Raw genomic sequence first — 144,179 nt, 5'->3', positions numbered from 1 at the left:
TGTATGTGTCAGTGTGTGTATGTGTATGTGTGTGACAGAGCTTCAGTACTCCGAACGAGTACCTCCAGGTTGAGGTGGATCCATGACCGAGCTCTGAGTAATATTGGCGCAGGGATAAGGTACGTATTTAAAAGGTCTTTAACCCTTTATTCACTGCGGAGGGAAGGGCAGGGTGTGAGATTGAGGGAAGCCAGAGGGGATATAGTGCCAGGTATACAGCTTTGTCTTCCTGGCACTTATATTATCCCTTTAAACAGGTGGGGAAAAGCATTTAAAATATAAATATATACAGAACATTAGCAAACAAGCAATTATAATGAATACATTTACTATTACAAGTAACATTTTCAAATACTTTAAAAAGCAACAATATATACATTTAACTACATATTTGGTTGCTCTAATTTGCATAACAGCATTCTGTTAATGTACACACTTCTATTCAGTCAGCAGAGGTCGCTGCAGAGTAATCAAGTAACAATGAATAGTTTGTATATCAATTGCTACAATCACAAAACCCTTTCAGGGGCCCTTGCGGTCAGGCCCATAGTCTGTGGGGAAGAGGCTGGCCTTTAAGTTTCTCCAAAAGGTCATGGCATGGGAGCTTCTGTCACAATGTGTCAGTATATGTATCAGTGTGTGTGTGTGTGTGTGTGTGTGTATGTGTGTATGTGTGTGTCTGTCTCTGAGTGAGTGTGTATGTGTCAGTGTGTGAATATATGTGTATATTTGTCTGAGTGTGTATGTGTCCATGTGTGAGTGCATTTTGTGTGTATCTATTTGTGTCAATGTGTTTATGTGTGTGTATCAATGTGTGTATATCTGTGTATGTGTGTTTCAGTGTGTATGTGTATCGGAATTTATGTATGTGGCAGTGTATGTGGATATTTGCATATATCCCAGCAATCAAATGCCAACACTGTATGCAAAAACACTCACATTAAAATGGCACAGTTATATATAAACACCCCTTCATTCAAACCCCAACACCACACACAAAAATACAACTCCATTAAAAAGCTAACACACTACATAAAAACACCGCCCTGCATTCAAATGCAAACATTTTATAGTGCATTCCAGTGGCAACAGTACATACAAAACACACTACACTACTATACAATACAAACAGTACACACAAACACTGCTCATAAATATAGCTTTGGAGGATGAGAAACTGTACATCCCAACTGGCATTCCATTGTGGAAGTTGTATGACAGATAAGGATCTCCCTTTTGGACACCCTTGTGCTAGAGGGGGCCCAAAACAAATTCTTGACCATGGCCCTCACTACATTAGTTCTGCCACTGGAAAGCATTATGTTTCAAGAAGCTTTTCTTCTACAAAGGACTGGAGAACTCATCAGGATTGAGAGAAAGAGTCAACTAAATACAGATCAATTCAAGAGAAAAACCTGTTTAAGTATGCAAGACACTTGAGTTTAGTGAGAAGTTCACTTTCCAGCAGGACTGTGACCCTAAAACACAGTCAAACCTACAATGCAGGGGTGTCTGTAGACACCAGCTCCTCCCCAGAAGCCAGTAGGATACGTAGAAAATAATAAAATAATCAAGCACAGCTCTTGAAATAATCCTTTATTGTGGTACCAAAAAATGTATTTTGGCACCACAATAAAGGATCACTTTAAGGATCGTGCTGAATTTTGTATTACTGTACATTTGGTTTACAATGAGATTTGCAAAATGTCCCTGTTTATAAGAGACCCTATTCCATGCCCAAATACTTCATCAGCTAGCACAAAAAATATTCCAATAATGCTTCAACAAATAATATATTACCCAGTTGAATAAATGATTCTCTTTTATTTTTTATTTTTTTATTCAACAAAGACAAAAATAATGTAATATTGAGTGATGGGTTTTATTAGCCAGCCGTAGTTGTTCATTTGAAAATCTTGGAGCTAAAATGATCTAACCGCTTCCTTGGCAAAGCACTTGTGATTCCCATAGCAACATTAGCATTTTCACCACTTAACATTATCAACAGTGAACGTTTTTCAAGAGGCATCAAAAAACGATTTCATTCTTCTGCACATTTTCCAGTAAAGCACTAGAGAGTATTACTCATATTGAAAGTTGCCTTTAGCACCAACTAAAAAAAACATTAACATAGCTGTAAAATGCCTATCCCACAGATTTTGCATAGTAATGAATGAATACAAATGCTTCCTCACTAGATGTGTGACAATAAGGGTCATGGGATCCACTATGTATTATTAACCTGGGAGCACTGCAGCCATTGCATCTCTGCTTGTCACTAGTGGTCAAACCCACCCTCCTAGTTACATAAAAGTGAAGTCATTTCATTCTGCAATATTTTTATATGCTGTAATGAAAAAAGGGTCAGCGAGATTTATATCCATCAGCTTGTAACTCAGCAAAGCGTTCAGGAAACAGGTAAACCAGGAAACATTTCACGTTGGTTTGGTCTGTGAGCTTGCAGATATTTATTGGAGACTTCGGTTTCAGTTTCCAAGGACTTTTACAATTTTATTACCTTATATACTCGAGTATAAGCCGACCCGAATATAAGCCGAGGCCCCTAATTTTACCCCAAAAAACTGGGAAAACGTATTGACTCGAGTATAAGTGTAGGGTGGGAAATGCAGCAGCTACTGGTAAATTTCTAAATAAAATTAGATCCTAAAAAAATTATATTAATTGAATATTTATTTACAGTGTGTATATAATGAGTGCAGTGTGTGTGTATGAGTGCAGTGTGTGTATGTATGAGTACAGTGTGTGTGTATGAGTGCAGTGTGTGTGTATAAATAGGGGCATAAATTCTCGAGATGAAAATATAATTTTGCCTCTTTATAAATCGCTGGTAAGACCACACCTTGAATATGCTGTGCAATTTTGGGCACCTGTTCTAAAGAAGGATATTACGGCACTAGAAAAAGTGCAGAGACGAGCTACAAAATTGATAAAAGGAATGGAGCATTTTAGTTATGAAGAAAGGTTAAAAAATGTAAATCTCTTCAGTTTGGAAAAACGGCGCCTGAGAGGGGATATGATAACATTATCGGGGCCAGTACAAACCATTATCTGGAAATCTATTCATAAACAGGGCTATAAATAGGACACAAGGTCACACATTTAGGCTTGAAGAAAGGAGATTTCATCTAAGGCAAATAAAAGGTTTTTTTACAGTAAGAGCAATAAGGATATGAAATTCTTTGCCTAAAGAGGTGGTTAAACTGCAATTGGATAAATACATGCAAAAACATAACATACAGGGATACAATTTCTAATTAGTGGGGTAATAGCTGCTTGATCCAAGGAGACATCTGACTGCTATTTTGGGGTCAAGAAGGAATTTTTTCCTAGTTTGTTGCAAAATTGGAAGCGCTTCAGACTGGGTTTTTCGCCTTCTTTTGGATCAACAGCAAAAGCATATGTGAGGAAGGCTGAACTTGATGAACGCAAATCTCTTTTCAGCTATGTAACTATGTATGAGTGCAGTGTGTGTGTGTGAATGCAGTGTGTGTGTATGAGTGCAGTGTGTGTATATGAGTGCAGTGTGTGTATGAGTGCAGTGTGTGAGTATGAGTGCAGTGTGTGTATGAGTGCAGTGTGTGTATATGAGTGCAGTGTGTGTATATAAGTGCAGTGTGTGTATGAGTGCAGTGTGTGTATGAGTGCAGTGTGTGTGTATGAATGCAGTGTGTGTATGAGTGCAGTGTGTGTATGAGTGCAGTGTGCGTATGAGTGCAGAGTGTGTGTATGAATGCAGTGTGAGTGTGTGTGATGCAGAGTGTGTTAGTGTACGTGTTGCAGCGCCTTGGTGGGGGGTGGGAATTTTTATTATTATTTTTATTATTATTATTTTAATCATTTTTTTGTTATATTATTATTATTTTTTTTTTATTATTATTTATATATTTTTTCGTCCCCCCTCCCTGCTTGATACATGGCAGGGAGGGGGGCTCTCATTCCCTGGTGGTGCAGTGGCATTGGCAGTTCAGTGGAGGGGGACTGGCAGTGAGCTGTTACTTACCTCTCCTGCAGCTCCTGTTAGCTCCCTTCTCCTCCGCGCCGGTCCGGTCAGCTCCACTGTCAGCTCCCACTGTAAGTCTTGCGGTCGCGCTATGACCCCGCGGCTCTCGCAAGACTTACACTGGGACTTGCAGAGGGAGCAGACCGGACCGGAGGAGGAGGGAGCTGACAGGAGCTGCAGGAGAGGTAACAGCTCACAGCCAGTCCCCTCCTACATAGCCCCATTGTCTGTATTATGGCAATGTAAGTTGCCATAATACAGACATTGACTTGAGTATAAGTCGAGATGGGGTTTTTCAGCACAAAAAATGTGCCGAAAAACTTGACTTATACTCAAGTATATACGGTATATCCCTTCTTGAATTTTTGCTGTTGCACAATTTCTTCCTGTTTGATGGGAAAATGTACTTGCAAACTAGGGGCATGCTAATAGGTACTTGCTGTGCCACTAGTTTAATCTTTACTGGACCTGGTATCACTAAAAGGCGCATGAGGAAGCAGTGAGGAAGAACAAAAGATTCAAGCAGCCCCACACTAGACCCCAAGGAGAGGGGAAAAAAAACTATAGATAAAATAATTTTTGGAGTGTGTGGACGGGAATTTTTATGTGTAAGTGTGTCTATCACTGGGTGTGTGTGTCTATTAGTGAGTGTGTGTGTCTATTAGTGAGTGTGTCTACCAGTGAGTGTTTATGTCTGTCAGCGTGTTTCAAATGAGTGAGTTTATATGCCTGTTAGTGTGTGTGTGTGTGTCTTTCACTAAGTGTGTGTGTATGTTAGTGTCAAATCAGTGAGAGTGTGTATATGTCAATGTGTCTGTCAGTGAGTGTATATGTGTCTGTCAGTGAAAGGTAGATCTCCATCTATTATACAACTTCAATGATCAACTTCAATGGGATCTACCATTTGCCCATCATTACAGGGTTGTGTTTGTAAGCAGTGTTTTTACACAATCATAGTTTAAGTGCAGGGGTGTATTTGCAAGCATATGTGTGCATGTAGGGGTGTATTTGTATGTACTATTGGCATTTGAATGCAGGGGTGTGTTTGTATGTAGTGTTTGCTTTTAAATGTAGGTGTGCTTTTGTATGTTCCGTTAGTGTTTGATTGAACACACAGATAAACACATATAAAGCCACAGACAAAATCATATACACACTGACAAATGCACACACATTGACACAGGCACAAACCCTGACACACATATGCACACACTGATGTGTATACGCCCACTATTTCAATTCTCTAGATCTAGAAGATCATTATCATGTAAGTGAAATGCATTCCATATAAATAAAATCACAATTTGTTATAAAAATAGATACAATTTATTGTGACAATTAAATAATAATAATATGTAACATGCGTGATAACAATCAATGAATATTTAGTATAACATGAATATGCAATACAATGGCAATACACATTCCAATGGTTAACACATAAAAATCTACAGCACCAATTGTCAAGACACGATTTATGACTGTACTTCAGAGACAAAGAAAAACGTTCTTTCACAGAGCACAGAATTCCTCAGAATGCAGCAAAAGGCCATAAAACTTTAGCTAGCAGTTAACTGAATAACTGAGTAACCCTTTCAATGCTGGCTCGATCCTCCTAGGATCTATTCTCGTGTAATTTTAAATAACATAACATTTAAACCAGCTCATTAGTCATTTCCTGGAACCATCAAATAAGAGAAATCTACCAAATTCTATAAGCTGAATTTTAACTTGCCTAAAAAGATATCTTATCTTATGTTAGAGCAAATCAATACACCTGGATAAATACCACGATATGCTAACATGTGATAAAATATATATTATATATAATTATTCTTAATTCCACCTGCAGAATGGAATGTTTATAACTATATATTCTTTAGTTAACTAAGATTTCTAAATATCGAAATCTGACCGTGATTTATCCAGTCATATATCATGCTATTAGAAAAAAAAAATTTAAATTATATTAATTAAATGAAACCAGCATATTTACCAGTTAAAGAGATGCTCTCATCAGATGTTCTCAGGTAGCTAAGTGTCAAGGAACTTTTCTTTCTCGCTCTGACTCACTTGCTTCTTTCTGACTCCTTCTCCTTACTCCTTTGCTTACTTCTTTGCTTACTCCTCACTTAGCCTGTGATGCTGATTTTTAAAGGGCCAGACTTTCTGTTCGTCATTACTTGATAAGCCAATAGGAAATTTGAAGGTGTGTTTAACCTGCAGATTGCAGGTTAGGTATTTGGTCCATAGAGGGTAGTATCGCCCCACTAAACTTTCCTATCCAGGAAAGAGTTAACTTTTCCTGATGACGATTTTGACGTAATTTGGCTTATCTATATGGCTATTATAATTTAAGTTTACTTGTCAGTTCAAAGAGTTTCTTTGTGCTTTTTCCAGACAGTGTGTCGAAAATTCCTGCTGTAATTTCTAAAATTGACAGTTTAAACTCAGTCTCACCTTTCACTTACAATGGGAATCTAAAATTTAGAAAGTAAAATTAATTACTAAGTCTTATCTGGTCACTGGTGTCTGGCTTTCTTGTGTGAAGCTAACATTAAGAAGAGTATTTCATCCCCTTCTCTGTTAGACTCACTGTATCACTTGGTTTGTTTATACAAAGCATTCCTTAGCTCAGGCTAGTGTTTAGTTACAAAGAGGATAGAAATGTGTGTCTTTGTTAGCTTGAAATCCAAAATGGAGTCTGCTCTGTTCTGAGTGATTCAGGCAATATACACTTTTAATTTCTATCATAGCACAAAATGTCTGCCGATATAAATATCCTGACATAAACCCATATTCTTCGTCATAACCTTTATAAGGGGATAGCAATTGCTCTTCTAAGAATTCATCTCCGGTGTCATTATCATCCAGAGATGGAGCAGTACAGTCATGTAATTCTGCTAAACCTTTGGCAACTGGGCTTCTCTTATTGTGTTTATAACGGACTTCTAACGGCCATCCCTGTAAGGATAGAGTCCATGCAGTAATCCGACTGTTAGAGAGATTACAGTCTCTGATTCTTTCACTCTGCAGATACTGTAGAGGTTGGTGAGCTGTTTCTACAATTATTTTCTCACCTTGAATATAGCTACGAAAATTTTGTAGTGGACAGACAGTCGACAATAACACCTTCTCACACGTGTTGAATTTAACTTCAACAGGTGACAAAGTCTTGCTAGCATATGCAATAACTTTGTTTAACAAAGAACAGCACTGATGCTTAAATCGGTATATCCTGTCTCCAGATAGAAGGGTTTACCCCCCTCTGGGTATGCTAAACAGGGTGCCTGAGTAAGCTTCCTCCTCAGTTCACTTACCGCTAGGTCATGAGGCTCCCCCTAGTTCCAGGTAGTTTCCTTTTTAAGCAGGTGTAAGAGTGGCTTCGTTATTTCTGCATAGTTATCTATAAACTTACGGGAGTAGTTAGTCATACCAAGGAACGATCTTAATTCCCTGATGTTTGAAGGTGTTTTAGCCTTTAGTACGGCTTCAACCTTCTTCCTCTGGGGATTTAATCCTTCAGAGGTTACCTCATGTCCGAGGAAGTTGACATGGGTGCGACACCATTGCGCCTTTTGTAAAGACAGTTTAATCCCTGCCTCTCTTAACTGAGTGAGAACATGTCTAATCTCTATGATATGCTTATCAAAGGAAGTGCTTTTCAGCAAGACATCGTCGACATATGATAACGTTCCTCTCTCGAGTGCGTCAGGCATAGCTTTATGCATGAACACAGCGAATTCGTGACCAGAGTTTATGTAACCGAAGGGCATACAGGTCCAGGTATACTGCTGCTTTCCAAATATGAAGGCCAATTTGTATTGGTCTTCATTATGGACTGGTACAGTCCAATATCCCAGCGCACAGTCAATGGCAGTGAATATTTTGGAACCCTGCATTTGTACCAAACATTGGTCTATGTATGGCACTGGCCAACTAGACATATAGATGCGTTTATTTAGCTGTCGTAAGACGCCATTGTCCATTAGTAGAGATGTCTCGAACAGTTCGCCAGGAACTGTTCGCTGGCGAACATATGCGATGTTCGGTCCGCCCCCTAATCGTCATCATTGAGTAAACTTTGACCCTGTACCTCACAGTCAGCAGACACATTCCAGCCAATCAGCAGCAGACCCTCCCTCCCAGACTCTCCCACCTCCATGACGAATAGGGGGCGGACCGAACATCGCATATGTTCACCCGCCGCGGCGACCGCGAACAAGCTATGTTCGCCGGCGAACAGTGAACTGTTCGGGACATCTCTATCCATTAGGTTTCAGAATCCCCAAGATCGGATTATTATACGAACTGTGCACCGGACGTATAATGCCCCTTTCCTTTAAATTCTGAATGATGTCTTGTAGACTATCATATGATGCTAATGGGAGTCTATATTGTTTGATAAATACAGGTGGTAAATTTGGATCAGTCTGTATTCTGGCTACGTGGAGGTTAGTTAATCCACAGTCGTAGGAATCTTTGGCAAAAATATCTTGGAATTCCAAAAGGATTTCCTTTAGCTGCTGTCACTCAGCATCGTTAAAGCAACCGTCAGCTAAAGATATTTGCTCTTCTAGCCTTTCCTGAAATCCTGGAAAGATTTCAGGATGGCCTATCTCATAAGCTTCTTCAAGCCTAGAAGTTAGGTCAGTTCGGTGTTGACTTACCTTTTCTCTTTGGTCGTGATACTCTTGTAATTCCTGTTCATTGAGCGGATGATCGAAGGTGATTGATGCTTCTTCGATTTTACACGAGCCTTCTTCAACATTGAAGGGATATACAGATAGGATAGTGAATAATCCTTCTGGGGAGGAATGGAATATTTGATCGACAATTTCGTCCTCGGTTAAGTATTCTTCATGGATGAGGCCTATAATTTGGTTTTGTAAACCAAATGTATAGTACTCAGCATCCAATGCTAGACCTAATAATGTTTCTTCTGGTAAAGTAACACTATTGGGTGTAACATTGTTAACCATTATAAAGGTGGGATTCTTACCAATACTTACCATTGGTGTATACCACCATCTCTAATTGTTGTATCCTGTTGGATAAACAGATTAGGGCATCAGAGTTTTCTAATCTCTGACCCTCCTTGACCTGTAGGGGTAAAAAAAAGTTACTTGTCCCTTGTGGAATGGTTATGTCATCAGGTACTTGGATACTTACCGCATATGGTAGTATTTGTCCTGATTTCAGGGCGGTTTCTTCGTGAAGGTATCCACAAGGATTACCTTTTAACCTTGTCCACAAGTTGGAATTAATCAGGTCAAGGTGTATGGCAAAGCGATGTATGACATCAATGCCAATGTAAACCTGATAGCGAGGTTCGTCTATCACTAGGAATAAATGTTTAACTGTCTTATTTCCGATGGAAATAGATAGTAAACATTTTGCTATCACATTGTGACTCTCTGATTCGCCATCCAGGTTCTGGATCCACCTGTCATGTGGGGAAGCGTACCTGATCATTTTAGGAATAGCGATCTGCTTTAACAGACTTCTGCTAATATAGCTCTTCTCACTCTTTAAGTCTAGCTTTGCATTCCTATTCCTACCTAAGTCATTTATCTGAATAGGAAAGAATAAGTTGTTATTAACCCTTTCAATTCTGGCAAGGAATTGAGCATGACCTGCCAGATCTACAGATTTAATGTGGAGAGAAATGGTTAAAACATCACCTTCCAGAGAGACATTCTGGATCCTTTCTGGAGCAATTCTTATGGAATGCTCATCTACAGGTGCGATTGCATCATTCACCTGCAGGATAGTCACGTCAGGTGACTGACTATTCCTAAAATGTACCTCTATCGAGTCAGGTCTTTTTTCTATCACATGGCAATTACGATCTGATTGTACATGTGTTTTCTCGTAGGTTATAGGAACCTTAGCTTGTGACCATACAATTCCATTTACACAGTCAATAATTGTGTTAAGTCTTCTGAGTATGTCTATACCCAGAATCAGTCGGTTATAGGGGAGATCTACCACTATCACCGGGTGTCTAAAGGTTTTGTAACCTATTTAAAACTTTAACCAGGTATTGCCAATAACATGAAGGGCATTTCCTCCTACACTCAACAGAGCATTGGGGAAATCTCTTAGCTTCGGCTTATCCATTGCTAAGTCCATTACCTGCTGGAAGTAGGTATTGGATAAGATAGTGGCTTGTGAACCAGTATCTATTAACCCTTTGAACGGCTGGGGTAGCGAATCCTATGTTTCTACAGACATGTAGTACCTTCCTCCATGTTCTTCTAATTCACATAAGAATTTAGAATGTGTCAACATATTACTTGTTTTCCATACATTACCGGTCACAGCAGTAGTTTCTACCTGTACTGAGGAATGCTCAGTCTTACCCACAGGCCCTTCCTTTTTAGGAATATCTTGAACTGTCAAGCGGGAACTAGTGGTCGGCATCTCATCAGTTAACCCTTTCAGGTCTGGATCCTGGAAACTAGTGATTGCTGGGGCTACTTTAGCCTTTGGCTGAAATGAAAAAACAGAGGAACACGTTGCGCCTCCTTCACCCGGAAGTGAAGTGCCTTGGTAGGCAATATGTATCCTAACACAACTATTGTTTATTTGACTGTTAGTACCTGGAAAGGAAACAGGGTTAGTTATTACATCTACTGACAACCTAGCCTGTTTAGCCGCTGCGGCACCTGTTGTTGCTGCTGCAGTTGCACAGGTGGCTCTGCAATTGGAGCTGTCCGTAAAAAAGGATTGTTGGCAAAGACTTGGTTAATCTTTGTCATTTCCTCCATTAATTTGCCCATCTGGTCTGTCAATTGACCAACCTGACAACGCAAATTATTTCCCCCATTGCCGTTTTGTCTTTGCCCATTAGAATTTGGCTGGGATGGCTGAGATTGTTGGGAGTTATTGGCAGCAGATTGGTTGTTTCTGTTTCCATATCTCCTATTTCCCTGAGGATTCCTTCTCCATTGGGAATTGCCTTGGTTCTTATTAACCCAGGGGCCTTTATTCCCATTGGCATTGGATTATTCAGAGTTATCAGAAGAATTTGCAGAATTGCTTCTGGCGTTTTCCTGTTTCTGAGGTTTTGGTGTTTTCAAAACCTCGGAATAGGTCCTCTTTTTCTGTTGGGTTTCTAAACCTAACTGAATTTTAGTCTCTGACACCATTTTATCACCAGGTTTCTTAACCTTTGGCTGATTTTCGTCATGTGCATGGTGTATAGTATACAATTTCATGCACTGACTGACTAGCCATTCTAATGGTAACTTACAATCGTAATCTCTTGCGAGATTCATTTGTATGTTTACCGGCATGGCATGAAAATACAGATCTTTGAAGTCTGTACTTTCATACCTGGGTTTTCTTTGGGCCACGGAATATGCATTTTTAAGAATTATTAAAAATTCTCTGGGGCGGGGGCGTGTCCTGGACGCGGACCGGAGCAGTCGCATGTAGCTGGAGCTCCGTGCCGCGACGGCTAAATAGGAGTCATAGTTACAGAAAGAAAGCCGACTAACATACAAAAAAACGCTATCCGACGACAGCATGTCCCAGACAAAGGGCAGGAGGACCGGGGAGAGGGGAGAAAAGAACAATTTCTTTGCCTCGAGAGCAGGACAAGGGAAGGCCTCAACCCTGACAGAGCACGTCCAAGATGGCGCCGGCGGGGAACTCGAGACAGAGCCCCTGCAAGGCGAAAATGAACAAGACAGCCCTCTAACCCACAAAACCCTGAAAAGGCTTCTGGAAGAAATGTCCGACAAAATAGTGGGGAAGGTGGACAGAGCCATCAAGGACCTAAGTAAGGAGATACAGGAGATTGGTCAGCGCACATCGCGCACAGAGGATCAGCTCTCAGAAATGGCGGAGGCCCACAACTCCCTAGCTGACACTGTAGAGGGCCTGGTTGCGAGAATGGACGCCCAGGACCTCAAAGTTGCGGACATTGAAGATAGGGCACGCCGCAATAATTTGAGGATAAGGGGTGTGACAGAAGCGGTCAAAACAGAAGACCTCACCGCCCACATCACCGGCTTGCTGAGAGAATTGGCCCCGGATCTACCACAAGATCTGCTCCTGCTGGATAGGATTCACAGAACTGCCAAACCAAAATTCCTACCGGCTGACACACCAAGAGACATCCTACTACGCATGCACTATTACCATGCCAAAGAGGCGATACTCAATGCCAGCAGAAAAAGGAAAGAATTACCTACGGCATACAAGGGGACCACCATCTATGCGGACATATCTTCATATACCTTGAGGAGACGACGAGACTTTCGAGACATAACCACGGCGCTCAGGGACAATCATCTCCCATATAGATGGGGCTATCCCACCAAACTTCTAGTGCTGAGAGAAGGGAAAACTATTGTCATGGGCTCCCCGGAGGACGGCCACAGAATCTTGCGGGAATGGAACTTGGCTACCATATCGACGGAGGAACAAGAGGGGAATAGGACCAGGGCCCCGCAGGAATGGAAGAGGGTGAAAAAGAAATAAGAGACAGAGACTTTACCTGTGGAGGAGGACTGGTGCTTTAAAGATCGAGATGGTCAACTAAGGGGCAGGGTAACGTACTATAATGTAACCAGCACATGATATAACTTGTAAACTCGTGAGTGAGTGAGAAGAGTAATAAGGGCTTCTATAAGTACATCCATATACGTTAAAAAAAAAAAAAAAAAAGAAAAACAAAAACAAAAACAATAAAATAAAAAAATTAAAAATAATAATAATAATAATAAAATGATAAAAATAACACAAAATGATCCCAGAGTAACCGAGGGCCCAGAGAGTTTAGACCTTTATCTCCCACCCTGACCAGCCGTTTGTAGTATGCTACCACGACTCATCCACATGGCCGAGATGCGCAGCTAGACAAGCATCCACAGATGCCTCATCCCAGGCAGGGACTTGCTGTAGCGGTAGTTACTCCACATAGAAACACTAGATAAGAATAATGAAAATCTAATAGAAAAAAAAGAAAAAAAGCATTTAAAAAAAAAAAAAAAAAAAAGATGCAAAATATAAAATAGTGGCAATACCAAGAGGACTGCTTAGTGTTAGATTTGTGCCTAAGGCTTTTGCAGAAAGTTGGATTTCTCCATTGTATAAAACCAATATAGCCGTAGAGGGAGACAGCTCCCGCAGGAAGCGAGGCTAGAGCCTCTACCCCCGAGGCACGTACATGCAGTGCCACGCCGATAAAACGGCAACACCAATTAATAGGAATGTTTATGTATATATTGTTGTTTATGTATATATTGTTGTTTATGTTATTGTACTGTTGAATGTTATGTTTCACCAGACTTTCACCCCATATAGTGGGTTAGGTATTACTTTAATGATATTAGGGTTAGTGGGTAACCCGACTCCAAAACTTACAGGGGCACTGATGGGAAATGCAACCGGCCAGATCACTGGTACTCAACGCTCCGAAACCTCAGAAGGTCGAATACAGCACACACACAGGGCTATACTGCTCGGCTTGACCAAGCTGGGAAGAGCAGGTACCCTCCTAACAGTAGACCAACACGAGAGAAATAAAGCACAACTCACTCACAAGCCACCGTGAAGATATGCACACTTAATGTCCGAGGCCTCAATTTACCAGTAAAACGTCATTTGCTCAACAGGGAAGTTAGAACCCTAGGAGCGGACATACTATGCCTCCAAGAAACACACTTCAGGCACAACGACCATCCAAATATATTACCCATAGAGTACCCTCACCAATACCATGCCACGTCTCCCACGAAGTCTAGAGGAGCTTCCATCCTAATACACAAAGCAGTCGCATTCACACTACACACAGCAGACATAGACCCGAATGGTAGATATGTCATAGTCCAGGGGCTGGTCAATGATATACTATACACCATTGTAAACATATACTCCCCAAATACGAACCAGAGAAATTTCTTGCATAAGATCCTAACCAGAATAAAACAGACCCAAGCAGGAATTACAGTGATAGGGGGAGATTTCAACCACATATTTGACCCACAACTAGACACCACTCTTCCACCCCACCGAAAACACCACCGCCCATTAAAGAGACAATGCAGAGCTATTGTAAAACTCCTACACAGCCACCATTTTTATGACGCGTGGAGAGTGTTGCACCCGACAGACAGAGCGTACACCCACTTCTCGGCAGTGCACAACTCTTACTCCAAAATAGACGGATTCCTACTCTCAGGAGCCGCGCTAGACCAACTCTTACACAGTGACATACAGCAGATCACATGGTCCGACCACGCACCAGTGACTATAGAACTGAAAAATAACTATGACTTTAAGCATCGCAGCCCGTGGAAAATCAACAACTCTTTGCTAAGAGATAGAGAATTTGTCAACTCCCTAGAGGGGGACCTAAAAACATACTTTCACCAAAATGACACAAAAGACACCACAGACGCTACATTGTGGCTAGCACACAAAGCTGTAGCGCGAGGCCTGCTAATTCGCAGGGCATCCTACCTAAAACGATCTCGCCAAACTCAGCTAAGGGCATGGCAGAGGGAACTGTACGAGTTGAACAGCCTAAACCAACAGACCCCAACGGCTGAAACGAAAGCCAAAATACAACAAGTCACACAGCTCATACACAAACAAGCACAAGATACACTGAATTACCACATGCAGAAGCTCAAGATATCACATTACACACAAGGCAACAAAGCAAGCAAATTACTAGCGCAACGACTAAAACAGAGACAGGCATCCCAGAAAATCTCATATCTCACAGACACATCGGGGAAAAAAATCTCTACGCCCAAGGGAATAAGTGAGGTGTTTGCCACTTATTATTCCTCATTATACAACATCCAGAAAGAAACAACAGTAATTCACCCAACGAATGTTAGCATAGGAAGCTACCTAGACGGGGTACAACTACCCAAGCTTACACCACAACAACAGGACACTCTGACGGGACCGATAGAGGCCCAAGAGATCATGGACATGATCAAGACCCTCCCGTCCGGGAAATCCCCGGGACCAGACGGGTTTGACAACCAATATTATAAGCAGTTCACCACAATTCTAGCGCCCTACCTAGCCAGAATGTTCACAGAAGCAGCCCAAAATGGCGAACTCCCCAGAGACGTACTGTCTGCCCACATTGTCACGCTCCCCAAACCCAACAAGCCTCCCACAACTCCGCAAAATTTCCGTCCCATCTCCCTCCTCAACACTGATGCGAAGCTCTTCGCTAAACTATTCGCAAATAGGCTGGGAAACATCTTACCACACATCATACACAACGACCAGGTGGGATTCGTCAAAGGGAGACAGGGAGCAGAAAACACTAGAAAGGTCATAAACATCCTTTACCATCTAAAAGCCCAGCAGAAAGGGGGACTGATGGTCTCCCTCGACGCGGAAAAAGCTTTTGACCGCCTGCACAGGGGGTTCCTGCGGGCAGTTTTAAGCAAGTTTGACATTCCACCTGGCTTTGTGTCAGTGGTGCGAGCCCTCTATAGCGAGCCCTCAGCAAGAGTGCTCAATGCAGGGTTTCTGTCCGAACCGTTCAAGCTCACGAATGGTACGAGGCAGGGTTGCCCCCTGTCCCCACTGCTATATGTCTTGGCATTGGAACCGCTGGCGGTGAGGATACGCGACAATCCAGCGATACATGGTATAGAAATAGGGGGGAGGGAGTACAAAACTAACCTGTTCGCAGATGACATATTGCTTACTCTTACACAGCCACACATATCACTACCAAACCTACTGCAGGAAATCAAGAACTACGGGGAACAATCATACTATAAACTAAACGTCACAAAAACCCAAGCGATGGGGATAGGACTACCGCACAGCTCTATAGAACACCTCAAGCTCTCATTCCCACTGGACTGGAGAGACGACCACCTCACATTCCTAGGTTTGAGAATCCCGAGAAACCCGCAAGGCCTCCTGGAACTCAATTACGGGAGATTATACAGAGAATACAGTGACACACTGAAAAAATGGGAAAACACATATATGACATGGGTGGGGAGATTAGCGGCGGTTAAGATGATGTTATTGCCTAAGTACTTACTTAGGACACTACAGATCCCCCTCCCCATTACATACATAAAACGGATGCAAAATGCCATCACAAGTTTTATATGGGCACACAAAAAAATAAGAGTAGCAACATCGATTCTAACCAAGACTGTGGACCAGGGAGGGCTGGGGTTACCGGACATGAGGACGTACTATAGAGCGGCAATAATTTCCACGGCCCTGCAAGCTCACGCAGCCGAAAACCCACCACAGTGGGTAGAAATGGAATCGGCCTGGACAAACCCCAAAGGCCTTAAATACCTCTTATGGGTGCCGCACAACCGACGACCACCGCTCCCACACATGCCCACCACCACAGACACCCTACTCAGAATCTGGGACAAGGCTAAATCGCAACTAGGTTACACAAAAGCTTGGTCACTGGCTACCCCCATATTCAGCATTCATATTGCGTACCCCACCTTCGACCACCGCAAATGGATAGAAAGAGGATGTACACTAGTCAATCACCTATATAGCAAGGGACACATGAAACAATTCCCAGAACTACAAGTAGAATATAACCTACCACTAAACACGATATTCTCTTATTTACAATTGAAAGGAATATTGGCGAACAACACCAACCCGAACACCCCGATAACTGCGAGAAGAATAGAGCACGCATGCATATCAATGACCTTGCCCAAAAAACCACTTTCACTCATTTATGCAATACTAAATGACCCGAGCCAACAAAAACAGGGTGACACCTTTAGGGTAGCATGGCACAAAGACATAGGCAGGGAATTCTCAGACGAACAATGGTCCAGAGCCTTTACGGCTCACAAAGGCAGGTCTCGCTGCTCATCCCATCTAGAACTTATGCGCAAACTACAGTACAGATGGTATCTCGTGCCAACCAGATTGGCGCACATATACCCAGGCTCCCCCAAAACATGCTGGAGATGCTTAACAGGAGAGGGCACCATGCTCCACACCTGGTGGACCTGCCCGGCCATTAGGGAATACTGGAGGAGAGTGGAAGAGACGATACAAGGTGCACTACAAATCGAATTCGAGCTAAGACCGGAATGTGCCTTACTACTCATGACATTAGAAACCTACACAAAAACGCAAGCCAGCCTATTGTTCCACATAGTAATAGCAGCCACCCTCCTAATAGCAAGGAGATGGAAACAAACACAAACACCCAAATGGAATGACCTGATACAACAAGTATCACTTAACTTGACTTATGAAATAGGGACCAACCAGCAATCCCAAATAGCAAAACACATCATGCAAGCTAGACAAGATTGGGAGGTCTTTGTGGAGAAGCTAGGACCAGTGGACGAGCTGGAGCCGTGAAAAATAGATAAAGTTAGAGGAAAAATAAAAGGGAAGGAAAAAAAAAAGAGGAAAATCTTTAACAGTAACGGGTAATCGTAGGAACTGGAGGGAGGCGAGGAGTGATGATTCCGGATAAGTAAGATAGAGGTTTACGGAACGCACCCACTACTACACCTGACCCAAAGCGTTGAAGAACTAGAACCCACACTGTACATAGTTGAGGGGAACCAGGCCTAACTATCGCAAAGAACAACAAACACGGCAAGATAGCCGGAAGCTTCGTAAATCCGAAGAAGGGCTCTAGGAACTCCCCATCCCCCCTACCCCCCTCTGTCTTCCACCCCGCCTATACCCCCATGTTAATACACCCCATACCCCCATCCCGGAACTACAAGCATCAGATATGTTCACTAACAAACGAACGAGAATACCCGCAGCAATTGGTGCAATCACCTCAGCACGCTCTAGTAGCTGCTAACACTCAGTAAGCACAAGGCATAATTGTACCACATTACAGTTAGTTACTAGGTTGACTAGTCAATCAGCAAAGGTTCCAAGACAAGTCGATAGATGACTCTAAATAGGTATAAAGTGACCTATGTACTTATATGTCTGTTGTAATCTATATGATAATCTGTATGATACCCAAGGAAATTCTCCAAAATACATAAAGTGTCAAGCTGACTCTCAGTGTCGAACAAATCAGTCTACATAGAACGACCATATTGCACATATTGTGATGTTGTGATGTTATACCATGTGAACTATGTCAATTACCAACGAATGCCAGACATGTGTAAAATGTTCATCCTTTCCCCCCCCTTTTTTCTCTTCTGTATCCCTTGTTGAGAATCACGACAAAATAAAAATTGTCAAATTGAAAAAAAAAAAAATTCTCTGGGGCTTTGATCTGGACGGCACTTTAAGTTATAAAGCGCTTTCTTTGCAGAAGCAATAGTTTTATACTTACCATATTCCATGATTATCTCATATTTCATCTTGGACCAGGACATTAGCTGTATAGCTTGAAGACTTTCTAGATAAACACGGCACATTGAATCAAAGGTCCACGTGATGAACCATTTCTTATGGATGCCATCATACATGCCCAATTAATTAATGGTTCTATCATAATTTTCCAGATGTTCAGATATGTTTCCTGAACCTCTAGAAAATTGTGGGACAGTCTCTCTAAGGAATTTAATAACCTTCTGCGTTTCATAAACAGGCATTGTTGATTTACGATCTCTTTTACTTTCCCTGTGTCTAGGTAAACGTCTATGCGATCTGGCTGCTGGAGAGGAATTAGATCCGTACAACAGAGCAGATGGCATATCAGTCACATGGCCTTCAGAGTGGACAGTGCAATTTCACTCCCATCACTCTGAGCTTCTTGTTCACTGTCACAATTCTGATCAGCATCAGAATCCTGCCAGTGTACAGAACCATGTCTGTTTTCATTCCTATCACCTTGAACTGGACTCTCCCTCTCAAGTTTGGCCAAGACAGTTTTTTCAAACTGTTCTGCCCAAGATTGCCAAGATTGTTTGGCAATGCCAGGAGATGGAGAATTCTGCTTCACATGCGATATTTCTGAATTACTCATATCTTTTCTTTGAGACTGTTTTATGAAAACCTGGTCTGGTGTGTGAATATCAGGGAATTGAGAAGAATCACCTGGGTCTTTTCCCAGTAATTTTTCACTTTCCTTTTGATATTCCTTTTGATATTTCATAACTGCATCTGTATCTGTTTTATCTGTTGATCATAATCATCCACCATTTTGCTCATTCCTTCCAGTCGATTTGAAAGGTCAGAGTTTTTAACCTGAAGGATATTATTTTCATCAGACAAAGTGTTGAACCTTCTTTGTTCGAGCACCAGTTCTTTCTGACACTTGTCCAATTTAAGTTCAATCTCATTATGCTTTTTTAACATAATTGAATAACCCAATATGAAAAACGGGCATGACTTGGTAACAGATTGCATTGAAGAGTCTTCGTCGAAAATTGCATTAGGCTTGTCAGTAAAAGCAAAAAATTCAAGAAACCACTGTGGTACTCCGCAGATGTGGCCAAAATAGTAAAAAACAAAAAGTTAGCATTTAGTAATTATAAAAAAAACCAGAGTGAGGAAGACAGAATGACCTATAAGATTAGGCAGAAAGAGGCTAAGCAAGTTATAAGAGCTTCCAAATCACACACAGAAGAGAAAATAGCACAGTCAGTAAAAAAGGGGGACAAAACTTTTTTTAGATACATAAATGAGAAAAGAAAAGTAAAACAAGGATTAGTTAGATTAAAAACAAAAGAAGGAAGGTATGTAGATGAGGATAAAGGTCTAGCTGACTGCCTCAATTAATATTTTTGTTCGGTATTTACAGCTGAAAATGAAGGAAAGGGACCTCTGTTAAAAAAAAAGGATAAATGAGTCCTTTATTACACGTGAGTTTACAGAGGAAGAGGTTCTATTTCAACTGTCAAAAGTAAAGACAAATAAGTCAATGGGACCTGATGGAATACACCCAAAGCTATTAAAAGAGCTTAGTGGTGTACTAGCAAAACCATTAACAGATTTATTTAACCAATCATTGTTAACAGGAGTAGTCCCAGAAGATTGGAAGTTAGCAAATGTTGTGCCCATTCACAAGAAAGGTAATAGGGAGGAGTCGGGCAACTATAGGCCAGTAAGCCTTACTTCAGTCGTGGGTAAAGTGATGGAAACCATGTTAAAGGATAGGATTGTTGAACATCTAAAAACACATGGATTTCAAGATCAGAGACAACATGGGTTTACTTCAGGGAGATCATGCCAAACTAATCTTATTGATTTTTTTGATTGGGTAACTAAAATTATAGATCAGGGTGGTGCAGTAGACATTGCTTACCTAGATTTCAGTAAGGCTTTTGACACTGTTGCACATAGAAGGCTTATCAATAAACGGCAATCTTTGAGTTTGGATTCCAATATTGTTGAATGGGTAAGGCAGTGGCTGAGTGACAGGCAACAGAGGGTTGTAGTCAATGGAGTATATTCGAAGCTTGGGCTTGTCACCAGTGGGGTACCTCAGGGATCTGTACTTGGACCCATTCTCTTTAATATTTTTATTAGTGATATTGCAGAAGGTCTTGATGGTAAGGTGTGTCTTTTTGCGGATGATACTAAGATATGTAACAGGGTTGATGTTCCAGGAGGGATAAGCCAAATGGCAAATGATTTAGGTAAACTAGAAAAATGGTCAGAGTTGTGGCAACTGACATTTAATGTGGATAAGTGCAAGATAATGCATCTTGGACGTAAAAACTTAAGGGCAGAGTACAGAATATTTGATAGAGTCCTAACCTCAACATCTGAGGAAAGGGATTTAGGGGTGATTATTTCTGAGGACTTAAAGGTAGGCAGACAATGTAATAGAGCAGCAGGAAATGCTAGCACAATGCTTGGTTGTATAGGGAGAGGTATTAGCAGTAGAAAGAGGGAAGTGCTCATGCCATTGTACAGAACACTGGTGAGACCTCACTTGGAGTACTGTACACAGTACTGGAGACCATATCTTCAGAAGGATATTGATACCTTAGAGAGAGTTCAAAGAAGGGCTACTAAACTGGTTCATGGATTGCAGGATAAAACTTACCAGGAAAGGTTAAAGGATCTTAACATGTATAGCTTGGTGGAAAGACGAGACAGGGGGGATATGATAGAAACATTTAAATACATAAAGGGAATCAACACAGTAAAGGAGGAGACTATATTTAAAAAGAAGAAAAACTACCACAACCAGAGGACATAGTCTAAAATTAGAGGGACAAAGGTTTAAAAATAATATCAGGAAGTATTACTTTACTGAGAGGGTAGTGGATGCATGGAATAGCCTTCCAGCTGAAGTGGTAGAGGTTAACACAGTAAAGGAGTTTAAGCATGCGTGGGATAGGCATAAGGCTATCCTAACTATAAGATAATGCCAGGGACTAATGAAAGTATTTAGAAAACTGGGCAGACTAGATGGGCCGAATGGTTCTTATCTGCCGTCACATTCTATGTTTCTATGTTGCTAAAATGTTTAACCATTAGTGATGTCGCGAACATGAAATTTTCCGTTCGCAAATGGCGAACGCGAACTTCCGCAAATGTTCGCAAACGGGCGAACCGCCATGGACTTCAATAGGCAGGCGAATTTTAAAACCCACAGGGACTCTTTCTGGCCACAATAGTGATGGAAACGTTGTTTCAAGGGGACTAACGCCTGGACTGTGGCATGCCGGAGGGGGATCCATGGCAAAACTCTGATGGAAAATTACATAGTTGATGCAGAGTCTGGTTTTAATCCATAAAGGGCATAAATCACCTAACATTCCTAAATTGTTTGGAATAACGTGCTTTAAAACATCAGGTGTTGATGTTGTATCGATCAGGTAGTGTAAGGGTTACGCCCGCTTCAGGTGACAGACCAAACTCCCCGTTTAACGCACCGCAAACAACCGCAAACAGTCCATTTGCACAACCGCAAACTCCCCATTTGCACAAGGTTGGATACCAAGCTAGCCATGTCCCGTTCCTTGTCCTCACTGATGTCATTGAAGGTCTCTTCCTCCAGCCAGCCACGTACAACACCAAGGGTCCCCAAAAGGTGACAACAAGCCCCCTGGGACGCCTGCTGTGTTTGGTCTTCCACCTCCTCAAAGCCACCTTCCTCCTCTGACTCCTCTTCTTCAGACTCCTCTCTCTGCGTTGCCTCTCACAAATTTTTGGAACGCCTCAGACTCCACCAGCTTGTATGGTAAATGCGTTCAGACAAGCCAGCTGTCACATGTCAAAAGGCCTCTGAGGCACACGCGGAGAGACGAGAGGCACCGGACCGGACTCGCGAGACGGACCGACCCAGCAGCCGAAAACACCGGGGCTGACCCAGAGCCCTGTCGGACTACAAACCCCTCACAGGATGCTACAGCCCCTTCTGCAGGTACGAGACCGGACCGGCATCCTTACCAAGCACTGCAGTGCTGCTCCATGCGCCAGCCTCAGACCCAGGCCCTGAACGGGCATAGGATGACTGGGCAGTACCATGACTTTGGAGGGCCAGCACCGGGCTTTATAGACTCTAGCCCACCAGGAGGCTACAGGACTCACCCACCGAATAGCATTGGCAACAATACCCGGCAATCTATGACTCCTGAATAGCATTGGCAACAATACCCGGCAATCTATGGCTCCTGAAGAGCAGTCGCAGAGATACAGCACCCACGGACTGGTGATTCGTAAGGTGCAGCTAAAGCCACTTCGTCTATAGACAGTCATAACAGTTAACCTTTCCACGTCATATACATGTCGCAATGCATAGTCTCTGAGAGCGGTTGATCACGATTCATACTAGGATGTCTTCCATGTTTTAGTGCAAACTAGTCTAACTACTAATATGGTTGAAACATGCTACTTTTATTCATACCAGACAACCATGCAGGCCAGACTAACAAACATGCCAGGGCCAATCATAGTTAACCACCTCAGATAGTAACATGGCTCCCTCTATATACAGAGTATATATGAAGAACAATATAGTGTAATATTGTCTATACAGCTGTATTAATAGGATTAGGAGTCAGGTACTCACAAGCCTAGAGCCAAATCACAGCATATGGCTCTCATGGATGTTGCCTTGGGACTCTTTGTACAGGGTGTCCCTCTCCTGTTTCCAAACGACCTTCTGGTTCTTTCAGTTAGGAAATAATCCAGGTTCCACACTTCCAATTGTGTCTTGCAGGAAAACAATTTATTTCTCCACAATATGGAGTAAAATAAAGTAAAATGCAAAAAATAAAATAAAATGATCAGCAATATAAAATAGACTTTAAATCAGTCCTGCCTGCTGGCAATTTGAATTTAAAAAAAAAATAAAAATAAAAATAAAAATAAAAAAAAATAATAAAAAATAAAATAAAATACAAATGTATGCAGCTTCCGAATTAATCTAAAATGGATGCTGTCCAGGAGGTGGGAGGGTATGGGAGGGAGGGTCTGCTGCTGATTGGCTGGAATGTGTCTGCTGACTGTGAGGTACAGGGTCAAAGTTTACTCAATGATAACGAATAGGGGGCTGACCGAACATTGCATATTTTCTCCATCCGTGGCGAACGCGAACACGCTATGTTCGCCAGGAACTATTCGCCAGTGAACCGTTCGGGACATCACTATTAACCATAGGTGAATCAGCCGATCTATCATGAATCGAATCATAAACCTGTTCTCTAATTTGGAGTACCCACTCTGTATAATCCATTTTAATCCTTAGATGCTGATATAAGATGCTTAAGGGAAAACCTTGTATTTCTGCTAACTTCTTCCCATTCTCTGATTGAGATGAAGCGCTAGATTCAGCCATATTTAATACACTGAATTAATCTCAATACAAAACTCTTTTCTATATCAAGATTAAATTGCATGAATTACACCAATATTATTGTATATGGAATATAATTTCAACTTAAACGATCTCAGCAGTGTGCCTCCAATTTGTGGGGATATTTATGGGATGATAATAGTAAACAGTTGAGAATTCCCCACTATTTAAATTCTCTAGATCTAGAAGATCGTTATCATGTAAGTGAAATGTATTCCATATAAATAAAATCACAATTTGTTATAAAAATAGATACAATTTATTGTGACAATTAAATAATAATAATATGTAACATGCGTGATAATAATCAATGAATATTTAGTATAACATGAATATGCAATACAATGGCAATACACATTCCAATGGTTAACACATCAAAATCTACAGCACCAATTGTCAAGACAAGATTTATGACTGTACTTCAGACAAAGAAAAACTTTCTTTCACAGAGCACAGAATTCCTCAGAATGCATCCAAAGGCCATAAAACTTTAGCTAGCAGTTAACTGAATAACTGAGTAACCCTTTCAATGCTGGCTAGATCCTCCTAGGATATATTCTCATGTAATTTTAAATAACATAACATTTAAACCAGCTCATTAGTAATTTCCTGGAACCATCAAATAAGAGAAATCTACCAAATTCTATAAGCTGAATTTTAACTTGCCTAAAAAGATATCTTATCTTATATTAGAGCAAATCAATACACCTGGATAAATACCACGATATGCTAACATGTGATAAAATCACACTAATATATAATTATTCTTAATTCCACCTGCAGAATGGAATGTTTATAACTATATATTATTTAGTTAACTAAGATTTCTAAATATCGAAATCTGACCGTGATTTATCCAGTCATATATCATGCTATTAGAAACATTTTAATTAAATTATATTAATTAAATGAAACCAGCATATTTACCAGTTAAAGAGATGTTCTCATCAGATGTTCTCAGGTAGTTAAGTGTCAAGGAATGTTTCTTTCTCGCTCTGACTCACTTGCTTCTTTCTGACTCCTTCTCCTTACTCCTTTGCTTACTTCTTTGCTTACTCCTCACTTAGCCTGTGATGCTGATTTTTAAAGGGCCAGACTTTCTGTTCGTCATTACTTGATAAGCCAATAGGAAATTTGAAGGTGTGTTTAACCTGCAGATTGCAGTTTAGGTATTTGGTCCATAGAGGGTAGTATCGCCCCACTAAAGTTAACTTTTCCTGATGACGATTTTGACGTAATTTGGCTTATCTATATGGCTATTATAATTTAAGTTTACTTGTCAGTTCAAAGAGTTTCTTTGGGCTTTTTCCAGACAGTGTGTCGACAATTCCTGCTGTAATTTCTAAAATTGACAGTTTAAACTCAGTCTCACCTTTCACTTACAATGGGAATCTTGTAAAATTTAGAAAGTAAAATTAATTACTAAGTCTTATCTGGTCACTGGTGTCTGGCTTTCTTGTGTGAAGCTAACATTAAGAAGAGTATTTCATCCCCTTCTCTGTTAGACTCACTGTATCACTTGGTTTGTTTATACAAAGCATTCCTTAGCTCAGGCTAGTGTTTAGTTACAAAGAGGATAGAAATTTGTGTCTTTGTTAGCTTGAAATCTAAAATGGAGTCTGCTCTGTTCTGAGTGATTCAGGCAATATGCACTTTTAATTTCTATCATAGCACAAAATGTCTGCCGATATAAAAAATATCCTGACAGAACACAGACACAAAGATACACACACTGACACATGCACACACCCCAACACACAGACACACACACACACACACTGTGACACAGATACACAAAGACACTCAGACATACAAACACTGTGACAGAGATATACACACACTATCTGTCAAACACATCAATGTTAATTTTTGTATTTCCAGACACCCTCCTGTAAGCATACCTTACATTTGAGGGTGACTTGTTTGGAATCCTGCTGCTGCTGGCTGAGGGGAGCGGGTGCTGTTGTCTGTTGCAGCTCCTACCTGTCCCCCTCAGGTTGCCTGTGCCTTCTTCGCTGCCTCCACCCTCCCTCTTTCCCTCACGCGCGGTCTTTCAGTATGAGGCTCAGAGGAAGTGATCTGCTTTCACTTCCTCCCAGCGAGCAGGTATTGCAAGGGCCCGGTAGTGGTCTTAAATTACCATGGCACCCTACGTGCATGGCCACCCAATGGGCCCCCTGAGCCAGTAGGCCTCAGTGTAGACGCACCGGGTGCACCAGCGGTAGTTCCGCCAATGCTCCAATGACTGTGTGTCTGACATACACTCACTGACACACACACTCACTGACAGTGTACATGTATCAGCAAGTGAAAGTGTCTGTAATTGAAAGTGTGTGTGCCAATGACTGCGTGAGTGTATGTCAGTGTATACATACCAGTGAGAGCGTAAGGGGGGGCTGTTCTTTGATTCTTGCCCTGCGGCCCTGTTATTCCTGGTTATGTCACAGGACGCATCCTCTCTGCTCGTCTGGCTTCCCCATACAGCACTCTGTGCTGCACTGTTGTGTGGCAGAGTTAAGGATGAATAGGGTTCGTGGAAGGTAGTATAAAGCTTACTGAGCAAGTGTGAATGTGACAGGCAGCGTAACCATTCCCTTTCAGCTCTTAGTCACATTCACCATGCTCGGTCTGCTTCATGCCGTCTCCCGTGAACTTCAGCCAATCAGTCAAAAGGTTTTCGGCTACTAGCCAAAAAAGTGCGAGCCGCACAACATCACTTCCTCCCACTGAGTCAGTCCCCACAAGCGCCAGATTCTGTAGCGCTTTACAATATTATAAAAGGGAGAGATTTAACAATAAATAAGACAATTACAAAAAACTTACAGTAACGATCGGTTGAAGAGGACCCTGCTCTAACGAGCTTACAGTCTATAGGAGGTGGGGTAAAAAACACAATAGGACAGGAGATAGCAATCAAAAATGGTGGGAGTGAAGCAGGGCGGAGGAGAGAGTAGAGTGCTGCCCTTTAAGAGAGAGCAAGGGACAGGTGTGTGAGGTAGAGGTTACTCTGGGATGCCATAAACTTTCCTGAAGAGATAGGTTTTAAGGCACTTCTTAAAAGATATAAGGCTAGGGTAGATTCTGATGGTGGTAGGCAGGCTATTCCATAGGAAGGGAGCCGCTCGCGAGAAGTCGTGCATGCCTGAGTTGGCTGTATGTGTGCAAGCAGCAGACAGGAGGAGGTCATTGGCATAGCATAGAGACATAGAAGGGGCATACCTATGTTCAGTGAAGAGATGTATGAGGGGCTAGAATCGTTCAATGCTTTATATGTATGGATTAGTACTTTGAATTGACTCTTATAGGATACAGGAAAGGGTTACAATAATCCATGCAAGAGATTACTAGAGCATGGACAAGGTCCTTAGTAGTATCTTGTGTAAGAAAGGGGCGGATGCGGGCTATGTTTTTAAGGTTGAATCTACAGGATTTGGTAACAGACTGGATGTGAGACTCTAAGGTGAGACCAGAATCAAGTATAATGCCAAGACAGCGCGCTTGCAAAGATGGACTGATGTGGGTACCACTAACTTGAAGGGAGAGCGAAAGAGGAGGATCGGTATTAGGAGGAGGAAAGACAGACGTCATGAGGAAGCCCAGCACAGCTTTCTGGGAGTTATAGTTCAGCTAACAACATTCATAGTTATTAAGCTAATAACTGAACTGCAAGTCACAGAAACTCAGCTTTGAGGTGAACTTAGTTCATTCTTGCTACACACTATTACAAAAGGAGATACAGCGACAGCTTTTTTTTTTTTTTTTTTTACTTTTTATTCTTTTTTTGTCATGTTTTAGCACAACAAGCAAGCATCAATCTCACAGCAGTTTTCCTATATTCCACTTATCCTCGTACCATGAATAAAAACTCAATCCACATTGCTATACAAAACTGTGTTTGGCACACACAAATAAACACAAGCCAATAACTTGTTTCAATGGCAGAGAATAATAATTGGCCAGGATTGTGAGCTAGTAATTTTAAAGTGAAACTTTGTAGTCAGAAATATTCTTTAGAGCAACTTATTAGGACAGAAGTGATAGCTCATAAAGATGTGCAATTCCATGTGGGAGACATTGAAAATTATTAGGCAAAGGTCAACCGCAACATAAGAGGATCTGTTCAGGCAGACATGATGTTATCATGAATTTTGTTCACAAGGCAGATTTGCTAATTTCAGAAAGTGCATGTTTACAATATATGCCTGCTTTTCAAACATGGGACCTATTTCCTTGCAGCAGCTAGGTCGCCACACCATATCCTTTATTAAAACGCTATTTTACAGAAGAAATTGACAGCTTTATTTTATAGGGAATTAGCAAATGCTTTTGGGCCATGTCTCTTGCTTTTGCACGGACCAGACTGTATTTTTCTATTCAAGTCAGAACAAATTCCCAAACTATTCTATTCCAGGTCTTTGGAAACCCTTTTACAAGCACTTTCATAACCCCATTTTTAAGTTCCTTAGTTGGACAGCATCATGTGAGTTGTATATCTATATCATCTATGAATCTATATTTTGGTCATCCATGACCTAGAGCTTACATTATAGATAATCTATAAACTGGTCTTCCCAATTTAAATCAATGTTTTTTCCACCGGTAGTTGCTTGTTATCTGACCAACATCCCCAAATCAAAGGTCCTAAACTCAGTAGATGTGGAAGACTCAAATAAACTAAATTGGAAAGTGTTTTTTTTTCTTTTTATAGTTTTCATTTAAAACCAAAGTATACTCCATTTAAAAGGCAATTCCTCAGATCCTTATAACAGTATACACTATTCTGTATCTAAACTATTGGAAAACCTTGGGAAGACATCTTTATTAGAACATTCTGTTTAACCACAGAACATCAACCATTTAGGCAATTGCTGCCTTGCAACTAATACTCAATACTTTACACAAAACTTACCAAAGTATGCACATAAAATTTGTGAATATATAATTATATAATATAATATAAAATTATGCATGTAAAATTACCAGAGTGCAACCACAAAATGTACAATGATAATTCCACTTCTTATATTAATAGCAGCATGTGACATGAGACAAATAAGGATGGTTGGATATGCTTAGAAAGTGTATTTGTTTCTCAGGGTCGTTACTTGTGTGGTCAAGGGTCGGGCTGCAAACATTCCTTAGAAATTTAGAGATAGAATATCGCTATAAATTATGCACATGGTTTTCAACAAGATACATATATTCAAAGATGTTACTGCAGACCAAATTATAGACATACGGTAATAGGTGGTTAACTATAATTGAAATGAAATGACTTGTTTTCTCCAGCCAAACTATAGATAAAAAGTCTTTCTCCCTCATTGGGAATTTCTGGCTCCATGTATCCCATAGCCTCAGCTGATACGGCACTTCTCCTTTTTGCTTAATTTTCTTCTTCTCTGCTCTAGGCTTTTTTCTATATGTTCATCCTCCTCTACGGCTCTGAAATGTGAAGTCGGGAAAAGGAAATGTTAAATTCCATCAAATATTTGGCAAGGCAAGATGAGTCATTTAAATGGGAATTTGTATATGATTTATACATGTGATTAGTAAATGGACGTGTGGTATAAGAATCATGTATACATTACTTTATATGCCCTCACCTTCTCTCTTTGATATGCAGATCCCTCACCAGACCATCACGTTGGTCCACAAGAGACACCAGCTCGTCAAGTAAGAGCTTTTCTTTCCTCTTCTGAGCTTCACTCTTCATACAATCTAAGATAATTAAGTAATCATTTTTAAACAATTTGTTTTCACACACATTCAAATTAATCTTACCGTATCTTTTGTATACTAAATTATGGCCTTGATGAAATATTGTTGGATAAACTTTCCAAACAATTTCATATTTTTTGGATATACTTTTAAAAATATTTTTCGACTTATTAAAATAGCAAAACTATATCATATATAATATGTCGATATAACAAAAATTAAAAAATTTTAAAAAATGTTAAATATTTGTCATAATACTACATCGTTTTAAATGTTTATTCAAAAATATTAAATCATTTGGAAAGCTTATCTATAAATATTATAGAGAGACCTATATTTAAAAAAAAAAATGCACAGCTCTTTGGTGCTGTGAACCTCTTCTCCCATACTAATGTGCTTGGATGACTTGCTAACACTGGCTTAAATTACATCATTTTGTTGATGTCACTCTGCAGCCAATAAAATCTGCAGCTCCTTTTGAAAGCTGTCAGCAACAAGGAGATACATAATATTAGAATATTACTTGTTTATACACAACTGTACTGTCGCTAGTAAAAAAAATTGTACAACCAAAGAGCTCACAAACATTAGCTACTGATTGTGCTTTTTAAATTTTTTTTTTATATTTTCTGTTTTATTTTCATTTATGCCATCCTGGGCATTAGTTAACCCAGACAATGGCATATACGTTGCACATTTGGGTGTAAAGCACTGCTGCAGAAAGCAAATTGTGCCTTTAACAGTAAAACGAAATTCACATTTGGGGTACTAGAAACATGTTTATGATAAAAGAATGTTGGAAAGATATTTTGGGAACTTGAATGGCAAAATGTTTAAACTTTTAAACAGTTTTTCTGTTTTTTTGTTTGTTATTTTTACATTTAAATAAGTTGAAAAAAAAATTATTTGGAAGTTTTATCCAAAAATATTAAATCATTTGGAATGCTTATCCAACAATATTAAGTCAAGACCTAAGCTCTGACATGTTTGACTCTATCCCCTCTGAAACCCAATTTTACACTACTGCCTTGGGGGCTACGTTAACCTTAATTTCCAAACCTATAAAGATCACACGTTGTGTGTAATTTACCGATCTACATCATTGAGTAATTATGATATTAAGATATTTCCTCTTATGCTGGCCACTCGCCTTAAAACCTTCCTAGAGGGACTAGTCCACTCTAATCAGGCTGAATTTTTTCCACATAGAGAAGCAAAAGACAGCCCACTAAGGTGATTGGTATTATACATAAAATGCCTGTTTATATTTGTTCATTTATTTTCTGTTCCACTAGCGATGTTAAATATTAGCAAAGGGAAACATTCATAACACTGATTGACAGGAAGCTAAGATGGTTTTATTTTTTAAACAACCTAACAAAGACATGTTTGCTAAATATAGGGGATAAGTAAACAGAATATCCATAAGTCTAGGAAGTCACAATTCACCTTTAACGTAAATTAGAGTTTTATATCAAACCAATGCATACTTATTTTAGTTTTTTAATAATATTTTTACTAAGAGAAAAAAAAAGGTATCTTATATGAAATACTTGTGTACAATTTTCAGTGGTAGAGCGATAAATAATAAATAATACATGAATAATACATTCATAGGAGTCAACAGGTTATCAATAAGGACATAATGTGCAGGTTGATAAATGTAACAAAATTAGAAAAAGCTTAAACCACACTTTCAACTTCTTTTTTTACGTCTTTTTTTATTCTTTGAGTGTGATTTATCATTAATTACCAATTGAGTTAGAATTTAAATTGATAAAGAATAACATCATATGATAAGATCTATAGATCAGGACTATAAAGAGTGTTAAAGGGACACTATAATTACCTAGAACACTTCATCTCATTGAAGTGGTCTGGGTGCAGTGTCCTGGTCCCACTTAGTTCTGCAATGTAAATGATTGCATTTTTTTATAAACTGCAATAACTACATTGAAGGACTAAGACTGCCTCTAGTGGCTGTCAATTAGACAGCTACCAGAGGCACTTCCTGCTTGCTAACCGAGTTTAGGTGGCCTAACTGACGCTTGACGTCCTCATACTCTACATGAGGATATCCATCATCTGTAAAATCCACATAGGAAAGCATTAACACTATGTGTCCTATGCAGAGGACCTAATGCACTCGCAAGCGCATTGACTCCCTCCCGTTAGATGACGCCGGAGCATGCGGGGCGCTGACCCAGCACCAAGGGACATCAGTACTGGAATCTGGTAAGTGACTAAAGAGTTTTTTATGCTTTTAGCCGCCAGAGGGTGGTGGGTGCTAAGAAGGGGAGAACCAGAAGGCACTATAGTGTAAGGAATACAGATTTGCGTTCCTTACACTATAGAATCCATTTAATAAAGTAATCTCTATAGTGACTACATAGAGTGAAAGGTGAATGAACCTTTCGAAACCAGAAAGGATGGAGGAAAACAGAAAGAAAGAAAGAAAGAAAGAAAGAAAGAAAGTAGAAAAACTGGGAGAGAGAGGGAATGATAAAAAAAATGATAGTAAACAAGAAATCAGTATAATATTCAAATATGCAAACAAAAGAAAATTAAAAAGTAAAATGTATTAAACGACTCACTGACTGGGGGACAAGAACTATATTCTTTTTCTAGTTGTGATTGTGGTTCAGCATACTTTTTACCAAAAGGAACCATGACATAGATTACATATGATTTTTCAGGGAAAGATGATTAGTCTAGCCTAGCGTCTCTCCTCAGTAGTACCATTTTCTATTGCTCCCAGAATATATATTTCCTGAAAAACTCACCATCAGTACACAACAGTGCTCTTAGGTCTCTGCTTAAGAGCTCAAATCGCCTTTCCAGGTCCTGTTCTTCTGCACTGTGGGAATAACACATAGAAAATATTAAACCTGAAATGAATCAGCACTACTAGATTGAGAGTATATCAATTCCTTCTAATACAACCACTTTAAATGAATGTAGTTTCCTACTCAAAGGGATTATTATTTCTATACTGAATCCTATCTCAAAGATATGCTGGTAAATCATTTCATGTATCCACCACTCGGCTATCACCCTTAATTTCCACACACTTGACATTAACAACGGAATATTTAGTAACCAACATCCTTTTACTTTAAAACCTTAATCATTTATGGAATACTGTTTATCAGGACAACTAAAGGACCAGTTTGGGCACCATAACAACTCATTTGAAAGAAGATCCCTGGTGCTGGCTCCCCTTTAGGGGTTAACCATTCACAAAAGGTTTAACCAAAAGTTTGTGTTCCAGTGCCAGATCTCTCTGCCTCCTTTCCTTCTGTTTTTTGAAAGCAGCTTGATAGTTATTTTCTCAAGCCGTTTTAGTGAATGGGTAGCCACTGACACTGGCTCTCATACAATTCAGCAGCACTGCTGTCTGCAGCAGTCCTAGTTTTCCATTTTGAAGCTTTTCAGCAAACTGAAGCACAGGGGGCCAGAGAGTTCCGGCATCTGAACACAGACTTTGGGGGTAAAACCATTTGTGAACGTTTTTCAACCCTAAAGGTAAACCAGTGCCTAAGAACACCATGCAACATTTTGATGAAGTTGTAATGGTGCCCGGAGTGTTCCTTTAAAAATTTAAAATGAATTTAACTTCTACTTCAGTTCAACTGATTATTTATTAATGATGTGAGCTTTTATTTTATAATTCCTCAGTTTTCTGCAACACATATTTTCCAGCAGTACTCACAGTAACTGTAGCTCGTCCTGCCTGCGGATCAAAGCATTCTTCTGATTCACTAGTGAGAACCATTCCTGGATCAATGTTTCTTCTGACTCTTTATCTTGACCTGTAGAGTAAGTTTAATTTGATTTATCAGCAATTTATTTTACATAACAACTGCATACCACAAATTAAGTTCTGGTAATTGACTTTACATTATATAGATAGGCTATGGTTTTATATTAATTACCATTCTCCATAAGCAAACGGAGGTCCTTTTCCACTATGGCAGCTCTTGCATCAATCTCCTTCTGCTCATTCTCTAAAGCCGCAAGTTCAGAGGCAACATACTGACTGGTATCTTTCAGAGCCTACATGGAAAGACATGCAGATATTTTCACATACAATAAAAAAAAAATTAAAACTCAATAATAATTAACATGAAATAATGATTTCTATTAATGTATTTATACACAGATATAATCCTAAATCCTGGATGTTCAATTATTCCTATGGGCTGTTGCTGGACTACAATTCTTTTAATTGTCTGCCACCCTGATATTTACAATAGTTGCAGTACAACAGTAGCTATAGGGCCACAACTAGACTTCCAGGATTTATATTGCATAATTCCAGACTCCAGGATACTGTGGTGGCTATAGTGAAAAGTATTGCTTTATAATGATGACCAGAGAGTGTTAACTTCAGAAAGAAATGTTAAATAAATACGGCAAATAAATATCATTAATAAACTGGCTAATCACTTAATCAGGATTGGATACAAATTTTTTTCGCCCATAGTGACTTTTAAATGATATTGATAAACAGATATTCATTTTTTAAAAAGAAGCACTGATGCGCAGTTTGCATGCTAGATTCCGCTATAAGCTAAAATCAAGAGTTTACGGGAGCATTGAGATCAGAAAACACCTCAAGCAGATTTCACTTCAGTCCATCCTCTGTTCAGGTCTCATACCGGTTTTAGGAACCTAAGCCAGTTTTATATCAGATTAATCCCACTCACAAAAGTTCCCTCTGCATAAGAGATACCTGGAACCCCAGACAGTCATTGCAGCCTTCGTTGGGCCATGCCTGAGTAGTGCAGCTCATATTGCCTAAGCATATCTGGATTACCCTTTTAAGTTAGGAAGGCATATGCAAATTAGCTAAAATCACAAGGTCATGACAGCAATAAGAACAGACAATAGCTCAAATAACTTATGCCATTACAAAGTAAACCTTAGCATGTCACATAGCCTGATCCAGATCTGAAAGGCCAGCAGGTGTTTACCACACAAGAGATATAGCAACAATAGACAATTGTTTCGACAATGATTGGGCCTCATCCGTGAGGTGTAGCTGATAGCAAGCTTTTTGAGTAGTTGTCCATTCTCTGTACTCTTAAGACTCATGTTTGTGGCTAATTTGCATATGACTAGGGTCTTTCAAAGTGAAAAGGGTAAGCAAGGTGTGGACTACTTGTTCAATGTGCCTAGGGGCAGGGCTCAAAATGTCCACTCACCATTAGCCATTTGGGAGTAATAATTGATCCTTGGTGTGTACCCTATGGCTTGCAGTGGCCAGTAACTTTCAAGGCCTGAATTATAGCATAAGGGTTCAAATGGTATGCCCTGTATAGGGGTATCAGCTATACACCTCACTGGCAATGCCCCCATTAAGTCTGAAATAACTGTTTGGGATAGATTTAGAAAATAATTTTTGGCATTATCACGATTTGGCCAAATTTGAAAACACAAAATATAAACTGACTTGATCCAAGGAGAGATCTGATTGCCATTCTGGGATCAAAATGGATTTTGTTCCCTATTTCGTTGCAGAATTGTCAAGCTCTTCAAACTGGGTTTTTAACTTCTTTTGGATCAGCAGCAAAAACAGATGTGAGAAAGGCTGATATTTATGGATGTATGTCTCATTACAGCCTATGTAACAATTTAACTATGTCCTAATCCTGAAACAGCCAAATGCACAATGGCTGTTTCCTTCTTGGTTAACTATTTGCCCACTGGTGGCACTCGCAGGTAGCCCCATTTATCAATATTAGAGTCCCCACTCGCTGCCCATAGGTGGAGATGACATTTGGTCCCACCCTGTTATCAAAAATATAGACCCACACCCCATGGGTGGGGGCTGGGGGAGGACATTAGTTTCCTCCCTGGTTTATTAATTAGAGCTCGCACCCACTGATCATTAATATTAACTAATTTTAATATAGCTCCATCTGCTTGAAATGGGTGAGGCATTATCATGTATTTATAACCCTAACATGAGGGTTATACACATTGTTCCCCAGTTTTGTTTTGTTTTATTAATATCTTCACTGTGAAGGCACGAAGCGGACAGTGATCTGTCCACTGTCTCCCTTGTACTAACGTGACATTTTGACCCACACAGGCTTATATTTATTTTTAAAATATTTTATGTGGCAGGTGGCTAGCAAGTGCTGGAAGTAACAAAACATCTCTCTGTTCTCAAGTTTAGTTTGGGCTGCTGTATGTTTAATGTAGAGATATAATAGGATAAGTGGTGGTCAGTCTGAAAAATTAAGGTTCTCTCTGTAAAGACACAAGTGAGCTAAAATACATCTGAGATCTGATGAAAAGCTTTTTGAGCTGCTTTCCATTCTCACTGTTCTTATGAACTCGTTTTTGGCTAATATGCATTGATATGTTATTAAATTAATATCAATCCAAAGCACGTGTCAGGTATTGGAACTGAAAAATGTAAACAGTGCTAATTTTCAGAAAATTTACTGTTTTCATTTACAAGCGTCTAGATGAATTTGACACTTAGATTTTCACCTTAAAGGACCACTATAGGCACCCAGACCACTTCAGCTTAATGAAGTGGTCTGGGTGCCTGGTCCATCTAGAATCAACCCTTTTTTTTTATAAACATAGCAGTTTCAGAGAAACTGCTATGTTTATACTGAGGGTTAATCCAGCCTCCAGAGCCTCTAGTGGCTGTCTCATTGACAGCTGCTAGAGGCGCTTGCGTGCTTCTCACTGTGAAATCACAGTGAGAAGACGCCAGCGTCCATAGGAAAGCATTAATAATGCTTTCCTATGAGACCGGCTGAATGCGCGCGCGGCTCCTGCCGCGCATGCGCATTCAGCCGATGACGTCGCGAGGAAGAAGGATAGGAGGAGGAAAGCTCCCCGCCCGGCGCTGGAGAAAGGTAAGTGTTTAACCCCTTCCTCTCTCCAGAGCCCGGCGGGAGGGGGACCCTGAGGGTGGGGGCACCCTCAGGGCACTATAGTGCCAGGAAAAAGAGTATGTTTTCCTGGCACTTTAGTGGTCCTTTAAGTATGAAAGCACTATTCTTAAACCTAGGATTTTGCTATTTACAGGTAATGGCAAAAAAGCAAATGCTTTCATAGGGCTGGGTCCACATGTGTTTTTTCCTCCCTCCAAAAACACATACCATTCCTCATTTACTATAAAATCCTAATGCAACATTCCTCACTTATACATTATCACCTTTCTTCCATTAATCCCTAAATTTCCATTAATACATATTTCATTCTAATAAATATTATTAAATAATAAATATTTTTCAGCCATCCCTTCAGTAAATTGGCATACACAATCTAACAAATTGTGACAACAAATTATTTTGGCCAAAACCTACCAAAGGTTTTGAAGACAATCAGATTATTTCAAACTCATGCCCAACATGAGCAGCAGTAAGACAGCTATTTTATGTACGTTACTACAAATCTTTGGTTTCAGGTTGCCAAACACAACAAAAGTGATCTATGTTACATTTACCGGTAATTACGATTATTTACAGTTTATATAAGCAACAACTGGTCCTTATTAGAATGTCTCTTTATTAAGACACGTTTAAAATGTTTACACTGTAACATAATGTCAACATCTAAGACAAATTTGTGGCAGTTTGAAAAAAAAAAACCAATGCAATGTGTTTGATGATTACTATGTAAAGGATTACTCCAACCCCTTGTTTTTTGTTTTTTTTTGGGGGGGGGGGGGGGGGGATTTACTAAAGCTTTATTAGATGCACAATGCCATACTAGGCATTATTATTTAGGGCCCACTTCTTAACCTTAAAAAAACACTATAAAAAAAAAAAAGTACCTGAAATCTAGCACCAGGCAAAGCTCCAGGTGCTGGTTTCCCATGCCCCCATCCAACATCACAGCTTCCCTCTCTGTAAACCAATGAAATGCTTCTCATTGCAAAGCATTTGATTGGACTGTGTGACCATCTCAGAGCACGTGTGGAGGGTATAGGAAGGAGGGATGGGAGATAGAAGCTTCCTCTTGCAGGCCCTTTCTGCAAGGTTAGAGGCTTACAATGCCTGCCACCAGCATAGATATGAGTTGTAATAGATATCAGTCATTGAATTGTATATAAAGTATATTAAAAAACAAAAGGTAATGTTTAGGTAAACAAAAGGAGTAAGATAAAGTGTGGCTTCTGTTTAAACTTACTGGGATTTCTTCATCTTTCACTGGAGTCTCTGTGGAAGTACTTAAAGTCGTAGAGGAAATTGCAGGAGGAGAAACAGACTGCTCTGTAACACAAGTAAATGCATGAGGTTGAAGAAAGTAACCAAAAATAAGGAAATATGAAATGAACTAATAAAATCTTTAAGTCAAGATATGTAGAATTGTAGAAAACAGATTACAGAAATATAAGACGTGAGATTATTCATTTCCATTTGAGAACATTTAAGAAAAAGGTATCAAAGTCACAGCAAACATAACTATTTTGTTATTCCAACTAACCATTCACAATTTGCGAAGAAGGTCTCGAACTCATCTCATTATTTTTCTGTGTAATCTCTGGATCCTGGGGATGTGAAAATAAAAAAGGTAGGTTTTATGATGTTTTCACATAATTAAAGCCAGGTATAAGAAAAAAAAAAACATGAGTAAAAAGGGGATTAGAGAAGGTCATACAATAATGCAAAAATAAACTACACAAACCTCATCTTGAGAAAGTGACTGAGTCCGAATAAGAGAACGCCTTTTTTTCACAAGGTCAGCATCCCGGAGGTGACCTAAACCACCCGCTTTTCGAGGTGGTGCCACTGGCACAGAAGAGGAAGCAGTTTGTCCATCCTCCACGTGACTCTCAGACACACTTCCATTGGCACTGAGTCTTTTCCTAACACGAGGTGGTGGAATAACAGCTCCATGGGGTGTGGAATTTTGAAATTCATTTCCAACTGAAGTGGAGTTATGAATTTGTGCATCATCATTTGTTGCAGAATCCTGTGAGGCTCCTTTAGATTTACTTAGCTCTTCTTGGCTAGAGCATTGAACCTTTTGCTTCACAGCATCTTGCTTCTCTGGCAAACTGATCTTTGTTTCCTCCTTCTCAAGATTGCAAGTTGTGTTCTCTTTTTCTTCAGAGTAAATGTCTGGACTCTTGGTTTTCTCTGATTGATGTATCGATATATCATGTTGCTCAGTTTTTATTTTCTTTGGTTCTTGTGCTTCAGATGTCACATATTGAATCTTCTCATTTTCTTTATCTGAAGAAACAGGAATTTCCTTTTCTTTATGATGAAATGTTGATGAATTATTTCCTTCTAGAGGTTTACTTGAGATGCCCCTTTCCTCTTTCACTTTATTTTCATCTGGTGTATTATATTCCAAGTGAGTTGTATTTACAATATTGTGTTCCTCACTGGTAGGAATTTGAATTGTCTGTGCTTTGAGTTTAGAGTTTTCAATATCCTGTTCCTCTGTTTTGGGCTTTATTGTACTTTGCTCTTTTTGTGCAATCATAGAAAGCTCATGCTTTCCTAAAATAGAGTCAATTTTCTGAAGATCAGCATTTTCAGATTCTAGAGCAGTGCTCTTTTGAGGACTAGTAAAGTGAGAGCGTATTTGACAGAGATATGTGAGTATGATGAGCTTGTCAGGAACTGGGCACAGGAGCATATCTGAAGGTGAAAGAAGTGGGGGTATCCCAAGAGCCGCAAAACCATCATAAGCCTGCATAATAAAAGAGAACCATGAGCAAACAAATACTTGACAAGTCATAATAATTTGTGTCAATGTATTGTGATGGAAAAACCTAAGAATAAAGGGCCAATGTCTCATTTTAATTCTATTGGCTGATAACACTTGATAATTATCAAAAAAATGTTGGCATTTTTTTTAAATCGAATTTTGGCTGGATTTTTGTGCCAAACAAAATTGAAGCAGTTGAACTTGATAAATGAGTTAGCTGACATAAATAAAACAATTGATAAATGAGCATTAAAAGCACTTTAATCTGCCTGTTACTAAGTGTTACTTAAAAAAAAACAAAATGCCTATGGGGTAGTATAAGAAAGGTATTGTGGCATGTCTACTAAACAGTGGGCAGCCATCAGCTGCTCACTATTAATAAAAATTACAGACATGGAAGCTATTGCAGCCCACTTGCTTATAAAATACAGGGGCTCTATTATTAATTCATATTTATTATTATTTAATATTCATATTTATTATTATTATTATTATTTAATATGTATTATTAAATAAAAAATAATGAAGGGGATTTTATATATCCCCAGACCTCCACACATGAGCGGCAGGTGGGGTTATTAATTAATAAATGTGATGGACATCCTAGTGTCCCCTCAGCCCCCTGTTCCAGGACCCTGCCAAACCCCTGTTCCAGTGACCATGTAGCAATAGCTGCCCAGTTGCTAGTTTTTCATTAGACTGATCAGTCGGCTGCCAAGGCACTGCCTTCTCATTGTTTAGTAGACATGATACTGCATACAGCATTGTGTCTGGAAGCACATGGGAGGTATTAAACCTATATTGACCAACATAAGCTCTTATTTTATTTCTGCTGTGGGAATTTTTAAAACTATTTATTGGAGGCTGCTTGTGCTGCAAAAAAAACCCAAATATTTATCAACAACTTTTAGCTGTTGAATCTGATAAGGCCACTTGTAGGGCAATATATAGCCTATAAATAGTGCTAAATCACCTTAGCTGATATTTTCAATGTCAAGTCTATGTATTATTGTATTTATCAGCTTTCGATAAGCCCATAACAGCATCCATTTAATTAATCAAAACCAATACATGGCGTATCAAGAGCCAATAAACTACCGATAAAGACAACTGGCTTGAATTAAGATAGCTCCTCCAAAGACATAGAATGGCATATGTCAAATAACTAAGCTGTTGTCATGTGTTCTTAGTTTCTACAAATCAACAGTCTCAAACATGGTTTCTGTCTTTGTCATTGTTACGTTCAAATGGTTCCGTAAACTCACTTTCTTGTTGTTTTCTTTTATATTTAATGGGTCCAATTCCTCAAAGTTACTAAAAGAAAGAATAATAGAGTAATTAAGAGACTTGAGGAATTATTGCATTAGAATTGCCTCTTTCATGTTCTTAAAGTAGCAAAACTTTATTCCCTCTAAGTTGCCATGACTGATTCTCTTTGGAAACATATTCTAGTCTTATCTTAGTAACTTTTATGTGTCTCTCTTCATAACACTCACATTATCCAGTGCATCTGTCTATGGTATCTTTCCTTCCCACTAAACTTTTAATTTTACCCATAATCTCTCGCTTTCTATCCAACAAGTCCATCCCTCACTTTACATTCTCCCGACATTCTAATTGCATTCAGTGACATTACTTCTCTCTTACATTCTTTCAGGGTGAAAGTGATGAAGTATCGCACAAAACGCCAGTCCATTCCTCCATGAAGTGGTAAAATTACTTATACGCACACCACGGTATCCTGATGTCATCTCCTGACACCAGCGCAGAAGTGAATCAGTGCTATTGAATGCAATCTGAAAAAGAGAAATAAATATATGTGTAAATTTGTCATTCACAAACAGCACATATTTATAAACTGAGTATCAAAAGATTAACTTAATAGTTCATAACATGCACTTCTCCCCATACTTACATAGTTAATGCAATGAGCAGAAGATATAGTACATTAGTCCCAAGATACCAATCTAGTGCATTAAGAAACAAATGTATGCTCATATGCCATACACAGTCAGAACAACTAGACAATATACCCACATTAAAACCAGTAGCCCAAATGCATTCCTAAGAACAGCCATTAGATGTCCCTAATACTGCATGCATGTAGTATGTTTGAGCTAGCACTTATCTTCAGGCAGAACAGTAGACAGGAGTCCTACACATTTACAGCTCAGACAAGGCATCAGGATGCTATACAGAATCCATGTAGATTTTAACAGAGTAAAAAAAATAGAATCACATCACAATGTCAGTGCAAGATAGGAAGCAATCTCTAAATAATTTATAGTAAGTTTGGGCTATGGGAAAAGCAAAAAAAAAAATGTTTTCCTCTAACAGGAAACCAGGAGAAATAAACAGGATCAGGGGTTATATTCTGATGCAAGAAACAGCAGACTACGGAAAATCTAAGAGAAATGATTTCCATTAAATGGTTTAGTGGAGCAAGATAATACATGAACTAATAATTGCATTAATTAATTAGTATTGTATCACTGGATACTACTGTAAACTGCAGTCATTAAGTAGTTATCTGTAAAAATTAATTGAATTATGTGCGGTTTAATTTTGTTGATTACAAAGCAAAACTAAGGTATATGCTGCAGATTGTCAGCGTGACAGAAGATAATATCAGAGATGCATTTTACTGCCTGGACCCAGCCACATTGATGCACCTTTCCCACCACACATTCTATAATACTTGCCCATACAAGATTAGTCACTTACGAAAATATACCTAACAAGCCATTTTCACTCTTACACATGATTAGATACTCCACAATTTACATACATGCCTAGGCAAACAGCCAAACACAAATATACCTAAGCCAAACACTATACACATGCTCAAAAATAGACACACACACATTTCCAAAACATACACTCAAACAGCCAAACACAAACATGCATAAAACACATACACATACACACAAACACATACACACGCAAGTAGCCACACACAAACAGCCATATACATACACACGCACATATATCTAATTATGTAACTATATATACAAGCGTACATGCAAATATCCAAAACATATACCGTACTATATATACATCCATTTTCTCTCTTTTCTCTTCCTCTCCAGTTCCCCCTTGTGTCAGCTGATATTAGGGAGGTAGAGTGCACTGCTAGGAGGGCATTAGGGATGAGAGGACCTGCACAGAAAACACCAGTGGTTTCTGGGATATCTAGGTCCCTCTGCCTGTAGGAATGTTAATGGAGCAGCACAATCAGTAGTGGGCTACTGAATAGTAACCTAACTGCTTCACCAATGACTCTGGGTATCACACAATTACTCCCCTCATTGCCAGGCACCTTTCTGTCACTGACCCAAACTAGTGAGTGTGCTGGAAGATGTGAAAGCTCGGGGAAGCAGACACACGAATCACAAATTCTGATATATTAAAATAATAATGAAATATATAAAAATAGTTGTCAATAAGAAATACTGTTTTTATTTGGTTATAAACTTAATTATCTGAATGCCTATAGTATAAGGGAAATAAGTAATTAAAAGGACACTCCACAGGATCTGCAGTAAATTCTCTGTAGGCCAATAAATGGCTGAGCATATGTGCTGTAGAGGTTTATGGGATACATAGTTTAGTAGTCAGATTTCTATTTAAAGCTGTAAAGCGCAAGACAAACCAGCCACAAGCATTTCTAATCTTGAAGGACAAGAGTGCAACTATTTATGCTACCAGTTGTTGGCAAGCTTTTATTATCTTTTGAAGAATCTTCATTTATTTTTTTATTAATGAGGTAAACAACTTGAAGTCAGCTGCTGTACAGGTCTTTAACCCCTTAAGGACACATGACATGTGTGACATGTCATGATTCCCTTTTATTCCAGAAGTTTGGTCCTTAAGGGGTTAATAGAAGGAAAATGTATGCATAAGCTGCAAAAGTGTGGCATGACATACACAAATCTGTATGCTGGCATAAAGAAGGAACTTTCGCTTTTACTATCACAAATCAGAAAGGTGAGGGTAGTGCTGTAGAGATTTTAGAAAGTTATTGGATAGATAGGAAGGAGACAGAAGCAGAGAGCTTATGGTACCCTAATATATGCAAGAAGCATAATTAATTAAAGCAAGCAATGCTTTAAGACAGATCGCTCTTCTAGTTTCTGCTAAGGTATATGTCACAGACGTCACAAGTTTACAGATTTGACTGTAACCGTAAGAATGTGGCAGAAACAAAACACTTGAGTATTCTAGTATGTAGAATTAGCGCTGACTGTAAAAATTAACTGTAAGATATTTCAGACAGCTACAGATTGTGAAACAATGACACTCAACCATTGGGCCATTCACAGAGCTAATTTGTCTGTTTCAGGATAGGTCACCATACTAATGTCCTGAAATATCGGTCAGCCTCAAAATCACTTTAAAGTTACATATAGTATACCGTCTAGTATTGTTACAATGTATTTTATAAAAACACTGGAAGATTAAAAACAAACAAGAACCTAATTGATGCTCAAAACAGTTCTAAAATGAAGCAGAAGACAGCAAGTGATACACAGCAGGGTTCTTCAATGATGAGGAAAACCAGTAGCAGATTGCCGGATCATTGAAACAGCAAAATAATTAGCCAAACAGTAACTGTCTGTTAACAATCAGACAAGTTCATATCTATAATAGATCACATTGTCTATACTCCAAATAAAGTGAAATAAATTACTAAAAAAGCATCATAATTCTGATGGATCAAGGGTGACTTGCTGCCTGTCACCTACCAGACATCATGAGAGTGACAATGACACCCTTTAATATTTGTTTTAAAAGAAGCAAGCAAGAGAAAGGTAAATCTAGCAGGGAAAATAAAATATATAGTGATTATTTCTACCAGAAACAGTGTCACAACGAGCATCAAGTTAGAAGAAAGCAGTTAGCCCATAATGCTCAGCAATCGGGCTCTGCCAAATGCTAATGAGAAGAATTGGCAGTCTTATGAAATGTAGGTTGGTGCTATTTTGACGGGGTCAAGCAAGGCGAATGATGGTATAAGTGTCAAAACATTAAGTGGCATTCTTAAATTACATTCTTATTGCACATTGGGAAAAGCATTTTAGAACAAAATGTCAAATTGCCAGGAAAAAGAAGTAGTATTACTCTCTTTTAAATCGCAAATAAAAAATTACTCATACGCACATCAAATGGCCTGGGTTTAGAATACTGGTGACATTCTTATTTAATGAAATATATGAAATATTCCTGTAAAAAAATTCCTAAAAAATCATTTTGCCAATGAGTTTATCTATGTAGATTATGTGTTAAGCTGAGGGACATTTTAAAAATTTTCAGTTTCAGAATAAGTCACTAGAGAGATCAGGGTATAACAGTTGGTGTGCTTTAAATTGATTTTACTAATACATTTTATAAGGCTCAGTACAAAGTTTAATAAATAAATGTTGGTTTAAATGAAAATACTTGTTCTTTGATGGCTTTAATGCAGTAGGGAGAGTATAATTAATGCAACATTTGCAAGTTGAATAGAAGTGTCAAGTGGAGTATCTCACAGTGTTGTCCAGGGTCCATGTCTCCTTTACTATTTATTATTGATCTTGAAATATATGTCTCTACAGGGAGATCTGGATAAATTATGGAACTGGACAGGAATGTTACAGATGAAATTGAACATAGGTTTCTTATAATTTGGCATAAGAAACATGCAAGCAACATATATTTTAGACAGGGTTCAGGGGTATTAACAGTAGATGAGAAAATGTGGGTATTATGACAGTTAACAGACAAGGCAATGTTTTGTAATGCCACTCAAACTTGCCAATTGATAAGCTCTCAATTTTTCAATATTTCAGCCAAGGCTCTAGTTTACTTACATTTTAAAGAGATGCACCAACTGGTTGGCTTAAGGGTTACTAACCACTTTACGTATAATTGGGGATGGAAATAATAAGTATTCCCTAGACCAGGCATAGGTAACCTTCGGCACTCCAGATGTTTTGGACTGCACCTCCCATGATGCTTTGCCAGTTTTATGGGTGTAAGAGCATTATGGGGGATGTAGTCCACAACATTTGGAGTTCCGAAGGTTGCCTATCCCTGCCCTAGACCTATATTGGGCAAGGGATATGATGGGAGGGCTACTTTTGTTAATAAGGACAGATGTAGTGAGCACTAGTCCATCTACCACTGAACTAGGGGCTTGGGTGGGTATCTCTAGTCAAGCTTAATTATTGCTACCCAACACCACCTTGGCCATGAGGTGGTGGAAATGGTACTATTTGCCAGGCCTCTACCTTTTATATCATCGCCTTTTCCCGACGGAAGAATGAGTAGTGGACAATTGCCGAAACCTCCTGATTAATGTTATGGTTAATGTTAATGTTATATTTCCACCACCACTCTCGGCATGCAGGTGTAATGTTTATCCAACAAGTATTTATAGGGGAAGCATACAGGACCCATATGTTATTTAATTTTGTTTGTTAATATTGCCACAAACAGTGGTGACATTTTATTTGTGTGTGTTTAACTTTTTTTTTTTATATTATGGTATTATGTTGGTTTCTACACAGGCTTGAATAGTGACATGACACTTATGTCATATATTATGTTGTATATGACAGGCTTGACAGTCAAGAAATCCTAGAAATAGTTCTAATTTGAAGCATAAAATTAAAGAAGTTATTAATCAGAATTCCAGCAGGCAATTCCATGCAGGAAGCAGTATTGAGGAGCTCCAGCAGAATGCATTATGCTGGATTTTATGAAGCAGGAGAAACAAACACTGCAGGGTTCTAGCAGTATTAGGAAAATAGAAGAAACACTGCAGAATTCTTGCAGGAACGGAAAGATCAGGATTCTGCAGGAAGGAGTTAGTGGCACTCTCAAGCTCTACCAGGCTCTAGCAGATACCTGTTAAAGTGAGGCACTCCGCAGGGGATTATTAACAGATCAATGTTCTCCTGAATAATGGAGTAATAGAGTGAGAATCTGTAATCATGCATTACTCTGTCAATGGTATTAAGGTTCATAATCTGCAATTTCAGAGTATAAACTCTTTTAATACCGCAACTCCATTAGCACATCTGAAGAACATTGCCATATGAAACAAACCCTTAGCGAGCATCATTTCATAACTCCTTTTCCCATAGAGTGTCTTTTGCACTCTTGCGTCAGGGGCTGTCACATACCTCCCCCTCTTGCCCTCTGTACTTGCTTAGTGTCTTCTTTTCTGCGCTCCTCTGTAGTCCGAGAGTTGCAGGAGGGGACATGGAAAATCTGCATTCTGATAACTTCTGGTCTGATTCATTTTCAACCCTTGTCAATTTAGTACTCTGGGGGATTTGAGGGAAAGTCTCACAAAGGGAGTGAAAAGGAGCACTCTCATGATATGATGGTCTGTCGGTCTCTCCAACTGGTATACCTGGTGCCTGATCCTCTTCTCTCTCTTGAACTCCCTCATTGTCTTGGACTCTATAATCTACAACTTTTTGCGTTATCTCTGGCATGCTCTCATCTAACGTATGCAAGGTCACACTCTTGTAAGCTTCATTTGTTTTCTCAATTTCTGTTTCTAAGCTCTCTTTATTCTTAAGTATGTCTCCTTTCACTGGCCCCCGCTGCACTTTTTCATCTACCTCTTCTAATCTGTCGGAAGGACACGTTGCTGCCACATAATGTTCTTCATCTGCTTCCAGTTCTCCCTTATTTTCCCTGTGTAATATCTGTTGTACTCTGTCAACAAAAATATTTCTCCCTTGATTGGTTGTATGTTGTGCTTCTTCCTGCATTTTGCTCTCTTTTGATTCAATATCAAATGCACCCAGTGTCTCCTGAGTGAATTCAACCTTTGTTTCTAGAATTCTCATTTCCCCCTGAGCTATAATTTCTTCTATTGATATGGTCTCCTGCTTTTTATTTTCTTTAAAGATTGCTGTATTTGTAATCTTGTTTACTTCCTGTTCAATTGTTTCTACTACAGGTGCAATTTCAACAGCACACTCTTTCTCTCGTTCACACTCAGTTGATGTTTCTTGAATGAGAACATCTTCGTCAACAGCAATTTTTTCTAGGACTGTATGTTCCTGCGCTGTCTCATCCACAAACCCTACTTTGGTATCTGTCTGTCTTTCTGCAATGTCTGTTTTCCTTTCTGACATACTTAATTTTTTGTCTGCACCTTCCCCCCCGTGTGCCTCATGCTCCTCACTAATTGATGCGTCTTGTTCCCCCTCATTTATCCAAAGATCTATGTATTGCCCTGTCTCTCCCTCATTAACATCACAAATTAAAGTATCATGAGGTTTGGTCTCTTCTTTATTTAAAATCTCCATTGTTTTATTTACTACAAAATCACTTCCTGACTCAATGACATATTTGTCTGCCCTAGAATGTTCATTTACTTTATTATTATCATCATAATCATCAATAACTGCTTTCTCCTGCACTCCACTCTGGCCAAGTGCTGTTGCTCCATTGACCTCTTTGTCTGTTATTTGTTGAATTGTCTCACTTTCCTTAAGTGATATGTCCTGCAAACTAATATCATATGTATTCATGGTATGTTGTGTGTCTTTCTCCTGCATGTTCTCTTCTGCTTTGATTGAAGTTTTGTTTGACTTTTCTGTCTCTGGTCTTTCCTGTGAACTTTCTGCCTCTGTCTGCTGTATGTTCTCTCCACCCTCAAACATTTCTACTTTCTTCTCAATTTTGGCTGTTTTCTCATAAATGTCTATGTAGGTATTTTCTACTAATGTGTCAAATTTGTGTATTTCTTCATCTCCTCTATTTCTTATCACTTCATCTACATTGCTTACAATATCATATTGCACAATTATCTCCTCACTTTGCTCAATTCCAATTTGGCCATTCCCACACAAAGCCTTCATTTCTTGATTATCATTAGGTTTTGAAGCTGTCTCTTGTGCTTTTCCACTCTCTAGCTTACTAGTTGGTTGGATACAACTAAAGGGATCACTGCTATAGGAATTCTCAGTTTCTCCATCAATAACTTTTGGTATTGTCGCCTCTTGTGCTTTTTCAGTCTCTAGCACATTGTCCGCTGGATTATATACCATGGCTGTGTATGTAAGAGTGTCACTCTCTAATTTTATTTGAGCTGGTACAACTACAGGCTTTGGAATTTGGGCTATTCTGTGTTTACGCTCACTTGCTTTTGGTGGTGTCTTTTGAACTTCACCTTTAAGTGTTCTTTCTGTCTTATCTAACTTTTCTGGTACCTGAGTCATCTCTTTATATTTTGCTCCACCACAAAGAGTTGTTTCCTGCACTGGATCTATTTTCACAACTCTATTTATTTTTACTGTAGTTTCTGGAAATCTCTCCCCTCCTTCATTAATAGTATCTGGAACTGTTGTTATGGATAACACTCTGTTTTCACTGCTTAAAATGCTTTTCACTTGAGCCATCTCATCATTAGTTTTTCTCTGCACTTCCTCTTTTTTCAAGCCCCTGTTCACTCTCACTGCAACTTCTGGAACTTGAGCTGTATCTGATTTTGTCTTTTGCAAAATGTTCCCTTCTAGCACACTTTGCTCATTTCCTCTCCACCCTCCCCAATTTGCTGACTCAGGCTCTCTTGTGGGGGTGACTTTGAGATGTGGCATTTGGTCAAGATTGACCTGTTGCATCTTCCATACCTCATTAGACCTAGAAAAAAGGGCAGAAGAAAAAAATCCAAAATGAGAATATTTATGTAAAAACAACATGCTCTGTGTCGTCATAACAGTTAAAGTAACAATTTTTCTTTTTTTCAATTGTATACAATTATTAATCTAATATAACATACATTATTATACAGTATATTCTATACTGTATAAGAATTGCAAGTTTCTCTACCCTGCTCCCCATTTTTTTTTTATATTTTGGTGTACCTGTCAGTGTTTATGTATGTGTGTTTGTTAGTGTGTATATGTGTGTGCATGTTTGCCTTACATATTTATATGTAATGTGTAACTTATAAAACAGAATTAATAATTATATTTAAACGGTCATTGGAACACCACCATACTGAGTGGATTAAAGACAATGAAAAGTGTGTGATGGAGGGGCCAAAGAAGTGAGTAAGTCTACACATTTTAACTAAACAAATGGCTAAATGGACAAGTACACCATGACTCTAAGCAACTACTGGATGGATAACAGCCCTTCCAATGTATTTTGGAAGAAACATTCACACAGTGAAAATGCAATACAATCATGATAGATAATTCTAAATGACAGGAAGTTTCCTAAACTAAACAAAATCATAAATGCAACACGAGCTGAACTCAAAGATCTAAGACTTTTTCTATGTACACAAAAGGCCTATTTCTCTCAAATATTGTTCACAAATCTGTCTAAATCTGTGTTAATGAGCACTTCTCCTTTGCCGAGATAATCCATCCACCTCACAGGTGTGGCATATCCAGATGCTGATTAGACAGCATGATTATTGCACATGTGTGCCTTAGGCTGGCCACAATAAAAGGCCACTCTAAAATGGTCAGTTTTATCATGTAGCACAATGCCACAGATTTTTCAAGTTTTGAAGGAGCGTGCAATTGGCACGCTGACTGCAGGAATGTCCACCAGAGCTGTTGTCCATTAATTGAATGTTCATTTCTCTACCATAAGCCATCTCCTTCTCCAAAGTTTCAGAGAATTTGACAGTACATCGAACCGGCCTCACAACCGCAGACCACGTGTAACCACACCAGCCCAGGACCTCCACATCCAGCATCTTCACCTCCAAGGTCGTCTGAGACCAGCCACCCGGACAGAAGCTGCAACAATCAGTTTGCATAACGAAATAATTTCTGCACCAACTGTCAGAAACCATCTCAGGGAAGCTTATGTGCATGCTCGTTGTCCCCATCAGGGTCTCGAACTGACTGCAGTCTGTCGTCGTAACTGACTTGAGTGGGCAAACGCTCACATTCGATGGCGTCTGGCACTTTTGAGAGGTGTTCTCTTCAAGGATGAAACCCCCCCGCTTGCCACTCCCAGCTATAGTCGCCTTTTAAGTAACTTTTTTATCTCTCTACTTAGCCCCAAGTCATCATACATCCCTGCATTAAGGCCTTTTCAATTTATTCGGCTCCACTCACCCTCCCCTTCTCCCGCCCACCTTAGTTTCTTCTAACTATATAGCATGCTCTTCTAGCTTTTTGGAACCACAGTTAATTTTCTCCTCATTCCCTTCACAAGCTATCAGCTGCTGCAACTATTCTATTAACGCTCTCTGGTATCACATACAAACCCCTCTGCTACCTCTTGTCTCATCTCCCCCGTTTAACCTTCTGATTGGAAGCTCACGGGCAGGGTTCTCTACCTGTTGTATCGGTCTGTTCTTATTGTGTTTGTCTTTTTCCCATTTGTACATCACTGTGGAATTTGTTGGTGCTTTATAAATGCCAGAAATAAATAAATAATAAATATCCAGCAACTTTGCACAACCATTGAAGAGGAGTGGACCAACATTCCACAATCAACAACCTGATTAACTCTATGCGGAGATGTGTTTCACCGCATGAGGCAAATGGTGGTCACACCAGATACTGACTGGTTTTCGGACCCTCTCAGCCCCCTCAATACAGTAAAACTGCACATTTTAGAGTGGCCTTTTATTGTGGCCAGCCTAAGGCACACCCGTGCAATAATCATGCTGTCTAATCAGCATCTTGCTTTACCACACCTGTGAGGTGGATGGATTATCTCAGCAAAGGAGAAGTGCTCACTAACACAGATTTAGACAGATTTGTGAACAATATTTGAGAGAAATAGGCCTTTTGTGTACATAGAAAAAGTCTTAGATCTTTGAGTTCAGCTCATGAAAAATGGGGGCAAAAACAAAAGTGTTGTGTTTATAATTTTGTTCAGTGTAGATTGTCAATCTTTTAGATCAAGTTCCCAGACTGGAATATAGGAGTTATAGTTTCAAAGGAGTATGTAGCAGTACTCTGTAGATACATTTAATAACTTTTTTGAATAGGAAGAAAAAAGCATATGGGTGCCATTGATGGTAAGTGTCCTGATTTCTAAGGGCACCGATTTCAATGTAAAGAAAAATGAAAAAATTAAAGACCATGGAAAATGCAAAACTATTTTAGAGCCCTTAAGAAGTCTATTTGGACAACAACTATGCAGTTAATTTTTACTGGCCCTGCAGCATTTCCAATTTCCATCTAAAACACAACAGAAAACACTAATGTATATTTTGGTGTCCTAACCTGCCTTCGTGGATAGGGGTCTGTCCACCTCCTGTGCTCTCCTCTGTAGCTGTGTTTGACAATTCTCTCCTGTTTTCTTTATTAGAGGTTTGTGTTTCAGACAGGGGTGTGAGACCGTGTCCTTTTCTTTGTTGCAGTCGAGGAATGACCGGCTCACTAGCTTTATGGGGAAATCCTTTTAAAGGACTGAGGGCAGTGGGTGATTTTTGTGTAACTATTAAAGCAGAGGAAAACATGATTACAAATATTAATATTGTGAGATACCAATATACATGAATGATAAAAATTCTAAGAGTTATGTAACCAACCTTTTAGAGCTGGTGTTTCATCCTCTTCCTCTGTAAGAGTGTTTAATTCTCTTGTGTGATCTGAAAGTGTATGTCAACAGAAGATTTAAAAAATATATAGGAAATAAAGTTTAAAGTGTAGAGGGAGAAACAACAGAAAGTAAAGTTTTACCTGAAAAATAATCAGTACGGATGCTTGCAAAGTAGCCTATAGGAGAGAAAGCAGGCATAGAGTGTATGTAACAAAGCGATAGGAAAGACATGACCCAAAAACACATCGCATTCTATAGATATGCTTTATTTATGAAGCATTTTAAGAAACTTAAGTGTCCTCATGGCCAATCTCAAGGGAACGGACTTATAAGGACCCTTTTCAAATAGACACAAAGTTAAAACTCACAAATTTGAAATCCATAAACTCACTTGAGGATAATCACAGAGCTATGGGGAATTATTGGGAAACCAAAGTGAATTTTTAAATGTAAGGCTAAAAAAGTCGAACTAAAAAAAAAAAAAAAAGTCGAACTGGAAATTTTCTCCTAGACAGCTAAGCCACAATCCTCACTTTTATGAATTATCCAGATCCAGTTAAAGATGTGATTTAAAATCATAGAAGATTAGAGTTGTGGATAGTGAATTTTCTGAGCACTCCATAACTTGTGGTTGGTAAGCTGAAATATTTCTTTGCAAAGCTAAAAGCTTTATGAATGGATGCTCTGGTCAAGTGGAAGTAGATGTAATAAGGATTAAATTATTCAGACAGATCAGACTAATAGCAAGTTAAAAGAAATGTACAATGTAATAAGATAAAGAGACACTAAGGAGTGAAGATATTGTGGTAAAAGGTTACCTCGCGGTCCTATAGAATTGCGGTTGGGACGATGCTTGTCTTCATCTTCCTCCTCATTGAAGTCATCCATATCAGCGATGTCTGAAGGCTTTAAACTCAAGAGACTGGCAATACTTTGCATGTCATCATCACTGAAGAGTAATCAAAGTGATAGCAGTATACCAGTTAGAACTACATAACTGTTATAGCCATATTTAAAAGTAAAAGGTATAAGGTAGTTCAATTTGAAAAAGGTCAACCTCCACTGATGTACACTTTGTGAAGCATACATTTTAGAGTTGCAGCAAACACAAATACTAATGTGATGCTATGAAACGCATCACAAAATATAAAAAAAGCTTGGTGAAGAATGGAACACTGATTGGTTGACCAAAGGTGAGCTCAGCTCATTACAATTCATGCAATAAACCTTTAAAATGGGTCAATGCAACAAATGCAACAACCAGTCAGAAACTCAGCTATAGAAAAGATCTAAAAGATGTAAACATGCATTAAGTAACTGGCAATCAGGATCTCTTGGATACATGTGTTGCATTTCACTAAACTATAATTTTGAATTTTATGACAAGACACGGAGGCTCATCTTGCATATCCCTTTCTTTACTGTCCACCAATAGCAGCAAAGGATATAAACAGAATGAAAAAACAATGAACATACAGTGAAATAGGCCCCTCCCTGCACAGGTCCCAGTATAATAGGCAGTACTTCCCTTCCATTTCCCTCTTTCTTTGCTGCTCCAAAGATAAGTAACAGCTCACATTTTTTCTCTCATTGATTACTTGTTTATTATGTCAGTTATGGTTGTTATTCTGCTATTTATAGTCATTTGTTATTCTGTTATTTTCCTTATTGATTGATTCTGTATTATTTTTATTTTGATTATATTAGGAATCTTTTTTCCTCAATTTGTCTATCTATGTTTATTACATGTCAGTATATACATGTTGTTGTCTCCCAGGGTTCCAGACCTTCTGTGTGAAATGTCTATCTTGCACTCAGTTTAACTTTTTCTGTGTTTGCGCCAACCTCTTATTTATTTTTCTCACCATCTCTTCTCTCCCTGTCCTCTGGCGCCATTTTGCGCTACTTTTCTCCATTCCGTTCGGCTGTTTCTGCACGTATCATGCCGTCCGGCTAAATTCACGAATCCAGACCATTCGTTAGTTTCACCGGCATATAGCAAATTCGCCTATTTGCCGCGTTCGACTAATTTATTCGTGCGGTTTACTATTCGCCTGTTTTCCTTCACGTGAATCCGCCTCTTTGACCGCACATTCGGTTGTTTTCTCTATTGACGAATTCACTGGTTTTGCCGCGAATCTCGCGAGACTCGCGGCGGCCATTTTCCGACTTCCTGTCTCTCATACTGCCTTGTGTGTGTCTGTGTGCCTCTTACTAACCCTTACTACTCTGTACATCAATGATAGGAATATTGAACTGCATCCAATATGCCCAAACCCAGGATGCCTTCCAGCTCTCCACCCTCTGAGGTAATTGATGCCCCTTTGCCTTTGGGAGAGACCCCTGTCATATATGACACGCCATCCACTATGGCAGATAGGCCCACTCAACCTGAAGGGGACCAATTCTTGGCGCTACAGCGCTCGATGACAGATGCCATTATGGCAGCCATGGGGTCCATGTCCTCTACTCTTTCCCATACCATCTCCCAAGCCCTCCTGCCACGTCCTTTGGACGCGCATATGTCAGGTTCCACGATGCCTCTTCCGCGTCCCTCTATGGACCTGTCTGAGGGCGCACCTAAGAAGGCAACCCATAAATCCAAACACCCCTCTGCCTCCAGAACTATTACGACTGGCGTACCTACGGTCGCCCCAGAAAGCGTGTCCCACCCACGCAAGAGAGCCTTTCCGCTCCAGGCAGAACGGGCGCGGCTCTGGAAATGTGCTAGAGCACAACCTGAGAGTGACTCCGACTCAGAAATCGGGTCAGGTGAGGAGGCTATGGTTGAGTCGGATAACGACTCGGATGTTGACTCTACTGAGAGGGTGAATGGTTAATGGTTAGTGTATATCCCACCCAAGAGGTTTGCCTTGACGTGGCAGGCGAGCATTCCCTCTAACAGCCATTGGAGTAACTAAATAACCTCCATTTGTTTAAATATACATAGGGATTTGGGAAAGAGAACAGGTAACATTTTTCTTTGTTTTTTACTGTATGTATTGGTGCAGATGTGTGCTATGGCCCTTGCTGCTGCCTGAGAGTAGTGGGAGTTTGAGCGCAGGACTTTTTTTTTGTATTTACATAATGTATTTAGCTGAGGAACAATGCATCCAAATATGTGTGGCTAATCACCTAATCCTGTCTTGCGTAATCTTTTTACTTTCAAGATATTTTGAGTTCCGATAAGTTTTTCTTCCAGCAGAGTTGCCAAAACACCAGCATCCTCTAACTTCATAAATTCAATTCCTGAACCTTATCATACAGAGAGAACTACAGGGGGAACCTATACCTCATACGTATCAAACTGATAATACCCCCAAGGGCATAGAGGACCAAAATGTTGTCAGAACCCATCTTCACAAGAAATACAACCACATTACGGAGCACTATTTATGTTGACACTGCCATGTCAGGAGTAGCAGATTCAAATTTGAAAAAAAAAAAAAGTAGCAGTCTACAGTAAAATACAGTGCCAGTTGTAATGCCCACCTAAACTGTGGCTGACAATCTAATAGTTTCAGAGTAAGTTGAATTGGAAATGTCGAAAAAAATCTGATAACAGAATACTGAACATTTCTAGGCAACCTATACGCATTCAAACATCTTGCTCCCTTAAAAGGGACAGCTTACATATTGTCATACAAAGATGTGCTGTATGATCATATGTAGAAAGACTGATCTGCTTCTGTAGAATATAAAGATAGTTAAATCACTTTTAAATCCTTACATCTTTTAATATTTTTACTGTTTAACATGTTTTCAAATCAGCATATGATCACATTCATCCAGAAGAAACTATGGGTATTGCATGGATGTCAAATGAGTTCTCAACCATTAATAAAAATACGAAACATGCATCATCATAATAAACAACTGTTCAGTCCATCCTAAGAATCCATGTATTTTTCAAGTAACTTACGTGGCTTTGCCCTCACGCAATAGAGTGCAGGTGATGCTGACAGTTAGTATTGCAGACACAACCTTGACAGACCGTGGAGAAAGTGTTAGCTTCAGTTCACGAGGGGCTGAAGAGATGGCAGCATATTTTTGTAGGTCAATAGGACCGACTGCCAGGAGCTTTTTGTGGCCACGTGACTCCTAAATGGAGGAAACCACAACATAAAGTTATTTAAGAAGCACATTTAAGAAAAAAAAAAACGAGTATTTAAGCTGTGGTAAAAAACTCCTGAAGAAGTCAACAAAATACTTTTGGACAACAAAACACTCAGGGACTGTATACACTGTCATTCTGACCAAGCTGTCTTCATGATTGTGGCGAAAGTGACCTCGCCACTGGTTTTTGGAGGGGCCTGTTTGCCAGCCTCCTGCCCTGCGACTATGGCCCTGGGATGTATTGCCCTTCTAGGAACTGATTTGGGCATAATTGATTTTTATGTTGCTGTTTCTGGCCCTTTAATTCCCAGATAAAGGATTTGTACTTTTAAACTGGCACTTCGGATGCAGTCGAAGTGCCGAAGTCGTCAAAGTGGCCGGCATTAGAAAACCGAACACGTGGCGGTGGCCATTTTAACTCATTCGAACACGGTCAGCGGTGTGTGCAGCCAAATCTATGGAACTGTTTTCGGCTACCCGATTTCACGAACACCGCTGACCCGTACCTTCTACTCTATTTCGACACTGCGGCTGGAGACTAAGTCCCGTTTGAAGATTCGAACGCTCGTTCGAATGGGACTTAGTCATTTTCTGTGTAAAATAGACCGACCGCACAGCCCAAATCCATGGAACTGTTTTGGGTATGAAAATGTGCTTGCGGTCGGTAAAAAGTGACTTATATCTATCTCCCGAACGGCTGAGCGTATTCAAATGATTTTTGGGTATGTTTGTATTTGAAATGTGCTGATTAATAATATGTACTTTTATTTTATTGGATGTATAGTTATATTTATTAATATTGGATGTATAGTTTTAGAGTTATGAAAGTTGGGTAAAAAGTATGTTTTAAACTGTATGGCTAATTGTGTTACCTCTCAGGCTAAGGGGAGTAGATGTGTGGGATGTAACCATTGTGTGATTGGGTAATCCATAATTGTCTGTGGGCATCTCCCTTGCATGGGAGAATTGCATAAAGGCAGAGTTTGTGTCATTAAACCAGAGTTCTTCTTCACCCTCAATCTAGAGTCCTGTCTCTTATTGGGGGAATCTGCTACAAGGGATTGCTATGCTTGTCATACTTCCTTGCTAAATCACTGCTAAGCTCTTGTAAGAGCTTGTTCCTGCTTCACTCTCTCGGAGGAGAGGTTCACTGGAACCTGGAGCCTTGCCGTGGGTCCAGGGTGGGTAGGAGACGGCGAGACCCCAACCAAGCTGCGGCGGTTAGTGGGGTCTGCGGTGGTTGTGGTGTCTGCAGAGCGCTTGGAGCCCTCTGTAAGCGCTAGGAGCATCCTTCAATGGAGGTACCCAGTCGGGGTGCCAGGTGGTCCGTTACAATGATATTTGTCATATGTGTTGAAATGGTTATGTGCAATTAATGTATTAATGCTTCTCTTGGTTTGTGTTCTCTGTGGCGGAACCAGCCCTGCCACTTGTGTCTGGAGAGGACTGCTTGCCAACCTCTTGCCCTGTGATTTTGGTCCCTGGGAGGTTTGGCCCTTGAAATAGCAGATTTGGGCATAATGGATTTTTGTAGTACTGCTGCTGGCCTTTTAACTCCCCGAGAAAGGGTTTGTACTTTTAAAGGGGTTGTACTTTTAAATTGCCGAAGTAGTCGAAGTGGCCGCCATTCGAAAAACAAACACGTGGCGGCGGCCATCTTGGTTCAGTCCATGCGGTCAGCGGTATGTGTAGCCAAATTCATGGAACTGAAATCGGCTACACAGTTCCGCGAACACCGCTGAGCCTTACCCTCTCCCACAATGATTTTGCAGCCGCAGAGACTAAGTCCCATTTTTTCAGCCTGAAATAGACCGACCGCACAGCCCAAATCTATGGAACTGTTTTGGGCAGGAAAATGTGCTTGCGGTCGGTCATAAAGGACTTCCATCTAACTTTTTAACCCCTGAACCGATTGCCCTGATTTTTGAGTATGTGTTTATTTCTCGCATGCTGATTATGAAAATGTATGTTTTATGTTTGTGACATGTATATTTTATAAGTTATAAATATTGTGTAAAAACTGTATTCCTCTGCCTGCGATAATGAGATTACCCATTGTGTTCAGTAATCAGATCACAGGCAGAGGGGAGGATTTTGTGTGGGAATGTCTGTGTGTATTGTACGGATTGATTGGTTGTTCTGTAAAACCCTGTGGGCTGTACTGTGGTTCTGGATTGGGAATAAAAGAGACTGTATGTGCCAGGACAGTCAGATTCTGCTTAACCCTCAAAACGAAGTTTCGTCTCGTTATTGGGGGAATTGGATTGTATGCTGACTGCCAGAAGTGTAACCCTTTTGTATGGTTTTCCTGTTCGGCTTTTTCCAGAGTTTGCAGTTCGGGAGATTGGTGCTTACAGTTGCTGCCTGTGCATCTGGTGAGCAAAACGGTCCGTTACATTCTCCACAATATTTTTTTAGAGGTATACCTCTTGCCCCTTTCTAGGAAGATGCGAGATGAGTGAATGGAGGTGGAAGTCAATTATATTGCTTATATACGAAGTTCACTAATTATAAGTGCAATATTTACCCTATTAACAACAAAAGTTTTTATATTGTGTTCCACTATCATGTGTCATTTTGTGTTCCTTTAGGACTGGCTGTATCTATTCTATTTTATTTATTTTTTGCTCCGTTAACTATAGTATATATGGGACTGCTGGTAACATCCCAAAAGAAGCCACCCAGTTTATGTTATATATATATATATATATATATATATATATATATATATATATACTCCGGGTTTATTCATATTTTCATTTATATTGTTTGCCACTTCTTGTATAGTTTTTTACCTAGCTATTTTGTATATTTTATTTTGCATCTAGTGCCTTGCACTAGTCTTTATTTATTTAAAGGAAATCATGATTCAAAAAATGTTTTAAATGTGTATGTTTAAACATATACAACAACAGTTAGGTAGCCTCATTGGTTACTTATCAAACATTGAACTGTAATGATTTGACAACCAAACTAAAAATAGGCAAAAACAGCCAAGCTGTGATGGAGATTGTTTTTTTTTTGTTTGTTTTTTAAATCAGCTCCTATTTTAAGTAACCATAAAAGGTAGCTATAGTAACTATCTATTAATAGCCAACTAATAGTAAACTTGTAGCATTATGTATACATTTAAAATGTACCTTAAGGATGGAAGTACCATTCACACTGAATATACTCCAAATAAAGAGATTGAGGTGAAAAATATAAATAACTGAATTTTGACAAATATGTATTATTTACTGGCACGTCTCTACAATGCATTGTGGGAGTGGACATGCCCCCCTGTAAGGGCTTATTTTCTGAATCAGGAATTGTGTAGAATCAGGAATTGATACAGAATATTCAAATAGGCACTTTTTGCCTACATTTTGCCTCATTATCTCAATTGTGAAATTCATATTTTTCTCCAAGATACTGTTTGTTGTGAGACATTATTGTTCCTTAAATAACTATTCTCTGCATTTTAGAACACAATTTCCCAGAACTCCCTGTTCTTCATAGATAGTTTTATCTCAGATAGTTTTATCTCTCTTCTGATTGACTCCACTGATCTCTAGACAACATATAGCTTACTGTGGCAGTGAATATTATTTTGGCTTAGCCTGCCTTGAAGTTTACAAACATCTGATGGGCCTTAAAATTAGTATTTTTTATATATATTCTGTCTGGTTATACTTGTTATGTTACTTGTTAAGACTAGTGTATGTATATTACAGTAGCAATATTCATTGGAGCTCTAGCAACATTACAGTAGTTTCTTTATTTTGGGCTTTCCCTAAAATGAAAGCTTCCTCAGTATTGACGGGAATTGGTTTTAAACTTTTACAACTTCTGCTTTAGTTTGTGCTTTGGAAGCTACAACACACTGAACATTTTTTTTTGTTTTACATTTTAAATGTTACAGAGTTATTTACTAAACCAGGTTTATCATAGAAATAATTATGCACCTTTCCGTGGGACGGTTTGGGGGTACAACCCTTTTGCTTTACTTTTTACAGATCCTTTAACTTCTGAAAGTTAAGAGGTGGGAGCTCTATGGATTGGATTTATTTTTACAGCACATCCCACGGACGCTCATGTGGACTTATACTTGTAATATGTGGAGACCAAGGCAAAACCTTGAACTCTTTGTTATGTTCATCAAACCATTCCTGAACATTTTTTGCAGTATGGCAGGAAGAGGCCACTGCCTTCAGGGAACACTATTGCCATGAAGGGGTATACCTGGTCTGCAACATTCTCTAGGTTTGTGTCACAGTAACATCCACATGAATTCTAGAACCCAAGGTTTCCCACCAGATCACTGCTAAAAGCATTACAGAAGGCCTGCTTCTCCCCAGAGTGCATCCTGCTACCATTTCTTCCTAAGGTAAACAATGCACACGTACCCAGCCATCCACCTGATCTAAATAAAAAATTGGTAACCAGGCAACCTTCTTCCATTGCTCCATGGCTCAGTCCTGATGCTCATGTTGGCAGGGACAGGGGTCATCATGGACACACCCTGCCACATCATGGACATCACACAAACACACCCTGTCACAGCCCACACACACACACCCTTTCACAGCCACCCCTCCACACACCCTGTCACAGCCCTCCCTCCACACACCCTGGCACAACCCCACACACACCCTGTCACAGCCCCCTTCCACACACCCTGTCACAGCCGTTCTCCACCCACCCTGTCGCCCCCACCCACACCCTATCATCCCCTCGCACACATTTTCACCCCCAGAGGCAAACACTGTCACCCTCACACACACACACACTATCAAACCCTGCACATACACTATCACCATTCCCACACACTTTTGGCTCCCACATACTGTCACCCCCTTCACCCAGGCACACTCACATTAAACCCTCCTAATCCTGTTACTCTCAAACCCTCCAACCATACCAAACTCACCTGCCCTTACTTTACCATACTTACCTTATCACATTACCCAACCCATTCCTGTCTGATTCAGCCTTCTCTTGCCCTGTCACACTCAGCGTACAAACTCTGTTACACTCATCCTCTATCACTCACCCCCTTCACCCTGCAACACTTGCCCTACCACATAAACCCCTCCAATACTGTCCTCCAACTGTGCCACACTCACCCTAAACCCTGTCACACTCTCACCCCCAACCCTGCAACACTCACCCTTTCACATTAATACCTCCAATCCTCCTGCCACATAAAGCCCCTTATTCTTGTCATAGTCACCTCTCATTCTGTTACACTTTCTCCTCTAAACATGGCACATTCTCTACAACTATACCTCTCACATTAACCTCCTCGAACCCTGTCACACTCCCTCCTCCAACCATGTCACAATCGCCCCCCCCTCATCATTCTCACCCTCCCTCATTCTGTCTTCCTTCCCCCCGAACCTTGTCACACTCACTCTGCCACAGTTACCCCTTTAATCACCTTGTCAAAGTCACAAACTGAAGACATTCCTCATACATACATGCACAAAGGTCAGAGGCAGCCCCCATAAACACAATACACTGCAAGCAGCTACCCCCCCCCCCCCACACACACACATATGGTCCCAGACACATGCTCACAAAGACATACATTCCCACACAAGGATACTCTCAGTCAGACACACACTTTCATGCACATACACAGGTAGACAATGCCAGACAAACTCAGAAATACACACACCGACACTAATATATACACAAAAGCAAGGCTATGTAATCATACACTGCAGTCGTGCATAAACAATCAGCAAGATTGTAATTACATTTGTTTATTGCAAATTAATTTAGTTTGCAAATTATGCCATAACTACAGTCAGAGAGCCCACAACGCAGCGGCACAGGGAGCTGCGACACTGCAAGCCTCTGAACAATGAATACAGAGAGTAGCTCTCTGTATTCAGGGGTGCAAGCATGTCCTTCCATACAACTGCAGCACCTTATACACACAGTGCAACCCCTATTTTTTATTTTTTTTATTTACTTTGGGTGTTAGTAAGGGCCTCATGTTTAAGTTTTGCCTAAGGCCTCACAAAGTCTAGAGCCGCCATTGCATCCAGGTGATTAGTGATGCCATCTTCCTGAAATGCCCTATGATTCCCTGTGCATGCACCCATGTTAACACGTTGTGTATAGGGACTCATACATTTGACAAATGAAACAAATGCCTGGCTGTTCCATAAAAGGCTTGCATTTGATGCAAATGAAAATGTAAAAACAATTTTAAAAAAAAGTTATATAGACAGAAGGGTTTGCTCTATATTACCAATATGGGTGGCCAATATGGGTAGCTGCAAACACCAGTGCAAAGCTCACAGTAAACATAGCACTTTGCCTCATTCACAAAGTGTTCCTTGATCCGAGCATGGCACAGCAATTACAGTCATAAGTCCCTCTCTAAACCATGCATTATTTAATCCTTCACATTTCCTGTTTACAATATCTATTCAGGACAAAATACAAAATAACAATAACAAATAACAAGGAATAACAAAATAATAACAGCCATTCTAGGGGTAGTGTATTTCTAAAGGTTGGCTGAGAATCAATGCCTAGGGCTTACAATTACAATTATTTACTGTATAAAGTGACAACATATTTTGCAGTGCTGAACAATAGGTAAACAGAACAAACAATAAATTCTAACAACATATGATTGACATTCTGGAACAGTAGGTGACTTCCCACTCAAAGAGGTTTCAATATATCACTATTTCTGTTATGCATCAAACTTTCAGACTGCTGCTCAACTAGATTTTCCATTTTGAGTAGCATTATAAAAAACTGACAACAACAGATGTTGAACTTGTGTAAATTCTACTACTACTGACTCCATGACCACCTGTCTACCCAGCCTCTTTGCAGCTAAATATGGCTCTCATTACAAGCTCAGAGGTCAGGACAGCTATTATGAGTATAGATCATTTCTCTCTCAATTCAGACCTATTTTTTTCCAACAATCAATGTGCATACTGGCAACCTGATAAATTAGAACTTGTCACTTCTCAATCCATACTATTAGATGTTATACACATGGATAATAATCTGTATGTAAAAAATGTTAAAATCTCTCCCATTCTCTTTTTTCCTATGGAACATATGTATTTATGGTCAAATGAAAGAAATGCTGCAGAAATACACTTGTGCATATACCAGTATTTTAGAGTCTTATCGCTATCACTTCTATACAGCAAAATAATTTTGTAGCACCAAGTTTTACAATGGTAAAATAAAACAATACATAACAAATTAGTGTGAACAGAAAGAAGAGATGAAGAGGACCCTGCTCATACAAGCTTATAGTTCACACATTTACATATCACAAAAGCTGTCCACAGGCTGAGTAAGCATTATATTAAATTAAGCACACAATCTGGGTGACAAGAAACTCATCACTAGCACAGATAACTGTACATCAGTATCACATGGACCACAACATGGCTGTGGCTTGAGGGCTGCATACGTTAAATAGGGGAAATTAAGTATGAAAGGAATAAGTGAATTACCAGTTAAATTACATTTTGTTGGAAGCTAGAGAAAGTTGAGTGAAAATAAAAAGATACAGATGAAATATCAAAAGGGACCTATAACCACTCTTTTTAATATGATGTTTACTTATCGCTATAACATTTGTGAGGTTTAAAATATAAAATGGAATGTCGAAATCCACACCACTTTATTAAAGGGAAACCTTAGTCACCTTAGTCAATACTGTAGTTGTTCTGGTGAGTATAATCATTCCCTGCAGGGATTTTCATGCAAACACTGCCTTTTTTTCAGTGTTTACATTGCCCTCTAGGGACACCTCCAATGGCCACTCCTCAGATGGCCACTGGAGGTGCTTCCTGGGGCAGTGCTGCACAGTAGGCAGCACTGTCATTCAGCGCCTCCACGCTATGCATGGAGATGCTGAATTTTCCTCATTTGAGGAGGTGCTGATTGGCCAAGCCGGCGCCTGGCCCTGCCCCCATTCTGCTCCTTTGCCAATTTTAGCCAATCAAATGCTTTCCCTATGGGAAAGCATTGTATTGGCTGAAAATCTTAAAGCTTGATGATGTCAGGAAGAAGGCAGATCGGTGGTGGGGCCAGTGCCGGCGGACCCATGCGGCGCTGGACATAAGGGGAGTTTTAACCCCTCCTAAATCGTGGATTAAACACTATAGGGTATACATGTTTTTGTTCCTGACCCTATAGTGTTCCTATAATCATTGTTAGTTACACCAGGTAGTCAGCATAAGGATAGCATACAAAGAAAAGAAGAAAGAGGAGACATCATACAATGTTTGGGCTTTGCCTTGTCTAAACTAGATTATGCTATACTTTTTTTTTGCCAAATCTGTCATATAAATTTAAACAGAAATGGAGCATCTCATGAAGAAAAGGTTAACACAAGTTATCAGTGATTTTCAATGTTTTGTTCAATGGTATAAATTCCAGCGAAGCGTCATGTCCCCTTTAACTGCAATGGTACACAAGATGACAAATGCCTGGTAGAGTAGTAAAAGAAAGAAGTGAGAAAAATCAAGAGGAACAGAGAATGTTAACAGGATGTTGAAATGTTAAAATAGGAAGTATACATAAGGAAGAATCATCATGTCAATGCAGAATAACATAACAATGTTAGTGTATGTTATCACTTATGTTCACAGTTACATTTATTTATGATTAATACAATACACTGGAAAACACATCAGTCATACTGACCCTAACTGTAGTTTCATTTTATGTTTCTCCAAGGAAAATACAGGAGCTTAGTAATCAGCCAACCTTTATATTTTTTAGAATTCTCATTTAAGGGTCATTGTTATCAGAACGTTTGTTAACACCACTATATGGCACTATAAAACCATCTGTAATGTGAATGTAGGTAATGGTTTAAATCTGTTCAGTAGTTTTATTTTTCTTTAAAGGGGAAATGTCACTTTCCAGCAGACACGTGCAGTCATTTTTGGACAAATGGCAACATTAATGAAAATTTTGTTTTTTGTTCATTTCAGCCGAAAACAAATAAAGAATGAATAGGTAACTGAATGCATTTACTTCAATGCCATTCATTAGATTTTTATTATTATTATTCTTTATACAGCACCAACAAATTCTGCAGCGCATTGCGTGGACTAACAGACACATATTTGTAACTATACAAGTTGGATGCACAGAAACAGAGGGGTTGAGGGCCCTGCTCAATTAGCTTACATGTTAGAGGGAGTGGGGTATAGTGACACAAAAGGTAAGGGTAGAAAAGTAGGCTACCATACGCTCTCAAAGGCAACCTAACCAATCCGACAAATTTCAATAAAAAAAAAGTAAAATCAAGCCTTATATTTGACCCTGTAACTTTCACAAACACTATAAAACCTCTACATGTGGGGTACTGTTATACTCAGGAGACTTCGCTGAACACAAATATTAGTGTATCAGAACAGTAAAATGTATCACAGCAATAATATCCTCAGTGAAAGTGCTGTTTGTGTGTGAAAAATGCAAAAAACTTCACTTTCACTGACAATATCATCGCTGTGATATGTTTTACTGTTTTGAAACACTAATATTTGTGTTCAGCGAAGTCTCCCGAGTAAAACAGTACCCCCATGTACAGGTTTTAGGGTGTCATAGAAAGTTACAGGGTTAAACACAGTGCTAGCAAATTAAATTATCTGGACTTTCGGCCTGGGTTGGCAGGCAGGTCCCTCAAATTGCAATCATTAAAATTACTTAATTAGGTAAAAATATTACATAAATACACATGTAGAATTTTAATATATATACATATTTATATATTTGACGTCTACGTGTATATTTATGAAATTATTTATGTAATTATGTATATGGACATATGTATATTTCGAATTGTTTTTATTTATTTATTTATACATAGATATATATATCATTACATTCTAAGTATATTTTGATATAAATATATATATATATATATATATATCAAATACTGTTAGAATAAAATTGCATATATAAATATTTTTTTATAATTATTAAAAATTATTTTTATTTTTTGTTATTTATTTTTATTAACATATTATTTGTATTTTATAATAATATATATATACCATATATATAGCAATTATATATATTGTATATATTCGTGTGTAATTTAAATATAAGTGTATTTTTATATTAATATACGTATATATAAATATAAAAATACACTTAATATGACATTATATATATGATACATATACATATATTATATATAGATATAATACATGTATATATATCATATATATATATATATATATATATATACACATATTTATTTTTTTTACACTGATTTTACACTGTTTTTTTTTTTACTTTATTTTTTGGATTTTACACTTGCAGGGAGACTGCCTGTCAGCACAGACAGTCCCCCTGCAGGCAGATACACAGACACCTATTGCGGTCATGTGATCGAGTGATCACATGGCCGTGGGGTCCTGATCTGCCGAGGGGGGACTGCCCGGGCAGACAGGCAACCCCCCTGGACCGGGTGGAGCACTGATCGCCGCCGTGGGACCGACGGCGATCAGGTAAGTAGCCCCAGACCGTTATGACGGTTCAGGACCGTCAGCGGTCCAAACGCACGTTTTACCGCTGACGGTCCTGAACCGTCAGCGGTCCTGAAAGGGTTAAGTAAGTTTTCAAAGATTTTTTTAAAGGAGTGGAGACTGGGTAAAAGCCTTACAGAGAGGGAAAGGACGTTCCATAGGAATGGTGCAGCCCTAGGCTGGCTAAAAAATGTAATAAAGGGAATGGAACATTTTAGCTATGAAGAAAGGATAACAAATGTAAACCTCTTTAGTTTAGAAAGAGGGGATATGATAACATTATACAAATATATCTGGGGCCAATACAAACTATTGTTTTGAAATCTTTTCACAAACGGTACTTTACATAGGACACAAGGTCATGCGTTTAGACTGGAAGAAAGAAGATTTAGTCTAAGGCAAAGGAAAGTTTTTTTTTCCGTAAGAACAATAAGGATGTGGAATTCTCTGCCTGAAGAAGTGTTTTTATCAGAGTCCGTGCAGATGTTTAAACAGCAACTAGATGCATACTTGCAAAAACATAATATTCAATTATATCATTTTTCAACTGTAGGGTAATAGCTTCTTGATCCAAAGATAAATCTGACTGCTATTCTGGGGTCAAGAGGGAATGTTTTTCCTAGTTTGTTGCAAATTTTAAAGTGCTTCAAACTGGGTTTTTTTGCCTTCTTTTGGATCAACAGCCAAAAACAAATGTGAGAAAGGCTGAACTTGATGGACATGTCTCTTTTCAGCTTATGTAACTATGTAACTATAAGTTCTTGCAACAATAGACTCGTCTTGAACATTAAAGGACCACTATAGGCACCCAGACCACTTCAGCTTAATGAAGTGGTCTGAGTGCCAGGTCCAGCTAGGTTTAACCCTTTTTCTGCTATTTGCTGCTTTTACTGCTATTTTTTAACTATGGGTTAATCCAGCCTCTAGTGGCTGTCTCATTGACAGCCGCTAGAGGCGCTTCCACGCTTCTCACTGCGATTTTCACAGTGAAAAGACGCCAGCGTCCATAGGAAAGCATTGAGAATGCTTTCCTATGACACTGGCTGAATGCGCATGCGCATTCAGCCAGGGACTTCAGAAGAGGGAGGAGAGCCCCAGCGCCGAGGGAGCCCGGCGCTGGGAAAAAGGTAAGGGATTAACCCCTTCCTCCCCCTTCAGCGCCACGGGAGTGGGACCCTGAGGGTGGGGGCACCCTCAGAGCACTATAGTGCCAGGAAAACGAGTATGTTTTCCTGGCACTATAGTGGTCCTTTAACCCCTTAAGGACCAAACCTCTGGAATAAAAGGGAATCATGACATGTCACACATTTCATGTGTCCTTAAGGGGTTAAATGGATGGCTTTGAAATCTTTAAATAGGACTGCCTGTCACTTTTTAATTTCCTGATGCTGGAATAGTGAAACAGTGAACTAGCATTTTGTTGGTTGCTGGATTGTGTTGTGACTGGTTTTTGCAGTCCTACAAAGGGGAATCTAGTTGGCTAATGACCTTAACGCCTGATGAAAAGGACAGAATGAATTTCAGTGGTTTTAACAAATGCAGATTATTTTCTCCAACATTTTGATTCAGTCATTTTTGATTTCTTTGTAGATTTGTTTATTGATACTAGAAGAAACTAGGAAGTTAGTCTAGGGTAGGGAGGCATACCCCTGTTGGTCAGTTTTTTTAACTGCTTTGAGGGACATTTTAGATATAGAAAAGTAATTATTTTTCTAGAACACAAGAGAAAATACTACTTTTAATTTCTGTTTAAGTATGTTGTGTATGAAATCCAAGTTTTTCTCATCCCAATCTCTAAACTTTAACAAAGTTCATTAAAGCTTAGTTAAATTAGAATCATGCTGAGGTTATGAATCAGTAGCGCACCTCAGCTAATATTCTGTCAGCTCTTTGAGTGCTGCTGCTTTAAATGAATAACACCCTTAAGGAGTGTGACAACCAAGTTAGGAGTGTGTTTTTACACAATCGCCTTTCCCCTGGACTTATGTCTCAAAAGCCAAACTCTGCTGCTGTTCTGAGTGAATATACCCTTTAAGAAGTGTAGTCGCAAAGGTAGAAGTGTGTTTTCACATTTCCACCTTTTCCCTGGACTCATGCCTCAAGAGCTTATGTAACTATGCAAATGACTACCCCCTTTAGGAGTGTGACCACCAAGTAAGGAGTGTGTTTTCACACAACTACCTTTCAGATCGGCTCATGTTTCCAGAGCCAACCTCTGCTGTTCTGCTGCTGTTCTCAATGAATGCCCCCCTTTGAGAGTGTGACCGCCAAGTTAGGAGTGTATTTTCAGATAACCACCTTTTCTCTCGGCTCAAGAGCCGAACTCTGCTGTTGCTGCTGTTCACCTTTGACTCTCTCCTTACCACACTGCCTTTCCTACAGCTCAGGACTAAAGAGTCTTCTGCTCCTCTTATAAGTTCTCCCTGAGACTCACTCTCTGTCTCTACAACATTAAGAATGTTACAGCAGTAAGGCAAGTATTATTTTAATTAATGATGAACGTAAAAAAATGTCTTGCTTCTAATTAATTTTCCCATATTTTTATTCTTATGCAATTACTCAAATTATTCTTATTTTATCTGGCGTGTGCATGCAATTTCATATGAATAGCCTTTCTTTAAAATTAATATTTTTAATTTTCAACTACCGGTAATCCTGTTTCACAAACAGCATTCAGTCATTTCCATGGAGATTAATGATTGAAAGAAAGGTGTTACTATAAAGTTGGTCCTTTTCACCTGGCAGTCAGCATAGAAAAAGCAGACAGTAGAGGAGGAATTAAAGTGACACTATAGTCACCAAAACAACTACAGTTTAGTGTATAATCATTCCCTTCAGGCTTTTTGAAGTAAGTATTGTCTTATCAAAGGAAAGGCAGTGTTTACAATACAACCTAGGGATATCTCCACTGGCCACTTTTCAGATGGCTACTAGAGGTGATTTCTTGGGCAGACCTGCACATGCTCTGCATGGAGACACTGAACTTTCCTCATAGAGATGCATTGATTCACTGCATATCAATGAGGAGATTCTGATTGACCAGGGTTGTGTTTGGTTTGTGCTGCCTCTGCCCCTGATTTGCCTCCTTGCCAAGCTTAGCCAATCAAATGTTTTCCTGTGGGAAAGCATTGTAATTGGCTTTTGATCAACAATTCTTATGATGTCAGCCAAGCAGGCAGATCAGGGGCAGTGCCTGCAGTAGCAAACTGGAAAGGGGGGGGGGGAGGGAGGAGGATTACTATATTTAGGGGGGGGAGAGGGCAAGTGGGACTAGATTGTGTTTTAACACTATAGAAAATGTTTGTGTTCCTGACCCTATAGTGTTCCTTTAAACATTGTTTTTGTTTATCCTGTTATTTGCCATTTGCCCTGACTGTGCCTGGACCCACCTGTATTGTGATGTAATTTGATAATCCTTTTTTTGTTATTCAAAATTCTTTATTTAGGAAATTTCCCAAAGAACAAAAAATTACAACTGGGATAGAATGACATTGACTGGAACATATTCAGGCTTACATATTGTCACAGGTTTGTGTATCTATTATTCCTTCAATCCTCCACTAGTCCTAATTCCAGATGTGCTGAATATAGTGAAAGTATTTCCTTTGTGTAGAGTTTCCCCAATATAATGGATGCAACCAGTCGCAATGGGTAAAAGCAGTTGTCTGAACTTTATTAGGCCACACTCAGCTTCTTATGCAGTGCAATGTTTATGTTGCATTACAGCCATCTTTGACTAATTCTTATTTCTTATACGCCAGTGACCAACCTTTTCAGTTTATCATTAAAGTTAACAAAATATGGTTTGTTCATGGCAGTATTGTCTTATACTTTACATTTCCAATAATAGAGACATCATCACCAATATACAAACTACCTCTTCCTCTCATTATCACCATAAGACCCACTGCCTGACATCATCAGTCATTTTGCTCTAATTGAATTCTTATAACTACCCAAATGTCTAATTTTATCTTACTAGACAGTGTAACAGTTACATATATTCCCCAAAATAACCTCCTGAGCACCAGCTGTCTTTCATTATCGCCCACATCCCCTCCTTTTTCTGACCTTGAGAGTCTCTGGACCTATTTCTCATTATCTACAATCTGTCTATATGCATTGCTCACAGTTCTGATAATGAAAAGCACAAATAATGAAGGTCCATGCTTCTACGTTCTCTAATACTGAATTTGCCATCCCTTCTTCTTTGTATATGTGTGTGTATATAAAAAAAAAAAAAGGAAAATGTAACTGTTGTGTATTACTTCCATATCTCAAGTTGGACCTTCTGAAATTCTCCCTTGGCCACAGTAATTCAAATAAATCATGTTTCAGACCTTATTCTGCATTTCTGCAGGTTCCTTTAGCAATGGAACACTGTTTTAAATGTTGCCCTTTTTAACCAAAGCAAGAGGTTTGATCTAAAACAGGGGTTCACAACCCAGTCCTCAAGTACCCCATACAAGTCCAGGATTCAGGGATTATCCAGTTGTGTCTAAAGTGTTTATTTTTCTTTTCTAAAAACACCTTAGACACAACTGGGTAATCCCTAAATCTGAACTGTTAGGGGGTACCTGAGGACTGGGATGGGAACCACTGATCATAAAGGATCAGTGACCAACTCAGCCATGGATGCTCATCGGTATGGCACCAGTTTTGATCAACATGCTGGAGACCCTCTGGTGTAAACCTCCACACAATGTAATGCACATTAATACAATAACTCATGTTTCCACAATATATCCAGAATTAATGCAAATTATCATAGACAGGCCTCATTTTTCACATTTCATCCTGTATTTCTGCCAGCAATCTTAGGAAGCAAACACTTTTAACACTGTTTTACAGTTTTTTTTAAACAAAAGCATGTGTTTTGATTCAAAAGGACCAATGACAAAGCCCACCTATAGACTTTACGGTTTAGATCTTGAGTCCTGTCTGAATGGTATAACTGTTAAAGTCTCTCACATACAAGAGCTGAAATAGTTTTCCCTCTGGTGGTTCCTTGCTCAGTTCCCAAGCTAATTTAGCTCATCTTGTGCCATTGCTTGGCTATTTTACCCTAAGTGAATAAACCCTTTGGGAGTTTGAGGTTGTACATTGTACAGGACTATAACAACATTGCAACATCCTGACCATGGGTTGTATTGTACATGTGCATGCCTGAAAAGTATCCAAGAAAAAAAGATAAGACATGCTGTATATGAATTTGAATACTATGTTAATTAGTGTAACATATCTCGTGATTGTTTCTTGCAAAAAAATTTTTTTCAAAACTTACGCCTTCAATCTGGAATGTCCATTCCTTCTCTTCAAAATGATCAGAGTGTGGGTCCTGCAAGACACATTAAGGAATTATTACCTTAGACATGCTTTACTTTATTTCTGTATATCACTCTCTCTGTTTTCTTACTTCACCTTATGTCCCCTTTCAGATTTATATTCATTCCATTCCCTCTCCTCCCCCTTTTTCCTTGCTTCCCTATTTTTCCTTTCTTCCGTTAACTTTTAATTAATTTTCTTTCTTTCCATTTCCATTATGTTACTTACTCTGTATAGTGTTGCTGTGATGTCCACATTTTCAGGAACAGCCCAGACCACAGATCCACGGAATGGGTCCTTTATCCCAGGTTGCCAGCTATGAGGCTGAAGAAAAAGATTGCCGTAATTAAAATGATGTCATAGAAAATGTCTACATGTATTAAAAGGTAATAGTAGTATCAATGATGGCATCAAATAACAATAACAAACTCAAGAAAGCGCTTCTGATTTCCAAACATTTTTATTGAATTTTAAAGTTTTTGGTCTAAATAATAATACATTTTATATAATTTTAAAGATAAATTGCACTGCAACCCTACCTCTTCTGCCCCACCTCCCTTATTGCTTATTTTTTTAGGTACGTGATGTCACAGCCTCTTAACCCCTTAAGGACCAAACTTCTGGAATAAAAGGGAATCATGACATGTCAGACATGTCATGTGTCCTTAAGGGGTTAAAGGGTTATGACAAAAAATGTTATGCTTAATTTATTTAATGAATAATGCTCTATTGCACAATATTTTTTAGACCCCTCCTTCCCAAAAGCTGAAATATCAATAGAATTAAGCTATAAGTTACCTGAAATACAGTGTGGGGCAAAGTCCCCAGTGCTGCTTTCCACGCCCCCTCCTGATGTCATGGCAGACGCGCAAGGAGGGAGGGGACATCCACACACTTGCACAGAATTGACATTTGGCAGTACAAAATAGAGTTCAGGGACGCCAAAATCAGGTGCACCTGGGATGTACCTAGCCGCCAGCACAAAATTGCAGATCTCTAAGTATGTAGCATTTCTGGCAGAAACTTTGCACATACAGACTCCTACTATCATAATTACTCCTGAAAGCAGATGTAGTTGGAATAACTTTTTAAGCAAGCTCTTTCTTTTCCTCTTTTCTAAGCAGTTTTTGTACAACAACAATTGTAAATGTCATCAGGAGTGAAAATCTAGCCCTTTCGAGCATACTATGGCTTGCCGTGGTTACTAACTTTTAAGGCCTAGCGAGTAGCATAGGACTTAAAAAAAATAAATGTAAAACTCTTTTGGCTTGGGAAAGTGCCAGCCATGAACACGCTTAATGTGCATTCAAGGTCAGGCATTTCGTAATATCTTGGGATGTCACTGATAACGTTGCGACATTATTCAATTGTACATGCATGATCGAGTTGTCCACTATTCCTGTGGATAGGACACTGATTTGTCAATGCTCCACACTAAGGAGGGTGTGGAAAAGCTGGGGAAAAAGGGAGGTGAAAACAAAACCATGTTTACCTGATTTTTCTCCCTGCAGAAGATACAATATTTGTGTCAAAATGATAGATATCATTTTATACATCTAATGCAGTTAATGCATCATTGCAGTTTTGGATTAACCCCTTAAGAACCGGCCTGTTTTTGCGATGTTGTACATTAAGGACCAGAGCGGTTTTAACACTTTTGTGGTGTTTGTGTTTAGCTGTCATTTTCTGCTCTCTCATTTATGGTTACCACACAAATTATATATTGTTTTTTTCAGGACAAGAAGGGCTTTCTTTACATACCATTATTTGTAACATGTCGTATATTTTACTTTAAAAAAAAAATTAAATATGGTGAAAAATTGAAAAAAATACATGTTTTTGGATTTGTTCTTGAAAAATCTTTTAATTATCTACAAAAGCTAATGAAAAAACTGCTAAATAGATTCAAAATTTTGTCCTGAGTTTAAAAATACCCAGTGTTTACATGCTTTTTTTTGCAAGTTATAGGGCTATAAGTACAAGTAGGAAATTGCTCTTTCAACGATATATATTTTTTATATTTATCAATAATGACATTGTAACACCGTTATCTGTCATAAATCCACGAATCACACCCCACATGTACATATTTTTTTAAAGTAGACAACCCAGGGTATTTAATATGGGGTATGGCCAGTCTTTTTAGTAGCCACTTAGTCCCAAACACTGGCCAAAGTTAGCATTTATATTTGTTTGTGTGTTAAAAATGCAAAAAACCCTAACTTTGGCCAGTGTTTGTGACTAAGTGGCTACTAAAAAAGGCTGAACATACCCCATTTGCAATATCTTGGGTTGTCTTCTTTTGCAAATGGTATGCCATCATGGGGGTAATTTTCATTCCTGGGCTACCATACGCTCTCAAAGGCAACATTACCAATCTGACAAATTTCAATGAAAAAAATTAAGCCTCATATTTGACCCTGTAACTTTCAAAAGCACTAAAAAACCTCTACATGTGGGGTACTGTTATACTCAGGAGACTTCGCTGAACACAAATAATAGTGTTTCAGAACAGTAAAACCTATCACAGCAATAATATCATCAGTGAAAGTGCTGTTTGTGTGTGAAAAATGCAAAAAACTTCACTTTCACTGACCATATCATCGCTGTGATATGTTTTACTGGTTTTAAACACTAATATTTGTGTTCAGCGAAGTCTCCCGAGTAAAACAGTACCCCCCATGTACAGGTTTTAGGGTGTCATAGAAAGTTACAGGGTTAAACATAGTCCCAGCAAATTAAATTCTCTGGACTTTCGGCCTGGGTTCTCAGGCATGTCCCTCAAATTGCAATCAATAAAATTACTTAATTATGTAATAATATTACATAAATATGCACGTAGAATTTAAATATATATACATATTTATATATTTGAAGTCTATGTGTATATTTATGAAATTATTTATGTAATTATGTATATGGACATAAGTATATTTCGTATTATTTTTATGAATTTTTTTATACATAGATATATATAATTTCATTCTAAGTGTATTTGATATAAATATATATATATATATGTTAATATCAAAATACCGTTAGAATAAAATTACATATATATATATATAAATATTTTTTTTCAAATTATTACAAATTATTTTTACATTTTTTAATTTATTTTTATATACGTATTATTTATATTTTATAATAATAATATATATACACAATATATATAGTTATTATATATATTGTATATATATATATGTGTGTAATTTAATTATAAGTGTATTTTTATATTAATATATGTATATATAAATATAAAAATACACTTAGTATGACATTATATATATATAATATATATATATATTATATATAGATATAATACATGCATATATATATATATATATAAATATATCTTATATATATACATATATATATTTTTTTTTTACACAGATTTAATTTTTTTTTAACTTTATTTTTGATTTTCCATTTGCAGGGAGACTGTCAGCACAGACAGTCCCCCTGCAGGCAGATACACAGGCACCTATTGCGGTCATGTTATCGAGCGATCACGTGACCGCGGGGTCCTGATCTGCCGCGGGGAGACTGTCTGGGCAGACAGGCAGTCCCCCTGGACCGGGAGGAGCGCTGATCGTCGCCGGGGGACCGACGGCGATCAGGTAAGTACCCCCAAGACGTTATGACGGTTCAGGACCGTCATCGGTCCTCAAGGGGATGTTTCCGATGACGGTCCTGAACCATCATCGGTCGTCAAGAGGTTAAACAAGTTAAACAGTTCTGACTTCACCTATAAGTAGAGCTATAAGTAGAGCTCCAGGTTGATTTCCTAAAGTGTAGGTATTTTATGTAAAAGCAGAAATTTTAAATATGAGTAACTTTTTAATTTATTTATTATTATTATTATTATTATTATTATTATGGATTTGTTGTTTCTGTATATTTAAAAGTGGCCCTGTCACTGCCTGAGGACTTTGCAGAATTTGGATTTGAATGGTGACATCGCCGCTGGAGCGCTGGGTGGCCGAGGGCAGGGAAAGGTGAGTGTCTCTTGCAGGCATCTCCATCTTCTTCTGGAGGATCCTCTTCAGCGTGAGAAAACAGCATTGAGGTCTATGGAAGATCCCGCGACACCATATCCTCCCTAAATAAAGCGGGGGGGGGGAGGAGGGGAAGGGGGGGGAGTGACAGTGCAGCTTTTATGCATTATCTATCACAGGCAAAAAGTCAGTTCCAGCTTGAATTGCCCCTTTAAACAAATACTTTGTGTCACATGTGTTATAGTGATTTGCATGGTTATTATGAGCAAAAAACATGTGCAGAAACTGGTAATTTTTTCCTATTTGAGTGCATTGTTCAAATCTGGCAAGTAAATATTAAAGGGAAGGCTGGTAATTGTTTCAAAGTCTGTAAATATAGTTTAAAAAAAAAATATTTATTAAAACGCTATGATTGTTATAGCATGATCATACTATACCTAAAACATGCCTAGTCTTGGCCGTTTTGGAATGCAATTTATAGCCTTTGGGTTAAAGACAAAATCTGATAGAATCATTGGACTAAAGAACAGGTATTTGGAGAATGGCATAAGTGTCCTGTCCCAACAGTTCTTTAAAGAGGAGCTATCATGTCTTTTATTTTAGCTAACAGATCACAAAAATGTAATTGTTTTCTTTATTCTTTATATTTAAAAAAAAAAAAGATTTTTACATGCTTTACTGGGCAAAGTATGCAAAATAGTTAATGCTTGCATTGATGTACGAACAACAAATGCATGTGTATGGCGCTACTAGAGAAAATGCAGAACACACATACATTCATACAGCATTTTTCAGTTAGATGCTTTAGTGCAGGGGTAGGCAACCTTCGACACTCCATTTGTTATGGACTACATATCCCATAATGCTTTTACAGTGATAATACTGGCAAAACATCAGGGGAGATGTAGTCCACAAAAACTGAAGTGCTGAATGTTTCCTATCCCTGCTCTAGTGCACATGCGTGTGGCTGAGGCATCATGGGACAGCAAAGCTGCCACAACATGGAAGTACAGCTGAAGTAAGTTTTATACTTACCTCAATTCTGTTGTTCACCCCAGCATTTACTGGAGTGAAGAAACGAGGAAGTGCTACTTTTCTTCAAGTGACAGTTCCTCTTTAATTTTCATATTTAACATACTTGTAATTATTGTTTGAAATTTTTTTTATTTTTTTTCTTGCACAAATAATAACACAATACTATTTTAATAAATATTCATTGAATGATATATTTTAAGTGGTTTGGTAACTTTTTTATTTCAATTTTCATTTAAATCATTCAAAAAGTAGAGAGATATGTAACAATACATAGATTTACCTTCATGAGTTAATGACTTAACATGGTGTCAACTGTCACATATCAGACTACAATAATAGATGAAAAGAATATGAACTGCATATAAAGTTTCTCGAACTGTGCAGACACAGAAAAACTTAATATAAAATCCCAAAAAGTGATTTCGCTTACGGAAGAGCCGCCGTTGTCAGCAGCAACCTATCATCACAACCGTCAACTACCCCCTGGAGGGGAAGGTCATGGCAAGCGAAAACCGCAGAGCCTGAGGAATGATGAAGCTGGCCCTTATGTGGGTTTGGGACTGGAGGAGAGTACACCTTCAACATCAGTCTGCAGCCAGTCCCAAGCAGGACTTCCCTGATAGTGCCATAGTTTTGCCACCTATGGGGGTCGGATGAACCCAGCATTTAGCCCACCACTACAGATATAGGCCCCTCTTAAAATAGCGAACTGCACCTTCCCTGCACTCTTTTTAAAAATCTTTATTTTGTATGTCTACCTACTATTGGCTACTCTCACTTTGTCTGGTCTAGCCTAGTCCCAGGGGTTCACTCATTTGCATTTACATGCTAAAACAGTGGTTAATTTGCCTAGTCCCAGCAAAATGTCCAGTGGTCCATATCTAATACATATTTGCATGTCTGATTAGCCTGTTATTACCTTTCAAGAAAATTGTACTATTATTGCAATGCCATGTTTCTGTATTACTCTGTTTGGTATTATTGAGCCTGGTTTTGCTGCTGTGGCATAAGAATTAAAAAGAAAAAAAATAGTTTAAAGCAAAGAGTAAATATATTTTGTAGCTATTTAGAATTGAATATTAATAGGGAAATCAATGAGGTGAGTTGTAAAATTCACTTTGGCACGTAACAATTTAATCTAAAAAAAATAAATAAATAAATATATATATATATATATATATATATATATATATATCTTTCAGGGACATTTGCTAGACTCTAAACTGTAGCAACTTAAATTGGAAAAGGTAGAATAACATAGCTTGGACTCAGGGTCAACCCGGCGGGGTATCGGCTAGACGCAATGGGGGAATGTAAACAAGGGCACTGCTAGCCCTCCATGACACCCTGAAACACAGCAAGTATAGCTTAAGGCGTATCCACGCGCTTAACATATGGTACACCTAACGCGTTACACATAATTTAAAACGACCCCCTATGTGGAATATATATAGCATAACGAATCTCTGGGTGACGACCATAGCTAAATTTTGCACTAAGCAGATCACCCTAACCCTCATATTCAGCAACATACATCTGGCCCTCGAAAGGCACCTTAACCCTGCTGCCACCAATAGAATGCTAGTAGCACAAGCTCTAGGGAATGCTAACACCAAAGGTGGCTCCTAACTAATATCACCCACATACAAGCATGCAAACTTACAATAGGACCTACTTTGGTTAATCTTAGATCTTAGCCACAAATGAATATAACAAAACTTGACTCAAATAGAGTGCATATAACTAATCTATGCTATTAACTGTTTATGTATTACGCGTGCACTGCTCATTTACTCATTTACTATTTCTATATTAATTTCAAAACTGTGCTGTCATTTAATGCCATGATATTGTTTATTTTGTGATATTTCAGCGGCTTGTATCTGCTGTCGTGGCGATATAGGCATGTTTGTTACTCTAAGCACTACAAAAATAAAGAATTAAAAAAAAAAGGTAGAATAACATAGCTTACCTATAAAATATTTGCCTCGATTTTGCCATTTGGAAGAGTTTGGTGAAAAAGAGTATATTTTATTATTCACTTTAGGCAAAATGTCATGGGTTGGAAATGTCTTTACTGCTCTCAGATATTTATGTTTTGTTTGTATACTAGTGTTTTGCAGTGCAGAGTATAATCTAGTTAAAGTGTTATCTGAGCATGCTACACACATCTACAAGTATATTGATTCAATAGTAGATAAATAAATGACATAAAAAAATGTTACATAAATCTTGCATGAATTAGGGAACAAAATCAGATTCTGAATGCTAATATTTAAATTGAGGTCCTTAAGTTCACTTCACAGTACATGACATAATTGACAAAATCACTGCACGTATTGATTGCATCCCTGCGAGGCACATGAATAACAGATTAGTCAGCTTGAGCAAAAAAACACTACATTAATAACAGATCGCTGCATGAATTAAAGATCACTACATGAATAACAGATCCCTACATGAATAATAGATCACTACAGGAACACCAGATGTGACAGCTTGAGTAAAAGCACACTTTTTTGTATCACATCAGCTGCATGAATAGAACATTATAAATCAGGAGAAAAAGGAAAGACTAGAGGAAGGCATGCTAAAAACATTGTGGTCTTCATTTTTCCACAGCAAAAGGAAATAAAAGCCCATATCAGAGTCAGAATCAATCACTATGGCCAAGTAGCACAGGAAAGTAAGAAACCTAGAAGCCAATTAGACCAGAGGTAGTCAACCTTTTAATACCTACTGCTCACTTTTGTATCTTTGTTGGTGGTAAAATTCCCTTACCACCCACCATTGCCACAGTAACTAATTATATAGAGCAAGTGCAATTTAAAGGGATTCTCCAGTGCCACGAAAACATATTAGTTTTCCTGGCACTGCAGGACCCTGTAGTGCCCCTCTCCCTTCAGTGACATACCAGAGTCCAGCGCCAATGTCCCTCGGCGCTGGGTCAGGCTCCGCCCACTCTCGGCGAGGGAGACCTAATGCGCATGTGCCTAAATGGCCGCACACACGCATTAGACCTCCCCATAGGAAAGCATTATTCAATGCTTTCCTATGGGGGGATTTCGGTGACGCTGGAGGTCCTCACACAGCTTCGTATAACACACTTTTCGTGTTCTAAGAACACGGAAGTCCCTCTAGTGGCTGTCTGACAGCCACTAGAGAAGGACTTAACCCTGCAAGGTAATTATTGCAGTTTATGAAAACTGCAATAATTACACTTGCAGGGTTAAGGGTAGTGGGAGTTGGCACCCAGACCACTCCATATGGCCTGTTAGGTGATGTGTGTGTAAAGGGTGCTGTGTGTGTGTGTGTGTGTGTGTGTGTGTGAGAGAGGTTCAGTGTGTGTGAGGGGGCAGTGTGTGTGAAGGATGGAGTGCATGTGTGAGAGGTGCAGTGTGTGTGTGAGTGTGTGTGAAGGGTGCTGTGTGTGTGTGAAGGGTGTGAAAGGTGTAGTGTGCGTGGGGGGCAGTGTGTATGAGGGGGCAATGTGTGAGGGGGCAATGTGTGAGGGGGCAGTGTGTGTGTGAGGGGGCAGTCTGTGTGCATGTGTGAGGGGGGCAGTGTGTGTGTGTGTGTATGTGTGTGTGTGAAAAGGGTGAAGTGTGTGTGTGTGTGGTAGGAGGCAGTGTGTGTGTGTGTGTGTGCAAGGAGCAGTATGTGTGTGTGAGGGGTGTAGTGTGTGTGAGAGGTGTAGTGTGTGAGGGGTGTAGTGTGTGTGAAGCGTGTGCATAGGGTCTATGCTGTGTTTAGGTGGGTAAGATGTGAAAATCTCTCCATTCTTACCTTTTACCAGGGTGGGGGGACATAATGCTGCAAGCCCTGGTGGTCCAGTGATGGCATGTTCACTTTAAAGAGCTGCAGGCTGGCTCTCCTAGCCCCGTGCGAGCACAGCACTGTATCGGAGCATTGCCATGGTAATGCAAACCTGCTCGTGGGAAGAACACAGAGCTTTCAGGCCCTTTCCTCACTCTGCTATAACTTTTGATCTCCTCAACAGACCGAGAGGGCTAACAGGAAGGTTGCCAGCTTTGGTTCACAGGCCCACTGGGCATTTTCTGCAGAACCCACCACTGCCCACTTAAAATCCAAAACCGCCCACTAGTGGAGCGACCAGTTTGACTACCCCTGAACTAGACTGATACATTCAACTTTAATACATCTAAAACTATGGGTTACGTAAATCCATTCTTATTTGTGCCATGCATTGGATGTCACCTGTCCTTGAGAGGGTTTAGAAAGAAAAACATTTGTTACTGCAAACTGTAATTTAAATGCCCTTAATCTGATACACAATTTGTCATTAGGGCAAACACATTGTTATGAGGGTTAACACTTCCTTGTTCATCATCTCAAGCACAGTATCATTAGTACATTTATATAGTACAAAAATAGGCCAGTGCCATGCACAAATAAAAATGTCAGCTTTAGCTACAACACAATACAGAGCAGAGTGCGAGAGATGCAGTATAATTCAACAGTTATAAATCAATAGCGTTCAAGCTTTTTGGGGTAGGCGTTATCAACTCCTGGCACCATGGGCTATTTGGGCAGTTTTGTTTACGTTCTTCATGTTTAAATGTATGCCCTATTGCTTATTGTACAGTCCTATTAATAAACAGGTTAACAGAGAGATGTATTTGCAGAGCGTCCCAACTGAAATACATTTTTTTCTAAAGTAGTCAGGATATATGAGTTGCCTCATTAGTCCAGTAATGTAAATTCAAACTACATTTGCATTATTGACCAAAATGAAATAAGCAAAGTTCCTTTTGAGTATACTGAGTTTAAGGTCCTGAATGGAATGGTCTTTCTCTGTGAAGTGCAACTGGTGTGCACTAATGGTCTTCTTCACAGCGTGTTATATAGTTTCTGTGTGTGTGTGTGTGTTCATTCTTTCAGTTAATAGTTGGATGGTTTCATCAATTTAACATCCGTAGTCACAGCTACTGCATTTAATCATGTATACAACATTTCTAGATGTACAGGAGAATGACTCTTAGTTGTTATAAAATGCTTTGCTGCTATGAGTTGCTATGTAATTTGTGTAGATGTGCTGACACAGTTTGCAGAGTAGTTTATCACAGGATGTGGATCCATTCTCTATTAAACCTCTCTGTGGGTAGTTTCCTACTGACCAGATTTTGTTGTAGATTAGTGGTTGTCTAAATGGGAAGTCAGAAAAATACATGGCTTGAAGGGAATGAATATAAGATGCAATACGAAATAGCAGTTGAGTTGAAAGCAGTAGATCAAACTGTGTTTTTAACCGAGTGAATATGAGAAGAATTAAAACATAAAAAAGATAGAAAGAATTCAGGGCACATATTTGAGGAATTGGAAGAAAGCTAACTGCAGAACTGTAATTTACAAGCAAATTTGAAAGTCACCTTTGAGCAGACTCTTCTGTTTCTCCGAGTCCAAACAACGACTACTTTATCCGGCTGCCTATAGAGAAAAGGAGATTTAAAGATTAAAGGTTAATAGGTAAAGGTGATGGGACCATCACTTAAGCCAACAAGAGACCTTTGAGACACTCAATATTAAAATACCTAAAACACTATTAAAAGACAATGCAGCAATTCTATAAAAATCATGTTTATAAATTATGCCAGGCAATCTCCTCACATTTGTGGATGCATTCTGGTAAAAACATGTTAAATACCACTTTCTTACTACAGTGCATTCAGAACACATTCAGACTACTCGAGTTTTTTTCACATGTGTTTATGTTGCAGCCTTATGCTACAGTTGTTTAAATTAACCTTTTGTTGCATCAATCTACACTCAAACCCCACAATGTCAAAGCAAAAAACAGATTTTTGAACATAATTGCAAATTTATTAAAAACAAAAATATGAAATATTACACTGACATAAGTATTCTGATCCTTTGCTATATATTGAAATTTAGCTCAGAATTTAGCTTATTTTTTTTGGATCAACTTTGAGATGCTTCTACACTTTGATTGAAGTTTATCTGTGGCAAATGCAAATGATTGGGTATGATTTGGAAAGGCACACACTTGACTATATAAGGTCCAAGAGCTGCAAATGCATATAAGAGTAAAATATCAAGCCATGAGGTCAAAGGAATTGCCTACAGAATTCAGAGATAGGATGCTGTTGAGGCAAAGATTTGGGCAAAGCTACAAAAAAAGTAGTTCGGCTGCATTGAAGGTTCCCAAGAGCAACAGTGTACTCCATAATTGTTCAATGAAAGAAGTTTGAAATAACCTGGACCCACTTTCTATAGCTGTCCGCCCAGCCAAACTGAGCAATCGTGGAGAATGGCCTTGGTATAATAGTATACCAGGAACCAGATGGTCATTCAGTATGAGCTACAGAGATCATGAGTGGAAATGAGAGTCAAAGTGTCGAAGGAAAACCACCTGCTTCTTTTCATGACAGTTTCATGAATGGGAATTCACTGGTTGGCTGAGAGCACGAGCTAACTACTCTCAGTCTCGACATCTGAGGAATGGGATTTAGGAGTAATTATTTCAGATGGCATAAAGGTAGGCAGGCAGGCAATGTAATAGCAGTAAATGCTAACAGAATACTTGGTTTTATAGGGAGAGTTATTAGCAGTAGAGTGCTCCTGTCATTGTACAAAACACTGATGAAACCTTACTTGGAGTATTGTACACAGTACTGGAGACCGTATCTTCACAAGGATATTGATACTTTGGAAAGAGTTCAGAGAAGGGCTACTAAACTAGTTCATGGTTTGCAGGATAAAACTTACCAGGAAAGGTTAAAGGATCTTAACATGTATAGCTTAGAAGAAAGACAAGACAGGGGGGATATGATAGAAACATTTAAATACATAAAGGGTATCAACACAGTAAAGGAGGAGACTATATTTAATAGAAAAATAAAACTACCACAACAAGACGACAGTCTTAATTAGAGGTGCAAAGGTTTAAAAATAATTACAGGAAGTATTACTTTACAGCAGGCTTCCCCGGACTCTGGCCCTCTAGATGTTGCTGAACTACAGCTCCCATGATCCCATGAATGAAATAGATAGGCTGAGAATCATGGGAGTTGTAGTTCAGCAACATCTGGAGGGCCGGAGTTTGGGGAAGCCTGCTTTACAGAGAAGGTAGTGGATGCATGGAAAATCCTTCCAGCTGAAGTGGTAGAGGTTAACACAGTGAGGGAGTTTAAGCATGCGTGGGATAGGCATAAGGTGATCCTAGCTATAAGATAATGCCAGGGACTAATGCAAGTATTTATAAAATTGGGCAGACTAGATGGGCCAAATGGTTTTTATCTGCCATCACATTCTTTGTTTCTATGTTTTAGCCAATCAATTGTTGCTGCCAGTTTCTGCAACAGCCTAACAATTTAGAGAATTTTAGAAAAAGGAAGGGCAAAGAGGCAGGGAGATTTGTAGCTGGAACACAGACTTTGGGGTTAAACCACTCAAGAACAGTTTAACCCCTTAAGGTGATCCAGCTTCAGGAACCTCCTGGCACCATAACAACATTTTGATGAAGTTGTCATGGTGCCTAAATTATCTTTTTTACTGTGCAATGTAAAATATTGTCGTTTTTGAGAAACGACAGAGTTTACATTGCAGGCTTAACTCCTACTCTAGTGGCCATCATACTGACAGTCACTAGAGGCACTTCTGTAGCAAAGGCAAAATAAAACTTGTCACATAACACAGAAGCCTCACAGGAAAGCATTAACTGAATGCTTTCCTATGTACAATTTTGAATGTGTGCGCTGAGGAGCATTGGACCCTCACGAAGGAGGCAGGGAATATGTCTAAGTGCTTATTTGAGGCCCACAGTCAATTTTTTTTATGGTTTCCTATACTGGTGGATGAAATTTTGTACTTCTTACAGTAAAATATTAGCAGCAAGCGTTTTGTTTATTATTATTGTGCATTGGGCTGGTTGACCATCATGATAAATAAATTACACAGTCATCTATAATGCTGCATTTAGCCAGTGTTTGTGAACTCAAAGCTCTTTTCTAACCTTGTCACTATGAACAACTGGTAGCTAGTAGCACTGGCTGAGAATTACTGACTGGTTTTCAGTACAATAAATTACTAAACCAATGGCGGAACTACCGCGGCTCAGGGGATGAAGCTGCGACCGGGCCAGCCACTCCAAGAGCCCAAACAGCCCTGTGGACCCCTGCGACCGGGTGCCTGCCGCCATGTGTTGCAGCCCTGGCCCATGCGGTAGAACCTCCAGGTTGAGGTGCCCATCAGGTGGCCCATTCTGTTAGGGCCCTGGACTAAACCAAGCAAGTGTATACACGATAGTTAGGAGTTTAAAAAAAGAATCAATATGAATAGAGCACCGCATTTTTTTTTCTGTAAAAACTAGGTCTAATTTGTATTCCATTTTTATATTTTGCATTTGCTGCCTTGGCTAAACTTTGTTGGAAAATATGACAAGTTAAAAATAAACTCAAATCTTTGGAAAGAACGTATGATGCAACGTATGATGCTTTGTCATGTGCTTTGGCAAAGACCTAAACAGGAAGAAAAAAATATTGAGAAGACCAAACTTGAAATGAGGATACAGGATCAGGAAGCATTGGTCGCAAGATCTTGCTATCATCATCAACAGATGCAGATGCTCTGCTGTAGACATTGTTTTAATACAATAGTAATATGGAGTGAAGATACTTAAAGTATGTATTATGGGAATATAATAACACTGAGGGTTTCTGGAGACCATATAAAAAAAATAAAAAAAAACTGAAGGACAAGTTAATGCATATCTCCAGAAGCCCAAAATGTATATTTAAAAAAAAAAAAAAAATTGCTATAGATTTTTTTTTATTGCTCTCCCTCTTTTTCTCTCGATTGTTACTTTTTCTCATTTGATCTGTGAACCAAATGGTGGGAAAATGCGCCTATTCGTGTACTACCAAACATGTACATTAAATTTATATAACATATTTTGCAGGATACTGATTAGCTCATTTCCGTTCCTTTTGGTTTGGGAAAAATCAATGAGAAAAAAGTGGTCCATTCAGATGGTACCATGCCAAGGAGAATAAGACATTTATCACTAGCAGAAAGGGCATTTGTATTGTTTATTTTTAGAAATAAACTATTGGTGCTATTTATTAGTACAGGAAATGGCTAAGAACCAACAAAGTGAGCGAGAATGCAGGGAGTGAGGGAAGTAATAAAACAATACACAACTCAAACAACAAATGAGAGCAGAACAGGGCAGAAAAGGGATGAATAAATATCGAGAAGAGCTATACTAAAAGTAAGTTTATAAGTCTCCACTAAAATGTAAAATGATGCAAGTCTAGGAAAGGTTCAAAATGAACTATCATCAGATCTAAGCTCCAAGTGTAGATAGGTCATATTGGGCATTGTTTTCTGTATCTTACAGACTTTGCTCAGTCGTATTTCCCTATCATCCCCACCAACAATATTATATTTTCCAATTAGCCTTTTATCCAATGTTAGGTCAAATATACAAACTAAAACAATTCTTTAAAAAACGACTAACCGAAGAGGAGAAAGGGATTACAAGAGGAAGAAAGACATGATGATAAAGGTAGTAAGAGACAATAAAGAATGCAAGTATCCCACATAGTAACAATAGTTTATGTCTTTCAAATTCAACTTGTACATCATTATTTAAATTCTGCACATTCTGCTAAATATGCAAATAATCTATGAACTCTGATTGCACTCTGGTCCCCAAGATTTTGATGGACTACATCCAGGGTTGGCCCATCCATAGGTCCTGGTAGGACATTGGCTCTAGGCTGCACTTTGACAGGGGCAGCATTATGCCACCCCTGAGGGAAAGCCCGGTCTTCCCCGATCAGCTTCTCCACCGGGCTGGGAGGCCACCCAAAACTCAAAAAAATCTGAGATGGCTGGAGATTGGGTGCAATCCTACTCTAGCTCTTTCAAAATGAAAATACATCTAATTAGACCAGCAATTTCTGTTTATATATATTTTTTTTAATCTAGTAACAAAAAAAACAAAAAAACACTCCAAACTGAAGTCTTAACCCCTTAAGGACACATGACATGTGTGACATGCCATGATTCCCTTTTATTCCAGAAGTTTGGTCCTTAAGGGGTTAAAGATGATTCTACATTCATTAGCTTCTTCCATAGTTTTTTCATAGTCTTGGGGCATTTTTTCCGATATCTCACTTCCTGAAATCACAGGAGAAAAATGCTCCTGCTGCACTAGACAATAATTATATGGTATTTCAACCCACATAAGAGCACTTCAGTAGCACTCTAGGCATGGGCAGACTGTCACATAACATACAACAATCAGGATGGGGGAATCAGGGCTGGGTGCATGGGGTCCTGAGGGGCATTGTTAGTGACATGACCCATGTCACTGGTGATGCTATGATGGTTGGGCCCATCCAGAAAAGGGGTGGGCCTGCCCAATGACAGGTTGATTGGCCAGCCCCCAACCTTCAGGACCAAGCAAGGAGTGCTACAGAAGCTCTAATGATGCGCTTGAGCTGTGCTGCCCAGGGACATTTTTAGATAGTCCAATATCAGTAGAAAAATTCAACCACACGACCAGAAGCATCCCCTTAGGCAACCGCCCAGGTCCCAATGGTTTTATATGTAAATACTTTAAGATAATGTCCCAAACACTAGCCCACCCATTTCTCACTGCGTTTAATGAACAAAAACTTTCATCCAAGATTCCTAAACCAGCCTTAGAAGCAACCATCACCCTAATTCCTAAACCAGGTAAAGACCCATTGAACTGTGGCAGCTACAGGCCCATATCATCAATAAACATTGACTTAAAAATATTAACCAAAATAATAGCCAATCGACTGAAACCATTACTCCCAAGGCTAATGCATTTGGATTAATCGGGATTTATTCCCGGCAGGGATGCGAAAAACAATACCACCAAAATTATTAATTTAATGCATTGGGCACAGCAAAACAAGGTACAATGTGTTCTACTTGCAATAGATGCTGAAAAACCTTTGGTAGGGTGAATTGGTCCCTAATGTTAACAACTATGCAATATCTAGGCTCTGGTCCACGATGGCAGGAGTGGCTAGGTGCGATCTATTCACCACTCACTGCTAAATTGCAAATTAATAGCCAACTATAAGAGCCAGTTTCGATAACAAATGGAACACGACAGGGATGTCCCATCTCGCCCCTCTTATTCATCCTCGTACTGGAGCATTTTCTCCATGGCATCAGAGACAACCCCCAGATTTAAGGCTTCACAATTAGGGACAAGACATACAAGATCTCAGCGTTCAAAGACGATCTACTATTCACTATCTCAGACCCAATCAATACAATACCACACATTTTAACTGAAATGCTCACCTTCAGTGAAGTTTCCAACTTTCAGGCAAACTTAACCTGAAATACAATAGTGTAAAATACTACTCTACACAACACCAGAAATAAACACATTTCTGCATCAACAGTTCCACTTCTCATAGGCAGCCACCTCTATTAAATACCTGGGGGCACACCTACCATGCAAATTAGATCAATTGTACGAACTAAACTTCCTCCATCTCCTAGCAGCTATTTTAACTGACATAAAACAATGGCACAAACCTTGCTTCAGTTGATTCTGCAGTATTAACATCATACAGAAGAGCACATTACCATGCATACTGTATCCGCTTCAAACACTCCCAATAGCACTCCCGAAAAGACGATTCTCAAGACAATTCTAACATAATTTATTTGTTCGGACACCCGACCCGATTAGCATATTCTATCCTTACCAGACAAAGAAAATTGGGAAGAGTAGGTCTACCAGATATAGACACATACCACATGGCCATTCACATGACTAGAATATACGAATGGACTAGAGATCTCCCGACTCAACAATGGGTAACCTTTGAAGATTCCTTCCTGGAAATCCCCATACAGACTTCCCCCTGGCACAAATCAAGCTCCATGTTTTTAAAACACAAGAAACACCCAACCATCACAACTACACTTAGAGTCTGGTCACAGCTGACAGACCAAAGTTTTTTCTCTCTTCTCCACTCTACCCACTTACACACAACCCTCTCTTCCCAGAGGGCACTTCGGGGCGCACATCCAGACAATATCATAATAGCTCATATCTGAAACTCCAAGACATGATGATTAGAGACCACAAAGTGATACCGCTAAGTAATATTCCGCTTATGAATCGACCCGCAGGTACACAACATCTACAATATGTACAACTCGCTCACTTTATCCAAAGTACAAAACTACTGCCAGGGGGGGTGCAGGAACTCACACACTTTGAACAAATATGCCTATCCCATCCACTGAAAACCAAAGTACTTTCCACAATGTACACAGATGTACAAAAAACCATGTCACTCGATTCACAATACAACTGAGGATAAATGCTGGAGGTGTGGCAAACTAGAAGCTCACACATCACACATTTGGTGGCAATGTCCAGTATTGGAAACATTTTGGAAACATTTTGGAAACAAATTCACACACTTATTCAAATGATCATGAACACACAAATCCCATTCTCACCAGAAATGTTCTTGTTTCTCATGCCTCCTCCTCACCATGGTAAACACGAAGTTTCACTAATTTCTCAACTGATGACAGCTAATCCGCTTCTCCCCTTTAAATGGAAACAGCTGGGAGTACCCTCCATAACGGAATGGATACATAGGGTAGAAGGGATAAAACAGATGGCGGAAATAACCTATGCTATCTCCAAAAACTTCAGCAAATTCACCTATATATGGGAACCATGGAACACCTTCTTGAGGGAAAACACAGGCCACCTACAACTAGATGACCCTCACCGATAGAAGCAGAGGGTAATTTAATATAATATAACAACACAGCATCTGCATGACTTTCATAACAGCAGAATTCCAACACACAACACACGTACCCATGTAAACACAACTGTACACACTAGCATAATTTTTCAGGATTGGTAATGTGGACATTAACGTCACCAACTACACAAAGTATCATCTGGATATAGATTGAACAAAGTAACAGAATATCGGTTTTCTAATCAGGAGCTTAGAGGTGAAGGTTACTGTTTATTTGTCAATTTGTTAATTTGTTGATGAGCTACCCTTTAGTCTTCATAAAATTTCACACGCCCAACACAGCCCTTTGCCTGGCAAGGTTAACAAGGATTAAAATTAATGTAGCTAGTGTCCTTAGTACCTATATCACTATATTATTAAGTATGTCTTTTGTATACATGATATTGTACAGCGTTAGCGTCTGCCCGACAGGAAATTTGACTAGTTATCTGTTATTTTACCTGATAAGGAAAATTGTGCCATAACTGTATCTGCGATTGAATAGCTCTTGTCTAATTGAATACTGTATCGTTGTCATAGTTTACAAAAACAAATAAAACATTTTTGATAAATAATAAATAAATAAATAATTAAAATAAATTTTAAAAAGTCTATGGGGTCAATAAGACACCCATATTACCATTAGGGAGGCGCCAGGGGGAGGACATTCGTTTGCCCAGTTATTTTATTTTTAGGATGTTCTTCTTTTCTCTAATTAAACAGCCTCCAACCACTGGCCAAGGGTGGGGGTAGGAGAGTGAACATACCCATTATTTATTTTAAAATCACCCTCTTTCACAGGTCCCATCCAAAATTGCCATTGCAATTTACGTGTAAAAGGATAATTGAGGTTTGGTATTTGATTTCTGCACATTTAGAGTGGGTCCAGTTTTATTTTTGCTTCTATCATAATTGTTTCATATTTAGAAGAGAACGTTTATACAAACATATGTTGATTCAGATAAATGCAGAACTGCCAAAAATAAATTACCAATTTCAAAACTGTACTATATTGAATTGCAACAGGCTAATCTTAGCCAAGCTGTGATTACAGTTTAATTTTTTTTTCTTAAAAAATCAATACTTGTTTTTGTCACAAATCAGGAGCTTATTCATTACAGACATACGTAAGCATGGCATACATAAGATATAAGTCAAACATGCATGAAGAGAAGAGATATATTATTTCAATGAACCAAGAGTAAAGAATCAGAAAAAGTGGTGGATATCTACCCAGGGGTGTAATGTCCAGCATTGGGGATGAGAGTTGCTTCCACGTGTGGTGTGGGTTTCCTACCTAAGCCTAGCAAGGTGTGTTAGTTTGTCAAGTCAGCATCTTTTATGTACATTTTGCAATTCAGTTTCCAGTTCAGAATAATACAGTGTTCACTGAATAATGCGTTTGTAAAAAGAGTACTATTTTAAAGCAGACATAATGTAGGACAAGCTATGAGCCCTAGCAATTAGCAATTCTCATGTGTGCTTTAAAATCCACAAACATTCAAGCAATGTTCATGGCACTGAATTGCAGTGAATATAGAGAATGATAAGTACCATTCAAAAAAGAACACAATATTAGGATATTTCAAGGACTGAACATGCATGCACTCTATTAAACTCTATTCCATATGAGAAGAAAAACTATTAAAGGACCACTGTAGTGCCAGGAAAACATACTCGTTTTCCTGGCACTATAGTGCCCTGAGGGTGCCCCCACCCTCAGGGACCCCCTCCCGCCGGGCTCTGGGGAGAGGAAAGGGGTTAAACACTTGCATTTCTCTAGCGCCGGGCGGGGAGCTCTTCTCCTCCGATCCTCCTCCTCTCCTCCCATTCGGCTGAATGCGCACGCGCGGCAAGAGCTGCGCGCACATTCAGCCGGTTTCATAGGAAAGCATTATCAATGCTTTTCTATGGACGCTTGCGTGCTCTCACTGTCATTTTCAGTGAGACAGCCACTAGAGGATTTGAGGGCTGGATTAATCCATTTATGAACATAGCAGTTTCTCTGAAACTGCTATGTTTCTAAAAAAAATGGGTTAACCCTAGCTGGACCTGGCACCCAGACCACTTCATTAAGCTGAAGTGGTCTGGGTGCCTAGAGTGGTCCTTTAATGGGAAATAAGTTTATTAGTCATCATGGTTACATATAAAAGCTAAATCCATTAATTTCTAACATCAGTTCTAAAGTAAACTTTTAAATAGACAGTAAAGTTAAAAACGCAATTTACTTTATTTCAGCCCTCTGTAGTGGTTATGGTGCCAAAAGTGTCCTGGTGCCCTCCTAGAGTAATTTGTCAAACACTTTAAAGCGGATTGTCAAATTACCTGACTCATGTGAGCTAAGGACAGCCCGACATAGATCCCAGCTAATTTGCTATGAAAATTGAGATGCCATTTTCAACCACTCTGAGCCACTCTCAGCCGATGAGACAGTTTGATAAATTACTCTGGAAGGGTGTAGTATAAATAACGTGTCACAACAGGTGCATGCAAGTCTGCACACATAGATAATCCCAAATAATCCACTGAAAAATTATGTATGCGAAAAAAGTGCATATTTATTGATAAAAAAGTATGCATATCAAAACGTTGTGGTATCATGCTGTCACTGCAGCCCTCGTAGATGCTAAAGGTAGTACAGGCATATCACACCAAAACATTGTAGTACACTGAGATGAAACAAATTTCCCAGCAAGAGAGAGAAAAAAAATGTTTGGAAAATATCAATTTGCTGTACTACCTGCAACTGCCAGACAGGGAAGATACCACCCAGAAGACTACCGCGAAAAAGAGTGTGAAAGCCCTGAACACGTTTTGCACCTTCTTTGGTGCTTTCTCAACATAGTAGTATAGTATAGTGCACGGGTAGGCAACCTTTTAGCAGCACTGTGCCGATATAAGATTGTGATGTCCCATACCATGTCGGTCCTATTTTTGTAAATTGAGGTGTGTATGTTGCCGTCTTCTGCTTGTGTTATTTATACTGTAATTGCTTTTGTATTGTTGTATTTGTGCGTATATGAGCTATTATATTGTATATGTTCATTAGTAGTTTATGGTATCGTGTATGATACCTATGAATGTGTATGAGGGCTGCTTGTGGAATTGTGTGTGTGAATGGAAATGTCACATTGTGTGTTTGGTAGTGTGCGTATGTGAGGGGCTGTTTGGGGTATTGCATGTGAGAGGCTGCATGTGGGGTTGTGTGTATGTATGTGGATTGTTAGCTGGTTACGTTTGTGCGGATTGTGTGTATGTTAGTTTGTGGGCTGTTCGTATTATTTGTATGAGGGGAGGGTTATTCTGTGTATATCTAGCAGTGTGGGTGGCTTCCCTGGGTTCCAGTGGGACAAGGCTGGCCAGGTACAGGTCAAGGATACTACAATGTGGATTCCCATTCACAAGTGCTGGGAGGAAGAGATCTGAGATAACTTCCTCTATGTACTGCAATGCATAAATTGAGGATTGTCCTTCACCACCTCTTCGTATTAGCAGATATCTGAAGTTTTACTGGGACTCCTGATAGGCCAGAGCCTGTTTGGCTCTAGCAGCCTTGAGTGCCGTGCAAAGACACCTTGAGTGCCGTGCATGGCACTAGTGCCGTAGGTTGCCTACCCCTGGTATAGTGGTTTGAGCCCTAGGAATAAAAAGGACTGTTGAGGATTTAACCTAAAAAAGAAGCTACGCATGCATATTAAAAAAGGTGCAGGAAAATTAGTAAAAAAGGGGCCATTGCATTCAGGCACCAAAACACATAATATAATCTGTGAGATTATATAATTCATCTTTCTGCATTATTAGTTAAACAGTAACAGAGTTTTAACTGCTTGTTCATTTTGTTTTTCATTAAATAGTATTCACATCATGAACACGCCATGAAAATGTATTTGTTATACCTTTCTAACACTGGGTATGACTAGTCTTCACTCACTTTGTTACATAGATTCTGGTCCATACTGCAGATTTGTTAGCTACACATTAATGCTATTTATTTTTTTATTTATAAAATATTTTACCAGGAAAGATACATTGAGATTTCTCTCGTTTTCTCTCTGTCCTGGGTTTACGAAACATTGCACTGATACAATAGAGTACAATAAAATACAAAAACAATATTAATACACACTATACACAACATTTAACATAGAACAGGTAGGAAATACAAATCTCTCTTACCACCACATCCAAAATGTAGTCTATTGGATTGAGAGCTAATGACTGTGGAAACCACTGGCCCGCACTGAACTTATTGTTATGTTCATAGAACCAGCATCATGCGTTGTATGCTTTGTGGCAATGTCATTAACCTGATGGAAGTAGCAATTACAAGGTGTATAGACAATAGCCATAAAACAATGCACATGGTCAGCAATGAAAATCAGGTAGGGTATAGCATTTCAGTGATGTTCAACTGATATTAAAGTTCTTAGAAAATATTCCCCATATTATTACACCATCACCACCTGCCTGTACCGGTGACACAAAGCAGGGTGAATCCATGAATTCATATTTTATTATGGAGCATTCTAATCCTACTGTTTACAATCAATCAATCAATCAATCAATCATGAATTAGTACTGGCATCTGCATAGCAGAAGTTTAACTGTAAGGAGTACTACTAAAAGTAATATCTTATTCGGTGCTATCAGCGAAGGTTCCTTATGGATTCTTTATTTGAAAAGATTAGTTCCAGGGACACAATGGAAGTTCATGGTTTAACCAACAGAGGATCATTGTAGTTATACAGTGGTGATTACAACTAATTAGACTGCAATAGTGCAGTAAACTAAACAATGGCCTTGAATACTTTCTATTGATGGAATGTTTTTTGAATTACAACTGGATTTAATGGTTACTCTTCAAATCTGTCATTCTGTGCTAATTTTAAGGGAATTCTGGTGTTCATGAATTAGATAATAGGATCCTGGATCGTAACCCCTTTATTGCTGGGTGGTTTGTAAAAGCACCTCCCCCGAGTATTATTGGTGTCCTGGAAGGTAAAGTTTTCATTTCAGTATGCACAGATAGCACATTATTAAATGGAAAGAAGTTACAATGTTTAAATAAATAACATTTCTCAATATATAACAATTGTTCCCCACATAATCTATAATCCTCTCACGAATACATTATGTTGCCACATTACCATGACATTTCCTACATCATATCACCCTCACATAGAAGCCATATTGCAACTTTGGACAAACACACACAAATACATGCACACTCTTATACACTCTTATACATGCACACTCTGATACACACACACATACACGCACTGATGTTCAGAGACACACAGTGATACACACACATTGACAGATACAGACACACAATCACAATGTGTGTTTGGTGTGTGTACTGGTACTGGTGTGTGCTTGTCTGGCATTGTGTAGCATAAATTTGCCTGAAAGTGTGTCTGGCAGTAATTATCTTTGTGTGCTTGTGAATGTATATCTCTGTATCTGTGACTGTGAATGCATATCTGTGTCTTTGTATTTCTGTGTCTGTGAGCATGTGTATCTCTGTCAGCATATCTGTGTGGGTAAGCTGCTTGCAGTGTCTTGGAGGCATCTTGTGGACCTGATGCATGTTGTTGACTGTGTGAATGTGAGGTTTACTACACTGCCAGCAGTATCAGCATCTCCAGCTGGGTGAAGACCTCTTTAAATGCCTACTTCTAGTCTCTGACCAGGAGAGGGCCTCTGCAGAGAAATGCTCTCAACCGGATGTGCACCCTGCACATAGACCAGTGCAGGGCTGTGCACGGAGTTCTGTAGATCTCCCCACCAGCCCATGCAGCTACGGGGGTGGGTGGCTCAGGAGAGCTCGCACTATAGCGCTGCTGTCCTGACAGCCATTGCAAACAAAATTAGCAATAATTAAAAGCAACAGGATAGGGAGGAATGGCTGTCAATTGTGTATACACAATTGGTGACATAAAATGCTTAAGGTAAAATCAAGTGTCAGGAATTTATCAATAATATAACCAATTATCTCTTCGGCTCATAAACACTTTCAGCGTCTAAAAGTGATTTATCTTCTGGGGAAGGAGAAGACAAGCATATTTCCTCAGCAGACAGAGATTGGAACAAGAGGAATCTAACTTCCACAATCCTTAGGAAGATATCTACAAATGGGGGTCATTCAAGAAGTATGACTCCATTACCAAGGAAAGGGGTCCTCTGTCTCTACAAGTGTTGTTCAATCTCAGGGAACATTTTTCCCTAATATCTGCTATTGTCAGAGTACTGCAGAAAATAAGGAAGAATAAGAGAGGTTTACAGCAAAAATGCTTTACTGGCTCAAGACACTGTAGTGGCTGCTGTTAATTAAACTGTTAAGATCTGTAAATCAAAAGAAGATTCTTGGAAGAAGCATGCAGTTCTAAACACACTAATCCAGAAAACAACAGCTATCTTTCCCAGGGTAATAAGTCAGGCATGTATGTTGAATTGGAAGTAAGGGTATGCTTGGTCCAGTCATAAAGACTTAGGTGAAGGCATTGAAAATGTTTACATCCAATGTTTACCCAAGTATATGGAGATTTGCGAGTTGACAAGGTTAAGTTATTACCATACAGTTTATCAGAATGCCATATAGTTGTTGGTGGGGGATTCCATCATAAGAGGTGTGGAGATGGACAATGGTGGTCTTGTGAGGTGTCTTCCCGGAGCTACTGCTCACAGAGACAGGAGACGTATCTGTAATATTGTTAAGCAAGCAAAGCAGGAAGGGGAATTGGATGTACTTGTCCATTTAGGGACAAATGACTTGGCTTGCAATGAGGTTTCAGAGGTTAAGGAAGTTTTTAGTGTTTTTGCCAATGATATACGGCAGGTTGCTTCCACATTGTCATTCTCTGAAGTTCTGCCTGTGCATAACACTCAGAATGACAGGCGGATGCGTATTAGGGACTTTAACTTGTGGCTTGGTGAATGGTGTCGGGAGCAAGGATTTGGCTTTATTGCTCATGGTAGCTCTGTTTGGAATGGAAATAAACTGTACAAAAAAGATGGTTTGCATCTTTCTCAAAAGGGAACAAATGTTCTCAGTGAGCAGTTCAGAGGTTTTGCTAGGATGTATTTAAACTAGGAGGGGGGGGCAAAAGGGTGATAAAACATCAATCCAATTGTCCCCCAAAACAAGGACAGAAGGTGCCTGTAGCAAGTGTGTTAAAAAATGATAAGCTTAGAGTCATGTCTACAAATGCTCGCAGTTTAGGGAATAAGATCCATGAACTTGTGGCAATAATGGCAACTGATAGTGTAGATTTAGTCGCTGTTACTGAGACATGGTATAATGAGAAAAATGACTGGGACATAGCAATACCAGGGTACTCTTTATATAGAAAAGACAGGGAAGGCAAGAAAGGGGGAGGGGTGGCCCTGTATGTAAAGAATAGCATAAAATCTAGCCTAATAAAGGTTAGTGAGGCGAACATAGAGTCAGTTTGGGTTACGTTAGAATTTGGTAATCACACAGTAACTCGTGTAGGTGTGATTTATAGGCCCCCAGGACAAATTGAAGAGTTAGATAATCTACTAGTTGAAGAAATAGCCAAAATGACAATGAAGGGGGAAGTTATCATCATGGGTGACTTTAATCTTCCTGATGTAAATTGGAAAACAAAAATAGCTACTTGTGCCAGGAGCACACATATTCTAAACTCCCTACTGGGATTGTCTCTAAAACAAGTCGTTGAGGAGCCAACTCGTAAAGAGGCCATACTAGATTTAGTGTTAACAAATGGAGATTTGGTATCAGATATTACTGTAGGTGAAAGTTTAGGATCCAGTGATCATCAGTCAGTGTGGTTTAATATAAGAACAGTGACTGAGTCACACCACACAAAAACAAAAGTTTTAGACTTTAGAAAAACAGACTTTTCCAAAATTAGAATATGTGTAAAGGAGTCATTATCAGACTGGAGCAATTTAAATGGAGTCCAAAAGAAATGGGATTATTTAAAAGTTGCACTACTGAAGGCAACAGAAAATTGCATTAGGCTTGTCAGTAAAAGCAAAAAATTCAAGAAACCACTGTGGTACTCCACAGATGTAGCCAAAATAGTAAAAAACAAAAAGTTAGCATTTAGTAATTATAAAAAAACCCAGAGTGAGGAAGACAGAATGACCTATAAGATTAGGCAGAAAGAGGCTAAGCAAGTTATAAGAGCTTCCAAATCACACACAGAAGAGAAAATAGCACAGTCAGTAAAAAAGGGGGATAAAACCTTTTTTAGATACATAAATGAGAAAAGAAAAGTAAAACAAGGATTAGTTAGATTAAAAACAAAAGAAGGAAGGTATGTAGATGAGGATAAAGGTCTAGCTGACTGCCTCAATGAATATTTTTGTTCGGTATTTACAGATGAAAATGAAGGAAAGGGACCTCAGTTAAGAAAAAGGATAAATGAGTCATTTATTACACGTGAGTTTACAGAGGAAGAGGTTCTATTTCAACTGTCAAAAGTAAAGACAAATAAGTCAATGGGACCTGATGGAATACACCCAAAGCTATTAAAAGAGCTTAGTGGTGTACTAGCAAAACCATTAACAGATTTATTTAACCAATCATTGATAACAGGAGTAGTCCCAGAAGATTGGAAGTTAGCGAATGTTGTGCCCATTCACAAGAAAGGTAATAGGGAGGAGTCGGGCAACTATAGGCCAGTAAGCCTAACTTCAGTAGTGGGGAAAGTGATGGAAACCATGTTAAAGGATAGGATTGTTGAACATCTAAAAACACATGGATTTCAAGATCAGAGACAACATGGGTTTACTTCAGGGAGATCATGCCAAACTAATCTTATTGATTTTTTTGATTGGGTAACTAAAATTATAGATCAGGGTGGTGCAGTAGACATTGCTTACCTCGATTTCAGTAAGGCTTTTGACACTGTTGCACATAGAAGGCTTATCAACAAACTACAATCTTTGAGTTTGGATTCCAATATTGTTGAATGGGTAAGGCAGTGGCTGAGTGACAGGCAACAGAGGGTTGTAGTCAATGGAGTATATTCGAAGCTTGGGCTTGTCACCAGTGGGGTACCTCAGGGATCTGTACTTGGACCCATTCTCTTTAATATTTTTATTAGTGATATTGCAGAAGGTCTTGATGGTAAGGTGTGTCTTTTTGCGGATGATACTAAGATATGTAACAGGGTTGATGTTCCAGGAGGGATAAGCCAAATGGAAAATGATTTAGGTAAACTAGAAAAATGGTCAGAGTTGTGGCAACTGACATTTAATGTGGATAAGTGCAAGATAATGCATCTTGGACGTAAAAACCCAAGGGCAGAGTACAGAATATTTGATAGAGTCCTAACCTCAACATCTGAGGAAAGGGATTTAGGGGTGATTATTTCTGATGACTTAAAGGTAGGCAGACAATGTAATAGAGCAGCAGGAAATGCTAGCAGAATGCTTGGTTGTATAGGGAGAGGTATTAGCAGTAGAAAGAGGGAAGTGCTCATGCCATTGTACAGAACACTGGTGAGACCTCACTTGGAGTACTGTACACAGTACTGGAGACCCTATCTTCAGAAGGATATTGATACCTTAGAGAGAGTTCAAAGAAGGGCTACTAAACTGGTTCATGGATTGCAGGATAAAACTTACCAGGAAAGGTTAAAGGATCTTAACATGTATAGCATGGAGGAAAGACGAGACAGGGGGGATATGATAGAAACATTTAAATACATAAAGGGAATCAACACAGTAAAGGGGGAGACTATATTTAAAAGAAGAAAAACTACCACAACAAGAGGACATAGTCTTAAATTAGAGGGACAAAGGTTTAAAAATAATATCAGGAAGTATTACTTTACTGAGAGGGTAGTGGATGCATGGAATAGCCTTCCAGCTGAAGTGGTAGAGGTTAACACAGTAAAGGAGTTTAAGCATGCGTGGGATAGGCATAAGGCTATCCTAACTATAAGATAAGGCCAGGGACTAATGAAAGTATTTAGAAAACTGGGCAGACTAGATGGGCCGAATGGTTCTTATCTGCCGTCACATTCTATGTTTCTATGTTTCTATGTTTCTATAAACCAAGAAAAAATAATTTCTACTATCTTCACCAATTGTAACATGTAAAAAGAAGAGAAAAGGCATTCACCTTGACTAACAATCTAGTTTGTTAAGTATGTCCATGCCAAAAAGGTTAAGATGAAAGTGTTGGTTCGTTGAAAAGTGAGATGGGTGAGTTAATCAAGGAGGATCAGGACAGGGAAGGAATTCTAAATTATTATTTTTCTTCAGCAACTAGGGAAGAACAATCTGTGGCTGAATATTCACTAATCCCTGATACAAAATCCTTACAGCAGACATGTGCTAACACAGGAGAAAGTGCTTCAGAAATTAAAGTTAATGCAAACAAAGCCACAGGGTCAGATGGTATTCATCTATGTGTGTTTAGGGAGTTTAGTGTAGAAATATCTATATAACTATTTTTCATTTTTAAGAATTCATTTCTTTTAGGAATTGTACCAAACGATTGGGGAAAAGCAGATGTGGTACTTTATTTAAACATGGTTCAAAAGTACAACCTGGATAATACAGACCCAGGAGCTTAATATATGTGGTTTGGAAATTATTTGGTGGTTAAGGGATATTACTCAAGAATTCATTTTGGACAAAAATATAATTAGTAGAAATCAACATGGTTTTATGAAAGGTAGGTCATGCCAAACGTGATTGCTTTCTATGAAGAAGTTAGTATATATATATATATATATATATATATATATATATATATATATATATATATATATATCAGTGTGATCCAGTAGATGTGTCTACTTGGATTTTGCATTTGATACAATTCCACACAAAAAGATTACTAGTAAAACTGAAATCAGTTAGTTTAAGATGAAAACATGTGTTATTGGATAGAACACTGACTAAAAGATAGAATGCAGGGGGGAGTTATAAATGGAACATTTTCAAATTGGAAAAAAGTGGTAAGAGGAGTGCCTCAAAGCTCTGTTCTGGGTCCACTTCTATTTAATATATTCATAAATCATCTTGAAGTGGGCATTGAAATTTGTTTGTTGGGTATTTGCAGAAGACACAAAGGTAAGAAAATACAGTCTGAACATGATATAACTTTACTATAGAGGGATTTGGATCAATTAGGGGATTGAGTAGACAAGTGGCAGATGAGATTCAATACAGATATATGTAAAGTCATGCATTTTGGAAAAAGGAACCCATAAACCACTTATACATTAAGCAGGCTTGAGTTAAGCATAACATTTAAAGAAATGGACTTGGCGACAAATATAGATCAGAATGTATGCAATTCCGGTCAGTTGTAGCAAAAGCTAGTATAGTGCTTTTGTGTATATAAAAAAGGACACTGATTTGCATATCAAAATGCAATTTTTAGAAATCAATATTAAGGCCCCACCTTGAATATGCTGTGCAAGTTTCTGCACCAATTCTAAAAAAGGATATTGCAGAACTAGCAAGAGTGCAGACTCGAGCTACAAAATTAGTAAGGGGGATGGAAAACATTAGTTTTAATGAAAGGCTAGAAAAACTGGATTTGTTATCTTCAGAGGGGATATGATAGCACTATACAAAAATATATAGGGACAGTACAAACCGCTATGTGCTAACCTGTTCATTAGCAGGAATATACAACAGACAAGAGTTCACCCATTGAGACTGGAAGAAAGTTGCTTTCACTTACAGCATCGGAGATGGGTTCTTTACAGTAAGAACAATAAAGATGTGGAATTCTCTGCCTAAAGAGGATGTCTTATCAGATTCTAAAGATAATTCAAAAAGAGGCTTGGATGCTTTTTTGCATAAACAGAATATTCAAGGATATAATTGATATGTATGAAATGTGATTGCCATTTTGGATCAACAATATAAAATAATCGGCTTTAGAATTGAACTTGATGGACTTTAGTCTTTTTTTAAACCTAGACAACTATGTAACTATGTTACATCATTAATCCCAAATTGTAAATTTGGTTAAAAAAAATTCTGATCTTCCACTGGGTCCATGAAAGGTCAGGCTATGTCTACCCCATACCTATACCTTTATAAAATGGATCATATTGGAATAATATATGATATGAAATTATTATATTATTATAAAATTATTATATAATACTATATACTATTACTACAAGGTCTATTCTGCACAGAGTTTAACTCCAGCTTTTGGAATAAATGCTGCATATTCTACCAGGGTTATTTTGACTTTCTAGGTAGAAGCAGCAGATATAACTTTGAACGTGGTTTGTAAAAAATGAATGCATGGACATCAAATGCAATTATCAAACATGCCAAGCTTGATGAACCATCTGCAATTTACAATATTTTCGACATTTCAACAATATTTTACAACAGTTCATACTATATTTCAGTCTCCTATTCTCCTTTTTCAAACCTTTCAATTAATAATATTACCGTTCGTTAAAGCTACCAGAGGTGGATCAGAAGAAAAAAAATGAAAGTTGTGTCATACTTATTCATGGTAATATTAATTTACTATCCTCTACAATGGCAAAAACACTTTACTAGAGGACAGGGTATTAAATATTATGATCAATTAATTATTATTATCATATCCTGTGCTTGACAAATTAAGAGAAGCTAAATCTAGAATAATTATCCAATGGGTAATGATAAGTATATCATCATTCATCTTTATTGACAATTTGATCTGGGACTTATGTTAACTACTAAAAAGCAGGTGATCTTAAATGTATGTATCTGCTTCTAAAATGATAAATCTAGGCTCAATTCATGGTTTGATAATGATTTAAATATCTGATCTGATGTTTTCTGGAGTTTGAAGTTCCTTTTGCCATTTGAACTAATGGCAAGTAGTGAACTTTAAACCTTATTTATCGGGTTGCTTACTCAGCTATTTACATTTCTTGAACAGAATAAAGCTCATTGTCCAAGGTGTGCTAAAACCTGATAAGGAATTTCCCTTGACATAAGTATGTAAGACTGAAGTAACTAAGTGAACAAAAGTAAATGCTTGGCTATTAACTGCAAACTTGGATTTTGTGCATATAAGTCAGCTAACTCCACACAGTAAACTTTGGATTTAAGTGATCTGATAACTAAAGTAAAAACTTTAGACAAAAATTCTATAACTCAGCTATGTTGGAGAGGTTTGATTGTGAGCTGTTGGACTGTGAGGCTTTAAGATTTTTTATTTTTTTTTAAATGACTTGTGACATAGGTAAGTCATATAGTTGAGGTAGACAGCATCATATTTGTTTTTGTGCATCAACAATGCATCTCTCACTAAGATCCTTTTGCATGATGATGCATCCTATACACAGTTGATAATCTGCAGCCATGTTCTCTTAACCTATTTGTTACGGTGCAAATCACAAATGTATTTATAGGGCATATTGATTTGTCACATAGTTACATAGTTACATAGCTGAAAAGAGACTGTCCATCAAGTTCAGCCTTCCTCACATATGTTTTTGCTGTTGATCCAAAAGAAGGCAAAAAAAAACCTAGTCTGAAACGCTTCCAATTTTGCAACAAGCCATGAAAAAATTCCTTCTTGACACCAAAATAGCAGTCAGATGTCTCCTTGTATCAAGCAGCTATTACCCCACTTATTAGAAATGATATACTAATATTCTCAGCACATTTTAAGCATGTCTTCAATATGGGATCTCTAGATCAACTCCTATAACAACTCTGACACTCTCACAGAGAGGCTACACTTAAATATTAGCCATCTTTGTGCCGATATCCTCAACCGTATAACTAATGCCCTTCTCATGCTCACAGTTAAAAATATACCGTTGCCTTCTGTTTAGACCCCAACTTACTATGTTATTGTTAAATTTACTTAATTTATTTATGTTATTTGCATAATTTTAAAATATATACTCATAGATCTGTTTCACAGTTTTCTTTTTTTTTTTTTTTAGTCAATCTCTTTTTTTATTGTAAGATGAACAAAGGTTGCTTCGTTACAATGTCAAAATACAACTTCGGAAAATAGCATTCGTGTTACATATCAGTATTATAGTATGCGATACATGTGTGCATATTCGTTTTAACTCAACATAATAACAAGAGGTAATGCAATTCGAGGCTCTGTCGCCAAACATATAGGATACATTGTGTGTATTACAGTCCATGGGTCTATTACGTTCCCCTTGTTTGCCCATCTGTGGGGCTAGTTCCCTAAATTCTCTTCAGAGTGGACCAAAGGTATTAGCTGGCTCCTTTTTGTCTGTGTTTTCGAGTCAGTGCTGTTCTCACCTTTTTCAGTCTTTAGTCAGGTTTTTTGTTCCGTCTCATGTGTCCTTTGTGCCAGGTCCTGCTATACAGTCAGGTCTTAGCGGGGGATAAGTTGTCAGCCAACCCTGGAGTCATCGGTCTTTTTATGTCACCTAACAGCGGTCTGCTTGCGCAGCCATTTTAATTTACCATTTCTGTGTGAGCCTGATATGACTTCAAGCACTGCCATTCGTGTTTCGTGTCGATATTATAGCATTCGAGACTTGGGTATATGCTAGCTTCAACTTGCTTTAAACACAGAAGGTATTGCAGTTTAAGGCTCTGTCGGCAAACATATTGGATACATTGTGTGTATTTTGAGCCCTAGTACTGTTTTGATCCCTTTCTCTTTTCATCTGTGAAGCTAGTTCCCTAATTTCTCCACAGGGAGGGTTTAAGTTGTACATTGGTTTCTTATTGACCATTTAATAGGTCAGTACCACTCTCGTCTTTGTCTGTCCTTAGTCAGACAGATTGGTCTTGTATGTCCTCTGCGTCAGGTCCAGTCATACGTTCAGGCCATGAAGGGTGAATGGTTGTCAGCAGTCTCTGGGGTCATCGGTCTCTTCATGCCTCCTTGCAATAGCCTGCTTGCGCATATACTTTAATCTACCATTTCTGTGCTAATGAGGGGCTTGTAAGTCTGAATCGTGCGCTATTTTGATTGTTCAGGTTTAGTTTTTATTTTTATTGTTTTGAGAGGATTTGTTATTACATCAAGCTATGTGAGTGCAGTCCGCACCGGGCCTGTATGAACAAAGCTTACGGGGACTGGAGAAGTAGAGGGAGGGAAAGAGGGGTAGGGGAGGTGGGGGTTGAGGTGATCAGTCCGTCGTTCGTGTTTTAGGGGGTACAGCGTCACCCCCCGCCCCCCCCTCCGCGTCCGGCCGGGCATGCGCATGTACCCGAGAGGCGTCCCCGGTTTCCAGGTGTCTCTTACCTCCATATGTCCCATTATTCGGTGTGCTACGGGTGGATCTGTTTATGGCGGTCTTCCGGAGATGAACATCAGCCAGGGCGTCCAGGTCTGTATGTATCGCTCAGTTGTGCCGCGTAAGGAGGCTGTCAGCTGCTCCATGCCATGGATTTCTTCAACCTGTGTCATCCATTCCTGAAGGCCGGGCGTCTGCGTGGTTTTCCACTTCCTCGGGATTAGCAGCTTGGCTGCGTTCAGTAAATGTTTAGTTAGCGACTTTTTGTATTTCGATAGGGATAGTGAGGTGTGATGGAGAAGTATTCGTAGTGGGCAAAGCGGGGTGTCCGTGCCCGTGATGTGCTGGATCTGTGAACATATCTGCCGCCAGTATGGGGCTATTTCTCTACAGGTCCACCAAATGTGCAGGTCCGTGCCAACCTCTTCGTTGCAGCGCCAGCAGATCGCCGGGACGTCTGGTATCATCCTGTGAATTCTCTCCGGTGTCCTGTACCAATTGGTCAGTATCTTAAAGTTGAGTTCCTGTTGTTTGGTGCACATTGTACTTTGATGTGCCAAGATATGGATTTTTTGCCATTGGGTGTTAGTAAGTGTGACTCCCGTTGCGTCTTCCCATCGTGCAATGTGTTTAAGGGGAGTAGGCTGCACTGAAGATAGTAACAGGTTATATAGGTGCGAGATACCTCTGCTCAGATGTTTGCGTGTTGCGCAAAGTTGTTCAAATACGGTCAGGGGTCTGTGGAATAGATGCTTCCCGTAGTGGGATTGATAGTAGGTTTTAATTTGGAAATATCGAAATCTGTCTAGAGCCGAAGGTGTCTGTTCTGGTATCAGGTCCTGTAGTTGCTTCAGCGAGTTTCCTGAGCACCATTGATGTATGTATGTCCAATCCGTGTCTCCGAAGGCCTTGAGATCCCTCGGTGTAAGGCTTCCTGCCAGGTCTGGGTTGTGCGTGATCGGCGTCAGAGGTCCCGGGGTGGTGGTCAGCATTAGGGTGGTCCTCACTGTATGCCAGGATCTGAGGGTCGCTCCGATAAGCGGGTGGTTGCGAGAGCGTGCTCTCGTTAACGGGCCTCCGAGCCATACCACGGCTGGAATCGACCCATCCATTAGACTCCGTTCCATGTGAATCCATAGTTTGCCAGTTTTGGGAACGTGCCAGTCTACAATTCTATGAAGGTGTGTCGCTCTGTAGTAATCCACTACCGAAGGAAGACCCACTCCCCCCTGTGCCTTGGGTAGGCGGAGGTGTAGCTTTTTCAACCTGGGCGCCTTGGATTGCCATATGAATTTGGTGATAGCCATGTCCATCTTTTGGAAGAAGGCTCTCGGGATGTGGATCGGTATGGTTTGGAACAGGTACAGGAGTCGGGGTAGGAGGTTCATTTTAATAGCATTCATTCTGCCGAACCACGAGATGCATAATCCTGCCCAACGTGTCAGGTCTGATCCCAGCTTGTGTAGCATCGGTGCGAAATTGTGTGTGTAGAGTTGTGTCAGATCTGCCGTTAACCATATTCCCAGGTATTTGAGTCTAACAGGGCACCACGTGAAAGCGAATTGGGTCATGAGGCGGGCGGTCATCTCCTCTCCTGTCGAGACGGGTAGCGCCTCCGATTTATCCTTGTTTAGTTTCAGGTTGGATACTTCTCCGTATTCAGCGAAGGCCCTTAGAAGGTTCGGGAGGGAGACTATCGGCTCGCTAACAAAGAACAGCATGTCGTCCGCATACGCTGCTACCTTATGTGTTTGCCCCTGTAGGGTATAGCCCCCTATACCCCCGTCCCGTCTGACCGCCCCCAGGAGAGGCTCCAGAGAGAGGGCAAACAGAAGGGGGGACAGCGGGCATCCCTGTCTCGTCCCGTTGCGGATTTGTACCGGTTTGGTGAGGGCTCCGTTGATCCGTATCCTTGCCGACGGGATCGTGTACAGGGAGGAGATCCATGCCATTAGATGTGGTCCGAAGCCCATGGCTCTGAGTGTTGCCATCATGAATCGCCAGTCAACCCGATCAAAGGCTTTTTCCGCATCGGTAGAGAGGAGAAGGACCTTCTGCGTAGAACGTTTGGCGGCATGGATGACGTTTAGGGCCCGTATGGTATTGTCCCTCGCTTCTCGGCCCGGGATAAACCCAACCTGGTCGGGATGGACTAAGTCCGGCAGCACTCTTCCCAGTCGTGTCGCCAGGACTTTCGTGAAAAGTTTTAGATCCGCATTCAGGAGAGAAATTGGTCGGTAGCTCGCACAGTTGGTGGGATCCTTGCCTTCTTTAGGGATGACTGCTATCGTTGCGGATAAGGTATCTCTTGGAAGCATCCCCCCATCTAGTAAGGAGTTGAGTCCTATGAGTAGTTTAGGTAGTAGTACGTCTCCAAATTCTTTGATGTATCGGGCCGGTAACCCATCCGGGCCCGGGGCTTTATTTAGCTTAGATTTCTTCAGTGCTGCCTGTAGTTCTTCTAGAGTTATCGGGGCTTCCAGCTCTTCTGCTACCTCCCTGTTCAGGGTCCTCGAGATGTGTTGTTGCAGGTAGTTCCCAATGCGAGTGTCCCTGTTGGGGCCGTCTTCCGTGGTGCCGTCTGGGGGGAGATTGTATAGACCATTGTAGAATTCGTGAAATGCGTCTGCTATCCTATCAGGGAGTTGTGTGGCTATTTGTGCTTTGTTCCTAATTGTAGTGATGTGACACAAGCGGCGTTGTCTTTGGAGCGCTCGTGCCAGGAGGCGACCACATTTCCCCGAGTATTCGTAAAAAAACCTGTGTGATTTACGTATAGTGTACTGCAGTTTGCGATGTAGGATATCTCTCAAGGCCCGTCTGGCTTCTAGTAGGGCTTTGTAGTCATCGTCTGATTGGGTGGACTTGTGGGCGCTTTCAAGCGTCGAGATCTGCGCGGTCAGTTCGGTTATACGTTGTCGTTGCACCTTCTGACGATGGGTACAGATCTTAATCAGGTGCCCTCTGATGACGCATTTATGTGTCTCCCATACCGTCATGGCCGGCGTCTCCGGGGATTCGTTTTCTTCGAAAAAAGTGGTTAGCGTCGATCGAAGTTCCGTTACTATTGGTATGTCGTTGAGTATCGATTCGTTCATCCGCCATTGCCGATCTTTTGGGCGATACAGGGGGGACCTGAGTGTTATTGATACTGGGGAGTGATCTGACCATCCCAGTGGACGTATCTCCGCTGAGAGTAGCATCGGTAGAAATTCTTGGGCGACGAGTATGTAGTCTAGTCTACTATATGACTTGTGTAGCGTGGAGTAGTGAGTGTAGTCCTTCTCTTCGGGGTGGAGCACCCTCCAGCCATCCATGAGACCGGAGCCCCGAAGCGCCTCCCGCACGACACGCAGACCCTGAGATGGGAAGGAGCTGATCCCCCTTGAGGTGTCGATTCTCGGTTCCAGGGCAACATTTAGGTCTCCCGAGGCAACAAGGAATCCCTCTCGGAACACCTCTAGCTTACGCAGCGTCTTTCTGATGAACCTGGATTGCCGGGTGTTAGGTGCGTAAATGCTGGCAAAAGTGTAAGAGCATCCGGCTATGGTGCCTTTTACAAACAGGTAGCGACCCATAGTGTCCACCAGAGTAGCCGCGCATACAAATGGTATTGTGTTTGCGAATAGGATCGCCACTCCAGCCTTCTTGGCCGTTTGATGATTTGCGTAGAACCCTAGTGGATATCTGGCGTCTTTCAATTGCGGGCTAGCGTCGCCACGGAAGTGGGTCTCCTGTAGAAGAGCAATTGACACTCTGTCAGTCCACAGGGTGTGCAACAGCTGGGATCTGCGCTCGGGCACATTCAATCCCCGTACATTGTTAGACCAGACACGGAGGGGCGCCGGCGCGAACCCCGTCCCCATGGATCGTGTGACTGAGAGGTGGGTAGGGGAGGGGAGAGGTGGGAAGGGTAGAGAGGGCTGATGGGATCAGGCCCAGGCGCGAGCCCGCAGTGACTTGGTACCTGTGGTGGCGGTGTCGTAAGGTTCAACCGAGAGTGGTCGTCCCACACCTCTTCACCAGTGTTCAGAGGGTACCCGTCTAGGGGGTATAGAGCCTGTAAAGCACTAGCGCGGGATTCAGCCTTCGCCTATCGTTTGTGTCGGAAGGGATTTTTTTTTTTTTTTTTTCCCCCCCTCCGGTGTTTCTGTAGTGGTTTAGTAAAGGTGGGGCACCTATATCTGGGAGTGTGAATTCCCTTCTACGGGTATGTGTCAGTAGGTAGACTTGTTTTGTTTGCGAGCCGTGTCCTCTCTCCCCCCTGGCCGGGTTTTCAGGTGTCGCAGGAGGCATAAGGTTACCGGCGTGTGTCACGTTATCTGTTTGTTTACCGTCAGCTATTTTTCTGTCAGCGTGTGAGGGGGGTTCCGGAGTCAGGTTCCAAGTCTCAGGTCTCAGGGGGTGTGGCTACTAGTTGGGGCGTGGGCGGGTGGTAGGGGGGTCTCATGGGGTCTCTTGCTAGGTTCCAGGAGGATCTGTTCGTCCGTAACTATCCCAGTCTCTCTGGTGGGAGATGACCTGTGCTCTCCTGGTAGTCCGGCCGGTCCACAGTAGGACCGATGGGGCAGAGGTCATGGGGGAACGCCGTAAGGCAACTGTATGGGACGGTGTTCTAGGGTTCCGCTTAGCCTCTCTCCCCTCACCCCCTCTATAGCCTACTCAACATCCTACGACTGTATTACCATGCCTTATTATTGCACACCCTCTGGGATGAGGAGGGGGGCCACCATGTGCCAGCGCTTTTGCCTTGTGGGAATGTTACGGGTGTAGTTATGGCATGGAAAAACAATCTAACATTAACACCATCCCCCAAAAAAAAAAAAAAAAAAAAAAAAAAAAAATACAGACTTCGTGCATACATGTAGTTCCCGCATCCCCCTCTTCCGCACCCTCCCCTCCTCCATCCCCATAGGTGAAGTTGCGAGTTTCTCAGGTTCAATTCGGGCGGCAAAGTAAGCGAGAATGTCCATGGTATTAGGGGCTTATGAGATGTTTCCCCGCATCAGGTCGTAGGCCGTAGATAAGTCTGTGCGGCCCGTTCTCGTGACTCCTCACATTGTTTCAGAGTGTGAAAGGGGCCTTACAATGAGTCATTTTACTGTGCCTCTGTCCCTCAGGGTGGGTGTCCCGCCATGTGCCCCCCTCCCAAGTGCTCGAGCGTGACCCCAAGGATTAGTTAGGTTTAAACATGCCCCATTGTTCCCTTCTACTGCGGTCCATGGGTAGGGTTCCCTCTAAGTGCGGCTACAGATTTTCGGCAATCATTTCCATCCCCTTGGCAGGCCATGTCACGTAAATAATGGTGTTGTGGGCCTCCATCCCCCCCCCAAATTGTCCTGATTCATACCCCAGAGTCCCCTTAGAGACCCATGTATGAGTGGGCTCCCCAGTCCCCGAGAGTGCATGTGGAGCTCCCCGGTCCCCCACTGACCTGATCAGGTGTTGGATAGTCTACTCCTCCGGCCCCTCCGGGCCTCCTCTCCGGCGTAGCTGATCTCCGTGAGTAGGTGCCTCTTCGGGTGGTCGCATAGGAACCAGCGGGTCTCTCCTGGTGGCAATTGCTTCTTCAAGGATCCAGTTTCGGATTCTGGTTTGCGGTAGGCCAAGAGTTCTCTGGAATCTCGGTATGTCCTCCGGCCAGCGGGCCGTCAGCCATGTGTTGCCGTGTCTCGCCTGTAGGCTGAACGGGAAGCCCCAGCGATACTGTATCCTCTTGTCTCGCAGGGCACCCGTCACCGGGCGTAGGGCTCTCCTGGCGTCTAGCGTTAGGCTGGATAGGTCCTGGAAGAGGGAGATATCCGCCTCGCGGTACTTGATGTTGGGGAGCTCTCTGGCGGCTGCCATAATTTGATCTCGCAGTCCGCCTGTGGATATGCAGCAGATCACGTCTCGAGGGCTGCCATCTTGCCTCATCGGTCCCAGGGCTCTATGTGCCCGCTCAAGTTGTAAAGTGTCAGGGGCTTGAGCGCCCAGGACCTGCCTGAATAGGTCGATGAGCGTGGTGTGAAGCGGTTCAGCGCTTGATTCCGGTAGGCCGCGGATTCTTATGTTGTTGCGCCTACTCCTGTTCTCCAGGTCCTCCATTTGCCTGCGCATCGCGAGGAGCATGTTCCCCTGCCTGGTAACAGCCACCTCTGTCGCTCTGTGCTGTGCCTCGCAACCGTGAGCTGTCGACTCCATTTCGTCGACTCTCTGTTCCAGTGTTGTCAGGTCTGTGCGGAGGCCTGTTAGCTCCTCACGCAGCGCCGTACGGAGTTCTTGTACCAGGGAGCCCTTATCTGCTTTAGACAGCATGTTGGTGGAAATTCGGGTAAGTTCAGCTCGGATACAGGCTAAGTCACTTGCCTGTGTGTCTTCTTCATGGTATTCTCCCGCACTCTCTGAGTCTGGAGAGGCGGGCGCCATCTTGGTCGCATGCTGCGGTCTTCGGAGATCCGACGGTGTGGCTACAAAGTCATCCATCGGTCCCGTGTACCGGCGAGGGGAGCTGACTCCCGCTGACTCTGGGGCTAGATGCTTCTTAGTCCGGACCATTTTCAGCCGTTTTGCTGCTGTTTTCTAGCTTATATTTCGGCCAGGGGTGCGGAGCTCGACAACTACACGTCCTGCACCATGCTCGTCCAGGCCACGCCTCATGTTTCACAGTTTTCTCACATAGATCATGAGAAATGTTGGGGATATTATTTTGCAACACAAGCTCAGCCCTACCCCAGTGAAACATATGGCTAGTTAATGGATAGTTGAAAAATGTGCAATATGTGGGCAAAGTATTAGAAATGGTTTAATTATCATGAACACTAAAGGCATATTTCTACTACTTGTCCTACTATTATAACTTAGATTAGATTCCTCTGTAAATACATCCCTCTGTATGCATATATTTAGGCAGACTGCATGTACCGTGATGGTCTATATGTTTTATTATGTTTGATTTTATCCTATGCTATATTATAAACATAACCAATGAGTCACAGGCACACTGCATGATGAACTTTGAGTCAGCAATCTGTAAAATAGCTTTGACAGCAGTGAAAGGGCTGGGCCATAATTAGCTGTTGCAAGAGCCTTAGAGAAGTCAGAACAAATCTCTGAGGGCCTATTACATCTCAAAGGATATCATATAACACACAAAAAAATATTTAACCAACACAAAATACATGAATATATTTGCATGTATATTTATTAATTAAAAATATGTCTCTGTGAAGAGCGGGTCAGTAGTATACCATGCAACCTCTTGATAGAATCTGCTTTGTCTTAGAAAAACATTGACATTCATGTCTGCTTCCCAAGAAGTTCTGCATGAGTCTTACACTCCTTATTAGCATTGCCAGTAGGACATTGTGACTCAGGGAAAATTTACCAACGGAGATGTAATCAATGTTTTTTTTTGTTTTGTTTTTTTTGTTTTTTGAGAGTGCATTTTCCAAAAAACACAAGAGTAATTAAAGATGTCAATAAACTTATTTAAGAAATAGTCCTTGGGTCTCGTAAATGCCTAATTCTTCCTTCACCCAGTGCTCGTGGAGTGGATAAAAGTAAATGCTTTGTTGTGCCCCACTCTTCCTCCATTTTATCTACATGGATGCAGGAAAGGAAATCCTATAGAGGCCCATTAAGTGGTCCTTACCTCTTCTTCTAGCATGTCTACTTGGGGTGTAGGGTAATCCAAACTGAATAGGAGCTCCGTGAGACCTTTACTCCTTCTAGAACCTAGTGCATGGCGAGGTGAAGGGTAATCCTGACTGGTATGAGCTCAGAGAATGGCCCAAGCCTTCTTCCACCACATGCTTATGGGTTTAGCATACTAATAATGCAAAGTTTTGGGTTCACCAATTAACAATGAAAAAAATAAATCAATAAAATTAGCCAATCTGAAGATGTCTATCAAGCTGTGCCTGGACTGTTTTTGAATACTAGATAAAACATGACATGAATAATTTTGTCCTTTATTAGATAAGTTGTGAACTAGTTATCTTCAGTAGTACTAGAGACCTGCTCTGACCATTCTTTAGTACACTTAGAGACTATAGGACCTACTATCCAAGTCTACTTCTTATTACCCACCAACTGACAGGCCAGAGAGTGGAGTAAAGTGAAGAGATCCTACACTGGCCCCTGGGTGCTTATCCTTCCTTCCACGCTATCACGTATGAATTTTGGGTTTTATTGGAAATTTGATGTAAACAAGAAAATAATGTAATGATTCAAACGGGTCTGTTCTCCATGGTCATACTGAAATATGTCACAGCAGACATGGTGAGCACAATCTTCTCCTATTCACAGTATCAACCAGAAATAGAAGGTGTGCAGCGTCATAGTCTAACTCAAATGAACTGTAAAAACCTTTGACATCTACGGTGCTATCTTCATCCATTGCAAATGTTGACAACATTCAAAAAGTTTCTAATTGGAAAACTCTATACACTATGCTTGACATGGGGATTGCACGTGTATGACTTCATCCAAGCCCCGACGGGCCATAGTAAAATAATTAGCAAATGGTCTGTGGGATGTTGCCATGCTAAAGTATTATGCTGGTAACCTGTAGAGATCTGAAACTTCAAACACGCTAGTGGTAAGGGCTGCTGTCACAATATCAAACCACAACATGCAGAGTATAGACCCACCATCAGATAGGCAGGAATGTATGGGAATGTATTGCCGATGCAGCCACAGACTGGTAACCTTACAGCTGCAAGGTAAATAAAGACCAGGCTGCAGTAGCACCCGACAACTGAACCTTGGATCAACAGAAACTTGTTCTGTGGAGTGACAAATCCCACTTCTCTGTTAGGTACAAAGCATGGTTCATAAAGACATGGATGGGTTTGCTGTGGAAGAAACTGACTGGCCCGCACAGACCTCAACCCCATCGAACACCTGGAGCAGAGGTTGCAAGCCATGCCTTCTCGTCCAACATCAGTGCTTGACCTCACAAATGCTCTCCTGGATTAATGGGCAAACATTCCCACAGAAACACTCCAAAATCTTGTGTAAAGGAAGGGGGGAAGGAGGGGCGAGGGTGCAACAACATATTAATGTCTAACCATTAAGATTTCAACGTGATAAATGTTGGTGTGAATACGTTTGTCTGTATAATATATATAAAAATAAATATAATATATTTATAACTATCGATAAAAAATCCCTAACTCTTTCTGATGCAAGAAGAAGAAGTAAAGAAAATGATTATTTCTGGGAAAACTATAGCAGTTAGTTAAACTTGCCACATTATTATTTAGAAATAGAAATATAATGACACTATTCAATGTACGGTTCTCTACTAAAAGTGTCACTGTCACTAAAATGTTCTTTCCAAAATTCATATTGCAACATTAATCTCAATATTATTTTCATGTAACTAAGCTATTGTAATACCTTGAAGATTTGATTTTCAATATGGAAGCGATCATCCTGGAATTGTGTCACAATTTTCAAGTACTCTTGACAGTTACTGATAAAACAATCAAGACTGCAGACAGCAAGTGTTTGGGGTCAAGGAAAATGCTTCTTAACCTCTCTAATGATAGTGCCCCTGCCCAACATGTAAAAAAAAAAAAAAAGTTTACAAAAATACGTGGGTTTTTGTGTTTTTGTTGTTGTTTGTCTTAGAAAAACCTCTGAACGGATTTAAAAATGATCAACACAAGCAACAGGCTTATACAATGATGATAACAACTTAATTTAAAAAAAGGAAAAAAGAAAATTATAGAGAGATCTGATAAAATGCCTTTTAATGTACAGCTAGTGCAATGTGTCTCTCTCATAACATGGATGAACATATTAAAAGTGGGGGGTGTAATATAATATCACAACTTCTCTATTGTTTTATAACCAGATTATTTTCTCAATGATTTGGGGTTTTTTATCATTTTCTGTATGTTTCCCAGTTATAGCAATGACACTTTATAAGCGTGATGTGCCAGAATCTTTTGGGTAAATGTACAGACTGCAATATAACTTCTTCACATTTGTTCCATATTGTACAGCACTATAATGTGTAGTATTTTGGAATTGTGGGAATGTATCTGTTTATAATAAATTCAGTGTATATGCCTTCGTGTATGCTTTTGTATGGTCATGGAAATTCATTGTCAATGTTTCAAGTTCTTAGGGTGAGATGAGATCAGATGGTAAGTAAGAGAAACGCATGAATAGCAGTAATAAAGCAAGAATTGCTATGGGATTTTATTATAAAACAGATATTTAGGAATATAAATATTTGGGTTTGAGCGAAGCAACTACCAGAGATGGATACCCACTATAAAGACCTACATACCACTCAATGATCCCTTCTCCAGGCACAGACTTAAAATAACACTTTATTAACCACTGCCCTGCCAGAAACTTACATAACCCTGTTAAACACGCTCCCTTCCCACAGAATGTTCAGTCTGTGTAAACAACAAGAAAAAAGATCCATAAAAGGACTGGAGGACACAGAGGGAGAAAATGGTGAAGGGAGAGATTTAGAAAATTCAAAGAGAAATAGATAGGGAATAAAAGGATCATTAAAGGCTGTTAAAAGCAGAAAATATATTACATACTACATATATTATTTTTAAAAATGTGTACGTTTGGTTATAATTTGGGCTTCCTTTCATAGAGCAACTAAGGCAGTTTCCTTTTACATATGCTAGGGCAAGGGATTCTGATTCTTGACCATCAGATGTTAGTGGACTACAACACCCATAAAATCTTACAGAAATAACAAGAAAGTACCTGTCAAAAGTTTACAAAAGCTGTGAGTGCTATTTGAAGGCCCAACTATTAGGGTTGAATAAGAAAATCTTATCAATAAATTTAGAATCCAATGGGCTAAATTATTTCTAAAAATCTAAAAAAGATACCTGTTCATCAGTACACAATCCTGGATCTTATCTTTCAACAAGCTACCCTGTGGTTGTATAGTAGTCACGTGCATTCGTTTTTGTACGAATACGATGAAAATTCATTTTTTTTCCGTATTTGTTTACTAAAACGTAAATGAAATATAAATGAAACGAAAGGGCAAATGCCAAATGCATTACCTTTTTGTTTCGTTTCGTTCGTTTAATAAACTCCATGCTGCAGGGGACATAAAAAAACAAACAAGGAGGGAGCTGGCTGGATTACCAGCTCCCTCCTTGTAATAATATTAATTCCCTCTGATTGGTTGAAAGGGGTTTGTTATAAGTCAAATTACACAGCACGGGAAAATTCCAAAGAACGTTCCCATGCTGTGTAAAATGACTCAGAGCATTCTGATTGGTTGGGTTCCAAGCCAACCAATCAGAGTGCTCTAAGTGATGTAGAGACTTACCTGTCAGTTTCTTCATTTAACTGTCAGAGCACTCTGATTGGTTGGCTTAGAATCAACCAATCAGAGTGCTTTAAGTCAAATTGCAGGGCGTGGGAAGGCTTTATAAGCCTTTCCCCGGCCTGCGGAGCTCATTCTGCGCTGTGCCCTCGCTGGGAGAAGAAGGATTTTTTTTTGCGTCAGGATTTGTTTTTTGCCACATTTTTTGGGGGGGCGCTCTGTTTTTTTTTTTATTTTAACAGTTGCAACGGGTATCATGGATTCTTATTTGGCCTGGGGGGGAGTGACTAGGGGCTTGGGTACCCCTAGTCACTTTATTATTTGTGGTCCCCACCCGCCGGTCATGGGTGTGAACCTCGGGGGGACATTAGATCCCCCCTTTAATTAGTTATTTAATAATGTCTCCCCCCACTTAGTTATTTGTGTTCCCCACCATGGGGGAACGGGGGACCTGTGCCAGGTCCTCCCTTATTGCACTAGCGAGTGGGCAGCAATAGCTGCCCAGTCACTAGTAGTTTTAAGCCATTGACTGCTCGTTGTCATTAAAAACTGGATTTAAATGTAACTATCTTGTATAGAAGTGTAAAGACTGGGTAAGAGTATGTGTAAGAAGTAGCTATTTAGATCAGTTGCATAGCCTTATTGTGTTTCTTATCTAAATAGCTACTTTGCAACATTGTTATTGTTTTTGCAAAAACTATTGGTTACACATAGTCTTACCATAGCTCTCTATGACTTCTCTATAAGATACTGATTTTTAAATCCAGTTTTATGCACTGGCTGCTCGCTGTTTAGGCGACTTGCCCCTACTACCGGGAGAGACCTGGCACAGGTAAGGGCACGTGGGAGGATTTAATCTGTGCCAGGTCCCCCCTTATTGCAATAGCTGCTCAGTCACTAGTAGTTTTAAATTTGTTTGGGCGGCATGCGGGAGGATTTAACCTAACTTTTATTAATATGGGGTCATAGTGACCCCCATAGGTTTTAGTACAGGGGTGGGGGGGTAAGAACGGTTTATTACAAGGGGGGGAGCGCCGGCTACCTCCTTGCTTTTTTAATGGACGGAAACAAAAACATTTTTGCTGAATTTCTTTAAAAAATGAATGGTTTGAAGACGAAATTAGGGATTGACTAATAGAATTTTAATTTAGTACGAAATCATTTGTGCGAAACGAAAATTTCACTGGTGCACATGTCTAATGTATAGTAACCTCTCTTTTCTGCAGCCTTTGCAAGCCCTCTCATTTTAAGCCAGCCCAGGATTTCTGTGGCTGTTCATTCACAAACTTCCCAGTGTAGCTAATGATAGGTCTTTGCAGGGCAGGTGCTCTAGGCAGTTGCCTGCCTTTCAAGTTTAGCTCTACTGACCAAAACAAAACATTGGTATGATTGACAGCCAGGGGGTGTAACAAGGTGAAATTTACTTATAGAGATATTTATTAGAGTAAAATCGAGGGCATGAAAGTCAAAAGCCCTGATGTTGGATGACTCTCCGGAAAGAGACCAAACAGAGGAGAAGTGCTCATTTGGCCGACAATTGGCGTAGAGAGAGCGCCTCGTTATCTGGGCAAGATTCTAAGAATGCTAGCATGAGAGCCATGCCACGCAAGAGCCTACACACAGAAGGATTTTGGCTACTGAAGAATTGTCAATAGGAACGTGGGCCACAGAAATAACAGAGTGAAACACGTTAATTGACCAGTAGGATCTGCCTTGATCGAAAAGAAACCACAGGAAATTCATAATATTAGTTAGAGAAGATGAAAATGGATCAATGTCCCTTTCCAAACACCAGCAAGTCAAGTGACGCCATGCAGAGCTTTAAGAGCGTCTCGTCCCTTGGGCTCATGAGCCAGTCCCATAGGAGTCCTTGAGCAGTAGCCGAAAGGCTTGAGACATTCCAGGATCCCTTGAAACGGTCCAAGCCACTAGTCGGAGATGATCCTGAAGTGCCAATGGGTGAAAGTTGCCTGCCGGATCCCTGAGGAAATCGCAGGAGGTGGGTAGAAGCTTGGGAAATTCCACTGACATATCCAGAAGGTAGGGGTACAATGGTCACCCACGTCTGAAGGCATCGACTGCAAGGCACACTGGATCTGGCAGCCAGCTGAAAACTGCATCCATCTGATGGTTGAGGTGAGATGCAAACAGATCCAGGCTAAATAGTCCCCTCCAGATCTGCAGACGGTAAAAGATTTGCAGGTCCAGTTGCCAATCGCTGGAATCTCTCCAGTGTTGGAAAAAAAACAGTCTGTGATGAGGTTGTCTGAGCCTGGTAGATTTTTCGCTCAAAGGGAGATATTCCTGTCCAGGCAGTACTGGTACAATTCTTTCTTCAGGTCCAAAAGCATCCTTGATTTGGAACCTCCTAGCCGATTCACATAGCGAACCGCTGACACATTGTCCATCTTCAGAACCAAAGAACAATTGTAGACTGTCAGGAACGTTCTGGGATCTTAAACGCAGAATCCAAATACTAATAATGTATGGCCGGACTAACACTACACACACAAAGAATATTCAATAGCGAGCCGAGGTCAGGGGTACCAGAAATCAGCATCAAAGATAATGCAATAGCTGAGGTCAAAGGAACACAGAAGGGAGATCAGTCAAATGAAGCCAAAGTCAGAATACAAGAATACCAATACGAGATACGCACTATTGGGTCTATCAAGAACCACAACAGGGCAATGGGTCTCTCCCTGGTTTCTCTTTAAATACCGTGTTCAATTAGGTAGGTAACCACGTCCCCGAAATGTTCTCGTTCAAACACCTTGGCGGACAGCAGCGTTCTTAGCGTCATGACATTGGCGCTCATTAGCCGCATCATAAGAGAAGGCGGGGTTATCACGGCTGGGGACAAGCTGAGAGTTGGTAAAATTGTCCCCAATACCCTGCAATGTGACACCAGCCTGTGACATGCCCCTGGCTGATACACAAAGTAACCTGACAGTACCCCCCCCAAGGACCAGCCACCGGGCGGGAAGCGCCAGGATGGTTTGGAAACCGAAAATTGAATGAACGGACCAAGCAGGGAGCATGAATGTGAGAACCAGCCACCCAAGACCAGTCCTCAGGACTGTATCCCTTCCAGTCCACCAAATATTGTAGAGAACCCCTAAAAATTTGTGACTCCATAACAGCACTAACCTCAAATTCCTCCTGGTCCTCCACCTGAACTGGAGAAGGGGGTACCACAGGACTAGTGAACCTGTTACATGTCAAGGGTTTCAATAAGGACACATGGAAAACATTGGGGATGTGAAAGGAACAAGGCAATTCAATACAATAAGCCACAGGGTAACCCATCTAACCACCTTATATGGACCAATGACTCTCGATGCAAATTTCATAGTTGGGACTTTAAGGCGGATATGATTAGTACTCAACCATACCTTATCACCTGGCTAATATACAGGGGCATCAAGTATACGACTATCGGCATGCTTTTTATCAAGAGATGATTTATGAGCCAGCAATTGTTGAACTTGCTCCCAGACTTTCATGTTTCACAGACAACATGTTGATCCACCACCGGCATTCCCTGTGATGGAAACGCCGATGGAAGGACCACAGGGTCCTCTTTAAATACTGTGTACAATTAGGTAGGTAACCACACCCCAAAATGTTCTTGTTCGAACACCTTGGTGGGCCATAGCGTTCTTAGCGTCATGACGTCGGCACTCATTAGCTGCGTCATAAATGGAGGCGGGGCTATCGCAGCTGGCGTGAGAATTGCTGGGGACAGGCTGAGAGTTGATAGGGGTGTCCCCAATACCCTGCAATGTGACGCCAGCCTGTGACATGCCCCTGACTGATACACAAGGTAACCTGAAATAGCCGTCCTTGGCGAACCAATCTCCCTTGCAGAGTAGGTCTAGTAACAAATGGATTCCCTCCATTTTGAAATGTCTGTACGTGATGAACCTGTTCAGATCTCTCAGACTGAAAACAGGTCTAAAGTCTCCCGATTTTTTCCTGACTAGAAACATGTTGCTTATGAAGACATGTGGGCCAAAAACTCTTTCAATAGCACTCTTAGTGAATAATTTGTCGAGATCAATCTGTAATGTCGACTTGTCTGTCAGCGACATTTTGATTGGGATAAGGGGAAAGGTTTGTATCCGATCGTCTGTGAAGTCCAGATGGAAACTGTACACCATCTGAAGGAGATTTGAAGGACCCAAGGATCCCGGGGGAATTGAGACCACTGTTGGGAACAATGGGTTATTACCTGCAATAGGTGTATGAGGTATATGAGAATAAGGAGGGTCCATTACTTGTAGCAGTTCGAACCACAGAGGGAAGCAGATCCATGTCCTCTGATAGCTCCATGAGAGGGGAAAAACTGCCTGTGGTGGAAACTGGTAATGCCCAAGTTCCAAGTGTCCGATGGTCGAGGCCTGTAGCCCATGAAGGCGCCTCTGCCAGTCGCTCGGCCTCTGTAGCGACCAGCTCTCCCAAAAAAACGTTGTGTGCGAAATACCTTGCGAAAGGACTGTGCTTTAGTTAGAAACATAGAGACACAGAAACATAGAATGTGACGGCAGATAAGAACTATTCGGCCCATCTAGTCTGCCCAATTTTCTAAATACTTTCATTAGTCCCTGGCCTTATCTTATAGTTAGGATAGCCTTATGCCTATCCCACGAATGCCTAAACTCCTTAACTGTGTTAACCTCTACCACTTTAGCTGGAAGGCTATTCCATACATCCACTACCCTCTCAGTAAAGTAATACTTCCTGATATTATTTTTAAACCTTTGTCCCTCTAATTTAAGACTATGTCCTCTTGTTGTGGTAGTTTTTCTTCTTTTAAATATAGTCTCCTCCTTTACTGTGTTGATTCCCTTTATGTATTTAAATGTTTCTATCATATCCCTCCTGTCTTGTCTTTCCTCCAACTTATACATGTTAAGATCCTTTAATCTTTCCTGGTAAGTTTCATCCTGCAATCCATGAACCAGTTTAGTAGCCCTTCTCTGAACTCTCTCTAAGGTATCAATATCCTACTGAAGATACGGTCTCCAGTACTGTGTACAGTACTCCAAGTGAGGTCTCACCAGTGTTCTGTACAATAGCATGAGCACTGCCCTCTTTCTACTGCTAATACCTCTCCCTATACAACCAAGCATTCTGCTAGCATTTCCTGCTGCTCTATTACATTGTCTGCCTAACTTTAAGTCATCAGAAATAATCACCCCTAAATCCCTTTCATCAGATGTTGAGGTTAGGACTCTATCAAATAATATGTACTCTGCCCTTGGGTTTTTACGTCCAAGATGCATTATCTTGCACTTATCCACATTAAATGTCAGTTGCCACAACTCTGACCATTTTTCTAGTTTACCTAAATCATTTGCCATTTGGCTTATCCCTCCTGGAACATCAACCCTGTTACATATCTTAGTATCATCAGCAAAAAGACATACCTTACCATCAAGACCTTCTGCAATATCACTAATAAAAATATTAAAGAGAATGGATCCAAGTACAGATCCCTGAGGTACCCCACTGGTGACAAGCCCAAGCTTCGAATATACTCCATTGACTACAACCCTCTGTTGCCTGTCACTCAGCCACTGCCTTACCCATTCAACAATATTGGAATCCAAACTCAAAGATTGCAGTGTATTGATAAGCTAGTTCGCGCAGTAAATATGGAAACATGTTTACTTAGATCTTTTATGAACTTGTCTCCAAATAACATTCCTTGAGCCTCAGGACCAAGTTCTTTAATGCCTAATTCGGCCGGCTTGAGGGGGCCACATTATATTCCTACTATTAATAGAGAAATACATAATAAACATTTGCAAGTTATTCTACTAACTTTTATTTACAAGCTCCTTCTAAAATAATTTTAACAATATGTGGATTTAAATATTAATATTATTTACAGACAATATGCAATGCATCCATAGTGTAATAATTAAATTTAAAGAGGATTACTATATATTTTTTTTCAATTTTTACATGCAATACAGCAATAAAGTGACAATATTCAAGTGATACATTAGTCCTGCACTAAATAACCACATCACTCCAACTAATTATCTCCTAAAGAAAAACTGGAATTAGTATTTAAATAATAAAAATGTATTATTATTATTATTATTATTACGTGCCTCTGCCAGGTCAGCTTCCTCTCTACTGCCAGGGTACTCTGGGCAATGCATATTTATGTCCTTATGGGCACAGTTTATATGACCCCAAACCATACAAGTAATCAAGATCTAGTGTACATCCATGCTCTGGACATCTTGCACATGTACTGGGCATCTCAAAAACACAATCTGAGACAGTTTAATACCTTCAAAATCTGCATGATCGTAGCAGATATGTGGTGCTTCTGACCAAAGAGTGCTAAATATATTCACCCCCATGAAGTAAGGCTAAGTCAGGGAGTCAGTGAAAATGGTTTATATCTTTTGCAAAGTAAAACACAACAATACTTTATTAAAAAAAAATTCTCATCACTAATAATAAAAAATGCTGGCAGTATTTCTTTATATAAGGTGTTTTGACATTATTCAGCCACACCCAAGATCATTTATAATTGTGGCTTCCGTGGAACCAACATCCATAACTACAACACAACTGCCTCTGCAGGTCCCGGAAAAGCAAAAAAAAAAAAAAAAATGATCAAAGAGAATAGGATAATAAGCTAAATAAAACCAAGGTAAATTCGAAAGAGTCATGACAAGTTCAAAAGAGTCATGACAAAACACATAGAAGCTAAATTTTATAAATCTAAAATTGCATTCATCAAACAGAACATGTTTTAGCTATTTTATGCTAAGAATAATCAGTAATAAAATAAACAAACAATAAATTAACAGATCATTCTCTTTATGCACCACAGCAGCAATACAGTATAAGCAAAACCATGTATTCAGCATACAATAAAATACATTTTAAGGACAATCCAGTAGGTCAGCATTCCTCATGTTCAGTCAACACCACGTACACATAGAAAACACCTTACTGTAAATATCTCCTAACAATTGCAAGTTTTTAGTTTCATATGTCACATTATAATTATTACATAGTGAAACCCAGGGAAGATGTGCATTTTATTTGTATCTTTTTATCTCATACTAAATTAATTTGCTACATGTATAAGCATGGTATCAAACGAAAGCTTTATATGTCCTCTAAAATACATTATATATAGGTCTGCTTCAAGCGACACTATAGTCACCAAAACAACCTTAGCTTAATGAAGCAGTTTGGGTGTATAGATCATGCTCCTACAGTCTCACTGTTCAATTTAGGTGCTAGATCACTTTGTTTATGCAGCCCTAATCACACCTCCTTGCATGTGACTTACATACCCTTCCAAAACACTTCCTGTAAAGAGTCATCTACTGTTTACACTTCCTTTATTACAAATTATGTTTAATTTAGAATTTTGTATCTCCTGTACTGTTAATAGTCTTCCTAAAACCTGTAGGAGTCTAGTGTATGTAATTAAAGTTACATTTACAAAAACTCAAATGTTTAGACTTGTGAACTCCCTCTTCGAGGAAGTAAAATAAATTAGTCCCTAATTGTTTCTTTTTATTATTGGCTTTCCTTCTCAAGACAATAATCAAAAATATCCTCTGACCCTTATATTTCTTGCTATTAAAATATGTATAGCTAGGGATTGGAAATCCTCTACTCCTTTACCTTGGTATAAGATCATGAAACAAATAGAATAATCAGCAACAATCAGAATAATCGATCTCTATTTTTAATACTAGAACTAGAAAGGTCAAATTATGGCTACCCTGGACAAATAACTATCCTATAAGTGAACAAGTCTATTGATTTTTGTGGTCCCTTGTCGAGTCAAAGTCTTTTTCTTTTCTTTTTTTTTTATTTAATGATATGTGTGTATATGGTTATATTATTAAAATAAATTGAATATCCAGACAATAACTAGAGATTAAATTGAGCCTAAAGTATGGTTATTAGGGAGAGATTATTGTGACTATGTCTAGAGATTTTATGTATAAATGGTTGTTTATATTTTACGATATATTTAGCATGGAAACTCCTTGAAATAATATTATGCAATACGTTGTTAAGCTACTTTTTGTACAAATTAGGTCTGTCAATAACTCTTGTGAATTGTTATATTCTATCAATACATAAATAAAAATACTAAAAAGTTAAATTTACAGAGCAAGAAATAAAAAAATTCAAAGTAAGTTACATCTAAAAATGAAATTATTTTGTTTTCATGCAGGCTGTGTCAGTCACAGCCAGTGAAGGTGTGACTAGGGCAGCATTAACATAAACAAAAGTGATTTATTCGTAAATGGCAAAGAATTGATCTATACACTAAAACTTCATTAAAAGAACACTATAGTGTCAGGAACACAAACATGTATTCCTGACCCTATAGTGAAAACCCATCATTTAGGTGGCTTGCCCCCCTTAACCCCCACAGAATGGGAGGAGGAGATGGAGCATTGTCACAGCGCTGAGGGACATCAGCACTTGGATAAGATAAGTAAAGTGTTTTTAACCCTCTTTTTTAAGGTGGGGGCACAAAAGAGGGGGGTGGCAATAATGCCAAGAATTCAGCTTTTTGCCATTGAAAGGAACACTCCATGAACCGCAGTGTAGTGGATTTGCAGGCATCAGAATGTATATTTATATATATATGCATTATAATTTAAGGCATCAGAAAAAAGCAAACAGGAAAAAAGCTGGGAAAATAATAGTATTTGCATAAAGTAAAGCAGAAGAACTAGAAGAGCAATACGTACAGGCAATTCATGTTTGAAAGGAGTGTCAAACATGACTGCTACTTTCACATTCGTATTACCATGTCACCTGTAGAGATGGTAGGCTATGGGTCCCTAGCAAAACCCTAGTTTTTCACCAACATCTCCCAAACGTGGGAACAATACCAATAGTGTCTTCTCAAAATAACCACTTATACAGGGCTGCAGTGATTATCGTGCTTAGAATGCATTTTTGAATTCTACAGCAAAAATGCATTTTGTGACATAAACAATGTGTTGTAAATGCTCCTTCTACTTTCACCATTCCTCAAAATCCCAGAGTTAGAGAAGCTCCCTTAAGGGAATTTATCCTCTCGTCCAGGGTGTAAGTTAGCCTATTCTGTCTTTTTCACTTATTGTTTCCCATATGTATACAATGTTCCCTCTTCCAGCAGTTGTAAAGTCATTAACTGGAATAGTACACTATAATCTAATTCTTTGTGTGCCACATATACCTGGTAATATATCCTTCCTGTCATGTTACCTGATGATTCTACTCTGATTTGGCACCAGAAAGCCACATAATATGACACTATGCTTCAGTTGCATAATATTTGATGCAGACGGCTCCAAGTTGAGTCACTTTTCATAGCCACAACATAGCAGGTGGCATTACTAAAACACAAGCTACTGTGTCATTTATGAAACAGAGGTCGGGCACATTCTGGATTTGTTTCTCTGTCATCAAACAATAATGTCACGCTCCATGTTATTTATGCCTTGCCCTGTTTTAGTCTCTTGTTAGGTGGGAGTGCATTATTGATAGTCTTGTTTGTTTTTTATTTCTGAATTGGGCTTGGATCTTGACATAGCTGTTCTCTGATACTACTGACCTTGGCTTGTTTCGTTGATTTTCTGTACTCCTTTGATGTCAACCTTGGCCTGTTAACTCAGTGCCTAAATTGGCAAAACAGCCTGCGTACAGGCAGAGAGTTAAAGGACCACTATAGTGCCAGGAAAACATACTCGTTTTCCTAGCATTATAGTGCCCTGAGGGTGCCCCCACCCTCAGGGACCCCCTCCCGCTGGGCTCTGGAGAGAGGAAGGGGTTAAACACTTGCCTTTCTCCAGCACCAGGCGGGGAGCTTTCCTCTCCTCCTTCCTCGCGACGTCATCGGCTAAATGCGCATGCGCGGCAGGAGCCGCGCGCACATTCAGCCGGTCGCATAGGAAAGCATTTACAATGAGACAGCCACTAGAGGCTCTGGAGGCTGGATTAACCCTCAGTATAAACATAGCATGTTTATAAAAAAAAAGGGTTAATCCTAGAGGGACCAGGCACCCAGACCACTTCATTAAGCTGAAGTGGTCTGGGTGCCTAGAGTGGTCCTTTAAGTCTAACCCCCCTACTAAAGCTAGTATTCGGTCTTCTATTTTATTTTAGGAGATCAGACTGTATGCCTTCTAAAGCAATTGTTTGTTTTTTTAAACTAAAATGCCATTTTGTGTGTCGCTCATAGGATCCCCCAATTTAAATGCTAAAAAAATAATAATTAAACTTACTTGTAATCCCCTGTTATCCAGCAGATGTGCTGGGCGAAGCTCCCATGCTGATGACAGATGTAAAATATGCACAGAATTGACATTAAGCAGCCTGGACCAGAGTTCATGGAATTACGGGCTTCCTAAGTAACATGTACTGGGGGTGTAACTAGCTAGGGGTTGTAACTAACTTTTTATTTGAGCATTTCAAGCTAAAGCACTGTACATACAGACTCTTATCGCCATTACCACTTCAAACCAAGTGGTCATGGTGGTTCGAGTAACCCTTTAAGTTCCCTTTTGTCAAGGTCATTAGCAATTATTAGAGTTCCATAAACATAGTGAAAAAAAAAAGCTTTCCTTACCCTCATATTGTTCTAAATATTGTTACAAAAACTGTCTTCATAAATCCATACTACTGAATTGGTTTATAAATTAAGGGTGCATTCTTTTCAGTAGAAGACAATTTATTTTAATTTTAGTGCTCTAGATTTTGAAAATACACTGTGCTTATTTTATGTTAACTTGTTATCTCTACCAACTGGGTCACCACTCACTATCAGCATATGATTACTGACAGGGTCAGAAAATGTGTCTAGCTGATCCGCTAATCCATTATTTTTATATAAAAGCCTTCAATCATTGCCCAGATTTTTTTACAATTATTGTAGGACTCAACAAAGGTCACAATGAGAACTTTATATTAATCAGATTCCTAATCTCATGTCAAATTTGAGGACCAATTGGAAGATGAAACTATGTCAAATATATCACACATTTCTCTGAATTTCATGAACCGTTTAAAAATAATTTTAGAATGTATGAAATAAGCAAAAAATTTTTTAAAGTTAGTGAAAATGTTTGTTTACTGATTTGTGTCTTTTATTTACATATATGGAAATGTAGATAGATCTATTTTAACCCCTTAAGCACACATGACGTGTGACATGTCATGATTCCTTTTTATTCCAGAAGTTTGGTCCTTAAGGGGTTAAAGGAAAACTATAGTGCCAGGAAAACAAAGTTCCAAAAGTGGTTAAAAAACCCTGGGTTTAGCACCAATGTTTCTCGGCACTGGCTTGGGTCCAACTCTTCTTCTCCCCTGCCAATGTAAGCCGGCTGAGGAGACATAATACGCATGTGCAGCAATGGCTGCTCTCGCATTAGGATTTCCAATGCAATAAAACAATAAAATATTTTTCTGGATATACAATAGTATGCTTAGTAGACCTACGTTCAGGTTAATACTCTATAACCCCTTATTAACCTAGGCTTTTCTGTGATTTCATGAGCTTGGGACCAAAGACTAATTTATCACATTTGCATTTTTGCTCTGTGCCCATTCCAACGTAATGTAATGCATTAACTTAAAGTGCACTCATACATCCAATTTTTTTTTATAGAAGAGATTGGAATTTCTTTTGATACCCTATATCAGAGGTGCCCAAAAGGTAGATCCCCAAATGTTTTAAAACTACAGCTTCCATGATGCTTTGTGATTCTAAAAGTACTCTAAAGACATGCAAAGCATGATGGGAGTTGTAGTTCTACAACAACCGGGGATGTACCTTTTGGGCACCCCTGCCCTATATGTTAGAATAATATAGCATTAATTCTTAGTAATGCATAAATAAAGTGGAATTAAGTGATAAAACCCCAAATTGTTTCGTTGTTTTGCTTATAATAATTTAAACACAACTAGAACAACTAAAAAAAATAACTTAAATATTTTTACTTGTTAGTCCTGATTATTAAAATGCCCAATATACCTAGAAGTTCAATGAATTTTTGGAAGTAATCTAAAAAATATTGCAAGTAAATTAATGTTTAAAAGCTAAACCTTTCAAAATGTTATACTGTATTCTGAGACTAACACATAGCATTCACAGAATATATTATATTAGCAGAAAACTGCTACATGTAATGCAGAACCCCCAGAGTATTCAACTCAGAGTATTTGGATTTCAACTCTTTTAACCATTTTATCATCTGCTAAAATCTGTTGGTTACATTTTAATCATATGGGTTGTTCACATAAGTTTTGTAGGGTATTGTACAGACCATGTATGTCCTAATTCTATAAAAAAGATTTGAATTCTGCTACAGAGTTCCAATACAGCAATACTCCTCATATAGACCTGTAAGGGGTTCCTCCACTCAAAACAGTGTTTTAATAAAACACAGTTTTTGGGCAGAGTAATTGTCACTGTCCTGGTCCCCCAAGTTAAAAAAAGAATAAAGGAATAACTTGTGTCCATTGCAAAACTGGGGTCAAGTTCTTCTGGCAGCCCAATCCTTCGCCAATTACGTCACTTTCCCTTGCTGGAGGAATCTCAGATACGGAATGAGCACGGAACGAGGAGAGATCTTGGGAGGCATGGAAGGGGGGCCCATGCTACCATTGATCAGCCGTCACCAGCATGCTGTGTATGATGATGACAGAAGTCCAATATGCACGGAATTAACACTATTCAGCCTTGAACTTGTATTACAGGCTGGCTAATGATGCTTTAATGATGTTGGTGGATGTGAAGTTATACCACCAGCAGCAAAGAGAAATATCCCTGTATACATACAGACTCCAAGCACTATGGCCACTTTAAATAACTGATGTTGCCATGGTGCTTAGAGTAACCTCTAAACCTGTACCAGATTTAGAAGAAGTTACAAGATCAAATTACAGACATCCCAATTTCAGGTGTCAAATTTTCAGTTTTTCACCAATTGATTTACTGGGCCCAGTATAAGACTAACTATAGCTCTTGCTAAACCTAACCCTATCTAACCATAACTATAATCATCCCTAACCCTAACTAGCCATACATTTACCTAGCTAAAATAAGCGAAAAACATGAACGCTAGCAATGCACTGTTTACTAGTTTGACCCACAGTAAATACTAACTGTGAGAGAAGATCACAGTGATTACTTTGGCATGTGATTTCTATGACTGGATCCCTCAGTGTTCACACAGCCTTGCATTGCTGGACTGCAGGCTGCGTTGCAGCATGTGCTGACAGGCATCGGAGTGCTGTGACAGCTTGTCACAGCTTTCCAATGCTGGGGCAGGTTCTGTAAGTCTCTTAATGAATAACAAATACTGCAATCATCATGTACTAGGTACTCTCACATGGCCCCAATGACGCTATATAGGAAAAGGTATCTGATCTCTTCGGTATGCTGCCACGGTGATCAGATACACTGGACATCCCTGGGAGGCTATTGCAAGACTACCTCAGTAATAAAAAAAGAGCATAAAATAGAACATTTTTCAGTCACACATCTTTCCCATATACCGATATTCTCTGACTTTGCCTATACTTAAATTCTTCCAAGGCAAAGTCAGAGAAAATCATTTTGGCAATACAGAAGATAACAATGTAGTAGCAAAAAGGGCATCCTTATCTTATTAATGGTAATTGTTTTGCATTCAGAAGTAAAGTAAAAACCCACCATGGCTGGTTCTTTAATTGTGCATACTAGTGAAATTTTATTTTTAGAACATGTAGTTTAATCATAGTCCTTGCCATCATAAATCTCCCCCAAAGTGTTGAAACCTTAATAGTAAAATTGACAGACCTATGGAGTATTCAGGAAGGGTATTGAAGCATAATGTTCCTGTGTAGCTGCTGAAACTGAACAAATGTCGTTTAGTCCTTGTAACTGATATTTAACCCTTTCACTATCAAAATGTGTATACATTGGTTAAAAAAAATGTACGTGCATACCTTAACACTGTACATACATGACTGGTTTGCTTCCAAATAAAATTTGTTTATTGCAAATACATTCTGTGTACATATTACGCCTTACTTTACCTGAAAGCTTTTCAGCACAGAAGCAGGAGCTGCCATGCTACATATATCCTATTTAAAAATATATAGTCCCTATTTTGGGCCCAATTCCCTCTGTACCACTTTTCACTCCTAATGTCCCTCTTTTCTGTGAGCTCCATATTGTTTGTGTGTCAGACAGTGCTCCACAGCAATAATAATAAAAGTACTGCGTCTGTAAACTACAATAAATGTGTAGCTGAAAATAAAATACATTGTTCTTGCTCTACATTACATTTTAGTTACATAAATGATCAGTAAGGCACCTAAAATATCTCAGAACAGCCCTGTCCCTGAACACACCCCTCGCACAATGCCAAATTAAAAGTGTTCCCCTTTACATTTGAAATGTTGGGAGGTATGAATGCCACAAGAATAGACTCTAGGAACAGTGCTGTGAGATTTATATCTTGCTTATGACAAGAGGTGTTTCTATTGAAAATACCACCTATAGCGATCACTGGCATTGTGCCCCTGTTAAAGCATCTGACTACCATCTTTTAGATAACTTTACCATAAAATAAGCTTATAAAATAATAGCTGTATGCAATGGGTGTGTGGTGACTGTATATGATGTGGTGTGTTTGGTGTGTGAATGTATGTAATGTATGTAGCCATTATCTCTGTAGTATACTCCTGCTTGGTTTTCTGGTGATCCAATGAGAGTGAGTGGGTCATACTCCCTGGTGATAAAGCAGAATATCTTATTTATGAGGATTTTCTAGCAAGAGCTCCCATTGGCTGCCCCAAGCATTTAGTTGCTGTGGCACTATGCAATCCAATGTTATAGTTCAGTTTGCACAGAACAGTATTTAGGAGGTAGATTTATAGTTTTAGTGGTGAAAAAAATAAATAAAACTGTTTACAAAGTTAATTTAGTATATTTTTGTATTGTACACAGTTTTTAATTATTTCAGCTTAAAGCTTGTGCAATGATGATAGTGATACTTCATCAAAGTTTGATTCTAGACAGAATGGGGACACAGATAGTGTTTCTTAATCATATAGCAACATTGGGGAGAAAGTGGGCATGTAAAAATTAGAACGCCTTTAAATTGACCCTATAACTACACAAAAAACTTGGCTCTGGTTATATGGGTCATATTGATGTACTAAGCAATGTAATACACAGAGGAGGATTAAAGCAGTTTGATATGTCAGCATTAATAAATTCACAGCAAACATATTCTGAAAACTGTGTAAAATAAATTTTTATAACATACATTTGCACAAACTTATTAAATTATTTCATGAAAAAGTGGCATCAGACCAACAAATCAATCTATCAAAATTCCAATATAGAAATAGCCACGTCTCTGTTTTGCCCCTCAACTTCTTAAAACCTCTGAAAAACTGCAATTGGCTAGGTTACTGTACTCAGGTGGTAAAGTTGAGCCCAAAGGACCAGCTACTCGCTAAAGTGCCTTATGCTAATATTAGCGAATAGTTGCTGTTTATCCAGCTGGTAAACAAATGTCACATTTATCGTCAAGGAATTTCCAGTTGATGTTACAGTAAATGGATCACATAAAATCTAATGGAAGCCAGTACGTACCAATTGGTTTCCACTTATCACTACTTTTTACCTCTTATCTATTTAAATTGAAATCCGGTGTCTGGTGCAAGCGCACAAATACAAATATACTACGACTATTCCCTTTTTAATAGACAGAAGAGATCAATTCACACAAACAAAGCTGATTGTCTCTCTATGCTGCAATTATAAAAAAAAATTAATGAAATTAGAAATAGAAATAAAAAGTGTGGGGTCTCCTGGACCCAATAATACTAACTCTAGTACTAACTTACTGACAAATACCTTCTACCCCATATTTGATCCTATTTGTAGTGGGATGATATGGAATAATAAGTGCGTATTAATAATAAGTCCATATATGCCGGGGCCTTTAATTGTTATGGCCCCCATAGGGCTGAGGAGATGCCAAGTCCCATGGGTCCTTTATAAGAACATAATATGTAATACAAAAAAAGAAAGAATAGAGTAGGGTGGTCACTCCCTCCGCCAAAAGTGGTTGGATTTCCACTCCACCAAATTATATCTCTTAAAATACAAAATTTCTATGTATGGTATAACCTTTATTGAGCCGAATATATATACGAAAACTACTAAAATGTGAAACCTTCTAAATGTGAAAAAATATATAGTGAAACCCAAGTGGTAACGTCCCTTTAAAAACTGGGTAGACTAAATTCAAAATGCAACGTCAATTTCCAGAAGTATGATTATATAAAGGAGAAAGACAACGCTTCCAATATCCTTCATAGGTAGAATACTCCAAAGTTTGGCAGACAAAGGTTATGTGGCTAAGTATAACTATAAGTGGAGATCACCTTGTTAACAGGAAAAAAGGCTAGAATATCGAGTATACAGACACCCACAGTACAGTATGGTGTTACTCCTATCTAGAACGTAGCCCCTGCAGACAGGGTCTGTATAACCTTATCAAACAAACTCCTGTGCTTGATACTATGTCAAAAAGGGTAAATAATAATAGTAACAAAGTATTTAACCAGGAAAGGTACATTCAGATTACTCTGGTTTTCAAGTATGTCCTGGGGATGTTACTTTTCCCAACATCCAGGAGTTGTTACTATGGAGATTAAATACCTATAGGAAGGCTGTGATAGGTGGGATCATGTCACATGACATCGGAACATGCGTGGGTGACGTAAACGTGGTGACACATGCATGCCTGCGTCATATTCCTAATTGATATCCACGGTCCCTTTAATTATTGTGGATGCACAGTGGCTGGCGTCATGTATCATGCCGGCCGTGAGCGCAACTGAAGGAGGCTGTGAAGCCGTCTGAGTCTCCAACCTCCACGCAGGTACGTGCCGCAGGTAAGTGCAACCCGCAGGCGGCATGACAGATATAAAGTTTATTGATTTAAAAACAAACAAATAAATAAATATTACATACATGGCTCTCATCTGCCCTCCCCGCCCCTTCCCCCACAATATAGGCATTATATCTCCCAGCACTTTTACACACTGCTCCACTCACACACACTGCACCCCTCACACAAACTGCTCACACACACATTGAACCCCACACACTGCACACCCTCACAAACACTGCACCTCTCACACACTGCACCCCTACAGGCACTACATATTTTATACACACTGCATTCCAAAAACACACTACATCCTTTACACTAACTACTTAGACACACTACATCCCAGACACACTCGCTACAACCCGTATTTGTAATGGCTAAAATGAGACATGCAACCAACATAGGATAGGCAATCTTCTGTTTTTCAGATGTTGTGGACTACAATCTTCAGATGTTGTGGAGTACATCTCTCATAATGTTCCTACGGTCATAATGCTGGCAAAGCATCAAGGGAGATGTAGTCCACAACATCTGTAATGTCCAACCTCTGCACTAGATCCTCTACACGCACACTAGATTCCCTATACACATTCTGGATCACCAACACACACACACTAGTTTCCCTACACATACTATAGATCCCCTGTAGACACACACTACATTCCAGACATGCACACTCAGGATCCCCTATGCACACACTAGATCCTCTGTATGCAAACACACTGCATTCCCTAAACATACACTTTCTACAACTCCTACACACACTGCATCACCTATACACTCATACACTTAAGCCGCTATTCACACACTCACTACATCCCCTATGCACACAATGCCCCATAAATACACACTCGCTAAGTCTCTAGCCACACATAATACACCACAGCGCAACTGAAACTGATCTATTTACACAAAACACCACACCACAATCAGCTCACTCTACACACAGGTAATCTCACAAGCAGCCTCTAAGCATATACACAATACACTTTCCAGTCAGGGCCGGTGCAAGGATTTTTGACTACACAGAGGAAGATGCGTTTTGCCGCCCCTCCTCCCCCCCAAAAAATGCGTCTTCACCTGTGTGTCAAGTAACCCCCCCCCCTTTTGAATTCCTTACCCCCTTCAGAGTTTTATATCCTATCATTCGAATATCTTACTCCCTTTTTCTCCTTTATGTGTCTTACACCCGCTTTGCTGTGTTTTATCTCCTCGTGTTTCTCTTACAACCCATTTGTGTATTTTTTACTTACTCCAGCCTCTTTGTCTGTCTCTTTCTTCTCCCCAGCTCCTTTGTGTGTCTCTTTCTCCTCCAGAGTCCCTTTGTACGTCTCTTTCTCCCCACAACCCTTCTGTCTGTCTATGTGTCCTCCCTCAGCCCCTCTGTGTGTCTCTTTGCCCCCCGTGTGCATTCAGCCTCTGTGACTTTCTTTGTGCCCCCCCAGCATTCCTGTGTCTTTCAATGTCCCCCTCCCCTATACCTTTCATTGTCCCACCTCCCCTCCTGTGCCTTTAAATGTCCCCCACCTTTTATTGCCTCCCCTGAACCTTTTATTATCCCCATACCCTCCTGTACCTTTTATTGCCCCTCCATTTCCTCCTGTAATTCTTATTGCCCACCTACCCTCCTGTAACTTTTCTTGTCCCCCTCCCCTACTGTAACTCTTCTTGCCCCTCCCCTACTGTAACTCTTCTTGTCCCTCCCCCACCTGTAACTCTTCTTGTCCCCCCCTCCTGTAATTCTTCTCTCCCCCTGTAACTTTTATTGTGTCCCCCCCTGTAACTCTTCTCTCCCCCCTGTAACTTTTATTGTGTCCCCCCTCCTGTAACTCTTCTCTCCCCCCCTGTAACTTTTATTTTGCCCCCCCCTACTGTAACTCTTCTCTCCCCCCCGTAACTTTTATTGTGTCCCCCCTCCTGTAACTCTTCTCTCTCCCCCTGTAACTTTTATTGTGTACCCCCTCCTGTAACTTTTCTCCCCACCCCTGTTACTTTTATTGTGTCCCCCCTTCAACTTTTCTCCCCACCCCTGTAACTTTTCTCCCCACCCCTGTTACTTTTATTGTGCCCCCCCTCCTGTAACTTTTCTCCCCACCCTGTAACTTGTATTGTCCTCCACTCCCCTCCTACCTTTCATTGGGCCCCCTTCTCTCTCCATGTAGCGTGGTTGAGCGGGCGGTATGTGGTAGAGGATCCCATTTCCTGTCCCGGTCTGACAGGAAGCAGTTTGTTGCATCTCCTGTCAGACCGGGTAAACCGCCGCCGGCCCGCCCGCTCGGCCACTCTACACGCAATGACCGGCAGGAGAGGAGCACTATGCAGGGTGCTCTCCTCCTGCCGGTCACCCCAGGATTGCGCCCCCCGGGCCGGTGCGCCCTAAGGCGGCCGCTTGTGCCGCCTTATGGTAGCGCCGGCCCTGTTTCCAGTCCATTTCGTCCTCATGTATCCCACTTATGGAGACAACATAGACCACGCACAACTTAAAGCAAACACAGTGCAAGTGTGTAATTAAATGTTCTTGCACTGTGCAGAATACATATAGGGCCCTTTTCTCATGCAAGAGCTATTCAGCAGGGCTCTGGGCATGACTCTGCCCTGGAAGAGCATTAAACCAACATGCTCACTATTAGAGGGGCATGCTTGTCATTGGGTATGTCAAAACACCCCCCTTCTCACTGGGTCACTGTGATTTATTCCCAGTCTGGCTCTGATCACCACTGTATGATTTAAACATCCTGTTAAGCACATGTTACACTGTTCCCAATGTATTTACAATAACCAACCATGACATATAAACACGTTAGCTATGACAGCATACATACACATATTTCTGGATTCATAAAGATATAACTAGAATAGGGATAATTCCTGCAACAAAAAGCCTTAAAGTCCTGATTGTTATTGCTGGGAGTTTCAAAGACACACAGTTTTACAAAATAACACCATCTAACTGGGACATTTTGTAAACAGAGCTCACATATCCATAAGAATACTTGTAAAAAAATACCAAATAGTTGACACTCCCTTATACAGGCACAGCAGGCAGCCCAGAGGTAAGCACACTTTTCCAATTTTCTTAGCAGTTGCAGTGGAACTACAACTCCCATGTGGTTTAGCAATCCTACAAATGGCTGAGCATCAATAGAATGTTTATTTTATTTTAAGCTATAGAAAGCTTGCTAGAGGGCCCTGGTTTAGGCTATACACACCGAGAAGCACTGCAACATATAGAATCTTCATAAATTTGACACCTCATGCAGAGACACCCTCTGACAGAAATAAGTGACATTAAGAGAGTGCCAAATTGCGAGTTGGGAAACTTTGCAACTTTGACCGCCTTCACGCAGTTACTTCATATAACGACAAGCGATTACAGCAGTGATAAATACTATACAGAGTTCTAATGACATATTTGTTATAAAAGCCACACTTTACAATTTCAGACCCCAAGAGCAAAAACACTCTAGCTGCGCAAGTCACGCAGGGTCCATGCAGTCAGATCACACATATTTTGCAAAACTTTTCTGAGGTTCCTCCATCTCACCATTTCTGGGTGCACTCTAATATTAGCTCCTGGTAAGAGGCCACAAATGTGAAACGGGATGCTCTCTTCCCAGTTCGTTGCAGTCTTTTCCATACTGAGCTCATGGCTGTCTCTCAGTGACTGTGCCTGGTACACTCCAGCATGATGATGGGACAGCACAGTCTCTCTCTCTTTCCACGTTGGTGACTCAGTCCTGTACTCTCTCGCTGCCTCTCCCTTCCTGTATAAATACTCAGTCTGTCTCACTTAGTAGCTCAATATTTGCGTGTCATTATCTTTTAAGCTTAGGAACTGTCACTGTCTGCTACTATCATGCCTTTTCATCTCTCATGTGAACTCTGTGTATATGTTATACACTCTATATTTCACTGTCTCGATGTGTCTGGCTTCTAAGACCAGTCCCTGTTGCACGCAGTCTCACAGTAAATAGTCTCTGCAGTTCCCTTTACTTTATCTCACTGTCTTTGTTTGTCTGTTTGTCTTGCTCTCCTGTGTCTTTCTCCTTCCTGTATGTCACTGTCGGCTTCCCTGTTAACCTCTGAGTTGCTTCTCTTAGTCTTTCTGGTTGCAGCAACTTCTGTCTCTTGCGAAGTGCCTGTCTGTCTCTTTGCCCTTTGCTTGTCTCTCGGTGTGTTTGTATGTCTGTGTGTCACCTCTAGTACGGTCTCGGTTGGTTTCTGCATATGTCTGTATGTGAGATACAGTCTGTTCCCCTTTGCTATGCAGAAGTAAAACTTCTTTCAAGGAGGGAGGAGAGAGGGTGTGACTGTGTCAGTAAATATACTTAAGGGTTGTATGGTTACAGACTTGGCCTATCTGTAAGTCCCATTTGTATATATCTATAGATAAAGAACTATGTGTGTGTATTTGCATCACACGATCTGTCCTCTATTTTAATAAATGGATGATTTCATACTTTGTATTGCATGGCTGATGACATCATATATGCAATAACTCCCCTAAAAGAGCAGTTAATGGAACATCTCTTAGAAGTCAGGGAGACAAATTAAGGGCAGACCTGGACATATCTGCCTGATCTGTCCAAGATTAGTTGGAGTTACACTCCTAGTTGAGCACAGACAGTACTGGGACATGTGTGCTACCCTCACAGTAAAGTTACTCCCCCTACCCTCACTAACCCTATATTCAGCTCTAAGCCAAGCGTAAAATAACAAACATATAAATAACATATAACCAGTACACAGTCTACAGTTTTATATGTATACACACAATAGTATACACATATACCTGAGGCAAGGGGGAGGTGACTGTTTACACTTCTGAAAAAAACAAAAGCCATTTGCTCTGTCTATACAGCATGTTTGAGTGAAAGCTGTAATTAAATGAGCCTTTGTTACAAACTATGCATGAGGAGCATTATCTACGAAAAACAAATCAAGGAGTATTCCACAATGTTAATTTGATAAGGAACTGATAATGTAAAAATGCTTTGAACTTTAAAAAAAAAAAGTTTGTAGAGAAACTAAGTACACACGTTTAAATCATATATATATATATTTTATTTTTTTCAGTTTCATACAATTCACTATTTAATGAATAAACCAAACATAATCTCTTCTTCTATTGCTTAAGTGTTTAACTCCATCAGATAAGACACTGTTGTCTTTATAAATGCAATGTTTACAATAAATATACACCAATTACTAGATCTTTACTCACTTTGTTTCAACATGGAAGTGGGGCAACGAGTATGTTTCTACAAAGCTGCACAATTATGGAACCAGCTACCCAAAAAAATTTAAAATGTTCTACCAGTTTGAATTTTTTTAAAATATATGCCTTTCCGTATGTGCAATCAGATTGCACAGATCGTACAAAGTGTATTTTTTTTCCGAAAAAATGTTTAACTGTTTTGTATATGTTTAAATAAGCAAACTTTAAAGGGCCTGTTTGAGTAGCCAGGAATTATCTATAAACACAAATTAATTGTTCTTGGGAAAAAATTGGGAGACTGAGGATAACTAACAAAAGTCAAAATGCAACTCAGCTCCATCTCTACTTGAAATACTTTGGCCTAGAGTGTGACATTTTAGTTGCCCTCAATAAAAGATTTAGGGCAAGAGAATCTTTTAGATCATTATGTCTGAACAAGTATATCAAGTATTAAAATGTAATAAAGTACCAATGTATTGAGAAAGCAAACTGTTTATTAAAACTACCAATCTGAACATATCTGTTTAATAATTGGAGGACAATACTTCCGATTTTAGGGATGCATACAGTTTTTAAAGGGAATCTGTCATGACTTACCTGACCACAAATGGCCCTTACAGAGGTCTGTAAAAACTACCTCTGGTACACCTTCGCTTCTGCTACTCTCCTCATTGATTTACCCAGCTTGGGGACCTCATTGAAAAGCACAATTTTATGGTATATTATCATGAGAAACATAAGATTGCAGACTGTTCTGTAACATGCAAACTAGATTATAGTGTGAGCATTTGCAGATTTCGCATAAGAACAATGGGCTGAAGCGTGAAGTTTGTTTGTTTTTGCAGCCCATATAAATGTAAACGTATTTGTCCCGTCTTAGCCTTTGAGTTTGACATGCTTGATGTATATGGTTAACTGTATAGGCAATTTGTGTAAAAAATTATGGGAGTTTGCAGAATTTATATCAAACCTATCAAAGCCTTTGCAAAAATTATATTTTATGTTAGGAAACAACGTCCAGGCTTTGTATGGTGCTAAGTAGGTGTATACTCGTATTCTGATGTATATTTCACCCCAGCGAAACATTACACTTTATTTTTGGATAAAGAGAAACTGTCACATTTTTCATGTAATCATGCATTGACATATTGTGACAAAATGTTTGTGCATTTACACACTAACTGTACAAAATGTTCACTTTAGTAGATGGCAAAACTCACTAGTGGTTTCACACATGATCATAATGTTACACTAATGTTTTGGATTGTGTGTCAGGGGGGATATGCTGTATACAACATTACCCTTTTGAGATCTTACGTTATCTAACGTTATCCTTGAAGAATCTGAATAGTCATTAGACTTCCCCCAGTCTTCTTCAGCTGTCTCACTGTCTGTCACCTCTGTCATTGCCCCTGTATATGTAAGGGGTGTGATGCACAGTGACAGCTGAGAGATATTCCTAGATGTGTCAGCCACTATGTCACTGACAACCCCCACAAACTTTTCACATGCTTATCCCATAGCACAGGGTTGTCCTATTGCTTTCGTGTGGGCTGCTGCCTACCTTATAAGTGGGGATGTCTCTGATTAATTTGTAGGGACATTGTCTGCATGTATTGCTTAAAGGACCACTATAGGCACACAGACCACTTCAGCTTAATGAAGTGGTCTGGGTGCCTGATCCATCTAGGATTAACCCTGCCTGCTGTAAACATAGCAGTTTCAGAGAAATTGCTATGTTTACATATGGGTTAATCCAGCCTCTAGTGGCTGTCTCATTGACAGCCGCTAGAGGCGCTTCTGCGCTTCTCACTGTGATTTTCACAGTGAGAAGACGCCAGCGTCCATAGGAAAGCATTGAGAATGCTTTCCTATGGACTGGCTGAATGCGAGTCGATTTAGGGGAAAGGAGGCGGAGAGTCCCCACCACCGAGGGAGCCCGGCGGTGGAGAAAGGTAAGTGATTTAACCCCTTCCTACCCCTAGAGCCCGGCGGGAGGGGGACCCTAAGGGTGGGGGGGACCTAGAGACCCTATAGTGCCAGGAAAATGAGTATGTTTTCCTGGCACTATAGTGGTCCTTTAAGATACGTATTAGTGTTATTCACTAATACAAAAGAATGACAGGACAGGAATGCAAAGAGGGTAAAGGAACACAAGTATTATTATTATGATTATTATTATGATATTTATAGAGCGCCGTCAAATTCCGCAGCGCTTTACAATGGGTGGTCGAACAGACATGTAGTTGTAACCAGACAAGTTGGACACACAGGAACAGAGGGGTTGAGGGCCCTGCTCAATGAGCTTACATGCTAGAGGGAGTGGGGTAAAATGACACAAAAGGTAAGAATAGTATTAGACTAGTGACAGTTGCAGAAGAGGAATCAGTTGGGAGCTATTAACAGTTTAATTGATACGCTTTTATGAAGAAGTGGGTTTTTAACGATTTTTTGAAGGAGTGGAGACTGGGTGAGCATCTAACGGGAAGGGAAGCGAGTTCCACATGAACGGTGCAGCCCTCGAGAAATCTTGAAGGCGAGCATCAGAAGTGGGAGTACGGACAGAAGATAGACGTAAGTCTTCAGCAGATCGTAAGGGCCTAGACGGGACATACTTGTGTATAAGGGAGGATAGATAGGTGGGAGCAGCATTATGTAGAGATTTGAACGCAAGAACCAGAATTTTAAATTGAGCTCTATATTTTATAGGAAGCCAATGTAGGGACTGACAGAAGGGTGAGGCATGGGATGTGCGGGCGGACAGGAAGATGAGCCTCGGCGCCGCATTCATTATGGACTGTAACGGCGCAAGTTGGGAGCACGTAAGACCACTGAGAAGCGGATTACAGTAGTCAAGGTGAGAAAGGACAGTGGAATGGACCAACACCTTAGTCGCATCTGGCGTTAAGTAGGGGCGGATGCGCGCAATGTTTTTGAGATGGAAATGACAGGATTTGGCGATAGATTGAACATGAGGCTTGAAGGAGAGGTCGGAGTCAAAGAGAACACCTAGGCAGCGAGCCTGCGTGGTGGAGCTGATGGTAGCACCGTTGACTTGGAGGAAGACAGACACAGGAGTAACAACACTTGAGGGAGGAAAGAGCAGAATTTCAGTTTTGGTCAAGTTTAGTTTAAGGAAGTGGGCAGCCATCTAGTCAGAAACAGCAGAGATGCAGTCAGAGACACTAGTCAAGAGGGACGGGGAGAGATCAGGAGAGGACAGGTAGATTTGCGTGTCATCTGCATAGAAATGATATTGGAAGCCAAAGGAGCTAATGAGTTTACCAAGGGAGGCAGTATAGATGGAGAACAGTAGGGGACCAAGGACTGAACCTTGGGGGACACCAACAGGGAGGAGTTGGGGAGAAGAAGCAGAGCCAGAGAAAGAAACACTGAAAGAGCGCTGGGAGAGGTAGGAGGAACACCAGGAGAGAGCAATATCTTGTAGACCGATATTGCGGAGGATGAGAAGAAGCTGTTGATGATCAACAGTGTCAAAAGCCGCAGACAGGTCAAGGAGAATTAGGATAGAGTATTTGACACGCAGACCACTTCATCTCAGTGGTCTGGGTGCTCTGTGCTCCTTATTTCAACGCTACAGCTGAAAACATTGTGGTTCCGAAGAAACAGCAATGTTTTCTTAGCAGGGTTAGCTTGCTTCTAGCGACTCTCAGCATGACAGCCGCTAAAGGCGCTTCAGTGAAATAGAGGAGTAAAGCTCCACTATTTCTATCAGATGGTCGTACAAATGCGACGCAGAGTTTTGTCGCACATTGCACTAGCCTCTCAATACTTTCCTATAGAAAAGCATTGGATTCGCTGAGATCATTGATCTCAATGCTCTCATACATGGAGGCTAGGCCAGCCTTGGACAGAACAGTGAAGCGTGGGAAACAAGGCAAGTTAGCTCTTGAGGCGTTCAGCTTTAAACTTCGCAGGGGGGATTTTATTTAAATGGAGACTTGGGCACTTTAGTCTTAGTAATAAACATTTGGATTCCTAACATTATAGTGTTATTTTAATTGTAAAAAAATATCTAAATAGCTTAAAGGGACACTATAGTCACCAGAACAACTACAGCTTATTGAATTTGTTCTGGTAAATAGAATCATTACCTTCAGGCTTGTTGCTGTAAACACTGTCTTTTCAGAGAAAATGCAGTGTTTACATTACAGCCTAGTGATAACTTCACTGGCCACTGCTCAGATAGCTGTCAGAGATCTTTCCTGGGTCATGGCTGCCTAAAATGCATCCATTCATTCATTCAGTATCTCGTCCCTCTGCATGCAGACACTGAACTTTCCTCATAGAGATTCATTGATTCAATTAATCTCTATGAGGAGATGCCGATTGGCCAGGGCTGTATTTGAATCATGCTGGCTCTGCCCCTGATCTGCCTCTTTGTCAGTCTCAGCCAATCCCATGGGGAAGCACTGTGATTGGATCAGGCTAACACTACTGATGATGTCAGCAGACTGCTTTTTTTTTTTTTTTTAAGGCAAACAGCATGCAGAGTTACAGCTTCTGGCTTGAATACAGTAAGATTTTGCTATATTTATGGAGGGGCTAGATGGTGGTTTTAACACTATATGGTCAGGAATACATGTTTGTGTTCCCGACCTTATAGTGAACCTTTAATTGTAAAAAATCTTCAAGGCAGTTATACTTTTAGTGTGACTGTTTTAACCTTAAAGAAATACTCAAACAATCACTAAATGATAGAGGCAATTGTAGTTCTGACCAAAACAAAACAAAACCTAGAATTTGAGCTATGTTGGTTCATAATTTACCTCTTCCATATTAAGTGCACCCACACTCACTATATATATTTTTGTTCAGAAAAAAAATAAGGATTTCATGGCACATTAAATATTGATATATATAACTCAATTTGACAATAATAAAATGAAAAAAAGTGTAAAAAAAAGTAAGACATTTTATTTTCCATTTTTCTTCATGGCATTTTACTGTGAATGTCATAATACTGTTGTGTTTTTCTGAAATAAAACACACATATCTGTGTGCTATGATGTCCCACATGTACATTGATTTCAGTTTTTACACATTGAAATGTGCCAGATTAGTTTGCTGGGCCTATGTTGCCTTTGAAACCATATCGTAGCCCAGGAATAAAAGATTCCTCAGTACTGCTCCACTCTGCTTCACCGAAGACAGTCAGTGATGACAGTATCCAATTCCTGTTTTGATGAAATTGGTGCTTGCCAGTGGTGAAAAACCATAAAGAGGTCCCTGGTGCAAAGATGTTTTTTGTCTCCCCTCCCTCCTTTCGCAAGGATGGCCAAAAGGTAGATCCCTATCTGTCATATAAGTCCCACAATGGTTGGTCAACTTGAGATCTACAATTTCCCCATCTTGGCAGGGTTGTATTGCGCACTAAGCAGTGTTTGTGTGTTTGAATGTAAGCATGCTTTTGTATGTGTGTGTGTGTGAATGTAGGGGTGTATTTGTGTTTCGTATTGACATTTGAATGCAGTTGTGTGTGTTATGTACTGCTGCCATTTGAAAGCAATGGTACTTATGTTTAGTATTTGCATTTGAATGTACAGGGTGTGTTTGTATGTAGTGTTGGTGTTTGGATGCAAGTGTGCATTTGTGTCTAGTACTGTTTTTTGAATACAGGGATGTGTTTTTACATAATGTTGGTGTTTTAATTCAGAGGTGAGTTTGTATGTAGTGGTCGCATTTGAAGGCTGAGATGAATGCACGTATACACTATCAGACACATTGATATACAGACACACACACACAGACTCACAGACACACAGGTACAAACACTGACACATACTCAATGACATACATAGAAACACACATGCTGGTTATTTTTGTTTCCTACCTTTTGGGTGCAGGAGGTTGAGGCTGGGAGTTAGAGTCTGTTTCTCAATGTTCATGCCCCTCCCCGCCACCTTCTTCTCCCTCCCACTCTCACTTCCTACCACACTGCAGACATGAAAGGTGCATGGTCACGGT

The 144,179-nt window shown here is 39.8% G+C and overlaps 1 protein-coding gene across 2 annotated transcripts; it reads right to left on the bottom strand.

Moving 5' to 3' along the window:
* Window positions 1–27,594: 27,594 nt before the first annotated feature.
* Window positions 27,595–137,250, bottom strand: EHBP1L1 (EH domain binding protein 1 like 1). Of its 2 annotated transcripts, XM_063437783.1 has the most exons (20): window positions 136,518–137,250; window positions 82,080–82,137; window positions 71,885–71,980; window positions 71,616–71,669; window positions 55,618–55,796; window positions 52,514–52,644; window positions 51,836–51,871; window positions 51,685–51,744; window positions 51,377–51,590; window positions 46,337–48,815; window positions 40,818–40,966; window positions 40,436–40,484; window positions 38,136–39,152; window positions 37,935–37,998; window positions 37,638–37,720; window positions 33,413–33,533; window positions 33,190–33,289; window positions 32,261–32,334; window positions 29,363–29,477; window positions 27,595–29,201 (listed from the first exon to the last, which is right to left on the bottom strand). In XM_063437783.1, exons 1-20 carry the CDS (start codon window positions 136,619–136,621, stop codon window positions 29,114–29,116), a joined length of 5,271 nt encoding a protein of 1,756 aa, XP_063293853.1. In that variant the 5' UTR covers window positions 136,622–137,250; the 3' UTR covers window positions 27,595–29,113. The 2 variants fall into 2 exon arrangements, with proteins under 2 accessions (XP_063293853.1, XP_063293854.1); XM_063437784.1 differs by lacking the exon at window positions 51,836–51,871.
* Between the last annotated feature and the right edge of the window lie 6,929 nt (window positions 137,251–144,179).

Source organism: Pelobates fuscus, chromosome 12, assembly GCF_036172605.1.
Source record: "Pelobates fuscus isolate aPelFus1 chromosome 12, aPelFus1.pri, whole genome shotgun sequence".
NCBI lineage: Eukaryota > Metazoa > Chordata > Amphibia > Anura > Pelobatidae > Pelobates > Pelobates fuscus.
This window is presented reverse-complemented; position numbering and strand designations above follow the sequence as displayed.

Excerpts from the sequence above, each read along its gene's own strand:
- EHBP1L1 (XM_063437783.1), bottom strand. The coding sequence starts at position 136,621 with ATGAGCTCAGTATGGAAAAGACTGCAACGAACTGGGAAGAGAGCATCC. Across the intron at positions 29,478-32,260 it reads AGCACTGTTGTGTACTGATG|ATTGTATGAAGAGTGAAGCT; the intron begins GTGAGTTTTTCA and ends TAATTATCTTAG. Across the intron at positions 29,202-29,362 it reads CTGCATATCAAAGAGAGAAG|AGCCGTAGAGGAGGATGAAC; the intron begins GTGAGGGCATAT and ends TTCACATTTCAG.